Below are 144,179 nucleotides of genomic sequence, written 5' to 3'. Positions count from 1 at the left end.
AAATATGGAATTTGATTCTAATTCCTGACAGATTCTAATTCCTGACAGATTCTAATTCCTTCTTAGATTCCAATTACATCAGAAACATTTTAACGAACCAAACGTCACATTATTACCTTATATCGATATCACGTTACCATATGATAATTATAGTATGTTGGGGTCGTAATTTAATATCGTATTCCCCACTAATTTACCATTAGATTGACCAAGTTCAGCGACAATGGTTAAACAAAATTTCATTATCATTTTTGTAAGAAGCTTTGGGGGGGGGGGGGGGGGATGCAAACTTTTTCTATAATGAGAAGAAAGAAAAGGGAAATATATTCCCAGTAAATTCAGCTTTCAGTCACTGCAGTTATGATTTTTCATCCTACACGTGCTTCTGACAGGCTGGTGTATAGAAAAAAAATCCCATTTTTAATCAGCAAAATACAGCACTTTTTGTGGTGGCAAATTTATTTTAAAAACCTCGAATTAATAATTATTTAAAAAATTAAAATTAAGGTCTTCCAAAAATTATTTAAAAGAACAACGCCTAAATCGTCCACATGGAATTACTTCGTGGTCTGCAAACTACGTGTTAAGTTCTCACACCCTCTAATACGTGAGATACGTCTGACGTGGGTATACTTTATAGGTAAACCTATAAAACAATTAGATGAAATGACCACGCGCATTGTAAAACGCAAGGTACCCTTTATAATCCAAAATATTGCGAGATTTATGGGGGACCTCGTGACTTGCAAAGCGTGAGATTCTTTGCAATTCCCTAACCCATTTTAGTATTCATAGCCTTGTTCGGAAACTATTTCCGGGTGGGAAACTGAATTTTTTATATTTTAATTATAAACGTGTAGTGTTGCAATTTATTTTTAAGGTGACTATAATATCATATATAAGATATTTTAAGCGGGGTAAAAATGACGTTGAAAATTGTTAGAAATCATGGTTTTGCGAATGAAAAAAGAAAAAAAATGGTTTGATAGACATTGGAATGTTATTTATGACTTGTAAATATGAGTGATTTCAGAATTTATATGCTTAGAGGTATAGTATTGTAACTTATATTTATGTTAAGGCTAGTTTGGCCACAAACGAGATATTTTAATTGAAGAAAAAATCGTGTTGGAAAAAGATGGAATGCATGATATAGTGCATGAAGAAATCAAAAGAAATTGAAAACAAAGGAATATGTGTTGTTAATTAAAAAAAGAAATAATGCAAAAATCCCATTTTATTGACGTGAGCCTGAGCGATTGGGACATTTGTTCTTCGTGTTTCCGGGATTCCTACATATAGAGCATAATTTCAGTTGTTTGGTTCTCTCTTGAAGTTCGACCAAATCCTCATCACAAAAAATATGGGTTGGCTGTGAACGATCGATATTTTGTTGTAGTGCATAATTTGGTCGTATTGTAGGTTCATTATCAGTTTCATTCGGATCCCATTCATTTCCAATGAGAGAGAACTCGTATACATATATTTTCAAGTAAGTAAACCCGATCAATGAATCTCATGTAGGGTATTCGAATAGAAAAACAACTGCAATCGCACACAGGTATTTGAAAGTTTGGAAGAGTCCCCATTCGCATATTTTTTTATATAAATTAACCATGTATGTATTGTGTTGTGTGCCTTCTAATGGCCTCGCAAATTATGATACACGAAATAATGACATTTCGTGAGATAAGCATATGGCACCTATCGCGTTGGAATGCTGCTGAAATATTTATAATTTTCTAAAGAGGTCTGGGTGGATTTGGTGGCCACTTCCATCTAGTCAACTGCTTGCCTTCCTGAGGTTGTGAAAAGGGTTGTCAGTCGATAACATGTCACTTTGACAACAAACATGATAAGCAAATGGCGCACATCATTTAGTGATGAATTTATTTCCTCATCCAAGTTCATTATCATGTAACCATACTGTCTACCCCCATCAAATGATCGAATCCATTTCTTATTTGGGATTCTAGCAAGGTAATTGAAGCCATCAAAATTCACGTGTCGAATTTATTGCATTAGGTCCTCAAACTCACGTACGGACTATGTGTAACCTATCAATAAAAAGTGGAACAATTAATTTGAAATAATTTTTGTAAAGATATTGTAAATCGAAAAGGGTGAAAGTCGTACCCATTCGAAGTATCATTAGACGCTCATCTTGACTCTTGAACTTCTGCAAATAGTTTACGGTAATATATCGTAAATAGTACTGGTGATAAATATTGGGGGTTGGCAAGACAGACACATAAGACATAGTGTGTATTTTATACCAGCGACTTTGTCAGAAATAAGACAAATCCCATCATTTCTATCCTGTATCACAAATGATAGAACATATGTTTGTAAGTTCGTAAGAAAAAAGTCTCAATAGTCGATATCTTCATTTTCAACAATTGCGAAAGTGATGGGATAAGTTTTTCTGTTGTCGTCTTGTATAACTAACAATAACATAATTTGAGTGTATAATCCATATAACCAAGTGCCGTCGATTTGAACAACCGGCTTATAGTTTCGAAATACATTAATGCATTGTGGAAAAGTCCAAAATAGTCAGTAAAATTGGCATACACCTTGTACAACATGATCATTTTCGTACGCCGGGACTGTTTCCAATTTCACAACTGTTATCGGAATGTGTTTCTGCATCAGTTTAAGCCATGGTTGCAATTCATTATATGATTCCTCCAATTGGCCGAACAATTTTTGTTAGGCCCTAAACCTTGTATACCATGATTGGTGGTAGTAAATTGTGTACTCGTATAGCGATGTAGCTGAAGCAATACATGTCGCAACAGTAATATGTAGATTTTATTTGAGTAGCGGAATGAAGGCTTAAGAAAGCACATACACATCCAAGTTATGATGATCTTGATTCAAGATGTTGGTGGTGCATGTATATGGTTGGACGTATTTTGTGATTATCCAAAGGTTATTCATCGACTTCAACTGTGATCACGAACCCTCTAATTACATCCCTACTTCTTGTGGAGATATTTAGCGATGTACTTATCCGCATAAGTTTTTTTTACAGTTGATGTAACGGAGCGAATGTATGTTGTAGTTCTTGATTGCATCCACAACTTGTTCTTTTGTCCTAAAAGTCAATCATGAAAAGAGTAAATAAAATTGCCAACTTACCAATAAACAAATCAAAATAAATAATGAAAAATTAAAATATTATATTAACATGAAAACCATTCTAACATAGAGATCACCATCACTATGTTGATTGTATTGCTCAATGTGTAGGAATTGGGAAAATTCTGGAGCTTTGAATGTTTCCGTATCAATTGTTATAAAGTGCAATGGTGGCTGATAATAAGAAAGAGACGTTGCAACATGTGAAATCATTGTAGCCGCGTCGTATTCTTCGTTGTCTTATCTTATAGTGTCATGTCAAGGTCTTCTGGTTCTTCATAGAAGGGGCCTAACTTATCACCATTGGGGCTAGGTTCCCTTAGTCGTTATTCATCATAATGGTCCCCCTCAAAGCAGAGCAGTTCAACCTCGTTTAAATCAAAGTTAGTCACAGCTACAAATGTTCTTCAATCATGAGATGGGTCTCGAACCGGATCTCCAAGACCAACGTCACGCACAATAGTAAAATAATATCCCCCATATGTGTTGAAACGTCATCTGTAGCAGGGATATACATTGAATATTATCCAGATGAGACATCATCGAACGAGTTAAACGTGGATTGTTGCGTTGGTGGCATGTTCAAGTCAAACTCGAATCTAGAAATGCAAGAATGCCTTGGTATCAAAGACGATGATGCACCAAAATCGTTCTGTGTATCGTGTGTGCTTAATAAATTAAAGTTATTTCTCAAATTTACCGTCGAGCTGTCAATAGTTATATCAAATTCGAACTCCGCTCGTCTCCAACTTGGCACACTGGTATCATCATCAGCATTCGAAAACAATGCATACAACTCCATCGGCCCTCCAAATGAATATATTACGAGTGTCGACCATCATTTACACATCACTATTATCCTTAACGGTGTATATCGAGTACCTTAATGGTTTTAACGACGTAGACAATCAATACTTCAAGGGTAACGATTTTGTACTGCGAGCATGTGTGACATTTTTCTTTAATTCCTTCATAAACTTGTTATACGTTAACTTCGTTGATAGCGTTATTGTAACAGTGTGTGCAGACTGAAACACAACACTGGAATATGCATCACCGATCATTTCGCCATCATAATTAGGGATGGTAGAATGACCCGTACCCAACGTGGAAACCCAAAACCCGGCCAAGTTCGAGTCGGGTTGGGTATCATGGATTTTTTCAGGTTCATGGCAAGGTATCCCCGCCCCGCCCCGATTATATATATATATATACAATATTTTATATTTTTTATATTAATTATATATAATATTGTATATTTTTATATTAATTATATAATATAAACCCTAAACATTTAAACCATAAACCCTAGCTTTTTTTAATTATGTATGTGTTTTATTTTGGAGTTTAGGAAATTATTTTTAATTGGGTTTGAATTTGTGACTGTAGTTTGAATTGTAAATAATGTAGGCTAATTTTCCATTTTTTGTGATTGTTTTTTCTTTTCTTTTTTTGATGAAAAATACGGTTTTTCTAGGGATCAGGTACAATATTTCGGGTCAGGTTCGGGGACGGGGCAAAAAAAAATCCCCGACGGGGGACGGGGACGGGGATGAGGGGAGCAAAACCCGCCACGTTGCCATTCCTAATCATAATATACCAAAGCAATAAGGCTTTCTGTCCTCGACATTTTAGTTGAGCATTTTAGTTGAGTTGTTACCCGATAATACTGAATTGTGGTTTTTTATTGTCGAAAAATCTCACAGTTTGCAAGACGTGAATTTTAAATAGTTCATGTGTTGCAGAGTGCGAGATCTTGTTATCTCGCGTTTTGCAAGATGCGCAGTTATGCTAACGTACAATATATATCGCGGGTTGCTGGGTGTGAATTAGGGGTGTATTCAGTTCTGTTCGGTTTTTTAATAAAAGTTGAATTGAACCGCAATAAACAGTTTTTTAAAATTAAAACTGAAACTGAATGGTATAAAAACTGAAATATGTGAAATCGATTTTTTCGGTTCGATTCAGATCGGTAATGCAGTTTTTGATAAACCGGAAATATTATTAAACATACTTTAATTGGGCTAAATATTAGGTCATTAGGAGTAAGTGGGTAACCGGCTAGACATTAGTTTGAAGTGCAAACTTGTTTATTCAGTTCAATATGGAACAAGTGAGTTCCATATGAAAAATCCGAACTAAACCGAATTAAGACACTCGTGTGTCTAACCCGAAACCGAACCGTAAAAGGTAAATTCGAACCGAACCGAACCGTTTTACTCAATTCGTGTCGGTTTTCCAGTTTTCTCAGTTTCGTTGCTCAGCCCTAGTGTGAATTTCACTGAAACATATTTTTATTAATTTATTATAAAAATAATTCCTAAGATGAATCGACTAATGAAAAATAGTTCGCATAATTAAAAATTGTTCGATAAATATCGGTAGTCAATTAACTCAAAATAAAATAGTTTAGTACAAAATAATAAAATAGTTCGCATAATAAAAAATATTTTCATTAACTCAAAATAAAATAGTTTAATACAAATATTTCAATTTTGAAGAACAAAATAAAGAACAACTAATAATGCATATGTCTACCACTTCAACATCGTGTTGGACGACGAGTCCGACGCGGATATAATTGTGGTTCTTCTTCCTCTTCAGTAATATCATCATCATTCGAACCGACATCTATATATGGAATCGATCCATCACTGGCACTAGAACCGAGACCAGTGTAGAATATGCTATGCGACGGCATCTGCTCAACAATATCGGATCCAAAGTTAGCCACAAATTATATCGGTGGTGAATTCAACTGGTCAACAACATCGGAGAGTAAACCTTCTGAGAACTGCCCCATTTGCTAAAATGTTAATTAAGTCGAGCAGGTGAAGACAGGGTTAGGGTGTGTCAGCGGTGTATGAGGAGGTCTCTGTGTTGTTGCTAGTGAGGAGTATACATCTTGTTGTCTTCTTTTTCTCTGCCTTGACTCTCCCCATGTTGTCTTCCTATCCGTGAGTGACTTTGTGAAGGAACATATAATTATCACGCTCGCTCCTCATCAGTCAATATATGTGGCATCCTATATAACTCGTACCACCGCATATAATCGTATGTCATGCTGTGGTCGGAGATGGGTTGAGTCATGGGCGTCCTCTCGAATCATCAAACCCACTAGTTCATATAAATTGCATTATGGTCCGACAATTAATTTTCATCTCCCCTTGTCGCGTCAATCAGTACAAGTCATCCAATCAAGGTGGATGTGACGGAATTGATTGGATACAGTTAAATTGTCGAAGGACGTGCTCGATAGGATGCCACTCGACTATCTCATACAATATTAACGAGACTAACACGATGTACATGGGCGCATTAGTCACCAGAACCTCATGCAGTACAATTGACAATATCAACATTGCAATAACACGTCCACAGGAACTATATAATTAAAATTACATAACTTAGTTAGTTAAAAACCTTAAATAAATTAAATTATTCTAAAATTGTAAGATAAAAGTCAAAGGAAAAATATTTTATTACCTGATGTCCAAACTTATCGATCAATAATTTGAAGTCTTGTTGATGTGTTGGTAAGTGGGTGTGAGAGGTTTCATCAATTCACTTATCATTAATACAATAAAATTGTATTATTTGTTAGTAATATTATAAAAATAGATAAAAATTAAATAATTTTTTACCTCTTAAGTAATAGAAATTCATATAGGACATGTGTTTTAAGTATCGGGTATAAAAAGGCATTCGAATCCAGGCCCACGACTGTATCTACAATAAACACCATCTAATGACATTTTTCGTCGGATCTACGGCTCTACAAAATTGTCGGAACAAAAATGCCAAAAATGTCGACCCCAACTTATATTTCTTGAATCACTCAAATTTTGTAAATGATTCAACCATATTAAATACATCTTATTTTGGGATTTGTCTGGCATTAAAATCCTCAAATAACTCGTAATATATGTGCACGAGCAAATAACTTTAAAAATTAATAAAATAATATAATTACTTAATTTTCAAAAAATTAAATATATAAATTGAATATTAATTAATATTCATAGATAAAAACATTTATATTTATCTCCTTAACTTTATGTTCCATATTATGGGGTAGGTTATTAAAATTTTCATCCAAAAATTTAATTTTTATTTTTCCACAATCGCATGCATCATCAGGTGGATCACTTCCGAGCAATATTTTACATACATTTCTAGGGGCGCCGACGACACCAATAATAGTCACTCCATCAATAGGCAGTCCCAGATGAAATGCTACATCTTGCAAGATAATAGTTGTCTCCCCACACGGTAAATGAAACGTGGTCTCCATCTTTCCACTAACGCATTGATAAGTGGAGGATACAACTTCACACCGTCATCAGTTATACTACTGATATATCTGAAAATCGCTAAATGTAAATACTCAATAATATCCGTATTGGACGGTGTCACACGATTTATACGGCACTCTAATACACGTTCGTATCCCTATGAAATATAAATTTTAAAAAATTATTTAAATACCAAAAAAATTAAATAAATAAATAAATAGTAAAAAATAAAAATAATATTAATTAATTTACCTTATCATTTCGCCTCCAATAATCGAGTATGTGACTTCGATCATGTTTTAATAGACTCGCCGTCATGATATGAAATCTTTGAATGTATGAAAGGAATACCTGGTATGGTGATGAAAAGGAGTGGAGGGCCTAATTTATAGATATTCTCACACTCGGGGAATGACAGCTTTAAATGCAACCCGCGTCCTGCAAGACGTGAGGTACTGAAAACACGAAATTCCTATTACCCCGCGTTATGAAATATGCGAGATTGCTTTAATTCAAATTTCAAAAATTTCAAAATATACTATAATTATTTTTTTTATAAAATATCTATTTTAATTACTATATTTATATATTATTATATTTTAATTATTTATTATATTTAATAATTAATATGATTAATTATTATTATTATTATTATTATATTTATTTATTATAATAAGTTTTCATTATTTCAAATTTTACAAAATATATTATAATTATTTTTATAAAATATATATTTTAATTACTATATTTATATATTATTACATTTTAATTATTTATTATATTTAATATTATTAATTATTATTATTATTTTATTTATTTATTATAATATAATTTTTATTATTTCAAATTTTACAAAATATATTATAATTATTTTTTTATAAATTTTATATTTTAATTATTATATTATTATATTTTAATTATTTATTATATTTAATAATTAATATTATTACTTATTATTATTATTATATTTATTTATTATAATATAATTTTTGGATTATAAAAGGTATTATTAATTAAGTTGTTATATGGAATTTGAAAGAACCTCACGCTTTACAGGCCGTGAAGTCTCTATAAATCTCGTAATATTTTGAATCATAAAGAGTATCTCGCGCTTCGCAATACGCGATGTCATTTTATCTAATTATTTTATTAACTTGTCTGAAAAATACGTCTACATTGAACGTATCTCTCGTATTAAAGGGTGTGATGACTTAATACATGATTTATAAACCGGATCGTTCTATGTGGATGATTTCGGACTATTTTTAAAATAATTTCTAGAAGGTATTATTTTTTTAAATAATTATTTATTTGAGATTTTAAAAATAAATTTCCCTTTGGTGGTGGCCCTAAATATTCTGCAATGAAAACTCAACTACCAATGATGGTCAATCCCCGCTGTCCATTCACAAAACCGTCATCCCCCCATTAATACCCTCTTCTTCTTTCCTTATTTACAAATTTTGCCATCCTTGCCCGCTGCTACCTGCTGGGGCTACACCTCTTTTAACTTGTTGAGGTCATGTAAATTAACAACATAAAGTCATTTACACAGAACCCCAGATTTTCAGACACATATTTTATTTATAGAACTCTTCGCCCCCACTGTCCTTGTCTATCATTTCATCTCTGTCCCCCTTTTTTCCCCTCACTTTCTTTCAGTGTTAAATGGTTGCAGTAATCTCTTTGGAATCTGATTTGGTTTAACACCCAGATTCAGTTTTCAGGTAAATGCTAACTTCAAGCTCTCATTTTTCTCCATTGATCATCATGTCATGTCTTCAGCTGTATTCAGTTCATTTGATCATCTCAAAGAGGGCTTCTTTGTGTTCATAGTGTTCATGGAAACAGTTTTGGAATTGGAATTTTGGTAAAACTTGGATTAAACCATGCGTGAAATGGGGAGTTGCGTTTCTGTCAATTGTATAATAATATAATCTACTTTTTATGGTAAAGTCTGATATTTCTTTTGCAGTTTTTTATCAATCCCCTTTCCTTCTTCATGAAAATGGTGAAGATTTTTACTTTATAGGGAAATATTTGATTGATCCTGCTGTTTTTTTAGGTAAAGTGGAATATTTACCGTCTGCTGTTACTAGTTTTACTGGAATTTTCATGGCATTCTTAGCCTGGAAAGAAGATGTTTGTTAGATTATTACTTGTTCTATCAGTGTACTTTTTAGTTTTTACCATTCTTTTCCATGTAACCATGAGCTTGATTTTTGCTTGGATGAGCTTCAAAATGGCTTCTTTTTAATCAAGTTTTGCAGATATATGTGATTGTGATGTATTCATTTTGTTGCAGAACTGATAACACAATGAGGAAAAGGCATTTATATCACCCGGAGCATTCGTTCCACGAATATCGTAAGCATTACTACCTCCTAACAATCTGCATTTTCGGGTTCGAATCGGAACTCATCAGGTTTCAACAGATTGTGTAGCTTTCGAGTTGTTTATCATGCATGTTAGGTATATATTTGTGACATTTTGCTAGTAATGAAGGGGAATAGCCAAGTTTACCGCTTGCAAGATCGAAAAAGGTCGGTATATGGAAGATCGATCGGTCCCGATCTTTAAAGTAAATAATGATCTTCGAATGGTTGAAATTTTTAGTCTGTATAGAAGATTGATTCATCTCCATCTTGTCTCTAACATGTTACATAATGGTACTGTCATTATTCTTCACTGTTCTGTTTTTGTATTACCCTATTGATTTTCTCCCGTGACAGCATTCGAGGTCTTCATCCGAGACTCGTGGCATGCTGTGGAACTCATACGAATTAAGAAGGGATACATGACTCTACATATTATAGATGATCAATATTTGATCGAGAAGAAACCGTTCGCCGATTTTCGTGTTAGGTCTCGTCAGGCAACTTTGCCAGATTGCACTTGCTTCTTGAGGTCTGGTATTGATATATGCGTCCTTTCGTTCCCAGAGCAGACAGAGACTCAAGATGAAGACACTCCGGAGCCTGTAAGTTATACTTTCGTAAACATAGATGATTCCGGTTTCAATCTAATGACTTTGTTTCTGTTTTAGGTGTTGGTTGATGCTAAAATAAGTTCCATCGAGAGGAAGCCTCACGATTCCGAATGCTCGTGCCAGTTCTACATAAACTTCTATGTTAACCGTGCTCCTCTCGGTTCGGAGAAAGGAACTGTTAACACAGAGACTAAAGTGGTAGGAATTGATCAGATTCGTATCCTACAAAAGCTCGAAAAGCATCCATGTGATGATCAGCACTATAGATGGAATGTCTCAGAGGACTGCTCGACACTGAAGAAAACTAAGCTATTTTTGGGGAAATTCTCATCCGACATGTCGTGGCTGCTCGTTACGTCTGTTTCGAAGCAGATCGCATTCGATGTCAAGTCCGTGCAGAACAAGATTGTGTATCAAATTCTAGCTGAAGATGATGAGAGTCCCTCAAGATATAATAACTATCTCCAGGCGGTAAATATCACATCAGAGAATGGTATTTCCGTTTCCAATGTGATCAGGTTCGATCCCCTCGAAAATAATGAAGTCGATGCAGCTTTTAGAGCCGATGAGACCAAGCAATGGCCGGTTTATGATGCTATGAACTTGCGACGCTCTAAACGCAGGTTCGTGCAACCGGAGCGTTTCATTGGTCATGATGGCCCTCCAGGGACAGAGACTACATTTTATCTAACAGCTGCGCATAGAATAAGCATCCGCAGAGAAGAGCAAGACGAGCAAGAAGCGGATATGGATATGCCGATATCGCACTTGTTATGCATGAATGCGAGTCCTTCGGAGGAACTTACCCTACCTGAAACACGAGATGTCACGTCAAACAATAATAATACACCGAAGGAGGTAAAATCAGATGTGACTACTTCTAAGAAATCGAGTGGCAGAAGTCGGGGGAGACCTCGGGGGACTAATCGGAGTAAACATCAGAATGATCTTGCTATCGTTCCTGTGTCTTCCAAAACCGATGCTCTAGCCTCCGAAAACTTGCATGTCCTGAGAAGTCCGACAAATTTATCGGAAGAGATCGAACAACTCTCTACGTATTATTATAAAATGAAGTGCTGCCGTGCGAACAAGCAGAAGAAGATTTCTGCTTTAGACTATATGGATGGTGGAAATGCTTGGAAGGGAAGACCTCAACCATCGAAAGTACAGAGTAAAAGTTATCGATCTTCTCAAACACGAATGAACGATTTCGATGATCCGAAAACTTACAAAAAGACAACTCTAAGTGCCGGTGCGTACAATAAACTAATAAATTCATATATGAAGAATATTGATTCTACATCAATAAAAGACGAGTCGCACATTATCGACCGGTGGAATCAGTTTAAGGAAGCAAAAACCGCGGAAATGAATAGAAAAACAGAACCAGAACAACCACAGGTTGAGGAGGAGGAAGAAATGTCGGAAAACGAAATGTTGTGGAGAGAAATGGAACTATGTATGGCATCGACTTACTTCGACGATGACGAGGTAGAGTTTTTCGAAACTTCTGATGGATTAAATTCTTGCTTTATGTGATAATCTGTTGATGCATATGTACCTTTATAAATTGAATGATTCTCAGGCAAGAGTATCTGCCGAGTCTCTTCGGAAAGCTAGTGAAAGTTGCCGGCATGAATTCAAGCTGGACGATGAAGTCGGGGTTCTATGTCGTATCTGTGGCTTTGTTAGCACTGAAATAAAGCATGTTTCTGCACCATTTGTAAGTTCGAAACTCGAGACTGCAAGCCGTTCCGGTTACCTCATTTTATTCATCTCCTATTGCTCCATTGCATGTTATTTTTCATTGCTCTACTAGATGTGTGATAAAATGTTCTCCATTTTCTAGCTGGAACGTAAAAGCTGGATAGCAGCAGACGGTAAAACGTGCTACGAAGATGAGCCGGAGCATAAAGCAGATGAAGAAGAGGGCTTGAATCTTTTCTGCAATTACTCTTCTATAGGAACACCATTATCGGACGAAAGCGATAATGTATGGGCGCTGATCCCCGAACTTAGAAAGAAGTTACACTTCCACCAGAAAAGGGCCTTTGAATTCCTATGGCTAAATATAGCAGGTTCTTTGATACCTCAACTTATGGAACAGTCCTCAAAGAAAACCGGCGGTTGTGTAGTTTCTCATACACCGGGATCCGGTAAGACGTTTCTCATTATCGCATTCCTTGCTAGCTACTTGAAGCTATTCCCGGGAAAGAGGCCTTTGGTACTTGCTCCGAAGACAACTCTATACATTTGGTACAAGGAATTCATCAAGTGGGAAATCCCGGTACCGGTTCATTTAATTCACGGCCGTAAAAGTTATCGAGTCTTCAAGAACTCGATGAAGTTTCACGGAGTACCGAGACCTAGTCAAGATGTTATGCATGTTTTGGATTGTCTCGACAAGATACAGAAGTGGCATGCTCAACCGAGTGTTCTTGTGATGGGCTACACTTCGTTCTTGACGTTAATGCGAGAAGATGCAAAGTTCGAGCACCGAAAATTCATGGCTAAGGTGCTGCGTGAAAGTCCGGGGCTCCTGGTATTGGATGAGGGGCACAACCCGAGAAGTACTAAATCGAGGTTGAGAAAGGTTTTGATGAAAGTCGAGACAGATCTGAGGATATTGCTCTCGGGTACATTATTTCAGAACAACTTCTGTGAATATTTCAACACCCTGTGTCTCGCAAGGCCGAAATTCGTGCACGAAGTTTTGAGGCAATTAGATCCGAAATACAAGAAAAAGAAGCGGTTCGACAAAGCTCGCCATTTGTTAGAAAACCGAGCAAGAAAATTCTTCCTAGACAAAATCGCTAGGAAGATTGATGCTGGCGTCGGAGACGAGAGGCTGCAAGGTCTTAACATGTTGAGGAACATCACAAACAGATTCATCGACGTATATGAAGGCGGGAATTTCGACTGCCTCCCAGGTCTACAAATTTACACCCTAATGATGAACTCAACGGACATACAACATGAGATTTTGGTAAAACTCCACAAAATAATGTCTACATATACTGGCTATCCATTGGAATTGGAACTTCTGATAACACTCGCATCGATACATCCTAGTTTGGTCCGGACTTCGAACTGTAGTGCTAAATTTTTCAGTCCAGAAGAGTTGATGCAGCTTGAGATGATGAAGATAGATTTTAGAAAAGGTTCCAAGGTAATGTTTGTTTTGAACCTTGTTTATCGAATCATCAAGAACGAAAAGGTTCTCATCTTCTGCCACAATATCGCCCCCATTAATTTGCTTGCGGATATGTTCGAGAGAATCTTCCGATGGCGGAGGGGTAGAGAAATATTAGTCCTTACAGGGGACTTGGAGCTATTCGAGAGAGGACGAGTAATGGACAAGTTCGAGGAACCAGGTGGTGCTTCGAGGGTACTTATCGCTTCGATTACAGCATGTGCCGAAGGCATTAGTTTGACAGCCGCGTCGCGGGTGATCTTATTGGATTCGGAATGGAACCCTTCCAAGACAAAGCAGGCAATTGCGCGTGCTTTTCGGCCTGGTCAGCAAAAGGTTGTGTATGTGTATCAGCTGTTGGCAACAGGCACACTCGAGGAGGACAAGTACCGTCGGACCACATGGAAAGAATGGGTATCGAGTATGATTTTTAGCGAAGCGTTCGTCGAAGATCCGTCTCAATGGCAAGCAGAAAAGATCGAAGACGACGTATTGAGGGAGATAGTAGCAGAGGACAAAGTGAAATCATTCCATATGATCATGAAAAACGAAAAGGCCTCGACAGGTTGACGATCATAGCCTAGCTTCCCACCACAGTAATAACTGTAAGAAACTGTCACTTTTATTACAGGCTCGTCGTCAAGTCCCGGTTAAGGTCATTAAACTACTTCCGCAGCTTAACATTGTCTTCTGTTTTCGTGTTTTCATATTCGTTGACAGGAACTCCAAGGAGGAGGAACTCGAACCCCGATCGAGCATCGACTCTTCAAGGAGAGATCAACAGGTAGTGCCAAAACTTGGATTGTTCTCTCTTCAGCTTGCTTGTATTATGTTTTCGGCAATGGACCATTATCATTGTTCTTTCTACAGGTAACTTCTAACTTGTAAAATGGCATGATCTTCCTGATTAGTATCAGCTTTTAATTTCTCTTATCGGAACCTAAAATGTTGTGGATCCCATCCTAATCCTCCTGTTTTTAATCTCAATCATTTATTTTTACTCATCCAACGGTTCTAGTTCCGTAAGAAATTAAAAAAAAAAAGTTTTGCCACGGCTCTACATGCGTCAATGAAGGGGCCTTCCCCCAAATTGTTTTGGTCCAATGATAGTTTCAGTCCCTATTGGTTTAAATTTTGTTCAATTTAAATTTTTTCTTAAATTTTAAATATTTAATTTTTCCTTTTTTGAAATTAAGTAACCTAGCCTCTCTCAACATCTCAATATTCGATCTTGATTCGTCTCTATATATGCATGGTGCACTTTGATCAAAGCAAATGACCTAACTATTACTATGAACAAGTCTTAGGGATTGTTTGTTTACTTCAGAATGATTAAACGCTGAATGATTCAAATGCTAAATGATTCAGAGACTCTGTATGAATTAGTTTTGAATGTGACATGTTGTTTGATAATGTCTCTGAAGGATTCATAATGTACTTTGATACTGAATCATTCAGCACTGTTTTGTTGAATCAGTCAGCACTGAATCATTCAGAGGTGAGAAACAAACACGTTAAATGCTGAACGATTCAACATTCAACGCTGAATGATTCTATTCAGAGCCAAACAAACAGTCCCTTAATCTTCTGCAAAGATTAAAAAAATTGTTATTATTATTGTTATAATATTTAAGAGACTATAAATTCGAGTATATTTAACCATATAATAACCTTTAATTTAAAAGAATAATAATAGTTTAAATATTATATAAAAAGTTAAATTTAATTTTAATATATCTTTCGTTATGTCACTCTTAAATCAAATAAATGTCAAACATTTATAGCTATTATTTATAAAATCTCTTACTAAATTCAATAAAAAGTTAATATCATAAGTCAAGTAATACAAATTTAGTTAAAAATTACCCAAAACAAAAGTAATTTTCATATACTTTTTTATTCTATACTATATTTAAATTAAAAATTCAAAAAGAATTACCATTTTTTAGCAATAACACACGCATAAAAAAACATCAAGTTAAGGTGGTGTTTGTTTTTGCAGAGGTAAAAGGTCTGCAGTCTGCGGACCATATCCGTAGGCATCTATAGCAGAAGAGGTGGACCAAAAGTCTGCAGTCTGCAAGAAGAAGACTGTTTGTTTTTTAACGTCTGCAGACTGCTAAAATGAACTGAAATATAAATAAACTGATTTTTTAAACTTAAAAGAGTTTTGCAATACTGAGATTTAAATAATTTTAGTTTTACAATACTGAAATTTAAATAATCTATACAACTACAATAATAAATTATTTAAAATAAATCAATCCATATTTTAAAATAAATCAATCAATACTAATAAATTATTTAAAATAAATCAATCCATACTAATAAATTATTTAAAATAAATCAATTCATATCACTACAATAATAAATCAATCTATATTTTAAAATAAATCAATACATACAAATAAATTATTTAAAATAAATCAATACATGCTAATAAATTATTTAAAATAAATCAATCCATATTTTAAAATAAATCAATCCATACTAATAAATTATTTAAAATAAATCAATCTATACAACTACAATAATAAATCAATCCATACTAATAAATTATTTAAAATAAATCAATCCATATTTTAAAATAAATCAATTCATACTAATAAATTATTTAAAATAAATCAATCCATATTTTAAAATAAATCAATCCATACTAATAAATTATTTAAAATAAATCAATCTATACTAATAAATTATTTAAAATATATCAATCTATATTTTAAAATAAATCAATCTATACTAATAAATTATTTAAAATAAATCAATCCATATTTTAAAATAAATCAATCCATACTAATAAATTATTTAAAATAAATTATTTTAAAATAAATCAATCTATATTTTATAATAATTTATTTTAAAATAAATTATTTTAAAATAAATTATTTTATAATAAATTATTTTAACATAAATTATTTTAAAATAAATAACCTTATTAAATTATTTTAAAATAAATAAACTTATTAAATTATTTAAAATTATTTTAATAAATAACTATATTTTATAATTGTTCTTGAAGAGGTTTGAAGACCTTTGAAGGCATAAAACCAAGTCTGCACTAAGAAGAACTCGCGCAGACGTTTGAAAGGCTTATGTCTTCTAAAAAACAAACAGTCTGTGAATGTCTACGCGTGGTCTGCGCGACGCAGACATAAGTGGTTTGAAGAGCTTGCACAATGAAAACAAACACCACCTAAGTTATTTTCCTTTATCATCTACACTATAATAATTTAGGGTAGAGTACATAAATGATCCCTTGATTATAAGATATTATTTTATTAAGTCCCATGACTATTAAAAATTACAAATTAGTTCTATGATTATAGAGAGTTGCTTTGTTGAGTACCTTGACTGTTAAAAGTTATAAAATGGTCACTCGACTATTCATATGTTTTAAACTTGTCCTTTTTTCCATTAAAAATTTGATGGTAATATGAGTTGTATGATCACATGCTGACCGAGATATGATAAATTTGATCTCATGATCTTAAACAACCATCATATCCCAGTTAATACGTTAACGTCCAATTCAGATAATCATTAATTTTTTAACAGAAAATGATGAGTTTGGAACATAATGGATATTCAAGTGATCATTTTGTAACTTTTAATAGTAGATGGACTCAACAAAACAACTCCTTATAGTCGAGGGACCATTTTATAATTTTTAATAGTAAGGATCCAATGTATAGTTTTTAATAGTTAAGGGACTCAATAAAGCAATATTCTATAATCGAGAAACCATTTTTATTGTCACGGGTAGTGATCTTTGGGTCCGAGACATTGATGCAAGTGTCTGTTAAAGAGATTCTATGCAGAGTATAGGCTTGCCAAGGCCACTAGACTTGGCCCATCACTTGGAGAATAATGTGGAGCCCGTTCACATTGGCCGTGCAAAAAAGGAAAGTGACATTATATCTGAAGATGATCACAGGAGCTCGGTAATTATGGCAAGAGAACAATTCATGAAGATATTGTGGAAGAATCTCACCATATCCAATGTGAACACCTATCCAAAGAAAGAATCATACTAATGGATGTAATTAGATATGATTGGGTTGAGTTTTCTTGATTTAGGGAATTTTGTATTAATTTGGCATATCTTAGCCATTGATGTAAATCGATCTAGGTCATTGATTGAGAGGGTGATCAACTATAAATAGAGAGTATCTCCTTCTCATTTGTATTCATTCATCCATTCCATTCATTCTTTTTGGAGAGTAACAAAGCTCTGAGGCATTTACTACTGTTCTTTTGTTCTTTATTCTTTATTCCCTTGGTGCTTGTTGCCTCTCTTGGTGGCCAGGAGTAGTCACATTTGTGTTTGTACTTCCACACCACAGTCCAATCTTAGTGGCTTAAAGTAGCCACGTTGGTGTTAAAGATTCCAGATCCTAGAAGCCTTGAAGGCTTGGTTCTAACCTTGGTAAGTTTTTATGCTCACTAGGCTTGGGTAAGGCTTACTTAGTCGCAGAGAAGACTCAGAATTGTCAAGAAGCGTCTAAGGTTGCACGTCCAGTTAGACCTTAACTCTAATATTGCGACAGTTTCGGCTTGAATGTTATGAGGACGTGACAAGTTGTAGCAGAGCGATTCGTTATGGGAAAACAACGATTGTTTTGTCCGTGTTTTGTGGAAGTGGTAAACTAGGTAAGTTTGATTTATTTATTGTATTGTCAATTTACTTTGGTAATTGAATTGGCAAGGATTTGTGTTCGAGCTAGTCAAGGGTGATTGAACTCGTTTGTGACAAAGAGTGAGAGATGAGGCATAAGAGATTTAGGATTAAAGATTTAGGATATTTAGAGATTTGGGATTTTTTTTAACTTGAGAGAAGTTAGGTTTTTTTATAAATATAATAATATTTTACCTTTTTTAAAAAATAAATTTCAAAATTATTATAATGTGACACGTGTCACTTAACGGAGAAAATTAATTATTGTTACGATCCGAGCACCTAAAGTGGTAACATTTGTAACGTTAAACACATGGATCATTCAAAAAATAATTTAGGCACCTATTCGTGAAAAATGATATAGTTTAGGTACTTATTTTATAATTAAGCCCTAAAATTTTCAATTAAGAATCTAATTCAATCAATCCAAATACAAACATATTTTCTACATTAGGCTTAGTTGAACCAACCATCAATAACCCATCAATACAAAATAATAAAGAGAGAAGAGCCCAGATCAATGTGGGCCCCGAGTACAGCAGACACGTGGACTAATTGCAGCTTATAGTAGTTACCACAACATCCTAATATTCTTTTTTTATACTTAATTAAAACAGACCCCTTACTTGCAACCCACCACGAAACGACGAGTATTATATTACAAAAACATGATAAAAAATGTGGTAGGTTAAAGGTAAGAATATTCTTAGAAATTCTAAATTTATATATTAATTAGATATTCTTTTATATTTTTCTTATTAATAATTTTAGTTTATATCATTTAAAAATTTATAATTTTACATCCTTAATTTTTTTAATGACAGAATATTACATTGGTCTTTAGTTTATATACATACATCCATGAATCAACTTATCTCAATGGTTAAAGGAATTAGTTTTTAGAGGTCACGAGTTTGACCACCAGTAGGTATAACAGTGTGATTGAACGTTCATTGGTAAATGATTAATTGTATTTAGAATATATATATTAATTTATAACCTTAGCTTTATATATATATATATATATATATATATATATATATATATTATAGTCACGGTGGCATCCGAAATCATCTCAATGGGTTGTTATTTCGCTATTGTTCCTCTATTTTAATTAAAAAAACAGTTTTTTTTTAGAATAAACTCATTTAAAAAAATTCACCTTCGCGATACCCACAATAACTATAATAACATCCGTTATATCCACAACCACGATAGACGTAACGTGACTGAAAATACAATCGTAATCGAAATTTAAATCCTTGCTTAATCCAAAGGATCAATGAGATTTGAAACAAGTTCATCTTGGATTTCGATGGAGAAAACTTAAGATTAGCCAAAGAAACCCTCTTTAGTAATTTGATTGGGGACTTGAACACCAAAAGGGAAGCCGCTTGCAAACATATGTGGGCAACATTCAATTTGATCGCCTCCATTGTTGACAAAATTACAACTAGGGAAGGCAACTCAACCCGAACCCGACCTGACCAGGTTGGATTTTTTTTAAAAAAAATTCGGATTCGGGTCAGGTTTTTTTAATGCACTGTTCAGGTCGGTCGGATTTAGGGTGAAAAAATCCGACCCGACCGACCCGAAATATATATAATTTTACTTATATATTTAGGGATAAATACAATATTACCCCTCTATATATAATTTTTTCAATTAAATCAATGTTTTTATTGAATAAAAATATATATATTTTTAATTATTTCGGGTCGGGTCGGATCGAATTTCTAAGTCATACATTCGGGTCGGGTGAAACCTTACTTTCTTCGGGTCGGGTTGGGTCATGGGTGGAGGACCATTCCTTCTCGGGTCGGGTGACCCAAAAACCCGACCCGACCCGACCTATTACCATCCCTAATTACAACCACGAAAAAGGGAAACTACACATCAATAATAAGTTCTATTCCATGTATTTAGAGACAAATATAATATTTTATATTATAAGTCGAATTTTAAAAAAGAAAAAAATATGAAATCTATAAATATTAAAATAAATTTTTAATAAAAAATACATAAATATAAAAAAACTTAAATGATATACAGACGAGTAGGTTAGGCCTGCGACAATTTAGATTCGGTCCATTAAGCATAACGTCTCTTCCACGTGTATGTTGTCACTTGACTCTATCGTCTTTGGAATATATAATGAAAAGGTCAATCTAAAATCAAGACCGAAGAATGAACAAGCACTATAATAAGGAAATGATGAGTAAAAACGTCATCTAAGGAAGGTACACGCTCAAAGAAGTGTAGAAGAGCACATGCCACTAAATAGGACAATTTAACCCGAATTCGATGGGCTCAGGTCCGATTAAAAAGGATCAGATTTTTTTTAAAAAAATTTAAGGTCTGAATTGGGTCAGGTCGGGTGGAAGGTGAAAAACTCCGATCTGATCCGATCTGACCCGACGTGAGAATAATAATTTAATTTTCTTAAAATTTTTATTATTTTTTAATTAAGATCTTATTTTATATCGGGTCGGGTGAGATTTATATTCTAAAATTTCGGATCGGGTCGGGTTCGGGTGGAGGATGCATATTTTTCAGGTCGGGTCGGGTTGACCAAAAACCCGACCTTAACCCGACACGTTGCCATCTCTACATGCCACACCAATCTGACTCAAAAGAACGTGTGGTGTGTTAGAACCAATTCATAATAAATATCAAATCAAAACTTGAGATATATTATATTAAATCATCAATAATAAAATATTAGATGCAGAAGTTTACTTGAATTAATTGATAGGATGAAACCTTTGAGTATTTTGTTGGTGTGATCTTTCAAGAATATATGTTTGTTTTTATTGTAAAAATTCTCTAACGGGATAAGAGTAATACAAGTTAACATATTTCTTGGGAACCACTATCTTTATATAGAATGATATTAGGTGACAATACATATGTACTGTGATCAAATATTAAAAATCGGAGGCTTAATTGATTGGACAAAATTTTAAAATATGAAAATATTTTATTATTTAATTTAAAATATTGGCTGATATGCATTGATATAAACCGATATTGACAAAAATATACAGATCCATTGCACAGGAACAAAAAGGATTAGCAATGAATGGCAGAGAAAGCAAATGGTGTTTGGAGATAATTTGGAATTATTTTTATTATGAGACCGGCCGAGTAACCATAGGGCACGGCAATTGGCACACCCACAATTCACAATCGAACCAAGCACTATGTTCATATGCAGTTAACCTCTTCTTCAACCAATCGTCAATTTTCTCCCCTGAAATCCGAGATGAACATGCTTCGGATCTCACTAACTCGTTGGATTCAAGCCTGGACCGTGCTAGTGTTTGGAGTAAGTTGCCGAGATTTATAGAAAGAGTTCCTGGACGGGCACAATGCTGCTCGGAAAGACGTCGGTGTTCGCCACATGAACTGGGACAATGTGTTGGCGGACTTGGCATTGAATTACTCTCAAGGACAGATCAACAATTGCATAGAACTAAACCTTGCAGTGGTCCCTTCGGGTCGGAATCTTGCTTGGGGCGACAAAAACGGTCTTTCCGCAACTGAAACTGTCCGGCTTTGGGTGGCTCAGAAGAAGTATTACAGCTTGGAATCCGGTGTTTGTGCTCAAGACCAGATATGAGGACGTTATACTCAAGTAACTTGGATCAATTCGACTCGACTCGGATGTGCTGAAGTTAGATGCAATAACAGTAGTGGAACTTTGATTGCTTGTTATTATTACCCTGCTGGTAATATTCCTGGAAAGCGTCCAACTGATGGAATTCAATCCCTTGTTCAATCACATGATGTTGCTCCCATGAGTCCCACATCCTCATCACCTTTTACTCAGTTAACTTGGGTTCATTCGACTCAATGGAAAAGCAAATCCATTGCATCATTAGTCAATGGAACTCCTACTCGTTTACGAGTTCATGCCGAACGGAAGCTTAGACACACATCTTTTCAGAGGCAAAACCTCATTGACATGGGAAACCAGATACAAAATCGTGCAAGACTTGGCATCAGCATTGCTATACCTGCATAAAGGAGATAATTGTGTACTCCATAGGGATATCAAAACCAACAACATCACGTTGGATTCAAGCTTCAATGCTAAACTCGGAGACTTCGGATTAGCTCGTCTAGTGGATCATTAGGAAGGGCTAAAAAACACTCTTTTAGCCGGCACCATGGGTACATCGCTCCGGAGTGCCTGTCGTCGGGAAAGGCCAGTAAGAAATCCGATGTCTACAGTTTCGGAGTAGTGGCATTAGAGATTACTTGTGGTAGAAGATCAATTGAACCTAAATTTCAAGACTTTGAGGCTGTGTTAGTGCCTTGGGTGTGGGAATCATATGGAAAAGGAAACGTTCTCGATGTGGCTGACCACAAAATGGAAATGGGGTTCGACCCTAAACAGATGGAATGTTCGGTGATAGTTGGGCTGTGGTGTGCCCATCCGAACCAAGATCAAGACCATCGATCAGGCAAGTCATTCAAGCCAAAATTATTTGTGTTTGAATTATTTTAAATGTGAATTAATTTTGAGTTCGAATCAAATCAAATTTAAATTGTATAAGTTAATTTATGACTTTTGTCTCATTAAATTTATATTATTTTTATAATTTCTTAATTGAATTGACATCCGATTGATTCTGAGATCAACTTATAAGGAGCATTAATAAAAATAGTACAATTTTTTCATTGCAGATAGTATATAGTTAAGTGTTCTTTAATATACAACTTATTGCAAGGTTAAAGTTTGAGTATATATTTATTATTGGCATAATATCAAAATTAGCCTCCAAAGTTTATCAAAATGTTCATTTTACCCCCAACATTTCATTTTAGGACAAAAAAACCCAACATTTGATAAAATAACCACTTTGTCCCTTACTTTTTATTCTTGGACGTTTTAGCCCTAAACATTTCACTTTAAGTTAAAAAGGCGTTTATTTTAGAGCGTTAATTGTGTGTTAACTAATGGTTTTCGTCTATAGAGGTAACTTTTTGCACTAAAGTGAAACATTGGGGGCTAAAATGTTCCAAAAAAAAGAATATGGGTCAAAATGACTAGTTTAGTAAATGTTGGGGGCTATTTTTGGCATTAAACCTTTTTATTTCAAAAAAAGTTTGATATAAATAGATAAACTATCTTTCTAGTCATCAAACTTTAGTTTCAATATTAAGTTTGTTATAAAATTTTAAAAAGTTTCAATTTTAAAACTAAACTTTTGATATTGATAATTTTTATCATTGGGCCATCAAATTATTAATAGATGCATGACGAGGTAGTTTAGGGTTAATGTGGAAATTAAAAATAACATTTTATTTAATCTCATCATATTTATTTTGGACGGACACCTAAAATGATCATTCTCAAATATCATTCAGAACCACTTTACATATCGATAAATTTGTACTATTATTATTTCTTACTGATTTGTCGATTTAATTTATTTTTCAAAATCTCTTTAAAATTCACAAAATTAAACAAAAAAATTACCTTTTATAAGAAAAAATAATTCGAGAAAAGAGAGATAAAGTTGAAAATGGGAACCACATTTGCTTGGAAGTATTAACCTCGAGCAGTCCACGCCCACAACAGATAAAAACAAAGTTTATTTCTCTCTTTCCCCACTACTATCTTATCTTTGTCCCCGTAGGCAAAGTAAGTTACCTTTGTCTTCTTATGTCTGTCCAATTTAGGGTTTCTTTTTTAAAATCTAGCCTTTCTTCCTTTACCTATGAATGGAGGGTAGAAGCTTCATGGACATGCATTTAGCCAAATTCAATCCATTTTATACCTAAACCCCACATTTAATATCAATTAGGTTGTCATTTTCAAGTATTGATTTCTTGTTTTTTATGCAACAAATATCTTTTCTAATTGTAATAGAAAAATGATTACATGCATCAAGTTGGTAGATATTATTAAGGATTTGAAATTCTAAATAATCAACAACACGTTGGTTTAGTAGGATAAATATTAGATTTTTTAAGATTAAAAGTTCAAACTTTAGTGTTTACGAATGAAGTTAATTGGATTAATAGAGTTGTCCTCAAAATAGGCCTCTACAAAAGTCGATCGGGTTTAGTTGGTCAATAGCTCATATACTAGTAAATAATTCAAAAAAATAATAAATAAAAATTTTGAATTTTTGGGAAATTCATAAAATCAAATTTGGCAAAGGTTGATTTAATTATGAAGTGAGCAAAGCCGATTCGAATAAACTTTGAGTAAGACTCAAAATAAAATCAAGTTCAAATCGAGTTGTATTTTGCAACTCGAATAACTCAAAATTTTTAGTAATTAGTCGATTGATTTTTAAGTTTGAATCGAGTCTTTCATCTTTGTATGATATATGTATATCACATATGCAAAAATATGAAGAAATGTATTTGTATTGTATATATGGTTATAGAAAGTCATTTAAATTGGAATCAAATAATATTATAAATATTTACAATTAAATTTAAACAGAAGCTTAAAAAATCAACTACAAATTGTAAAGTAGGACTCGTCAACTCAAATAACTCAAAAGTTTTTAACTCGACTCGACTTGATCGAATGCTCATCCCTAAATTTAATTAATTAGAAGAATGCTTTCCACTTTAAGCAAAACAATCTGAGAAATATACGACTAGGGTTTTTGGTTAATTATTTCATATATTTGAGGTGAAAACTAATTCGATTATATCATATTTTAATTTTTTTAAAACATCCATGATAATTTGATTTAGTTTGATTTTCAATTTTTATATTGATTTTTAGACTTGATTTTAATAAATTATATATTTTTATGGTTGTTTACATTATTTGGTATAGTTTTAAAGTTTTTTTTCCATAAATATATTAAAAAAATCTTTCTAGTAAATAAAAATGATTAATAATTTTTATATATTTTTTAAGTTATTTTCACTATTCAAAATATAAAATATTTATTTTATAATTATAAAAAAAAGAAAAAATAAAATTCAATTTGATTCATGTGATCACAATTTTTAAGCTTACTAACTATCATGGGAGAAACAAGGATGTAGGAGGGGCCAAGTTGTTTATTTATTTTTACAACTAACAGGGTTCTAAAAGTTAATTAAATCATAAAATAGGGTTGTATTTTAATTTTACTAATTTTAAAATTAAAATATCATAAAAATAATTAAATTGAAAAAAATTGAAAACCAAAACTTAAATTTATTAAATTTAAAACCGATAGGGATCTTAAAAATAATTAAACCATAAGCTTCTTATAAGAATCACGACTTAATTTCAATTATTACAAATCTTCGTACTATATTCACCGGTGAATATAGGGTTGTGTTTGAGATCTGGCTAGGTTTCTGGGTTTTTAGGGTTTTGTGGGTTCGCTTTTGTGGCTGTGGTTTGCTTCTTTTGTTTCTTTAGCTTTGTTCTTTTCTTAGGGGATGAGTTTCATGAATTGACGCTCTTAATTTAGGGCAAAGGATGATCAGTCGTTGAAGTCCTTCCCTCCGATTCTTGTTGATGGTGCGATGAAGATTAAGCCTCCTTTGGAGGATTTTGATGAGGGGCTTAAGGTGTGGCAGAACTTTTTGGTTGCCCAATTTATCGATGCTCCACCGAATCTCTCTTCTCTGCAGAGTCTGATCAAGCAAATTTGGGGTCGATGTGGAGAGATTGTGGTGAACCCGGCGGGGGATAATATTTTTCTTTTGCAATTTGTGAGTGAGGACTCTTGCAATTAGGTATTGGATAATCGCCCTTGACATATCCTAAATAAACCCCTTATTCTACGAAATGGGCTCCCAATCTCAAGTCGTTAAAGTTCAACTTGGATAGGTTACCTACTTGGGCGCATTTGTACGGAGTGCCTCTGGAGTTGTTCATGAATTTGGGGCTTTGCTACATTTTCAGTGTCTTTAGGACTACTTTGTACATGGACAGTGTCACGGATGGGAGGCGAGAGTGTCCTATGCGATGGTGTGCATGGAGGTTGTTGCGGGGTCTAAATTTCCTAAGTCTATTGATGTTAAGTTGCGAGATGGTTCTTTTGCATCCATCGAAGTGGAGGTACCTTGGTTGCCTTTTAGCTGCTTGCATTGTTGTGTCTTTGGCCATAATGATAGGTATTTCTCTCATAAGAAGCAAGGTTCTCGGGTTTGGGTTTAGAAGAAACAAGAGGCTGCCGCTGTTGAAGTTGATAAGGGGAAACAAGTGGCTGTTGATTTTGTGTCCTGCTCTGGAGTTGGCGAATCGAGTGGACTAGCTGCTTCGGGCTTAATCGAGATGGTGGTTGGTTCGAGTTATATGTTAAATATATATATATATATATATATATATATATATATTATCATGAAATATTTGTTAAATAATAGTTAAAATTAAAAAGGAGAAAGTAAGTGGAGGTTTTATTATTAAGAAACCATGTCACCAAAGTTGGTCTCTCTCTTGAGAGAATATTGATCATGAACTACATTGCTAGAATTGATGAACTGATGGTGGTGGTGATTGCGGAGAAGACACTGTTTATCGTCGTCCTCCTCCGACAATTGACCGACGGTGCCGCCGCCATGGGCAGCAGTTGGAACCGGTAGCTGTTGAACCATCGGGACGTCATCGACCCGTTGCTGCATCTGGATACAAAGTATCTCCGCTTGAGCCACGGCCAGCTGCATTTGGAGCTCCGACACCTGGTTCTGCAAAAACGATATGGCCCCTACACACCCGTAAACCGGATCTCTCACCCTCGCGTTCGCCTCGTACACCAAGCTGCTCACCGCGTCCGCCCTTTGTTGCACCGGCACCTCCTGAAAATATCAACTTATCGTATAATTTAAAATATTTTCTATAGATAATCTAATCACGAAATTTCTAATATAACTTGTTGAGTTCGTACATGAAGCATTTTGCTGACATTGCTGGCACCGAAAACCTTGTGAACGATGGCGAACTTGTGGGGGTCGTCGGAAGGGAAGTAAGGGGCGAAGATGCAGTCCTTGGCACACCGGCGACGAAGCAACTTGCAGGAAGCGCATGGTGAATTTCCCCCCATCCTTGGGAACTCAAAGACTGGAACTTTTTTGATGGTTTTGTGAAGAAAGTACAAGAGAAAAAGAAATTAAGCAACTTAGAGATGATAGCTAACAAAGAGTGTGTGAACAAAGGCACAGACTTGCAGTAATTTAGAGGTTTATGCATATTTATAATAGACAAAGAATATGTGTGCCCCAATTGTTCCATTGATCAATTATGATAAGATTGAAAGTTATCTTTGAATATATACGATATTATAGTTACTCGATATTATAGCAACTGTTGACTCACAATTGCTCAATATTTTGTTGAGTTCATATAGGTCCAAAATAGAATCATCGGGTGAATAAAAACCATGATTTCTTAAGAAGAAAAAAATGAAATAAAGAACTTCCCAATCCACTTCAAGAAAAGGACAAGGAAAGTTTGAGCACTGAGAGGCATACTTAGAACCCCCAAGATAATTAAATATCCTAAACCCTTGATTAAATTTTAATTAATTTATTCAAGAGACGAATTATTAATATAATTCGACTTCTATTAAGTTAGTTTTTAATAAATAGTTTTAAAATTAAATTAATCTTTATTTATTTGAATTTAAATATATTAAAGTATTTTATAAAAAAATATAATTAATATCAATTGGAAATTTAATATAAAAAGCACAACGGTATCGGTTGACCGCCGCCTAAGCGTTCGTGTGTGATAGTTGGCCGCCGATGTATTGCCAACCACGTCCTTGGTCGCGCTATGTGTTGCCAACCACTTCCTTCTTGTTTTTATTTTCTTTTTCCTCCTTTTTTTATTATAATTATTAGTATATTAACATGTATTAATGTTTAATTTCTTTTTAATTTTATACACTCACATAACCGGGCTGAAAGTATAATTATAAAAAATAATTGAAATAAAATTTTAATTAATCTTATATCTGGCCTTCAAACAATTTTTCTCTTTTTTTTAAAAGAAAAAAGCTATACACTGAAAATATATTTTAACACACTTAAATTTCTATCCCATTAAAACATTAAAAAGTAGATAAAATAACCTCAGTGACCGAAAATGCCTTATAATATACGATTTTAACCAACTTTTTTTGAATTTGCGAAAATGACCAACAAATTCGCAACGCGAACTCCTATTTCGCAACTTAGTTTCCAAATTCGCAACGCAAAAGTCAAATTCGCAACACATAAGTCAAATTCGCAACACTGAATTTCAAATTTGCAACTCGATTTTCGAATTCGCAACCACGCATTTAATTTCGCAACAGGATTTAATTTCGCAACACAAATGTTTTGGGTATATAACTACGCAGCAGCAACAACTCATAACCTAAATCCCTAAATCGCAACTCATTCCATCTCCATCTATCACTCTCTCAGGCGACATCCGTTCCTATATCCAACGACATCCTTCCCCATCTCTAATTTTTTTTTTTACATAATTTTATTTCTATACAATTTTTCAATGATTTTTCTCCCAAATTATCAACTATCAACTTAATAAAGGTATGTTTTTCTCTAAGTTAGTGTTGATATCTAGTTTATAGCTAGTTTGTTTAGTAAATTAATTTACAATTTGTAGAATGAAATAATCTAATGTTGATCATGTTTGGATAGATTTGTGTTTTGGAGGGTCATGGGAGAATGTTCATGGTGTTTTACAATATGTGCCTTTACCCATGAATCTTCAACTAAAACTGTCATTAAAAAAGTTAACTTATGAAACTCTAATGTTACATGTTGCAATGAAATTGAATTTAGAGCCTCTAAGTGGATTTAGGCTATCTTATCAGAAAAAGGTAAAGTTTATTTGTTAACCGACAATGAAGATGTTGAACGATTCATTGCTTACATTAGTGTTTCACAAGATGATGTTACATTATATGTTGTTGAACCTAGAAGTAGTGAAGTTGGGTCAGTAGCGGGTAGTAATCAACTCAGTTCTTCAACCCAGTTTATAGTGCTCACAATGTACAACGTTGTTATCAACCTCAAAATTTAATGGTTCCACCACAATTTCATCACCAAGAAAATTTTGTTTCACCACATTTCCAATACCAAACACAATCTCAAAACCCACAACATTTTCCTAATCCAAATCCCAATCAACTTTCAGCACCAAATTCCGGTTTTCGTATTGACCAGTTAGACGATTATGAGCCAACAGAAAAAATTGTGAGTACTAGTCAATATTCGAAATTTGATCTTGGTCAATACCTGGACTTTGATCTTAGTCAATACTCAGATTTTGATGATGTTTCAGAAGAAGAAACAGAATTTTGATAATGATTTTGATATTGGCCAATACCCGAATTTTGATGATGAAACAACCGCTGCCGAGGAAGATGTTGTTGATGATAATGAGGAGGAAGTTACGACTGTGAATGAACATATTGAACATCCATTCTGTAATTCATATAACCCTGAAGAAGAAGTCCCCAAAGAAAAGAAAAAGAAGAAAATGCCACGGGAGTATAACTGGAATATGCCAGAATTACTTCAGATACCGGAAGAAGAGTTGGTAAAGATAGCAGTTGATTGTTACACAAAAGTTATTCGTATCAAGAAAGATGATTGTTTTGATACAAATGAAGACTTGAAGATAGCTTTGTATACGAAATGCGTGGAAGATGGCTATCAACTAAAAGTTAACAAATCAAGCAAAGATCGTTTCGAAACAAGGTGTATGATTGACAAAAATTGTACGTGGCGTATGATTGCAAAGAGGATAAAATATTGTGAAATGTTTTAAGTTAGGACTTTTATTGATAAACATACATGTTCAAGAACCCAAGTTTTTCCTTACCATAGACAAGCAAACAAAAAGGTGTTGGGTGGTTTTCTGGCTGAGTTAATGTTTATGAATGGCAGAGTATATCGGGGACATGAAATTATGACTGACATGAATGCTCGGTTCAAGATTAGTATCTCATATTCTCAAGCTTTGAGAGCCAAATGTTATGCCTTGGAATTATTGAGGGGGTCTCCAGAAGCATCGTTTGCCCAACTGATGGCTTATTGTCACAATTTAAAGTTGAAAAATCCTGGGTCGGTAACTCATATCAAAACAGATAGAGATGGACACTTTGAGTTACTGTTTATCGCCATTGGTGCTGCGGTTAGTAAATCAATATAATTTTGTTGACCCATTTTTGTTAGTTATATGTATTTCACATTTAAATGATTATATTTCTTGTGTATATTATTTTGTAGATTCGTTAGTTTATTACTTGCATACGCCCAGTTATTATAGTTGACGGAGCACATTTGAAAGGTCGATACCTTGGGGTAAACTTATTAGCAGTAGCCATGGATGCTAACAATGGGATACTGCCAATAGCTTACGGGGTTGGCAAATCTGAAACCTCTGATTCATGGACATGGTTTATGGGGCATCTTAGGGATTACATAGGTCCTATTAGCAATCTAACAATCATATCCGATAGGTCAAACTCAATTGAAAACGCTGTTAGAAGGTGTTTCTCAGATGCTTTTCATGGACTTTATGGTGTTCATTTGTACAGAAATCTAAAATCAAGGTTTGCTGGTATAAAAAATCACAAATGGATATACTGGAAGGCTGTAAAAGCTTATCGGGAAGTGGATTTTAATAAGCATATAAATTGTTTAAGACGTGTTTTGCCTCAATGTGCTCAAAAACTATAAGATGTCGGGTTTGAAAGATGGTCAAGAGTATATCAACTTGGAGAAAGATATGGTTTCATGACGTCTAATAGTGCAGAATCAATCAACGCTCTAAGTCGTCATTCTCGAAAATTACTCATTACTATGTTAATAGAGTTTTTCGAGCCTCTATTCAACAGTAGTACTACAAGAAAATAAACCATGCATGTATTATTTCTTTAAATTCGTAACTTATCATATATTTTACTAAGTATTATTTATTTAAATTTACAGGAACATTGGAACGTCGTGTTACACCATGGACTGAAAAAAAGATCACTAAACGTGTTGTGAAGTCAACGCCATGGAGAGTTGAACCATTTTCAAATACTTAGTTTGAATTATTGGATAATAACTTAAATGTGCTTGTCGATCTAAATGCAAAAACGTGTAGTTGTATGAAATGGCAAACATCTGGTTATCCATGTGGCCATGTTATAAAAGTTGCTCTTCATCTAAACCAAGATGATTCAAGTGCATACGCTATGGATTGCTACACTACAGAAGTATATCGACAGACTTATGCCGAGATTGTCTACCCTATTCTACATCCTTCTAAGTGGGACATATCATATGACTTACAAATAATTTTGCCACCAGTCATGGACAGCAGGCTACCTGGCTGACCAAAAAATCATGATCGTAGACCGTCTAAGGGTGAAGAGAAGAGGATATCGACATGTAGTCGATGCAAGGAAAGTGATCATACAAGGTTGACATGTGGATCACCAGTGCCATCACAATCATCTTTTCCTCTACCAAAATATGGATCCCCATCAAAATCCAAAACTCATATAGTGCCAAGAAAAAGGAAATCAAAATCGCAATCAAAATCAAAATCCCAATCACAACCGGCTTCACCTTTTGTGACTTATTAACTTAGGTGATTTTTAAATGCAAACGTTGTATTATGTGTATTTTATGTGTGAATGCATACATTTTCAGTTAGACATTCATTAGTAACTTGAGTTTGAACATTGCTATGATCTGTTCAGTTGTTATCACTTATCATATTGTTGTCTGTTATCTTTTTGAAGGTATTTTAATTGAATTCGCATCGCGAAAGTCAAATTCACGTTGCGATTTTTTATTGCGAAAGTTAAATTCGCAACGCGAAAATCAAAATCGCAACTCGAATTTAACTTTAACGTTGCGAATTTGACTATCGCAACGAAAAAATCGCAACGCGAATTTTACTTTCGTGTTGCGAAAGTGTACCTTCAACAGTCTTTTTTGCCTTCAACATAATGCAGAATGAATTTAAACAAATCAACTTTTACAAATCAATGAAACAAGTAAAAATTAATTCTTATTTACACATCAATTAAACAAATCAACAAGCAAAAAATAATTCTTATTTCCTCAACAAATCAACTTTTACAAAGAGAACAAATCAATGTAAAATTCAATTAAACAAGGAAAAAAAGTGTACCCCAGACAATTGTTTATGCAAAAATACATCAATTTCACGCAGCTCACATCAGGAATAACCCGTAGAAATCAAACATTTGCTCAAACAACACTTTCTACACATATAAAACCAACAAACAGTAAATTATTGAATTCTAGATACTTAACCAAACATTTTCAAAGCAACAAAGAGTATATATGTTAACAACACTTGCTCAAACTTACCAATTGTTTATGCAAACTTTCAGCATGCGGATGCAGGTAGGCAACGTCTCGCATATATCGCTCGAGCCATAAAATACCGAAACCATAAGCCTATTGCACCTCTATCTCTATCTCTGGGAGGTAGAAGGTGTTTACTTCCTGTTGTCAAACGCTCCAAGCACATGCATACAAGAGGACCACAATCCCCTCTGGCTCCCTCCGTTTGTTGTGGCACGGTATCGTCTCTGATCATTGTAACTTTGAACTTTTTTGGCTTCTTGTTTCTAGAATTAGTCCAATAATCAATCGCGTCCAAGTATTTCGCCAAATGAGCGCTCCATCCCTTACAAATAATATATCTCAAATCAGACAATGGTATGTAATTCAACATGTTGTCATATACCATTGTCTTCAGGGATGGGAGCTGAAGCTCGACGAGAAGCCAATGCCGACGTTCCAAAACAGGGATAAACACCTACAATCATAAATAATTGCGCACATCAAATAAAATTTATGAAAACCTTTAAAATATTCAAAAAATAAATACTAACCTTATCGACCTCCCACCACACAGGATAAAGTTTAGCTTTTCCATTACCCAACGTATATGAAGCATCTCTCGGATCCTTCAAGTGAGCTACGTGGAAAGACGTCGGTATAATAGTCCATCGAGTATTTCTTATTTTCCTCAATTTCCTTATTATTAGAAGACGTGACACTCATGCATCAATATGTTGTTTTATAAAAAATACATATATTAGTGAATTTATTAATAATTTAAAAAAATTTAATCAAAATGCAATATAAGAAGAATATAAGACTTACCACCCCTTCGAGATAGCCATTATCTTCAACCCCTAATAAAATACCCCACCAAGACCGATCAAGAAACAAATGCATAACATCGTCGAGTTTTCATAGGTCAGAATAACACCCTTTGCTCCGCTCATGTAGATAAAAATCAACTGCGGTCTTAGCCCAAAGGGTATTATCCGTAATTGTGTCCGGTAGTATTCCCCTCTCCTGCTGAGGAATGGTACTGGTCGGTAACACTTACGAAAGCCAACTCGCATCCATCATATCAAGCACGGGAGGGGGTTTATCAATATGTCGACATATGACGCCATGTGAATCGGGCTCTTGAACGGCTAACGGGACCTCTTGAACGATGACAGGGGCCTCTTAAATGGTGAGAGGGACCTCTTCGATGATGAGAGAGGCCTCTTGAACGATAGGAGGTGCCTCTTGAATGATGATAGGTGAATTGGGCTTCTTCTTACGGAGTCTTGGCACTAGTGGGGTGAACGGAGACGTAATGGCACGTGCACGACGTCTGATGCGTGAACCCCGTCGTACAAGAAAAACCCGACGTAAAGCATCTACCTTATCGGGCCGCTGAAAATAAATTAATACATAAATCAGTAAATAAATAAATAAATAATGCCTAAAAAAGGTTATTTGCATTTTTAGTATAGTATTAAACAAATTTACCTCATTGCGTAGAGTATGAACCTCATTCAGCAACGATGAAACAATCTCGCGTAGAGCGGCAACCTCATCACGTAAAGTAGATACCTCACCACGTAGTGCACTATTGTCATCGCGTAAAAAATCCACCTCACCACGTAAAGACCGAGCCTCATCACGCCATGCACCATTGTCTTCACGTAAAGTACGTACCTCATCACGTAACTCCCCTAACTCATCCCGTGGAGGTAGAGAACAAGGAGATAAATGTCGTGGCTTCTTTGCCAGTCGCCTATCATGAGGTGATGGTGGAGAAGTGGCTTGATCAGGTGATGGCTCCGGGTGTCGAGCTGTAGAATCGGCCCGATCAGGTGATGGCTCTCGAAGTGGGGGGTACTCATCATCCATCCCATCAAAAAACCACTTACTAGCTTGCCACCAATCAGTAGCAAGCTCAGCCTCTGTAATGGATAGTTGGCCTGCTAACTGAAGATACTAATTTTTTTTCATCCATTTATTTTATTTTATTTATATTTTTTGTTTATTATTATTATTATATTATTATTTATTATTATTATTATTATTATTATTACAAATAAATACATTTCAAGCCCAAACCCTAGAGCCCGTTTACATGCTCAAGCCCAACCAGAATTGGCCCAAAAGATGACCCAAACCCTTCTAGGGTTTGTATCATTCCCAGCCGCTGCTCCAAAAATCGCCAGTGAGTTCTACGCAGCGTCGCCTCAAGCTTCCAGAAACCTGTCGCCGTTCATTGTCGACACCTCCATTGCCAGGTGCTTCAACCACGACGCTGCCGCCCTCGTCGAAGATTCCAACGGCTGCCACGACCTCTCCACACATCAATGCCCAAATGGTGAATCACCACAAATTCGGTGACTCACCGAAAATTCACCTTTGGACCGGTCCGAAGAGAATACCAGTAATGGCTATAAAGCCATCGCTGCAAGAAAAAAGGAGAACCACGACAACAAGAGAAGAACCATCAAAAACAGAAAAAGAAAAAAAAAGGGGACAGCCACAACCAAAAACGATAGAGATGTAGTAACGAGGAACATATCAACAGAAACCAAAACAAAAAAAAACCGAGAGAAAAGAAAAGAGAAGAACTTACCGAGGAAGGAGTACGGCCATCGGAACCTACACGAGCCACTAAAGAAGCCGAAATACCGAACGTATTTCCATAGATCTAGGTAATTTTACAGTTTTTTAGAAGAAAAGGAGTTTGGAATCGGTCTTAGGGTGTTCATAGCTTCATTTTGGGGGATTTGGGAGTTCTGGCCACCGCTCACGGTGGCCAGCGATGGTGGTGGTCAACGACCGGCTATCTCTCTGTTGAGAGAAACTGGAGAGAAGGGAGAGAGTTATTTTTGAGAGAGAGAAGAAGAAAAACAGAAATGAGACGTTTGGCCCGTAGGGCCGGCCATTTTGAATATTTAAACCCCTCTCCAAACGACGCCGTTTTGGGGAGGGGTATCTGTGTAATTAACTAAAGGTTAAACCCTTTCCGCAGCCATCCAAACTTGTAACTCTTACATTCTAGTCACTAAATCAAATTTATAATCCTTTCAATTTGGTTCTTTAATTTTAATTTTATTTATTTTAGTCCTTTCTATTAAATAATATATTTAGGATAAATAACAGATTTAATCCCTTAATTTTAATAAATAATATTTTAATCCTTAGTTTATATTTTTAATTTATTTTATTCTAATATCCGAATTTTAGATAATTTTGTTTTAGTCACTAAATAAATAAAAATAAAGAAATAATATATTTAATCCCTATAGTTTTGATTAATTATGAATTAGATTTTTAATTTTATTTTTATTGTAATTTAGTCAGTTATTTTATATGCTTTCATTTATTTTATTGTTTTTAAATATATTGTTTTAGTATTATTTTTATTTTTATTTTATTATATTGTTAAATATTTTTATGTATTCATAAATATATATATAATAAATAATAATTTTTAAATATTTATTTTTAATATCGAAGAAAATGACAGTCTTAATACAACTGGATGTCCTATTCTGATATTTTAAAACTAAAAAGTAAACAATATTATTTAAATTAATATTATTAATATCAAAGAAAAGAGCTGTCTTAAGGCACCTAGAAGTCCTTTTCTGATATTTTAAATAAATTTATATAATTTTGAAATAATAAGATTATAAATTAAATATATTTTTGAATTTTTAAATTTTAATAATAGAGACAATTTATAATTAAAAAGTACCAATTGAGGGCGTTGTAGGGGTGCTAATCATTCCCTAAACGTAACCGACCACAAATCCCTTTTTATTAAAAAGAACGAATTTTTGGTTATAAAACGCAGATCAGTTCATTTTTTTATTGATGTTTTCTTAAAACTCTTTAAAGAAAATAATTTTTAGGTATTCGACCTACCTGATCCAAAAGGCCGATGGCGACTCACAAATTATTTTCAAAATTATTTATTCACATCAATTTCCCTGCCAAGTATCATATTTCGTGCCCGGACGAAAACCGGTTACGACAGCTTGGCGACTCTGCTGGGGATGATCAAACTTTAAAATCAATTATAAATTGTCTCTATTAATTAGAAATTAAAAATTCATTTATTTAATTTTTAATTCTTTTCTTTCAAATTTTTATTATTTATTATTTTTATATTAATATTGTTTTTATTCAGGTATTAATTATTTTATTTATCTGTTAGAGGTTTGAATATTTCTCCTCACACACAACACTTGCATTGCATAACATAAAGCTCTATAATTGAGTTGTCCCTTTTAAGTGGGAGTGAAAGCGACGTCTTCGTGAGAATTTATTCTCCGTGTGAGACCTAGCAAGTAACTTTCGGGGTTCATATGCTCTATGTCTTCGTGAGAATTTATTCTCCGTGTCAGGTATAGAGAAATGTGTCCTCTCGAATTGAACTCGATCCGCTAAAGTCTGTAGTGGACTAGGATTGAGGGTTTGACAGCCCAATGGGGCATCAACAAGAACAATTCGAGTACCTTTATTCCTAGAACTGAAACTCTGCATATAATGAACCCTAGAAATTCTTCTGATCTAAGACAATACTGAACCTCTGTTCATAGGTATACACAAAAGAGAAATAAGCTCTAGCTTTTAATTTATTTCCTTTTCTTTTTCCTGAATAAATGCATATGAACTAGAAATCGTGCGGTTAAGTTAAATTTTCCAAACAAAGCATGGAATTAGAAAGCATGAGGTTAAGATTTATACATTGATATACAATTTTTTTTAGTTGGTATTAACTATTCTATTTTTTTTCATGTATATTACATTGCTCTAATATGTTCATATTGATTTCTTTTGTTTGCATTACATGATCATGGCATAATCAAAAGGTGTTGACTTGATAGATTGTTCATCATATTGGAAAGAAATCGTAAATGGACAAAAAGTTTTATGATCAAACAAAATATGATGAGGCCAAAGAAAGACATCCTGAAGAAACTACGAGGATCGAGGGAAGTTCTGTACATAGAGAACCGGTTATATTAATACCAAAAGTATTAAACAAAGATCCTACCAGATTGATACCAAAAGCAATCTATGGTAAGAGCATCAGTCAGGGCATTCAGAGTAGTGGAGATTTTTATGAAGCTCAAGCATATTATTTGAAGGACTTGAACGACCAAAACAAGAAATTGAGCACAGAAATGAAAACCATGCATGAAGATTTTCATAAGATCAGTCAAGCCTTTCAAAATGCTGGCCTAGGAGGTACCCCAGAAGAATGGATAACGGGGGTCACCAAGCTGAAAAAGAGCTGCAACATATTTGAAGATCTTGTTCAAGAACTTCTTGGACAGAAAAGATCTCTTATAAGGGAAAATGAGCAACTCCGAGAAGTGACACAGAAAATGAAAGAGAATGTCATGGAAGAGGTTACAGTCCAGACAAGCAATATGTCCCTTAAGTTGATAGACTAATTTGGCTTTGGAAAAGTTAGGAGTAAAATATATCCCTATATGTAAAGTTTTGTTTGATGTACCGAAACTTTTACGTTCAATGAAATCTGTTCTAAGATGATCACTCTTGAGTAACACCTTTTCATACATGCATTTGTATTTTGCATTTGTACATTTTACGTTTGTATTTACATTTACATTTTTAAATTTACATCATGCATTAAAACATATTTAATTAAATAATAATGTTTATTTATTTTCAATATCAAAGAAAAGGGCAATCTTAATATAACTGAATGTCCTATTCTGGTATTTTAAATAATTTACATTTACATTTTTACAATTGCATATTTACATTTGGCATCTTTGCATTTGTATTTTTATGTTTGCTTTTGTATTGCACAATTTGTATTCTTATTATTACATTCACATATTTACATTTGCATTTGGCAACTTTGCATTTTTTATGTCATAATATATTAAAACATTCATTCATTAAAATAAGGATTTCAAACGAAGTGATCTTGGTTTTTCCTTGAAGCAAGAACGCTCAGCACGACACAAGAAAAATGTCTAAAGAAAATGAGGATAGGCTAGCCAAATTTGAGATAGAGCAGAAAGAAATACAAGAGGAATTAAGGAGCAAGTTGGCACAAATTGAAGCTAATATCACAAATTCTCATATCGATCTACTGAACAATATGAAAGAAATGATTGAGAAGCATTAGACCGCTGGAAAGAGTCTTGTTGAAAACCCCAGAAATTCTTTGGATGTTACACCTGTTCATATTCCTGAGTTCACCTCTATACCCCAGGAAATTCAATCACCGATTTACTTCGCTGTTAAGAACTCACCATATCAAGCTGGAGCATCGTTCCCCACTGATTGTCCTACTACTTCTGAGTTGAAGCCTGATGAATTTTGTATTAGTAATGAGGTCCTTGACCTAAACAAATCAGTTGAGAAGGAAAAATTCACTCAACTACTGGAAAATATAGAAGAGGTGATAAAATCTATAGAGACAGTTGAGTAATTTTATGGGTTTGATGCCAAAGAACTAAGTTTGGCCCCTGGCCTGGTTATTCCACCAAAGTTCAAGGTTCCAGATTGTGAGAAGTATAATGGGACCACATGCCCTTCATATCATATCACTATGTATTGTCATCATATGACTGGCTATGTAGAGAATGAAAAATTGTTGATCCACTGTTTCCAAGATAGTTTATCTGGGTCTGCATCCAGATGGTATAATCAGCTAAAACGTACTCAAATACGTTCTTGGAGGGATTTAGATCAAGCTTTTTTGGGTCAATACAAGCACATGACTGATAAGGCCCCTGATCGAACAATGTTGCAAAGCATGAATATGAAGTGCAATGAAAGCTTTCGACAATATTCACAACGATGGAAAGACGTTGCTTCTCAAGTACATCCACCATTGACTGAAAAAAAGTTCACTACTTTGTTCATCAGTATATTAAAATTTCCTTATGTTAATCACATGATAGGGGTTGTCCCTAATAATTTATCTAACATCATCATAAGTGGAGAAATCATCGAAATGGCTATCAAGAATGGCAAGATAAGAGGCTCTGACAATACTAAAGTCAAGAAAGAAGCTGGGGTTAATACAGTGAGGTCTTATTCAGTTAAACATGGTGCTAAACCTTATAGAGTGATCAAGAAGAAAAAGAATGTGCAGGGATTTCAATTTCCTCCCTTCCACTGTTCGAGTGAAAAATTGCATCCAAAAATGCTATTAGCCAGATCAATTACTCCACAACTTGATCAATCACAGTGGCCTCCAAATGAGAATTGGACCTATAAGGAAGTTCCTTGGATAAATCAGACTGGAATTCCAAATTATTCAGCTAAGGTTCCTGGTAACCTTAAGGGAAATTTTCAAGACCCTTTAGAGCAAGCAATTCAAAAATGCAAGATAAAAGAAGGGGTTAAGGTTCAATGTTTAGAAACCGTTGTTGCAACAGAAACTAATGTAACCAAATCCTACGAAGAATATTGGGCACAAGAAAATGGGAAAAGAAATCAAAAGGCTCCCATGGATGTAATTCGAGATTGGCCTATAGGTCTAAGAAAGAATGAGGCACATATAACCCAGAAGACACTTCAGATATATGTATCAGATTTTCCAAAAACCAGTAAGGCAAAGGACAACTTAAGAAATCTGGTTAATATTACCCCAATTATAGCTGAAATGAGCATTCAGAACCCCCTCGATAACATGAGAGCATTCAGTCGTTCAGAACGATCAAAGAAGGTGATAGCCTCGCGAGCGAGAAAAACTCTGAAGGTGTTTCAAGAATCTATCTCAGACCTGTACCCTCATTTGGTTAAAGGTCAATACATTACACCAAGATTGGTGAAGGTGTCACCAAAGCCTTATGTCCATTGCTATGATCAAAATAGCTTCTGTAATTTTCACTTGGGAGTATCTGGACATTCAACAGGGAATTGTTGGTCACTGTTAAAGGAAATAGAGACACTCGTTGACAAGGGAGTCTTGACACAAGAAATGATCAAAAAAATGGGGGGCAAATAAGGATAATGACCCTGGTCCAAATATACATCCAACATTAGAAGAGGCATGATGTATAAACAAGTGGAAGTGTTATCTACCACTGTAGTACTTTCTATTTTCAGCATCTTGTTTGAACTTGTTTTTTTTTTTGTTTCTTTCTCTGGCTTTTGTGCAAAAAAATAAATTGTGTTGCTTTTATGGTTATGAGCAAAGAATCAAGTTTTAATCTTGAGATTATTGAGTATCAAGTAGATTAAATATTCTTTTAAATTTGCAAGAGTTATAGATCTATTGGCAAATGATAAAATTATATCTTCCATATCCCATCCAACACCATTACTCGACCTTTACCAAAACCAAATCCTGACACTACATTTATCTGAGACTTTGAAGAAATGTCTCTACCTGTTTTTGAGACACAAACTCTAGATGTTTACCTTCTCGGGTAGAGTCGATTGATTGATGATACTACCTTCCACCATATACATGACTTTATAAGTCACACATTTGTCCTTCCAAATACAAAATCATCATAAACCAAAAGATCTCAAAAGAACCAAACTTTCAACTATTCGTGAATTTTACTGCAAGAAGAGACGAGATGAGGCATCATGGACCAACTCATTGATGATAATTTCGAGTGATTAGGGCATACTCAAAGAAGAAGGGGAAAGTGATTGATTGAAATAAATATATCATGCATTAATTACATTTTTTTCATGTAAATAAAGTTAATCTTGAATATTCATCCCCCTGTGGATACCTCTTTTTACAAAGGTTTCTGTGTATGAGATGATGAACGGCATTGTTTCATTTATCCTTATATATATATATATATATATATATATATATCCTTTATTATCCCCATTTGAGCCTGAATAATGTTTCTTCTAATTCAACCCTAACCAAGGATCACCCTCTACATTGGGGGGCAAGGTAAAAGATATTGGCTCACAAGAATAAAGATTGTCAATACATTTTTTTACGAAGACAAGTTTCCATGAAGTCAAGAAAGTTTTGAACTACAAAGTATGTCAAATACAGAGTGCTTGAAGATCAATCCAATCAAGAATAATGGAAAACCTCCAAAATGCAAAAGGAAAAGGAGGTGCTCAAAGCAATTGAAGTATTATACTCATCCAGCAAAGAAAAAAAAAATAAAAAAAATAAAAAAAAGAAGGAAAATTGAATCAAGATGGGTGATTTATTGAGCCTCAAGTTACAAGGTTGATCAAGTACAAACAAGAAGAGCAAGAAATGCTGGAGATATGAGAAAATGGAAATGAATCCAAAATTTGGCAGTCTAGAGGGATCCAGTTGATGGAAAATTCCCCAGCAAGGCAGATCCAAGTCAAACAAAACAAGATTGATGGCATCAGAATGAATTGATCCTTGGTTTGATGACCCTTAAACACTTATTTGGGCCTTTTTATCCCTTTCTTTTGTAACCATAAGCCATGGCCTACGTTACGTACCTGAAAAGTCCATTCTAATCATACATGGATTTCTAAGTAAAAGATGATATCTTTAGAATTCATTCCGCCTTCCAAGATTGATTTTTATTTACAAAAATTAGTTTTTAAAATCTTTAATGCATGATATGAAAAATGATAAAGGTGGGTTCAAGATATAAATTTTTAAATAACATCTTGAAACCAAAGGAGGATTCGAGTTGAAAACCTGAAAAGGTGGCTCGAATATTGAATGGTGCAACAACGACATAAGAGACGATCTTAAGCTCTTAATGAAGCACCACACATCTCAAAAACGTTCCTGAGATTCTGGAAACGAGAAGCATCTCTACAAGATGAGCATAACAACCATTTCTTCAAGTTAGTGGAAGCCCGAAGCGACATACTGAACCAACTTGAAAGAACCTACTTTACCAAAATCAACCTACACCTCAAATCAGTCAATAATTTTGACACTTGCCATAGGACTATGATTTTTGAATGATTTAAAAGTGTAGTTGATTTATTTGATATTCATTAAACTCATTGTTTATGATTCGATTATATTGTGAACCTGAAAGGGGTAATACTTTGCAAAATTCTTTCATTCTTCAATAAAGAAAGGAGAAAAAACATTTTCAAACAGTACAGTCTCAAATGAGAAAGGTCCTTAAAGCAATTGTTGCTTATTCTACCTCTGTTGTAGAAAAAGAATGAACGAAGCCAAAAGAATGAAGCGCTTCACATTTTTGAAGGCAAGTGGTCCAAGAAGCCAGAAAGTCTGGAGAATTGAACTTGTGACACTCTCCTATGACATTAGCAATTCATCAAGAAACATTATCGTTTATCTCATGCTGAGGGCGATAAGTATCACCAGAAAGATTATTTTCCCCAACCATCAATTCATGTTCTCTAGAAGATTACATCATAAAGCCATGAACAAGTCACTACCTGCACTCTGGTTATACCGTGATGCTGGCTCAAGTCTTGATACATTATTGCTACTTCTTCTATGCTGATCATTTTCTTTGTCAAGATGATATTCATTATGTCCTTCAGAAGATTGCTGAATTTGAGGACTTATGGCACAGAATAAGACATTGGAACAGAATCTACCCTTATAGGCCTTTTATATAGGGTAACATTGGTTACAGGATTCCAAAAGTTGAAGATGATAAATTTTACTGTCAACTAAACCGTTCCATAATTCGAAAAGAGTGGGACATATTGAAGCAGCAGAAGAGACAGTTTGTTGTAGCAATCATTGCAAGTAAATGCACCAACAAAAATCTTCAAGCCCATCACAATGATGTTTATTTCTTCCAGTAAGGTTGTTACGCTGGATGCCACTTACAACAAGGTCGAATTCGACAAAACTACTCATCAATTGCTCCAACCGATCATCATTCAGTTCTTGCACATCTATTTTCAAAAGTATGCCAAGACAGTAAAAGGCAACTTCTGCATCATTGATCCCAGAGAAAAGTGACAGGACATTGATACCACCATGGAACATGTCTCTATACAGATCCTTGTGTATGGTTTTTAGGGAAACCTAGAAGCATTTCCACCTCATCAGATTCAAGTGGAACAATTTTATTCTTTTCAACCCATACCAGATTCCATTTTCAGCACTCATCAAGAACATACTTCTGGACACTCGAAGGTGGCTCATTGTCATAAGCTTCAAGAGCCTTACAGATCCTTTCTGTCAATTTGGCACTTCCTGTACATGTTTATAAACAGTTCAACTTTGTTCTTGGATCCCAGGAAGGCCATCATTTCTTTGTCAATGGAAAAGCATCAGCACATGGAGGAAGCAGAATAAGAGAAAATCTGTTCTCAATTGGCAGAATTATGAATATAGCCCTTTTCAGTGTAACAGCATGAAAATGCTTCGAATCTACAAATTCTGGCTATACATCGAATAAGTACTGTGATATTCCAGTCCAAACATTAACTGGAGCAAGTGCCACGTGCTCATAGTAGAAATAAGAAGACTCAATAGCATTTTCTGGAAGTGTTCTTTGAGTTATCTGATCTGGTTTGGTATGAACCCCAAAAACCAATCATTGGATTTTAAAGATGAATTTGCTCATAGTAGAAATAAGAAGACTCAATAGCATCTTCTGGAAGTGTTCTTTGAGTTATCTGATCTGGTTTGGTATGAACCCCAAAACCAATCATTGGATTTAAAAAATGAATTTGCTCATAGTAGAAATAAGGAGACCCAATAGCATCTTCTGGAAGTGTTCTTTGAGTTATCTGATCTGATTTGGTAGGAACCCCAGAACCGATCATTGGAATTGAAAGATGAACTGCATGATCATCTTCATTAAGAAGCTTCTTTTCAAACTTCCTCTGCTTCTTCCTTTTCCACAAATCATAGCCCAAGTTCCGCCTTTGCTTGTAATTGGGATCATTGCATAATGGCTTCCTATCTTCTACCATAAGAAGTGCATCAGTAACCTTAGCCATTTGATCAGCACATATAAAATCTGTCAATTCTGCAATTGATGAATCTGAACCACATCTCTCCATGGTTATTGAAGCCTCAACCTCTGAGAATCCCATTTTTGTCAAGTATAACAGTTTACTCTCCTCATCAGAATCAGAATTCATGATTTCCTAGATATCAGAAGAACTATCAATATCTGTGAAATCATCCTGAAAGATCGCTTCATAATCAGATCAGTTGTTATCAGGATCAACATGTTGCATGGGTGCGGATTTTTGATGAGCTTGTACCATTGTATATGTAGTCTTGCCATTGCATCAGATTACTGTTTGCATAAATTGGTTTCTCTCCCACAGAAAAGTATATTTCAGAGATGGCCTTCACTGAAAGATGATAAGCCACTGTGTCAGCCTGGAACGGATTACCAAGCTATTTTTACTACTCTGTCCGACTAAATCCCTCCAGATACAGAAAATGGTCACCTCATTCAGAAGACACATATCTCAGACGTTTCTGTCAGAATGATTGAGTACTTCTTAAGTTTGTGACAATATCAAGAGAATTTCTCCAGTCACTTGACAATATTATTGTTTAGTGACACCAGAATGAGAGTATTCAGGATAAACATATTTGGAGCACGAATAAAGCCACAAGTATCCACCACAGTGTATTGTCAAAATTGAACCTTGTAGGGATCATGATATTCAAGTCAAACAGACGTCGAGAGTAAACCAGAAATTGAAAATATAGGCATCTAGAAAGCCCAATTTAGACAGATCTAGAGGGACATATTGAAGGCCAATTTCTACCAGAAATAGAATATTGGGGCATTTTGAAGGCTCACAGCAATATGAATATTTGGGCATTTTTGGAGGCTCATCTCAACAAGAAGTAATGTTGAGCACACTTTTAACATCTGTATCAGCAAATGTTAGGGCATTTTAAAGGTTCCTTCAGACAGATCCATGTGGGCATTTTGAAGGCTCAGATTAACAAGAAGCAAATATCGGGGCATGTTGAAAGCCCATTTCAATCAGAATTAGGACTGTTGATGCATTTTTGAACGATCGTATCAGCAATTGTTGGGGCATGCTGAAGGCCCACATCATCATCTGTCAAGATCATTGACTTAAACAGATATTTCCAATGAGACAGAAAGGTATGCAGAATGAAAATGGTGAAACAATGACAATGAAGCTGACTATAAATAATTGCTTCGTTCATCAGGCAGTTACATTATGATCATGTTGTTGAAAAAATATCTACTCAGCAAATATGTTTTCAAATACCCAATCTTCTTAACCATGTGTCACATGATAGCGTGTTCCTTATTAAGCTACATCACAATCGCATGAATAAAGATGGTCCCTTTGTAGACCATTCGATCCAAGGATCAGTTCCTCGAGGCCTCGAAATCTGAATTTGGCCTTTTGTGTGTCGGTGATTGGAAATATTTCTTTGAGATTCCTAGTAGTTAGTTTCAACCATAATGTTGAGATTATGAAGCTGTTTTTCACATCAGTTTTTTGCTTACTTGATGACATTGAAAAGGGAGACTCGACTCTCCCTTATATTACTGTTATTCCCGTTGTTATTGGGATCATCATTGCTAGCCAGGATGAACTGAGTTTTCATCTATTTTGGTTTTATCATGGGTGTTTCATCCCCAGCGGCAAGAATTCCATGAACATCTTCTTGTACATGGCCCCTATAGCTGATATGTTTCTAATTCTTACAACGCTCATTACAGAAGAAAACGTGATCAGTATTATATTTGCCTTTGCCCGATATGAAAACGTGATAGTTGATATCTCCTATTCAATTCGACACTAGTACATTTTGTGAATTTGACCAACTTTTTGGTCATACTAATATCACACTTGAATCTCCACTGAGTTTTGCTCTCAAATGGTCTTATGACATCATTCAAAAGCTTTGAACACTAGGCAAAGAGCTTCAATGATTAAGAAATCTTGGCAGAAGCCACAGAAAATGATGAATGTGTTGTCAAACGCTTTATGAACGTCTGAGCAAAAACCACAAGAAAGGATGAATGTGTTGTCAAATGTTTTACAAACATCTGAGCAGAAGCCACAGAAAAGGATGAATGTGTTGTCAAGTGTTTTACATCTCGACAGAAACCACAGGAAAAGATGAATGTATTGTCAAATGTTTTATGAACCAGTGATTATGATGTTGAACCAATGTTGTGATCATATGGTTTCCATTTTTGATCCAAGATGAAGTTTGTCTTTTTCAACTTCAAGATTATAAGATGAGATATGATGAAGATTTCTTTCCGTAGATGGAGAGCTGAAATTTTAACCACAAGAAACTAGTTAAATATGGAGACATATTATATGGTCCAAGTTGCTTTGTTCGAGATCCAATTAGATGTGGAGACATGAAAGGAATTGGAATAAATCTTCCTTGTGATATGTTTCAAGAGTTAAGTTAGAACAGACTCTACTCTCTTAATTAATCCCTGCTAAGTCAGGCATATCTACATCTACACTCTTCAAAGATGATGGATTCTCTTTTTAAAGATGACAGATTCTCTTTTCAAAGATGAAAACTTTATGGGATTTCTACACAAGTCCAAACAAATAAAGTTGGTTTTATCCAAGACAAAATGGGGCATTAAGGTCATAATTCTGACTACGACAAGAGTTCCACAAATAAAACAATTCTTCTGAGACTTTCATGAAGCAAAGAATACATAAAGATACAAGTTGATCAGATAGTTCTTCAGAAATGCAAGCTTGATAGCATAAGTTGCTACACTGATATCCAGAGGTGACCCTGGCAATAAATGATGAAGTGGAGGAAAACCGAGTTCACCATTTTGAAGTTAAACGAAGATTGCATCAACATTCATGCATCATATTTAGACATTTGCAAAATAGGAGCATTTTCATTCATTTTACCCATGTTGAATATTTGACAGGAATTTCAAAGATTTTAGCAAAGTTTAAATCCATCATTCAATGGATCAACATTCCAGGTCGAGTTCATAATGAGAAGAACTCATCTGAAGAAGGAAGAAGAAATTCATAATGAGAAGAATTTGTTCAACCTTTTGCTCAAATCCATCATTCGATGGATCAGCATTTCTAGAGAAAGTTCATAATGAGAAGAACTCATCTGAAGAAGGAAGAAGAAGTTCATAATGAGAAGAACTTGTTCAACTTTTTGCTTAAATTCATCATTTGATGGATCATCATTACCAGTTAGAGTTCATAATGAGAAGAACTCATTTGAAGAAGAAGAGAAAGTTCATAATGAGAAGAACTTGTTCAACTTTTTGTCTGAATTCATCACTTGATGGATTATTTTTGCCAGAGAAGTTCATAATGAGAAGAACTCATCTGAAGAAGGAAGAAGAAGTTCATAATGAGAAGAATTTGATCAACCTTTTGTCTCAAATCCATCACTTGATGGATTATCTTTTCCAGAAAAGTTCATAATGAGAAGAACTCATCTGAAGAAGGAAGAAGAAGTTCATAATGAGAAGAATTTGTTCAACCTTTTGTCTGAATTCATCACTTGATGGATTATTTTTGCCAGAGAAGTTCATAATGAGAAGAACTCATCTGAAGAAGGAAGAAGAAGTTCATAATGAGAAGAATTTGATCAACCTTTTGTCTCAAATCCATCACTTGATGGATTATCTTTTCCAGAAAGTTCATAATGAGAAGAACTTATCTGAAGAAGGAAGAAGAAGTTCATAATGAGAAGAACTTGTTCAACCTTTTACCTGAATTCATCAATTGATGGATTGACATTTCCAGAGAAAGTTCATAATGAGAAGAATTCATCTGAAGAAGAATAAGTTCATAATGAGAAGAACTCGTCATCTGAAGAAGAAGAGTTCATAATGAGAAGAATTCATCATCTGAAGAAGAAGAGTTTATAATGAGAAGAATTCGTCATCTTAAGAAGAAAGAATTTGTTCAACCTTTTGTTTAAATTCATCATTTGATGGATTAACATTGCCAGGTAGAGTTCATAATAAGAATAATTCATATGAAGAAGAAGAAGTTCATAGTGAGAAGAACTCATCTGAAAAAGAAAAAAAAAGTTCATAATGAGAAGAGCTTATTTAATATTTAGAATGACTCTATCACACAGAAGGAAATTGGTCAACATCATCCCCAGCGGAAAGTTCATAATGAGAAAAACTCTTCCGAAGAAAGAGAAGAATTTATTCAACATCTCCATATTAATCAAGTGAATTCAAATGGATAAAAAAATATTATTATCTTTTCATCTTTGCTTTATTCTTGTTAACACAAGAATGAGCAAAGAGGGGCAGCTGAAGATACTAATTTTTTTTCATCCATTTATTTTATTTTATTTATATTTTTTGTTTATTATTATTATTATATTATTATTTATTATTATTATTATTATTATTATTATTATTACAAATAAATACATTTCAAGCCCAAACCCTAGAGCCCGTTTACATGCTCAAGCCCAACCAGAATTGGCCCAAAAGATGACCCAAACCCTTCTAGGGTTTGTATCATTCCCAGCCGCTGCTCCAAAAATCGCCAGTGAGTTCTACGCAGCGTCGCCTCAAGCTTCCAGAAACCTGTCGCCGTTCATTGTCGACACCTCCATTGCCAGGTGCTTCAACCACGACGCTGCCACCATCGTCGAAGATTCCAACGGCTGCCACGACCTCTCCACACATCAATGCCCAAAGGGTGAATCACCACAAATTCGGTGACTCACCGAAAATTCACCTTTGGACCGGTCCGAAGAGAATACCAGTAATGGCTATAAAGCCATCGCTGCAAGAAAAAAGGAGAACCACGACAACAAGAGGAGAACCAACAAAAACAGAAAAAGAAAAAAAAAGGGGACAGCCACAACCAAAAACGATAGAGATGTAGTAACGAGGAACATATCAACAGAAACCAAAACAAAAAAAAACCGAGAGAAAAGAAAAGAGAAGCACTTACCGAGGAAGGAGTACGGCCATCGGAACCTACACGAGCCACTAAAGAAGCCGAAATACCGAACATATTTCCATAGATCTAGGTAATTTTACAGTTTTTTAGAAGAAAAGGAGTTTGGAATCGGTCTTAGGGTGTTCATAGCTTCATTTTGGGGGATTTGGGAGTTCTGGCCACCGCTCACGGTGGCCAGCGATGGTGGTGGTCAACGACCGGCTATCTCTCTGTTGAGAGAAACTGGAGAGAAGGGAGAGAGTTATTTTTGAGAGAGAGAAGAAGAAAAACAGAAATGAGACGTTTGGCCCGTAGGGCCGGCCATTTTGAATATTTAAACCCCTCTCCAAACGACGCCGTTTTGGGGAGGGGTATCTGTGTAATTAACTAAAGGTTAAACCCTTTCCGCAGCCATCCAAACTTGTAACTCTTACATTCTAGTCACTAAATCAAATTTATAATCCTTTCAATTTGGTTCTTTAATTTTAATTTTATTTATTTTAGTCCTTTCTATTAAATAATATATTTAGGATAAATAACAGATTTAATCCCTTAATTTTAATAAATAATATTTTAATCCTTAGTTTATATTTTTAATTTATTTTATTCTAATATCCGAATTTTAGATAATTTTGTTTTAGTCACTAAATAAATAAAAATAAAGAAATAATATATTTAATCCCTATAGTTTTGATTAATTATGAATTAGATTTTTAATTTTATTTTTATTGTAATTTAGTCAGTTATTTTATATGCTTTCATTTATTTTATTGTTTTTAAATATATTGTTTTAGTATTATTTTTATTTTTATTTTATTATATTGTTAAATATTTTTATGTATTCATAAATATATCTATAATAAATAATAATTTTTAAATATTTATTTTTAATATCGAAGAAAAGGACAGTCTTAATACAACTGGATGTCCTATTCTGATATTTTAAAAATAAAAAGTAAACAATATTATTTAAATTAATATTATTAATATCAAAGAAAAGAGCTGTCTTAAGGCACCTAGAAGTCCTTTTCTGATATTTTAAATAAATTTATATAATTTTGAAATAATAAGATTATAAATTAAATATATTTTTGAATTTTTAAATTTTAATAATAGAGACAATTTATAATTAAAAAGTACCAATTGAGGGCGTTGTAGGGGTGCTAATCCTTCCCTAAACGTAACCGACCACGAATCCCTTTTTATTAAAAAGAACGAATTTTTGGTTATAAAACGCAGATCAGTTCATTTTTTTATTGATGTTTTCTTAAAACTCTTTAAAGAAAATAATTTTTAGGTATTCGACCTACCTGATCCAAAAGGTCGATGGCGACTCACAAATTATTTTCAAAATTATTTATTCACATCAATTTCCCTGCCAAGTATCATATTTCGTGCCCGGACGAAAACCGGTTACGACACTAACAATATAAAAGCTCAAACAAAGTTAAACGTGTACTAGTAATAACTTGTTTATATATGGTATTATTTGTGTGTTAACTTACATAATTCATCGTCGTATATGGGACTAACTCTTCCCAACCCAACATGCGGATCCTCTTCCAGGTAATAACCCTAGAAATATCATTTGATTTTTTTATCGCATATGTCTGAATGCTGGGGAAAGCCTCAAATATCCAAATCTACAAACAATATAATACACAAACATTAGTAATTATTAAATAATTAATTATAATTTTGGAAACATTATATATAAATTCTTACCTTAAAGGCCTAAGTAAAGCATGTTAAAGTGTATTTAGAACCATCGCCCCGCAAACTTTTTTGGTCCTAAAAGACAGACGACAACTTCTTCCAGGTAGCTTTCCATAGATATGAACCCCACAGAAACAGGTTTCATGCATTTAGGTCCTCTACCAATAATATTAGGTCCTCAGAGATAGGTTGTCTGCCCTCTTTGCCTAAAAAACCGGCATGTAAAAGTAATAAATGGCATACTCGGACAACATCAAGGTCATCCATCCGAGTAAAACCATCTTTAAAAAATAATCTCTTCAAGTCATCGACGTGTAAACTCGGCTTCGACTTTGCCAGCTCAGGAAAAACCTGAGATAACCATGATAGGCGGGAGATATGACTAGTGTACGGGTTACATCATCGTGTCCGAAGCGTAGACCAGTGATTAAGCAAAACTCCTCCCGCCCAAAACAAGTATACGCCGGAGGAAAATGAAACCATATCTCTTCATCACCACGTTGAATCCTCTCGGGTAGATCGTCAGTCATGGTCTGAAGCAAGTATACAACGTTAGATATACCAAAAACTACAAATTTCTTTGTAGAGGTGTAAGCGTCGACGCAATTTTAGTGGCTCTGCTTAATTTATTCCTTAAGGTCAATGCAGTCGAAAAAAATTTCTACAAAAATAATAAACATACAAAGTTAGATATACCAAAAACTACAAATTATACACTATAAACAGACATGATATTAAACAGCGAAAACAAAGCCAAATATGTTTCAAACTAGCACAGTATTCACCCAAGTCATTATTCCATCATAGTTCACAAAACATCAGATAACATTCCAAAAGTAAGCACTTATATAAACATTTAAAAGGACAACATATAGGTTTAGTGCAGGTTCAAGGACAACATAAAGAGTAGTAGTTTATTCTTGAAACTTAAATTCACAACACTGTGAAGTTAGTATTTGTCTTTGTTTTTTGGTTGAAGTAATGCATTTCATTCAAGTTTCAATTTGCAGAATAAGAGTAGTTTTTGAAACTTAAATTCGCAATGCGAAAATGAAAATCACAACGCGAACATGAAAATCGCAACGCGAAAATTAAAATCGCAACGCGAAACTAGAAAATCGCAACGCAAATATCGCAATGCGAACATGAAAATCGCAACACGAAAATAAAAATCGCAACGCGAAACTAAAATCGCGTTGCGATTTTCATTTTCGTGTTGCGAATTTAAGTTTCAAAAACTATTCTTCTACAAATTAAAACTTGAATGAATTGTATTTCTTCAACAAAAAGACAAAACAAAGACAAATACTAACTTCACAAGGCAGTATTGGCAGCAACCGAATGAATTTACTAAGCAATCTAAGTGAAATGATTATAGATTATATATTGAAATTACCAGTAAATTTATCATCAATATCAGAAAAATCTAATAATAATAATACAATAATTTCAAAATAAAAATAAGAGATTAAACTAACCCTCGGTGGTTAATTTTCCATTTATGGCCGTGAATGGTTGTGAGGGTTGCTTTGAGAGATGGAGATAGACGGATTTCGCCGGAGATGGGAAAGGATTTCGTCGGAGATGGGGACGGATGTCGCCGTAGAGAGTGAGAGATGGAGATGTGATTGAGTTGTGATTTAGGGTTTTAGGTTATGATTTGCGATAATACTGTTTACATTTGTGTTTTTCAATTAATATTGTGTTTTGAATTCGAAAATAAAATTCGCGTTGCGAAAATAAACGCGCTTTGCGAATTTGACTTCTGTGTTGCGAATTTGACTTTTGTATTGCGAATTTGACTTCTGTGTTGCGAATTTAACTTGTGTTGTGAATTTGACTTTTGTGTTGCGAATTTGACTTCTGTGTTGCGATTTATAAATTCGCGTTGCGAATTTGGAAACTAGGTTACGAAATAGGAGTTCGCGTTGCGAATTTGTTGGTCATTTTTGCAAATCCAAAAAAAGTTGGTTAAAATCGTATATTATAAGGCATTTTCGGTCACTGAGGTTATTTTCTCTAAAAAGTATATATAAAAAATTTGTATTCTTTAGCAGAATATTTATTTATCATAATTTTTTTATTAAGCTAAAGTGATTATAAAGTAGTATGATATGTTCTAAATACTCTTAATTATTTAATAATGAACATTAAATCACCCTGCTGCAATCGTTGGTATTCGAATCTATGACCTATAGGAATAATAACGATCCCTTTAACCATGAGGTAAGATGGTTTGTGCATTTATCATAAATTTATTAAATAGATATGTTTGACGTAAAGATGATGTATCATTTTCGTATACTATCAATAAATCATATCATATGATAATATTTCATAAAAATAAATTTAAATATATTTTTTATGATCTATTACAGTCTAATTCAACAACAACAATATGAAATTATATATGCCACAACAACAACAATATGAAATTATATATGCCAATGGATGAAATGAAAATCTTTATCACAAACCAAGAAACCTCGGTGATAAAAGAATTGTTGTTATTCTTTGAGGTTATAGGTTCGAGCACCAGGAATGTCAGTTATACGAACGTTCAAAGTCAAATGATGGAGAGTTATCTATAAACAGATATTACCCTGTATTTATCCTATATTGTTAAAAAAAGTCTTTACTAAATATAGATAATTAATGCATATATTGGACGAAGTAATGCCTCAACGTGCGTGCATGGCAACTAGGGCTAATTAGGGGGTCTAGGGCAAACTAATATAGAGAAAAATCTTAGAGAATCAAGTCGAGGCCACCATCGTCATCACCATGCAAGTTGCACAAAAAAATAGAAAAAATAGAAACCCTAAAAGCGCCATGGCTGACCTTTGAGAGTGGTGAGGCGAGTTTCTACGTGAATGTCTGTTAGTCACACAAATATTCACGTGAACACAGGCCCCAACAACAAGGCTCCCCTCTATACCTCCATGTATAAATACTTTATGTTATACATAGTTTTGACCCAAATCTTTATCAACCAACAGTCAATAACAAAACAAGTGTGTGTATAATATATTTGGATATAAGAAAATTAGGATTCTAATAGAGACTTCTTCTACTCCTTCATACAAGTAAGACATATGCATACTTTTTTCCATTAAAAAGTTCATAACTTTTGTATATATATGACTAAACACTTTCCTTCAATCAGTTTTTATATTAAAACCTCAAGTAGGGTTTAGAACAAATATATATATATATATATATATATATATCATTTATATAATGTAATTTTTTTAAAATTTGTATATTTTTAGATTGTTGTATTAATTGAATTAAATAATTAAGATTAATGTTTTTAAATTTGAGGTTAATATTTTTTTATAAATATCTATTTATTTTTTACTATCAATCTAAATTATTCATTTTCACTCATCCAACTATTCAAAAAAACAAATGAAAATTAAAAGTTTTCATCGTGTCAACGAATCATACCTCTCGATTCTATGTATATATGTTGTACATCCTCATTGTTGGTCCTCCACCTTTTGAGATCTTTAAAGTCAAATATCTTCTAGACGACTACAATCCCTTGATGTAGTTACTGGACAACCCACGTGATATATCGTGGTCAAATCTGATATCTGACAGTCATATTCTTTAGTTATATTAACTTACGAATAATCACCATCCACCTAAATTTAACATCAACGCTAAAAATCAGTGTATACATCAATATATATAATTGGAGAAAGAATTTTTTTTTATTAATAATTTGAGTTTACAAAATTTTCAGCAGCGCAACATTGATATCGATATATATATATATATATATTAACAATGATTTTCTTTTAACATTTTTATTCATAGTTATTTATCCAATTTATTTATTTTAATATTATTTAAGGATATATATTAGGGGATTGAGGTGACTTGAAGAGTTAAAAAATCCAATATTAATGTATTAAATAATAATATTTAACATCAAAAAAGATTTTGGCCAATTGGTCTCTGGTTGATAGTAGGTGGATTTGGGATCGTATTAGAGAAAGGAAATCTGAGGTGAGTTGATATAAAATTGTTTGGTTTCGAGGTTACATTCCTAAGTATGTGATCATCGCTTGGATGGTGATTTTGGAAACGCGACCGATACTGCGATTTGAAACCCTGAAATGCATTAAGGATACGATAACAGTCAAATTGTATAGTTTAAATATAGATAGGGGTGATAATATTAACAGAAGGTTGTGCATGAACTGGGGATTTTCTAGTTCCCTGGTTGTGGTTTCATTGGTGTGGGTTGATTTGTAGTCGCAGTTGTCACACTCTTTTCCTGTGATAAATGAAGCAATTGATTTATCCAAAAAATAATATTTAACAATTAAATATAAAGTTAAATTGTGGATTGAGTCCTAATTCAATTGGTACTTTACAACCATAAATAGTTATATTTTTTTGACACTGGAATTTTTAAAATTAATTTTTATATTTTTATTTAAATATTTAAAAAATCAAAGCGTTGAAGATATCTTATTTAATTTGGATCACGATTTTATTTTTCAATAAATGATCTCTAAAATCTCGTGAGCTTAGTCATACCTCAATCGTTATCAATGAATCGGCCACTTGATTTTTGTTGCTAAACGCATTGATCCCAATAGGTCATTGGACTGGTGGGGGTGGGGTGACCAAGTCATTGAGCCTGTGACACTTAAATTTACCATTCTTACAAATCATTAATCAATCATTATAAGGTCATTATCCCCTAAAAATACCACAAAATGATGATTACCGCCCATTGTTTTCTCTATTTGAAAAAGAAAAGAAGAAAGAAAACCATGGGAGACAGTGAACACTATAGGGTCTGATTGTTTCCCGTAATTGGAATTACGGAATTGGTTTTCCCTGAATTTTCGTGTTTGTTTCACGTAATTTGTTATCCGGAAAATATTTTCTCGTATTTGTTTCACGTAATTCATTTTCCGGAAAATGTTTTCCTGTGTTGTTTCACGTAATTCTTTTTCCGGAACGTAATTCATTTTCCTAGTAACAGAATTTCCTTTGTGTTTTCTGAAAAATGACTTACGTATTCATTTTCCGTAAGTTATTTTCTAAAATTTTCACTTCAAAGAATAAATACTCAAAATAATTTTATTTTATGAATTTAATATTAAATAAAATATTTTAATATCATTTTCATCAAAACATTATTTATTAATTTATTAATATTTATAATAATATAATATTATATTTTTAATATTATATAAAATAATAAATTATATTATAATAATATAAGATATGATATTTTTATTTTAATAATATATAATAAAAAAATTATATATTTAATAATGAATAATATTATTTATATATTTAAATAATATTTTAATAAAGATATTTAAAATATACTAATTAATATTTTTAAAATATAATATAACACTATTACTTTAATAAATAATTTATAATATTTTTATTTCACTAAAATATACAAAAATTAATATTTTTGTTAATAAAATTATAAAAATACTATTTAATAATAAATAAATTATTTTTAATAATAAAAAAGTTTTATGATAAATAATATTATTTATTGTATTTAATATTTGCAATAAATAATTTTTAAAAAACTCTTCAACTAGTGGAAAAAAAGGTTTAAATAACATCTTTCAAACATCATAAAATGTTTTCCAGATGTTTTTCAGAAAAATGTAATTCATTTTACGGAAAACATTTTCCGGAAAACGTTTTCCAGAAATGTAATTCATTTTCCAGAATTCAAATTCCAGCAATTCAAATTCCAGTAATTTATTTTCCGGAAAACCAATTACAGCCAAACAAACAGACCCTAAGTTGTATCCACTCCCAGTAAGCTAATTTAGCAAGTATAAATAGGGATGGGCATTGGTCGGGTTGGGTCGGGTTTTTGGTCCACCCGACCCTACCCGAGAACAAGAGAGCCTCCACCCGACCTGAATATATGACATAGAAACCCGACCCGACCCGACCCAAATATATGACATAGAAACCCGATCCGAAATAATAAAAAATTATTTTTATTCAATAAAAATAGTGACTTAATTGAAAAAAATTATATATAGATGGGTATTATTGTAATTATCCTTAAATATATAGGGTAAAATTATATTTTTTTTGGGGTTGGGTCGGGTTGGATTTTTTTTACCCTAAACCCGACCCGATATAATCATCCCTAAGTATTCAAATTTAATATCAAATTTAATTGCCCATCCCTAAGTATAAATTTAATTCAAACTATCATATTCAAAACTTTAGTTTAATTAAAAATTAATATCAAATTTCTTCGAAAAAGCTCAATAGTGATCCCATATAATCATAGTTTCTTTTATTGAAATCGGGACGATGATCGTTGGTCTTTAAAATTTTTAAATTGTACATCTTTTAATTTTTTAATAATACAAGTTTAATGATCGTTTCACCGAAAATATCTCGAATTTTACAAATCTAACGTAGAACTCTTTGATTCCCTCGTTCTAACTTCCCCTAAATGTTCATCGAATCATGTTGGCTTCAAACTAAATAACTTCAAATGTTGAATGAAGTGGAAATAATTATTACAGCAATATGAAGGAGATAGATGAAAAGTAACAGCAGTTAATGACTAAATAACTAAATTATAATAAATTGATGATATGAGTGAGTGAAATATAAAATTTAAAATGTTAATAGTAAAAACTGAATAACATCCAAATCAAAGTGACCAATATGTCAATTTACCATAAAAAATATAAAGTTTCAGAAGGTGCACTTGAATCACTAGGTTCCTCACTAGTCCCGTATCAATGAACAGAACAGAGAATAATAAGAAACTGACACTATTTTACGGTCTTAATATACAGTTAAAAAATTATTATCGATTTTATTATTATTTAAATAATAAAATTGGTAAAAATTACTGGAAATATTATTATTTCTATCGGTTTTGTTATTTTTTTCTATCGGTTTTATTATTATTGGATACTTTACCAGAAATATTAAAAAACATTGATATTTTAGGTAGAAATAATAATGTTTTAGCTAATTTTTTACTGATTTTGTTATTTAAATAATAACAAAACCAGTAACGATTTTTTAATTATATATTAAGGGTATCGCACTGTAAAACTTCTCTGATTTTTCTAATAAAACAATAATATAATCAGATTGAAAATTAGAAAATTTTAATTAACTACAAATAACGAAGATGCTCGAACACAACTTCCCACAAGGAAATTAATGAGACCCTGACATTAAAATTTTAGGATATTTTTTAAACCTAATGTGAGAGATTAATAGATATGGTATGAATCGAACAACTTCAATGGTAAAAGAATTATTGTTATTTTTTGAGATATCGATATCAACATCAGAAATATCAAGAGTGTAAATATTTAATATCAAGAGTGTAAATATTTAAAATCAAATGATTCAGAGTTATCTTTAAATAAATATTATTTTATATTTACTTCAAATTAATAAAAATAATAATATTGAAATATGTAGCTTCGAAGAAACCCGAAACCTTATCAGTATTCTAAAATATTCGTCACTCTTGCATTAAATGACCCATCACATGATTCCAAACTTCTTTTCACGTCTTTGAGAATAAAATAAATTAATTCAAATTCTTGTTTTTGTTTTTGTTTAAATAATTATTTAAAAGAATAAACTTTATCTTATAGCATGTAATAGAAGAGATAATGAAATTTAAGGAAGAATTTGAATTAGAATATTATTATTCGTAAAAAAATATATTACTTTTGTTTTGCTTAAAAACATTATAAATATTACCATAAGATTGCATTAAAATGCTTAAATATATTTTTGAACTTCCCCACTTTTATCCGATCTTACCATGCAAAATGATAAACGTTTATTCATTTATACCAAAAACCCTAGAGCTCTAGAGTCTAGAGAAGAGAGGCAGAGAAAAAGAAGCCCTTATTGCTGTTTGGATACTGTGAAAAATATTTAAAAACATGAGAAGATTTAAAGAGAAAATTAAGTTACTCAGGGAAGCAAAAAGAAACAGACATCTTCGGCATCTAAGATAGAGTAATTACCGATGCATGTGTGAATTAAATGAGCTTCGTAAACAATGAATTTTGGTTCATTTTTCCAGAATCTGTGATGATTCGGTCGTAATTAAAGTTTATTGTCTTTTATCATCGGTAATCTCACTGTTGGGGTTGGTGTTTTGTGCATTGTTCATCTCTGCGCACCCCCACTCATTTTAAATTAGTATTTGAACTTTTGAGGTCCTGTGAATACACATGAATACTAAAAGCTACAATATAATACTTTGGAATGGATCATGGAAGTCCTGGTATAATAGTGCTCCTAGAACGGCTCAAGCTACTAACCTACGAACGAAAATATTCGAATATTGAGCTTACAAAGTTCAATAGTATAATCATTAATTTAAAGTAACATTATGAGTTTCATAAATATAAGCATGTTAGCATATATGGTAACAAGCAATAGGTGTATGCACGATCATAATCAAGTGCTACCTACTTAAGGTTCAACTGTTTTATCACTATAGTAAGAGTCTCGTGCTTTCCTTAGTCCTCTGCTAAGGGTCTCGCCATGAGTATACTTATATTTGGGTCTCTAACAATAATATTATACAACTATACACTCTCGAATGCAACACACAACATAACATTAGTACCCGGTCTTACACAACCATCAAATACTAATCTTAAACGAGGGAACTCAATATCATATAAGCCTCGGTAAAATTCCTACTAAACTACTAAATGATCTCCTGATCCTCATAAAGTCCTTAAGCATTAAGGATATCCACAATACAATACTAATGAAATCGTACATGCATATCTGGGTGCCTGAAGGCCACACACAACAATCAATGTCACACCAGGGCAACTAAGGTAGCTTAATTACTCACTAGCATAGGTCAATCACACTCAAGTGAAGTCATCCCCTCACTTAATACTATCTCACTCGTTCTCTCACCTAAAACGTCCCACAAGAGTTTATTGATCTTTTACATCTATTAGCTCATTAAAACACTATATTATAGTCATTTAACACTTAAGGGTGTTTTAGTCATTTTGTCTCTAAGGAGCTCTCTCAGTGATATATGATTTTAAGAAAATTAATGTTTCCGCTACTTAGTTGGTGTATTATTTGCTAGCCTAACATTCAACTTAAGTTCATTACTTGGTAGTAACACTCTAGTCGTTCTCACCACACTTCCTCTTAATTTATCCTTTAATTGGAAGAATGATTTGCACGTACTCAGTTTATCGGCGTTCACGTAGTACACGATTTCTCTATTACGCTATTCACATGGTTCTTCATCCCTCTCAGCACATCCTTCATAATGATTAATCGTCCGCGATTACTTGATACATTTTCAATCTAGGGGTACATAGGAGTATTCTACTCACTAAGATTATTTTAGTCATTATTCACTTCTAAGAGTGCTTTTAAGCCACTTTTAACCCTTTAAGCCTCTCTCAGATTAAATTCCCCCATTACGTGCCATCTCTCGTTCTTACGGGCCTTAACGAAATCGAATTTAACCATCCAAAATATATAGTATCAATACCCTATATATAGTATCGATACTCCATGGTCAAGTATTGATACTCCCTTGAGTATCAATACCAAAAATAACTTCGAAGCACCACAAATTACCCTAGTATCGATACTGGCACCCTCAGTATAGATACCAGAAGAGTAATATCAATACTCCCCTTTTAAAATGTCTATAAATCATCTTAATTCATTTAGTATCGATATTTTTCATCCAATATCGATGCTTAAACCAAAAATGTCTTATTTAAGCTCGAGAAACACTCAAGAATCCTCTCAAACACTCTAGTTTGGTCCCAAATAAACTTTTAAAGCTTAAGGAAGTTATTTAGAGTTAGTTAGCACCATAAAAACACTAGATATTTAAAATTAGATTTATAGACTATAAATGAAATTAAATATTAAAAAAATTAAGAATTAATTTGCAATTAACTCTAAAGAAGGTTGACAATCTTTGTGCTAAACATATGGTATGTAGTTTTTTCTATAACATTTTTTTAACAATCTTTATACTCTGATCCTATCCCACTTCCTACAAACATCGATGCTCAAATTCGAGACGTAAAAAAAAGGATTATCCTAAATTAATGAGAATATTCAATAAATTATTCTTATAGCATTCTCAAAGGTAGTGGTAATGTAGTATGTTTTTTTTCGGTTTCAAACCCATTTTCCCACCCTAAAAATAGCCTAATCCTATGCAAAACTTGGACTTCTCAAAACTTTAATATCAATCTAATGGGCCAAAATGAATCATTCTTCTAAAGGACCAAATCTAACAAACCCACATTCTCATTCATCATAGATTTAATTTTAAAATATTTTTTTTGATAGAAAGCAATTTTAAAATATTTTTAATAAATAAATGAGATATATGATATTTTATTATATCTCAGTTATGAAATTTTAAAAATATAATGTTAATAGTTAATCCATCAAAAGAAAAGAAAAATATTATTTTTGAGAAATACAATAAAAAAAAGATAGAAATAGTGCTTTTGAAAAAGTTTGATTTGATATTTAACAGTTTAATATTTCTATTAAAATATAATTTTGAGAAGACAAATGATCATTTAAACACATTATTATAGATTAAATAATATAAATTCAAATGATAGAATAGTATTTTAATATTGTAATATATATATACTAAAAATAAATTTATAATGATGATATGTGTTCCATAAATATATATAAAATTAAAACATTTATCCAATTAAAAAATTAATTCAATGAGATATAAAATTTTTAAATCTACAAATAATTTATTAATTGTATAATTGCTCTAATTATAATATTAAATTTTAATTTTAACTTCAATCATGACGAGGATAAATAATTTTTTCATTGTGATGATTGGGCAAAAAAAATCATTTTGAATGAGTTTCGTGAAAAATCAATTATAAGAGAAGAACAAGGAATAATATGTGAACATTTTGATATTAATCTTATTACAAAATAATTATCGGCGATTGATGGAATTTCATTGCCTACGACTATAAAAAATACAATGCTTAAAATAAAATTGTTTAAAAATTAAGTGACAAAATTAATAGACCGTTGGAATTCAATGTCTAAAATGATGTTGTTTTAAGTATAAAAAATCACAAAAAAAATAATAATATTTTGTCCATGTTATCACGTCATTTGGATTTTAATGATGTAATGATATGATTGAAGCTAAAATTACAATTTAGTGTTATTATTGGAACAATTAAAAGTTTAATGATATAAATAATACATCTACTAAAATTCAGTGATCTATTGTGTAACTTACCTTATAAAAACATATAAAATTTTAGGATAAATTACACACTTACTCATTGAACTTTACTCTTTCTCCTATTTTACTTACCATATTTTATTTTTTTCAATTTACTCATTAAATTTTAGACGAATTTTTTTTGTAACTCCAACTTTACTCAAATAACAGCTGGATGAAGTGAAATTATTTAATATTAAAAAGGTCATATCATATATGCCACATCAGATTCTTAATAAATAATAAAGTTAGCCTCCATTTTTTTCACTCCTCTCTACAAGAATTCAACCTTTCTTTTCCTCTAACAATGCTCTCTTCAACCTCATTCAAATCTATCGTCAATGCCAAAACTTTCTTCTTCTTCTTTCATTTTAATCTAAACTCCATCTGTTTTATCCTCTCATCTCCCTTTCTCATCTTCAAAAAACCTCTCCTAAAACCCATCTCAACCGCACTTATCCCTCACTTTCCAACCTCAACAAATCAATCGGCGTAAATTAAAGATGGGATTAAAGTTGTGGTTAGATTCATTAATAAGGTAAAATTAGTGTTTTATTAGATGTTGATAGAACGATGGGAGTAAAATTGGGGTGAAGAGGTATAACGACGATAGTCGAAGGGTAACCGGAAAGGAAATGATGTGTTAGAAAGATTGATGGAATCGGTCCGAGTTACCCACGACGGCTGTAATAGTATTCACGACGGCCGTAATAGTACCTTCGATGACCGCAATCATGGTAAAATCAAAATAACCGAAAATACGACCGCGATTTGAAACTTTAATCCATAATAAACCAAAAATTTAGATAATTGATAACAAATTCACAGAATCTCTAGCAAACAAAATGAAAGTCCAAAAATCAAAAAAATAGGCACCACAAAATCAATATCAAAAGAAAACAAAAACTTAAATTTCATTGAAGCTTCTTGCCTTCTTCATCTACAGATCCGTGAACCTTACCCATGGTGAATAATTGCCAAAATACTTCTCTTTGGTTGCTTGTAAATAAGGACACAAGTACCTAAGGCGTGAACCACCTCGGCAACAACAAAAAGGTTGTTGTGATCTTCTTCAACCATTCTCAAGAACAAGATAGTCACCATGCCTGACAGAAGGGCCAAAAATACCTTCATCTTCGATGACTGTCATCGGACCCAGAAAGTGGCCAAGAAGATCGAACTCTTGGTCTTCATTTTTGAGGTAGGAAGAGAGTAGATCACAGGAATAGAAAAGTGACTAAGAGAAGAAATGAGTTTAGAGGAAGAAAGAAAAGGGGAATGAAAAAAAACTTAAAAAATAATTTAATTTAATTGCTTTTTTGATATGAAATTTAATGGTTAAAATAATTTAATTTATCCACGTTATACTATTACACTTTTAATGGCTGTCTGATAAAAAAAAGTTTAATGTCTAAAATTTAGTGAGTAAATTAAAAAAATTAAAAATATATCGAATAAAATAAGAGATAAAGTAAAATTTAGTAAGTAAACGTATAATTTACTCAAAATTTTAAAACACGTGGCGCCTTAAAGCTTTATACAGAAAAAGGTAAGTTTTCCACGTGTAAACTGTAAAATTTGCTGTAAAATGACAAGTAAAGGAACGCATATGTGCCAGTTTAGATAGAGATCTTAATCAACACCGTCGAAAATATGGAACTAATTTTTAATCCAAATGTACTCTAGATCAACGTGTAGAAACAACTCATACCACGTAACTACAGTACACGATCCGCATGGAATTATAAGTGTCGGTTCGAAGTTCGAACCCATAGCTTTCCTTTTCAGTTAAGTTTAAACCCCTCTAGTTCTCTCCAGATAATTTTTCAAACAAAGGTCGCTGAATAAAATTAGCCATGGCAGACTTGGCAGTTGTTTTGTTGCTGTTTTTAAGGTTATTTTCAAATTCAAAAGCTGATGGAGATTTCGATGTTCGTCGACATCTCTCTACTGTAACCAGGTCTCTCTCCTTGAGTCGTAATTTCATGATCTTTATTATTATTTTGAGTATTTCTTTTGTAATTGTTTTTTTTGGGAGCAGATATGGTGCCGTGAAAGATATTGTTGACGATTTGTTTATACCGTCTGACATCCCTAATGGATGTACTCCTATACACTTAAATCTCGTGGTAATTTTTTCTGTTTTCTTGAAATTTGAATTTCTAATTCTTCGTGATAGCTAGAATTGATGTTGATATGGAGTTCTTATAAAGTAGATGTAGATTCGGTATTTGGATTTTATAGTTGGATAAAGTTTGTCAAGATTGCGACTGTCTTTTTATAAAATTTAGAATAATTATTCTTTAATAATATGCCCTCATTGAACCGATACGCGAAATTTTGGATAAGTGTTGTGCAATGTTGAGAATTCTAGCTTTATTGGCCATCTTTAAGCTTTTCTGTTGAATTGACTGATGTTATATTGTGCAAAACATAGTAGCAACTGTTTGAGATTGCTTGTTATTCATTGGACTGCCTTTTGAGACTCACCGTTTTCTTGAGATTTCTAACATGGTTGTTTGTTACTTGTCGAATGCTTAAACTCTGCTATCATGGGATTAGGAGCAAAAAGTAAAATTAATCGAGATTTAAATTTTTTTAGGCAAGGCATGGAACACGTTCTCCTACTAAGAAGCGGATGAGAGAGTTGGAAAATTTGGCTTCTCATATAAAGGAAATTATAAAAAATGCCAAAGAGAGGAATTTGTCCTTACAAAAGGTCCCTGCATGGTTTCATAAATGGGAGTCTCCTTGGAAAGGAAAACTGAAAGGTGGAGAGTTGGATATCAAAGGAGAAGAGGAAATGTATCAGCTTGGCATCAGTGTTAGGGAAAGATTTCCTGATTTATTTAATGAGGAGTACCAACCTGATGTGTATCCCATTAAGACTACTCAAGTGAGTTCTTTGTTTGAAATTTTATGTACCTTTATACAAATGCTTTTTTAATAATTTTTTCATCTTGATTCCATCCAATTTTTTTTTCTGATTTGGAATTCTGGTGTAACATTTGGATGTTACTCCACGCCTACTTTTTTCCCCATCTCTGAAGATGGCCTTAATCTTTATTTTTTTTATTCTTTATTTTTTTTGTTTATATATTTAATTAGAATTTCCTTCTTAATTTGTGGGAAAGGTTCCTCGGGCTTCTGCAAGTGCAGTCGCATTTGGCATGGGGTTATTTAGTGGCAAAGGAAGTCTAGGTCCAGGTCGTCAACGAGCTTTTGCTGTTACAAGTGAAAGTCGAGCAAGTGACACAGTCCTAAGGTTTTTTGATTGTTGTCAAACCTACAAGGTATGGAGGATGTCTCACCCTTATTATTTAAGCACCGAGACAATCATAGTTTCTACATTTATGTATTTCTATTTTTTTTTTCCATATTGCTATAATGTAAGAAAATTATCTGAGACTTTAAGTTGGTTAAGCAGTCATTTTGTTGTTCCTAATCGTTTTTTACATTTTACACATAATCAACTGCTCTATCTTTCAGTCTTATATAACCATCAACTTTTGAATGATGATTCATTTTTTTTTCTGTAATTTAATTGATTTCCATTTTTATTTGCTTATTTAAACTGAATATACGGGTGCAGAATGTTAGGAAAAAACAAGAGCCTGCTTTTGATAAGCTGAAAGAACCTATCCTTACTGAGATTACCTCTTCACTACTCAAGCGGTATGAGTTCAATTTTACAAGACAAGATATATCCTCTCTCTGGTTTCTGTGTAAACAGGTACTCATTTTCTTTTCATTTAAATTTGTAGTTCATGCCCTGTTAGACATCAGGAAGCTCGAATATTTGATCATTTCAATTTTTTGGTCTTTGATTTTCAATGTGGTAGGAAGCATCCTTGTTGGATATGACCGATCAAGCTTGCAGTCTTTTCAGTCCCGCTGAGGTATTTCATTCTCCATTATGCTTTTTGAAAATAAACAGCTTTGTTGGAGTAGGATCTGTTCATTTAAAAGGTTGGGGATAGTTTGTTTGCATACCTCTTCACTTTTCAGATTCAAAATACCCTTATATGAAGGGCCATAACCATTTCTCCAGAATATAGGCATTCTGTCAAAAATAATGATGCTGTTATTGTATGCTAGACGCATACACCATCTCTAAATGTAGTCAATATAAGTTGCAGCCTAAACTTAAATATCCATTTGCTGATCTCCACATCCATGAATACATTGAGATTATGACTTCATTAAGATAGGCATCATGTTTGTTTAGATAACTGTATTTGTTGCCTAAGTAAATATTCAGGAAAGCTGAAACAAGATCCTTAGTCTGATGGAAGTCTATCATTTATCCTTATATTTGTCATGCTAATTCAGAAATACGTTTGGTTAATCTTGTTCTCTCCCATGTGGGGATTTTACCTTCAAAAGCTGTCTAAATGTTTAGGTTGCTTTGCTGGAGTGGATGGATGATTTACAAATGTTCATAGTTAAGGGTTACGGTAAATCATTAAATTATAGAATGGGAGTGCCCTTGCTTAAGGATGTTGTGCAATCCATGGACGAAGCTATCAACGCTAAAGAAGGTAATTTTGGTATTAACTTGTGATTGTACAGTCTTTATATGTCAAGAAGTAAGCAATGTATGACCATTCTTTAATTGGCTATGAATTTCTCTCACTTTGTCTTACTGTGATGCTGTTCTCTCTTGTTATTGCAAAGGCTGAAAATTCACATTTTCAACTATTATGTTATACCATGTGAGCATATGTATTGCATAATTAATTGACCTCTTCTATCTCTAACTTTTCCTTTCTAATTTTTATTCTATAATCTAGAAAATAAAATAGGGGGAAATCACGAGCATTAGGATCGTTCCTTGAGAAATTGCTGAACTAAAGTAGATTAGACATTTTCTCGTGATTATTTCTTACTAATATACAAGACAAAAGGCTGCTTTATTGGCTCGTTTTCAATCTCGACTTCCAATATTTTCCTCATGTGCAGGTAACCAAGTACCTGGCAGTTATGAGAAGGCAAGACTTCGTTTTGCACACGCAGAAACTGTGGTTCCTTTTACATGCTTGCTCGGGCTTTTCCTCGAAGGATCTGGTCTGTGTTCTCATCCTTACATTGTTGCATCAAGCGAGAGTATGTGCATCTGTGTAAAGGTTTTTACTATATTCTGATAGTTTGGCCTTATCTGGAAATTGCAGATTTCGAAAGGATACAAAAGGAGGAACCTTTGGATTTCCCTCTTAAGCCTCCCCAAAAGAGAAAGTGGAGAGGCAGCACTGTGGCACCTTTCGCTGGGAACAATATGCTGGTCTTATATAACTGTCCGGCTAATTCTTCAAGCAAATACTTTGTGCATGTTCTACACAACGAGCATCCCATCCCGATGCCCGTAAGCAAAAGGCGATTTTATTTCCGTCTCTTACCTACTTTCGCATTTCTTGTCACTGATTCTTCTTTATCTCATCAATAGGGTTGTGGCGGCACCGACTTCTGTCCATTTCAAGTTTTCAAGGTACCATAACCATACATCCATCTTCTACAATTATAAACAAAACTACTTTCTCCTAACAGGTGTGAGTTTCGTTTCCAGGATAAAATTGTCCAACCCCATTTAAAGCACGACTACGATACCCTTTGCAATGCCAATCTCGACCAGCCTCAGCCAAAGCCTGAAACCGGTAAGTTATCGCAACTGTTCCGTTGGCTATTCGGGTGGGGAAACGATGATACATCGTGCCACAGAGTCGAACTGTAGACTTGCTTCTCATGAATAAATATATTTGATAGTATATAAATATGTTAAGATTTATATTAATTCACTTTATTTATGGAGTTTCAATAATAATATTTTAGTTCATTAAATTCGAGTTTTTATTTATACTTTTGTATTATAAATATTAAAATTTCAATAAATGATTATAAGATTAATATTTATTAACTCAAGTGTAACTAAGGGGCTGTTTGTTTACTGCTAAATGGAATCGTTCAGCGTTAAATGTTGAACTGTTTAGCATTCAGCGTGTTTGATTCTCATCTCTGAATGAAGATTATGCTGAATGGAATAGCAAAACACTGCTGAATGATTCAGCATTAAAGTACATTCTGAATCATTAAGCATCCAGTATTTTACCATAATACATATTTTTCACATGTTGTCTTATTAACAATCATATCTTATAATATAATAAATCATTATAAAGGTAAAAATGAAAATATTCATAATTTAGATTGTATATTCAGAATCATGATTAAACAATATGTCATTTTCAGAGTCAATTTACACAGAGCCTTTGAATCATTCAGGTTATTGAATCATTCAGCGGTTAATCATTTTATTTTATCAAACAGTCCCTAAATGTCACATAAATGATAAATGGTTTGTTCATTGAGAGATAAAAATGCATGTACACTCGCACGAATTGACTTACTTTAGTAGAATCGTTGTTTTTAAATGTTACGGGTTCGAGCACTAACGATTGCAGTAGGGTGATTGAACGTTTATTGTTAAATGATTAGAGTATTTAGAATATATATTACTTTGTAATTACCTTAACTTAATTAAAAGAAATTGTACATATACCGAAATAAATGTGAGTTGATAGGCTTGGTCGAACTAAAATAATTTGAAAATTTTGATCATAATAATATGTAATTATCAAATGTTATTTTAATATTCTTCAGTAGAACTTTTTAAAAGTAGGTTTGCTTGGATCCGATCAAGCTTAGAGCGACTGTCTCACACTTAACAGTTTTGGCCAAATTATGTTTTTAATCATTGTATCATGTTTATATTGAGGATCTAGTCCCTTTATCCCATTTTGGCCTTTATATTTTTCAAATCATTAAATTTTAAATTTTATTCTGAATGCATAAAAAATAGTGCAATTGAATTATAAAGATTAAAATATTAGGTTAGATAATGATTTTATAACTAATTTATCTTAAAAAGTTTTTTAATTTACATTTTTTTCCAAACACCTTATTGCCTTCACTATATTTGAATCACGCTCCTCACACAACGAAAAACACACTTAAACAATTAGGAACACTTCTCTTACTATTTGTTACAACCATACTTAAAAAAAATCTAAAAGTCTAAAACTATCTTTAGCTGTAATACCAATCTTCGGAACTCAGTGTTTTTGTTCCTATCTTGCAGTGTTGCATTGGAATAGAGTGCTTATTGGTGTACTCTATTCTCTCTTTAGCATTTGATTTTTGGTTCATGAATTACTAGTTATCTAAAATATATAATAAAATAAAAAAAATAACGGAATGATTCACTCTTTTTTTGCAACAAAAAAGAAGGCAATTTATTGTCTAAATATAGATGTTTTGTTTAAGTTTGGTCGAAAAAAATACCAAGGAAACTACTCTTAATTGTTTAAGTGTGTTTTTCATTTCGTAAGGAATGTGGTTCAAATATAATGGAGGTGGTGGGATGTTTGAAAAAAAATGAAAATTAGAAAGCTTTTAGGGTAAATTAGATATAAAGTCACTTTTCAAGAACCTATTTGATGTTTTAGCAGTAGTTTAGGGGTAAAATGAAATTGTTGAACCATGCTTTGTATTTTGATATACCAAAAATGTATATTTTTAAAGAAATTTTAAGATTATTTTTGAATTGATTTTCAAGCTTATATTCGATTAAATCGTTCTAATATTGAAATTCTTTTCAAGGTCAAAAACTCAATTTTTACTCCTTACTCTTTTGAAAAATTAAAGTCATATACTGTAAATAATTTTCAAACACAATTTTACAAAGAGTTTCGAACTTTAATCGAGTCAAAATTTGATTTTAAACCCTACAGTACTGATATTGCAAGAACAGTATCGATACTGCTCATTTAGTACCGATACTCTGGATGAAAGTACTGATACTCCCTTTGTGGTTTTGAAAAAAAATAGGTTTTTTTGCTAGAATTGAATGAGATGATATAAAAACAAGATTTCAAGTCATATGTGAAGAGAAGAAATAAAAAAAGAAAGCCAAAGCAATCACATTGAGCCAAAATCAAGTCAACATTTTTCAATATTCTTTTCGCTTTCAAAGAATACCACCGTACTCATTTGTTCTGAAATTGTGCAAAAAATTTTCTTGTGAGGTTTTTCAAAGTTTGAAAATTTGTAGTTTTCTCTTTGAGAGAGTGTTCTCAAGAATTTGGGGTATAATTCTTGAGAGAGTTGTAAGGTTACACCTTGTCCTCAAAGGTTAATACAAATTAGTGAATTTTTGAAAACCCTTAGTGTGGATAGATAAGGTAGTGGATGTATACTTTGATTTAGAAAGTCGAATCACTTTGAAATTTTTGTGTTCAATTTCCTATTTTTCTTTCAAGCTTCCACCAAAAATTTTAATTATCAATTCAACCCCTCTTGGTTATTTCATCCTCTTGATTGACTCAATAGAAATATTAACATTTTTTTTTAACATTATCACGTTATCAATTTAATGGATACGACGGTAGAGTGATCATTTTGTTACAAATCGATAACGTTAGTGATCATTCTGTTACAAATAGATAAAATTAACGATCGATTTGTTACTTTTAAAATTTATTGGAAAAAAACGAAAACTTACTCAAGTGTTAGTGACCAATTTGTAGTTTACCCTAAAAATCTTAGCTAAAAGTTTTCACGTTTTCTTTTCCATTCATTCCGATGATAACGTTTCTAATTCCTTGATGAACTTCAACTCCCGCAGCTGATTTTACTCTTTTTTAACTCTCTGCTGTTGCCCTCCGATCCAAGAAGAGAACGCTAACATGGCGATCTCCGTTCAAAACATCGTCAAAGAACGAAAATTTCCTTTCATTTTCGCTTTTACCTTTCTCCTCATTTCCTTCGCAGTCCTCCTCTTATCCAACTCCTCCTCTTTCTCTTCCCCTCTCACTTCACTCCTCGTCTCCACCGACTTCCACGTCACCACTTCTCAACCTCCGCCGCCGCGATCCCCCAACGTCGCAGCCTCGGTCTCATCGCAGACGGACGATGCCGCTTTTTCGAAAACGACTGCCATGGCAGCTGGCGACGTGGACTTGAATGTGAGTTTGGATATAAAATGGGAGAACTGTAAATTAGGTGCGCTGGCGGTGGATTATATACCGTGTTTGGATAATTGGCAAGCGATCAAGGAATTGCGATCGAGGCGGAGGATGGAGCATAGGGAGAGGCATTGTCCGGATCCGAGTCCGAGATGCTTGGTGCCTTTGCCGATTGGTTATAAGGTCCCGGTTCATTGGCCCAAAAGTAGGGAAATGGTGAGCTTCAGCTTTTATATTTTTTGGTAAGATATTTGTTTTTTTTGTTCGTGTTGTTATTTAGATTGTAGTCCCGTAATTTTAGTGCCAAAAGTGATCTATAAAACTGAAAATTTTAATGATACAATTCTTAAACTTTAGTGAACTTCTTTCTAGAAAATATTATTATAGTTTTTGGTGATGGTGATTTTGAACATTTTGTTTCTTTAATATTAAGTATGCCGAATTTCTACTATTTCTATATTATTCCCAAGTTCAATTTTTTCTTGAAGTATCAATGTCCGACACACACACACACACACACACATATATATATACTTGGAAGAAAATGAACCTTTTCATTTAGGGCGCATACACATATTCAACAGTCACAATCAAGTTCGACTAACATAGCCTATTATGTGTGTGGAGTCAAATACAAAGAATTGAAGTCCGATATTCATCTGGGATGGGAGAAGCTAGGTGCTAAAAGTTGTTGTACGAAAGAAGTTCCTCATGCCTAAACATTTCTAATGCTGTTTTACTTGCTGAATATGTGGCTTATATAACATATTCGTGCTCTTTGTAGATTTGGTATAGTAATGTTCCTCATCCTAAGCTTGTAGAATACAAGAAGGAACAGAACTGGGTGCGTAAATCTGGTCATTATTTTGTTTTCCCTGGCGGTGGTACTCAATTTAAGAATGGTGTTCATAGCTATATCGATTTCATACATAAGGTATGTACTGGATTTTTCCAATCCTTTTACAAGTTAACATTTGATTGCTGATTTGTTCTCTGCTCTTGGCTGAACAGTATACCCGAACACTTTTATTCAGTTCCTTTTGAGCCTTCTTCTCTCTCTCTCTCTCTCTCTCTCTCTCTCTCTCTCTCTTCTCTCTCTAATGGTTTGTTTTTCCTTCCAGACTTTCCCAGCTATTAAATGGGGGAAGAATATTAGGGTTATTTTAGATGTTGGCTGTGGTGTTGCTAGCTTTGGTGGTTATTTGCTCGACAAAGATGTAATCACCATGTCATTTGCCCCTAAGGATGAACACGAAGCTCAGATACAGTTTGCTCTAGAGAGGGGAATTCCTGCTATACTCTCTGTCATCGGTACACAAAAGCTGACATTCCCGGACAATACATATGATTTAATACATTGTGCCCGCTGCAGAGTTCACTGGGATGGGGATGGTATGATCTCTTTTATCAATTCCTATCAGCATATGTTTGACCATATTGTTATATTTATTTTCCTTGTTCCAGCTTTCCTTTCTTCGCATGTCATAGAATTATTGACACTTTTCCTGTTTTGGAATGCAAAATTCAGGTGGGAAACCATTATTGGAGCTGAACAGGATTCTCAAGCCAGGAGGATATTTTATATGGTCTGCCACACCAGTATATCGAGATGATGAGAGAGATCGTAAAGTTTGGAACTGTGAGATTACCACTCTTACTTTCATGGGGAGATACAAAATTGTTCTCCCTTCAGATTTTCCTTGTTCGTCATTTATTTTTGTTTGCCCATTTTTAGAATCTACATGTGCTAAGCTGTTCAATATTCTGTATTTATTTCAGCAATGGTGGCTTTGACAACAGCCATATGCTGGAAGATTGTGGCTAAAACTGTTGATTCAACTGGAGTTGGGCTCGTAATATATCAAAAGCCTTCCTCGTATTCTTGTTACAAACAGCGCAAAGAAAAACTTCCAACCTTGTGTGAACAGAAAACCAAACATAATGTGTCCTGGTAAGCTTTCGATAGTATTATCCATATATGCACAGGTTTAATATTTTATCTTCCACTTCCTATGTTTAGACTGAAGCAATTTATACTGGAGAGTTGTCTTAAAATAATATCCACATATATTGTTTTAGCTTCTTTCCGTTGAAATTAATTCTAATTTTGTCTATTGATTGTGACAGGTATGAGCCTCTCAGTCATTGTATTTCGCATCTTCCAGTCAACAGCGTGGGTAATTTGCTCAGATGGTCCACACCATGGCCCCAGAGGCTTAGCAGTAAGCCTCCAAGCCTTCCATCTGAACCTGATGCTGAAGATATATTCAACGAGGACACCAAACATTGGGCGGCACTTGTATCGGATGTGTATCTTGATGGACTGGCTATAAACCTGGCACGGATAAGAAATGTGATGGATATGAATGCTGGTTATGGAGGGTAACAAATTTAACAACTTTTTAATTCTTTTTTATGTGAAAGGAAAACATTGAACAGATGTATCAAGTTGAATTTACTCTTGTAAGAGTTCTCACAACACTCATGTTGAAATTCTTGTTTGCAGATTTGCAGCGGCGCTTAATGAGCAACCTCTCTGGGTGATGAATGTTGTACCAATTCATGCACAAGATACCTTGTCCATTATTTTCGAAAGGGGGTTGATCGGAGTCTATCACGACTGGTGTGAGTCTTTCAATACTTACCCTCGAACATACGATCTACTGCATTCAAGCTTTCTCTTCAAAAACCTAAAAGATAGGTACGCTGTTGAAATAAACACTTGAGCACAACTGATCTAAATTTTACATATAATTTTGAAGTTATTCGATTTATGGCTGAATGGTTGTTGGACATTTTGCCTCAGATGTGACATAATCGATGTAGCTGTGGAAATTGATCGTATAGTGAGACCCGGTGGATATCTTTTGGTCCAAGACACCATGGAAACGATTAAGCAGCTCAATCCGATACTCCGATCACTTCACTGGTCGACAACTCTTTACCAAGGCCAATTTCTTGTGTGCAAGAAGGGCTTTTGGCGTCCAAGTGAATGATGACATTCTTCTTCCACTCCCGATTTGTTGTCGATCGTGATTTGCCTTTTAAACCATCGATTATATAGCTTCTGCATCGAAATCCGAAGTTGCAACATTCAAATTTACCTTAAATTCAAGTATCTGAGTATGCTTGGCCATCCAAAAACAACAGGTTCAGGAGATGTTTCGGACAACTACGATACACGGATGCGAAGTGAGCGTTTTATTCGAAACGGGTATAAATTTCTATATATTCAGAGGATTATAATCCTGTATTTATGTCCAAATATGTATCGGATATTTTTTTTTTCTTAACAAAATGAGAAGCGAAAATAATGTAAGATGAATAGGCTGTTGAGCTTGAAAAGAGAAAATTATGGCAAATGGTTAAGTATGTATTCTTCAGGTTTTAGTTAAAAAATTGATAAAGGTTCACTTTAGAAGCTTCAAAAGCTTGTAGTCGTGGGATCGAGTCTCACGGTGGACAATTCATAATTCTGACTGTCGGAGGTCTTTTACGGAAGCTGCTCGCAACCTGACGTTGGGGCAGCCTATTACCCTACCTTCCTCTTATCCCATTACATATGAGAATAGGATCAGCTAATTTTAGAAGCTTCAAAGTAGTAAAGTAATTTAGAAGCTCAAATGGTAGACTACATATCATGAATGATAATATTTTCTTATTTTTTTTCAATTGGATTTTTATTTTATCTAATAAAAATAAATTATATATATAATGTAAATTTTGACTTTTAAAATCAAATTAAATTTCAAGTCAGATGAGATTTTTTTTTTAAATCAAAACTAAATTGAATACGGGTGTAATAATCTAATTATTGAATCGGATTTGAATGACTCATAATTCAACCTAACCCATATCCAATTATCCATCCTTTTCTTTGTCCTAGGCTCAGCTCAACCGAATATGTAATTCTTGACTTGGTAGCACCAAACTCTAAAATTATCTCGGGTAAACAGTGTATTTAGTATCTAAATTATCAGTTTTAGTCTATTTTAATATCTAAATTTTCATTTTTTTAAATTATACTTAATGTTTAATTTTTATTTATTTTAGTATCCACCGTTAGAAAATTAACTCCTTTAATATCTAAACTATCAATTTTGGTTCATTTTAGTATCTAAACTTAAAAAAAAAATCAAAATTTAACGTTAAATTTTGAACAAGTAATAAACTGAGACAAAAACTAAAATTTTTAATAACTATATACTAAAATTAAATAAAAACTAAACTTTAGGTATAATTTTAAAAAGATTTAAAAGTTTAAATCCTAAAACATATTAAAATTAATAATTTAGATACTAAACATATAATTTATCCAACTAATTTATACTCATTCTGTTATCATTTTCTATCTTAATCCCTCCCAAGCCTCTAGTCACTATGTTATCATTTTTTCCCCATTTTCAATGCTAAAAACCCTAAAAACAATCACTGGCCTTAGTCCTTATCCCGTCTCAATCCACTTCAAGCCATTGTCGAATCACACTTTGACAGATTCCCACCTCAAATCCTTAGTTCTCAGTCAATACTCCCATGGAACTTTCTCCAATCTCCTCCGAAACGTCGTCGCTTCACCCTCTGTTCTTCTCACCGCATGCCAAATCTCCCATTCATCACCATCATCATCCACGACGCTTCCTACCCATGTTTCCAACTACTTCTCGATCGATGAAATGGGTCATGAGATTTCCCATAACAAGTTCTATATTCCCTCTTGCTGTGTCTGAATGGACCCGCCAAGTCCTTCAGGTGAGCCTTTGATTTTACCGAACCTCAAACTGAAAGTTCTGATCGAAGCTATTAGGATGGTGTTAGAAATCGTTTATGATGAAAAGTTTGTGACTTTTTCTTATGGGGGTCGTGTTGGAATGGGCAGACATACTGCCATTAGGTACTTAAAGAACAATGTAACAAACCCTAGCTGGTGGTTTAATGTTTCCTTTTTTCCTAACAAGTTTTATGAGTTTAATGTCGATAAGTTGTGCAGTTTATTGGAGAGAAAATTAGAGATGATTTGTTGATTGATGTGATAAAGAAGTTTCAATGTCGAGTGGTTAGAGTTGAATTTGGTGGGTGTTATTTAGGGAGAGGGCTTCCTCAAGAAAGCGGCTTGAGTTCGATTTTGATTAATGTTTATTTTCATGGGTTTGATCGAGGAATTCAAGAAATGAGGCTTCGAGTGAATTGGAGGGCCTCAAAATTTGACTTAACTGAGCATGATTTCAGTAACTCGAATGTTTTCTATAAGCCAGTGAAAGTTTATGCGGTTAGGTACTTGGATGAGATATTGGTAATTACGTCCGGGTCGAAGGTGTTAGCGAGGGAATTGAAGGACCGTGTTTTGGATGGTTTGGAACTGGATTTGGGGTTGAAGGTTGATAGAGTTAAAACAGCCGTCCACAGTGAGGTATAGGAGAAGATTATGTTTTTGGGGATGGAGCTGCAGGCTGTTCCTCCTTCTGTCTTGCATCCCCCTATGTCGGAAAAGGCAATAAGAGCGAAGAAGAAGTATCTTAGACAGAAGGAAGTTAAAACTTTAGAATTGAGGAATGCTCGGGAGAGGAATAGGAAAAAGTTGGGTTTGAAAATATTGAGTCATGTTTTTAAGAATTTGAAGCAGAGTAAAGATGGGTTTAAATCTGACTATCAAATCGACACCGAGGTTAGGGAAATCTTTAGGACTTGAGCAGATGAAGTTGTCCGAGAGTTCTTGGGGTCCTTGGAAGAAAGATGGAACTGGTATCGGCTGCTCTCTAGAGGTGATTTTTTATCTTTAAGACATATTAGAGATCAGTTGCCACAAGATCTTGTTGATGCTTATGACAAGTTCCAAGAACAAGTTGACAAGCATTTGGCCCCTACCAAAGCAAGAATGGTACTGGAGGAAGAAGAAAAGAGGGTAAGAGAAGAAGAGGAACAGAATTATTCTGAGCGCACGGTAGATGATCTGACCAAGTTATGAATGAAGGTTTCTGCTCCTATAGAACTTGTTAGGAAGGCTGTTAGAATGGCGGGTTTTACGAATAATATGGGTCGTCCCAGGCCAATCAACTTACTATTCGCATTGGAAGATGCTGACATCGTTAAGTGGTATGTGTTGGAAGTAGGGCTGTAAATGAGACGAGACAGATCGCGAGTTACTCGAGATTGACTCGATAAATACTCGAATCGAATGGACTCGACTCGAGCTCGAGTTTTTAACGAGTCTAAACGAGCTATTCGATATTCGACTCGAAAAGCTCGTGAGCAGTTCGAAAAATGTTATATTATAATTTTAGATTTTTTAAAATTACATTATTAAAAATATATTAAAAATACACTATTGATAATTATAAAATTTTAAAAATATAATAAAAATTCTATAATACAACTACCTCAAATTTTAATTAATGTTCTTGTAACGAACCCTATATCTTAAACCTTAAATCATAAATCCTAAACCATAAATTGTACTTATCTCATAAATCGATACCAATTCAATTAATTAACGTTTTTGTAATAAATCTTAAACTCTAAATTTTAAATTATAAATTTTAAACCCTAAACCTAAATTTGATTATGTGATAGGGGTTAAGTTATGCACATGAAGTTAATATACAAATTATGCAAAATGATGTTATGTGACTCTTAAATAAATCAATTGCATACTTATACATAAACATATCAACATGCAAAATAAATATACACAACTAATTAAAGAAAGCTATCCTAAATAGGGACTAAATTAAGATAAATCTAAATGTGAGGACTAATTTAAGCTAAATAATGATGATTAAATTCACGTAAATGTAAAATTAAATTTACAAAATTGGAATTAAACCAATGATTTAAATACAAAATATGCATAAATTATAGGGTCTTATATGCAATTGATCATATTCGGTTTAAGCTAAAATAATATGGAAAGTAACATAAATGACACCTGAACATTTAAAACAAATAAGAAAATTTAAACAAATGTGATTGAAATACAAAAATTAAAATATAACATACCAAACTATAAATTTATTAAACATGCATATACATATTAAACTAATGAAATGGCGACAACGACGAGTGATGGCTCTCATTAGCAAAGGTTGATTTTTGAAATGCTTTAACTACGCAAAATGCAAAGCTGTAACTCCAGAGAGAAGTTTGGGCCTATAAAAATAAATATATAAAAAGGAACTCTTATTCCTCATACGGGGAGAAAAAGAATAGACATATTAGTTAACGTTTAAGTCTGTAAGTTTACATGAAATTAACCATATGAACAGTTAATGACAATCAAGTTATATAGCTACTTCACAAACAATCAGAGTCTGATTAAGATTAAACCATTCTGGTTAAATTATATGGCAGCAAGCAACTTCCTTTTGAGGAGCTCGGGCTCGGCATCATTCGCCTTATTATGTTGGCTGCTGGCGGGAAACCATAATTCTTATTACATGTCATCTTGGAACAAAGCCTTTGAGACAGGACTAGGAGGGTGAGTCTTCATCATCAATGGTGCTTCCGTAGGGGCTTGACCGCTTCTTTTCTGTCATTGGAGTCTAACATACTGTGTCACAGCTTGCCTTGCTATGGTTTTTCTTTTTTGATAGTTTTTGAAGATGATCGGACTTGCGTTTCATTGCATTCGGCTGCTTTGGAGACCAAACTCTCTGCAAATCTGGCATCCAACTTGTAAAAGATGAAAAACGCCGAGCCCTCTCCCTCCTCTTATGAGCCTGAATCAGTTTCAATTCATGCTCCTCGGTCCTCATTACTAGGGGACTTGTTTTGTTATCATATTTTTGTAGTTGGGGGCATTCCTCTTCCATTGAATCTGATTCAGGATTTCTGATGTGTGCGTCTTCCTCTGGTTTCCCTCTCCAGGATCGGTTATTGTCCTCACTGTTCAGTACTTGGAGGCTTCAATGAAGCTTGTTTAGCAGTCTCCGATGAACAGGGTGTTGAAGAGGGTGAAGTTCTGGCCGTATATCCCACACACATCATGTGGTATTATATCTCACATCTTTAAGATAGAAGCAAGTGCTCCACAAAAGATCTTATAAATTAAATCTCAAACTCAATGGTTTAATTTACGGAGCCACGTGGTGAGCACTTGAGCTTGAATCGAGCTTGAATTGAGCTCTTGATTTTTTTTCGAGTTCGAGTCGAGTTTCAATATTATCTTTCGAGTTCGAGTCGAGCTTGAAAATTTTAGGCTCGCGAGTTTTCGAGTCGAGTCGAGATTACATTTAAAGTTTTCGAGTTCGAGTCGAGCTTGGCAATACTCAAGCTCTGCTCGACTCGTTTACACCCCTAGTTGAAAGGAGATGGCTGAATTTCTTCTGTTGTTGTCACAACTTCAGAATGGTGAAAACAGTTGTTTCTTATCACCTGAGGTTCTCCTGTATTTTAACATTGGCACACAAGCATGAATCCACCAAACTTGAAGCAATTAAGCATTACAGTAAAGATTTGAAAGTCTCGAATATAAATGGATACGAAGAAGTTTACTTCCCAACTGAGAGGGATATTAAGATGATGGGTGATAAAAATCTTTCAGACCCGAAACCAGTGGATGGGGCTATATCTTTGGCTTTGATCAGATTGGCGTTTGATGAGCTATCACATTCTTGTGTTGCTCATTTCTGTGGTAGGACTGATACAGTCATGTACAGAGTTAGGTTACTGCAAAATTATCTGAATTTGAATCCCCTCAATGAAGCACAGTGGGTTAAGGGTATGTGCGTTATTCATGAAACTTTGAATCGAATATGCTTGCCGCTCTGTCCCAATCACATAAACGATTTATACATGGGTAAAATCACTCTTCAGAATATCGACTGCACTTCATTCATGGAATTGGACTGAGTTGGCTTTGAATGGGTTGAAATGTATCCGAAAATGTGCTAATGATATTATGCAGAAGAGCTGAAATTGATTTGAAAAAACCAAAATGACCATATTGGAGTAATCTTCTGAAATCTCTCATAATCTTCCAATATATTTCATAACCTTCTATTATATTTGGGGAGCCTAAAGACATTTTTGACTCGAATGCACCATATAAAAGATTCATGTTTCAAAATTGTGTACGACACATTTTCATGCGCAAGTATGCTGCACAAATACATGGAAAAAAATTTGAATAAACTGAACTTTACCCAAGAACATATTTGTATCCAACAATACCCGAATTCGAATAACATAGTTGTTGCGTTTCAGGAGTATCGACGCCGAAGAGATCAGAACTGGAAGCAGCCTGTGAAAATTTCATCAATGTGATTAGTTCTTCAACTGTTTCCATTCTGTACAAAGGCATATTGTCTGGTGGGATTGAAATTTATGTGGCCTGTGTCCTGGTGAAATCTACTGAAGATTGGCCACAAAATTTAGGAACATAATTCAGAAAGAAGGTATTGTACTGAAAACATCCATCTCTATCACCCGAACTCGATCGTAAGTGTTGGTTGTTGTTGGTTTGTCTAATTATTTGTAGTTTTATAGAAAATCAACCATAGAAAAATTGCCAACCTTGTCCGGTATTGCGAGGAAGACGATCCATTTGGTGCAGATCAAGTGGAGAAAATCAGAGAGGTGATTAAATCTATAAAAATATGATTAATTCTTTGTATTCTTATTAATTCAATAAGACATATTCCATATTTACATATACAAATTATATCTCTAAATTAGGAAACTCTAAGTTAGCAAAGATACTAATCCTAGGAGATATGATCACTTAAAATAAAGTATTATAGAAAAAAGAATATTTACATAATCTCTTAACTGAAGGGATAATAACAACTTATATATTTCTATAATTCCTATACTCCCCCTCAAGCTGGAGAATATACATTGTATAATCCCATCTTGAACATAAATTTATTGAAAACATGCTTTGGCAAAGCCTTAGTAAGAATGTTTGCAATCTATCATTCTGAATGAATATATGAATGAATGTATGAAAGGGTGGTTGTCTTTTTGTTGACTTGATCAGCAATAAAATGCTTATCAATTTCAACATGCTTTGTTCGATCATGTTGAATTGGGTTCTTGGCAATCTAAATGGCATATTGATTATCACACAAAACTTCAAAGTGATTATCCTGATTAGTGCCAAGTTCTTTTAGTAGTTTAAGTAGTCAAATTCCTTCGTATATTCTCAATTCTAGTGCTCTAAATTCAGTTTCAGCACTACTTCTTGAAACGACATATTGATTCTTACTTCTCCACGTTGTAAGGTTACCCTAAACAAAAGTGCAATAGCCACTAGTGGATCTTCTTTCAGTGAGATCTCCGGCCTAGCTAGAGTCTATAAAAATCTTAACAGTTCTGTTTTGTGTATTCTTAAACATTAAATCATGTCCTGGAGTTTTCTTTAAGTACTTGAGAATTATATTTGCTGCTGCCATATGCTCTTTAGTAGGATTAGTCATGTGTTGACTTGTCACATTTACGGGAAAAGTTATATCTGGCCTTGTCAAGGATAAGTAAATTAGTTTCCCAACTAATCTTTTGAAATTTTTCTCTGTCTACTAAGGACACATCTTCTTTGTTTAATCTTAAGTTTGCCTCTATTGGTGTATCAATCGGTTTACAACCAAGAAAACCAGTTTCTTTGAGTAAATCATGTACACACTTTCTTTGGTTGATCATAAGTCATTCTTTTGATATTGCCACCTTCATTCCTAGGAAATACATTATCTTTCCCAAGTCCTTGGTTTTGAATTCCCTATTTAACAACTTCTTCAAATTGTTAATCTCTTCCTCATCATCTCTAGTAAGAATTATGTCATCCACGTACACAATTAGGATAACTTTCTTATTTGTAGAAATTACCTTGATGAAAAGAGTATGATTGAAGAGGGGCTGCTTGTAGTCGTTTTTAAGAATGACTTTAGTGAACCTCTTGAACCAAGCTCTGGGTGATTGTTTTAACTTGTATAGAGACTTGTTGAGCTTGCAAACCTTGTTGCTACCTTCAACATACTTTAATCCTAGTGGCAATTTCATAAAGACTTATTCTTCTAGCTTGTCATTAAGGAATGCGGTTTTTACATCAAGTTGGTGTAATTGCCAATCACAATTTACAACCAAACTTAGGAGTACTCAAACAGTGTTAAAACTTTGCCATAGGTGCAAAAATTTCTGTAAAATATATCCCATATGTTTGCGTAAAGCCTCTGGCCACTAGTCTAGCTTTGTATCATTGGATATTACCATTGGAGTTATACTTTACAGCAAAGATCCATTTATAGCCAACAACCTTTTTTCCTTGAGGAATGTCTGTAACGGTCCAAGTAACATTTTTCTCTAGTGCACAAATTTCCTCTTCAACAACCCTTCTCCATTTTGGATCCTTTAAAGCTTTAACTATGCTTGTGGGAACCTGTTATTTATCCAAGGTTGTTTTAAATGCTTGAAAAGAAGGCATCAATGAATTATAACCAATAAATTTTCTAATAGGATGTTTGGTTCAATGTCTAACCGCTTTTCTAATAGCAATAGGGAAGTCATCTAGATTATGAGAAGTGAATTTACTGATTTCTTCTTCCATTTCAGCAGCTGGACCCAAATCCAATTCTCGACAAGAATCAGATTAAAAAATAGCCTTAGGGATATATTTTATTTTCCTTGTGTATACACGAGGTTGTTTGGGTGGTGTTGTTTTTGGAAGACTTTCAATGGGAGTAGGTGTATTTTCAAGAAGGGTGTTTAAGGTAGGTGTGGGTGAATTAGTGATAGGTATTACATGAGAATCAATGGGATTAGTCACGGGTGACTAATCTGCAGGTAAAGGAAAAAATGGTGGCAATTATGAAGGTTGAGAATGAAGATTAAGATGAGATACCTGATGTGGCTGAAATTCCCTCCATGCCCCCCCTGAATTTTAGCCTGAATGAAATAGGGATCTTGCTCATAAAATGTTATATCTATAGTGATAAAAAATCGTTTAGAAGGAGGATGATAGCATTTATAACAATTCTTAAGTGAATAATACCCAACCAGTACACATTTTAAAGACTTAGGATCTAACCTAAACTTATTAGGAGCAATGTTTTGGATAAAAACAGTACAACCAAATATTTTAAGTGGCAGAATGGAGGAGACAAGTTTAAAATAGGGAAAGTGTTGTAAAAATAGTGGTAAATAGAAGAGAATAAATAACTTCAATGAGGTGCCTATTTTTTGTTTTGACAATGTCATTTTGTTGTGGGGTTCCAACACAAGAATTAAGCTGAACTATGCCATTTTCCCTGAAAAAATACCCAAAGACCTAGCAAAAAATTCACTGCAATTATTAGATTTAAAGAGCTGGATTTTAGACCCAAATTGAGTGAGAATCATGTTATAAAATTGGGCAAAAACACCAGCAGTTTCAAATTTATCTTTAAGCAAATAAGTCCATGTTATCTTACTTTGAACATCAATGAAAGTGATAAACAACTTAGAATTATCAACATTCTTCACCCGATAAGGGCCCCAAATATCACTGTAGATCAAAACAAAACGGTGAGAAGACTTGTATGTAGAAGGAAAATAAGATGATTTAGTATGTTTGGCAATAGAGCAAACTTTGCAAAAAAAAAAAAATTGGCCTTTTATTAATGAATAGAGCAAGAAACAATTTTGCAAGGTATTGGAAAGTAGGATGGCCTAAACGAAAGTGCCATAACATAACAATATCAATTTTTCCTAAAGCGATAAAGATTTGGTGATCTCCGTTTTAGCAGAGGTAGGGAGGATGTAGAGACCATTCTACAAGTTGGCCTTACGAATCATCTTCTTTCGAGTTTAATGTCTGCAAAGTACAATCAATATCATTAAAAATTGCAGAAAAAAAATTGGCCTTTATTAAATGAATAGAGCAAGAAACAATTTTGCAAGTATTAAAGTAGGATGGCCTAAACGAAGTGCCATAACATAACAATATCATTTTTCCTAAAGCAAGCGATAAAGTTTGGTGAGTTTTAGCAGAGGTGGGAGGGAGGATGTAGACCATTCTACAAGTTGGCCTTACGAATCATTTCTTTCGAGTTTAATGTCTGCAAAGTACAATCAATATCATTAAAATTTGCAGAGCGGTGCAAGTCTGTGGAAAGTTTACTAATTGCAAGCCAGATTTGGTACAAATAGGACATTTTTAAGTGAATATGTTCATTGAGAACAACAATTCCATGTCCTTCTATTTTGCACAAAGAACCATCAATTGCTTTGATAGCTTAACCAAAGATTGGGAAAAATTGCAAAACAAAGCCTTATTACAAATCATATGATCCGTAGCACCAGAATCGAGGTTCCAATTAAGAGTCACCTGGGAGGAGAAAAAAGTTGTAGCATAAGGGTTACCTTCTAGTTCTTTCATAACCAGATTACCCTCGCAAGGCCCCTGAAACTTTCCAAACAGTTTTTGAAGGTTAGCAATATGTTCTTTGGTGAAGCTAGTGACAGATGTGGCAGCGACTAGGCTTGATTTATTATCGTGAGAGTTCTTGGACTTCCAGTCCTAAGGCTTACCATGAAGCTTCCAACACTTCTCCTTGGAGTGGTCGAGTTTTTTGCAATGATCACACCAAGGTCTCCCCCGTTTGGAAGTGGGAGATGATTGATAGGTGAGTAAGGTAAATCCTTCAGGGGGAATATGGTTGATCAGACAGCATCACACAACTTCAGATTTCTTCCTTCTTGACAATAGAGAAAGCCTCTCGAAATGAGGGAAGAGGAGAAATAGCCAGGATCCTACCACGAACCTCGTCTAGGTCCTTGTTTAAGCCTTGGAGAAATTGAAAAAGCCTTCGCTGAGTGACAATTTGCTGGTAAAGGGTAGCATCTCTTGGATCTGCCCAATCATGTTGTGCATACAAATCTAATTGTTGTCAAAGGGCGGTAAGAGTATTGTAGTAAAGAGTGACAGGCATGATTCCCTGCTTAAGAGTGGCTGCCTGATCTTCAATATGATATAATTCGACAATGTTGGCAGTGCTAGACTAGGTTTTGCAAACTGCACTCCATATTTCAGTGGCTATGTTGTACAGAAGAAAGTTTCTGCTTATACTCGAGGTCATGGAATTAAGGGGCTAAGTCACAACCTGACCATTGTCATTCATCCACTTAGCAAAAACAGTATTAGTTGCAATAGGCTTCTTGATTTCACCAGTAACGTAGCCTAATCTTTCTCTGCCCAAGAGAAAAATCTTAACCGATTGGGACCATTCAAGAAAGTTGTTGTCATTCAATCGATGGCAGGTGATGGTCAGACTAGATGAATCTGATTGAGCATCAGAACCAGAAAGTTTTTCTGGATTTGAAGTGATCTTCGGAGTAGGAGAAGGAGATGTAGGAGAAGAAGTCGCGGGCATGGTCTAGGTTGGAAAGAAACCATAACTTAATCTGATACCATGTAGAAATCAGAGTAATTCTCTATATTTTCTTATTAATTCAATAGGACATATTGCGTCTTTATATATACAAATTATATCTCTAAATTAGGAAACTCTAAGTTAAGAAAGATACTAATCCTTGGAGATATGATCCCTTAAAATAAGGGATTGTAAAAAAAAAAGAATATTTACAAAATCCCTTAACTGAAGGGATGGTAACAACTCATATATTTCTATAATTCCTACAAAATCTTGTGTCCGCTCAGTGCTAGACTCGGAGGGATCGATGCAATTACGCCCGAAGGTACGATCCCCAAACGTTGTTCTTTTCTCTCTTGTGTTGGTGGAAAGGCAAAATGAAGCTTGCCTGCAGATCAGCACTGGTTGTATTTAACTTAGATAAATGACAAATTTGTTGTATACATATACATATAGACTCAAGATGGAGTGAAAAACCAGGGAAATCTTCATTGTTTTGGATTACAGTGTGAATACATAAACGAAAAAGGCATAATTACAAGCCTATTGGTTTCTATATGTTCTGATTGGTTTCCTGGAAAATTTTGGGCACTAATAAGAAATAGAGAACAGGGCCGAAAAGAATAAGAACATTATTTTGGGCACTACTTCTGATCGATAATAAATACTTTTTTAAATGAATAGAAACCAAGGCATGAATCATAAATAATTTTATATTTCTCTTAGCTCAAACAAATATGTAATTGGGATAATCATAGGTGGAGTCGGGTTTTTGATCCATTTGAATTTAATCCTGAAAATTAAATTATTATGTCCGTATTTGATCAAATTTGAATTTAGGAGTATCTCAACTAATTCAAAATTTGACTTGATTTTTTAAGTTAAAATTCGTACCATACTCACATATATAATTCATTTTTACAAGTTAAAATAAAGATTCAATTAAAAAATAAAATAAAAATATTGTTACAATTATGCTTAAATAATTAAATGTCATATTAATCTTTAAAGTCAAACTCGTACACCAAAATGTATATTTATCCAAATTTTATTTATAAATGAATTAGATAATCCCAGGAAATGCTAAATCAACCAATATAAAAAATATCAGTGACAAAGAATTAAATAAGAAAAAGTAAAGGGGCCTCTTAGCAAAATTAAAATCTTCCCTAATAAACCTTTAGCATAAAAAAAAACCTGGGCACCGCCGCCCGCCTCCTCACTACTGACTACACTGTCTTTGCTTTGCAAACTTGAAGGTTTCCCTTGTTATCCGTTCACAAATGTCAAACCCCGATTCGGTACCCGAATTGACTCCGCCTAATTCGAAATCCGACCCGGAACACCAAAAACACTTCAACACCAACGAAATCGACGAAGAAGAAGATGACGGCGGTGACGAAAACGACATCGAAGATGATAACGAGGACAAGGAAGAAAACGAAGGCGTATTCGGAGGACCGAACCGGCCTAAACCTCGATCACGAGAGGCTCGGTTCCGTTCGGAGAAACGCAAAATGGACTCGCTGATGCAGCGAATGAAAACCGGTCCGGTTTCGGTCCGCGTCCACGACGTCATCATCAAAGGGAACACGAAAACCAAGGACCATATAATTGAAGCCGAGACAGAGGTGTTGAACAACGTCGGCTCGATGCAAGAGCTGTTAAAAGCGTCGCAGATTGTGAATTTGCGGCTACAATCACTTGAAATTTTTGATTCCGTAAAAATCACACTCGATTCCGGTCCTCCCGAACTGCCCGGAACTGCTAATGTGATTATCGAGGTTGTTGAGACTGCCAGCCCGCTTTCGGGAGAGATTGGAGCTTATACGAAAGCGGAGGTGAATTTCTTTTAATCTGATTTTTTGAAGGTTTATTTTGCCCTCTAATTTGCTTGTTTTGAATTATATATGTTTGGTTACTGAGAAATTGGAGGAAAATCAATTGCAATGCGGTTTTGTACAGACATGAGTAAAATGGATTATATGAATAGTTGGAATGGAATTTAGTTTTGAGTTTAATATGCTGAAATGAAAATGTGGTAAATTCTGGTTATTGAATTAATATAATGTGCTAAATTGCTATGTTCTATTGAATTTGTTTCTATTGAATGTCTTTGGTGAGTCGAATCCCATACTCGTGTCCAGATGTTTGTTCGATTCTTGAAGGAAAATGAAGAGCCTGAGCAACATGGTTTATTAGATTTTGTGGAGAGGAACACATTCGTTTAAGCTGACCTAGTATATGGAATAACGATGATGCTAATGAATGAAAATATCGTGAATTAGAGGATTTACATGGCTGCATTATTGATCTTTATTGAAGGTTTAGATGGATGAAAGAGTAGAAAAGATACACAGCGGATAAGTTTGCATATATGTTGCTGTCAAGAAGTTATTTTCAATGTGATAATGAAGATGCATTTTGTTCCATATGTCTGATATTTATACCATGTGTGATATGTAATTATCTATATAGTTATGCATTTATTCTACATGCGACCAATCAAATGTGGTGTTGCAAATAAACTATAGACATCCATGGTCATAATATTCATGCTAGCTTTGATATGGAAAATTATGTTCCTTCTGCCTTTTGATCACCCATTTTCTGTGAATTTACAAGTAGGCAGTCTTGAATTTGAGCTTCTAAATTTGTAAATTGCCATCGTAGGCTAGATCTTCCACAGTGGAAGGATCTGTCAAGTACAAGAATTTGTTTGGTTATGGAGATCTTTGGGATGGTTCATTGGCATATGGCATCGGTCACTCAGCTGAGTTAAGTGCTGGCGTGTATTTGCCATGCTTTAAAGGACTGGTAACTCCTGTCACAGCACGAGCATACTTACTATCCCAAGATTGGCTAAAGTTTTCTTCGTACAAAGAGCGATCAATGGGCCTTTCTCTTGGGTTATTTTCAAGTCAACATCATGATGTGGCATATAATCTTGCATGGCGTACATTAACTGATCCATCACAAATGTCATCAAGGTCCGTAAGGAAGCAGCTTGGCCATAATTTACTTTCTTCTTTGAAGTATACCTTCAAATTTGACAGGAGAAATTCGTCAATGCGGCCAACTCGGGGTTATGCTTTTGTTTCTACTACTCAACTTGGTGGGCTTGTACCTGATAGTCGGAGCTTACAATTTCTTCGGCAGGTATGAACTATGCATACTTCTCTTTTACCCCACCAAGCATTCTTTGTTTTGTCTCACAATCATGTGTTTGTACATGTTGTCAGAATTGCTGTTTGTCATTCTTTTCCATTGATGTTTTGTGACAGGAATTTGATCTTCATTACATTGTTCCTATCGGATTTTATCATGCTGCTTTTAATTTTGTGGTTTCTGGTGGTGTTGTCTTTCCATGGGGGGATGGGTTCTTGAGTAAACCGTCGTCTCTGCCAGAAAGATTCTTCTTAGGTGGCAACATATCTCCAGTTTGTGCTTTAGGAGGGCCAACAGCATTATGGGGATTTAAGACAAGGGGATTGGGCCCAACAGAGTGTAAAAGGCAGGTTAACGATGGAAATGCCGGTCCTTCTGGCGTGGATTTTCTTGGAGGAGACCTTGCTGTCACTGCTTTGGCAGACCTTTCTTTTGATCTCCCATTTAGGTGGTTTAGAGAAAAGGGAATCCATGCTCATGTGTTCGCATGTGCTGGTAATGTTGCCAAGTTAACAGAGAACGAGTATCGCAATTTCTCTGTTCAGAAGTTTGTAGGTTCACTTCGAAGTTCAGTAGGAGTTGGACTTGTTGTCCCTACGAGTTTATTCCGAATGGAGGTTTGTGTTTTCTCTCATTCTCTTATCGTCAATCAAAGCAATTAATATTTCTTTAGATGTCGGTTTTCTATTTTATATGTTTCTACTTTATATTCCCTGAATATGTTATATCATCGATAATTTCTGATGGATAAGCCGGGGTGGGGAATTTGAACTTGGGACAGGATCTCCTTTCGGCTGTAGAATATGACTGATCACATAGGTCCGTTTTGCCATTCATTTCAATCGATTCTACTATCGAGAAAGAAATGTATACTGAAAGTATTCGAGATAGGTTGTTAGGATCCGTTTCTCGTAGAACTTCCAGCATATAGGTACAGAAAGACGTTGTATAATTGGTTGATTTTATCTCATTTTCCCGAGTTCAGCATATCGCCGATGATGGTCAACTTTTTTCACAGTGCTTTTCATTATGTTTGTTTCATGTTTTTCCTCCTTTCTGGTCCAGCTTAACTACTGCTATATACTGAAGAAGTTCGATCACGATCATGCAAAAACCGGTGCCTGGCTTACCTTTTCTCCTCGGTCATAGATTTTTGGACTTTATATCGGTGTCCGGCATGAACGAAAACCGGCGTTTGGCTTGCTTCCTCTTGCACAAGACAGAGTTCAGACTTCACACCGGTGTCCGGCAGAATTTTGGAATCAATTCGATGCTGGATTGAGATTTTTCTTTGTTGTTACTTGCTTTTCACCTGGAAAAATAGGTCAACATTCATCACAAATTGTACTATTTCATATTCCAGTTGCAACAATCTTGGCTGAAGCAACTTTTAAAGCCACATTTGTTTGTAACCTTTGCAGATACATTTAGGGATGATTATTCGATCGGATCGAGTAAATTCGAGTTAGTCAGGTTTACAATTATTATTTTACCATTCAAACTTTATTTGAATTTTTTTAGAGCCGAGTTTATAAAATCAAGTTAAGTTGAATATATGGTTTGAGTTTTTGTTCAAATCTAAATATAATTATTTATAATATTATATTACTCATTAGTTTTAATTTAAATCCCTCTTTCAAGCCATATACTATATATATTCATTTTTCTAAAATAGGTGAGTAAAATTAAATATCTTTTAAAGATGGGAGGAAATAATTTGTTCTTTTCCAAAGATGGCTTCACGGTTCACTCCTAGGAAATTTTATCCAAAAATCACTCTAACAATTAAATATTATTTGTCAGACACTTTCTTCAAATATTATCAATCTAGCACCCTTTCTAACAAAGTGTGGATCGTGAGGCGCGCCTCGCAAGGTTTTGTCCGATGTTGGCGCCACGGTGGAAAAGCACGAATCGTAATCTGCGCCTTCTCGGGGCTCTATCCGAGCTGACACCACGGTAGTAAAGTGTGAATCATAAAGAGCGCCTTTGCTGGGAATCTGACACATGACAGAAGGTTATTTAAATCTCAATTGTCCTGCCTTAAATATCGCCCAACCCCCCGTCCTCTCCCCCTATAAATACACCCTCATCCAACACTCAAACCACACAAAAAACACTATATTTCTTCCTTCTATATATCGTTCTATCAAGTTTTAATTAAGTATAATTATCATTTTTAGAAGCTAATTTTTTTATTATATTATAATCATTTAATAGTTTATTATTTTATTGTACTAATTTTTATTACTTTTTTGCAGTTATAAAATGGCAGGTGGGTTGCTGCATTTAGATGAGAATCATATATCGAGATATTTTGTCGATATGGTAATAATTTTAAATTATGTTATTTTATTTATAGTGAAAATTTTATTCATTTATTTTTTTAGTATTAGTTTATATTTTAATTTGTATACTATTTATTTAATTAGGTGAATGGTTGTATATTAAATCCATTTATTCGTAACGCTAAATTAGAGATACTGAGATGTTATTTTCAGAGTGGCGGATGGTGATTGACATTCCTTGTGCAAGGAGTATCTTAGAGGTATCCCGCCTAATTTCAACAGTGGTCGAATATCGCTATCATGGTTTACTAGAAATTTTCGACGGTTGAGCGACAACTATTCCGAGGAACATGCTCAAATATTTGTCCGGACTTGTATATTGCAACTCATAGGAGGGATTTTGATGACCGATAAATCTTGCAACCAAGTTCATTGTATGTGATTGTGTCATCTCGTAGATTTTTGAGTTACCGACTCATTCAGTTGGGGCTCCGCAGTTTTGGCATCTTTATATAGAGAAATGTGTCGAGCAACTAACTATCAAAAAAATGTTGTTGGTGGATGTCTTTTTCTTCTGCAATCATGGACGTGGTATCGCATGCCTTTTTTATGTCCGGTCGTGAAAAACACGTTAGTCTTCACGTTATTGTTGAGGTCATTTCAATAATGAGTTTGTATTTAAATAATTTTTTTGAGTATATAATGAATTTTTTTACACTGAATAAATGGCCATCTATAAGAAAAAATCACTGTGATATACCAGACGAATTGGAAGAAATTCGACTGCTCATTGATCAAAAAGACTATTACAGAGGTATGTATTTAAATTTTATTATTCACCTTTAATTATCGTTATATAATTAGAATATTATTTTGATAAGAATTATATATGTTTGTTTTAGTTTCAATGGGCTCCTTATTCTACTGAAGAAATGAGGAGTTGTGTCTCATTTCACTTGAGTGACCCATTAGATGTATGCATAGCGGTGGTCCCTCTGATATGTTATGCTATTGTCGAGTGGCATCCTATTAATCGTGTGCTCTGCCAATTTGGTTTTGTACAATCTATTCCTGAAGCACCTAGGAATCTCGACAGTATGCATAACATCAATAGAAGAGCAAAAAAGAAGTCAACTAGTTGATGAAGCACAACGAGTGGGTAATGATCTGGGAAGATCGACGTGGAAGCATTCCCCGTAGGGAGCCGATTTATGTGGATCATTATTTGGTTGTATATGACTATTATCAGTGGTTCAATACGAACGAGAAATCGTTCCTACTTTTCGATGAAGCACGAGGCAGGAGCATTCGTCAACGTCAAGAAAAACTTCCACCGTCACAGCATCATCGTCCCCTGACTCATGGATAAAGAATAGGTGCTTTCGGCTCGTCCTCCACTGCAACACCAGAACAATCACAGTAGCCACATGTTTATATTTCGCAGTCGTTTCAGATGCCACTACAACCATTTCAGATGCCACCATTGCAGGGTTTTATAACACCTCATGGCGGATATACTCACATGCTTATAGATCCAGCATGGTCTTCATATGTTGCTTATTTGGCGGGTGATGCTTCAACAGAGACACAGACACCTCCGACTCATTTTTTGTATTTATCGATATCTATGTTTTCGCAATTTTCATAATTTTCTATGAGCGGTGAGATGATTAATCATACACCTCCAGGGTCCTTATTCTATGAAAGTGCTACATCGTCATCCGTCCCTCATAAACAAAATGTAGCTGCTGCTGCTGATGATGATGATGAGAGTGAGGAGGAAGAGCAATTTATACGAAGAAATCATCATCGAAATAGACAACCACTATCATGTGGAACACATTCAAGACACAGACATCAATACACTTATTTTTATTTTTATTATTAATTTTTTATTTAATTATGGACTTTTTATTTATTTTGTTTCTTAATGTTTTTATTTAATTATAGATTTTTTATTTATTTTGTTTCTTAATGTTTTTATTTAATTGAACTTTTTATTTATTTTGTTTCTTGATGTTTTTATTATTTAATTATGGACTTTTTATTTATTTTGTTTCTTAATGTTTTTATTATTTAATTTTTTGAATTGTAATGTTTGTATTTAATTGTTTTTATTGTTTTTATTATTTAGTTTATAATGTTTTTATTTAATTTTCACTTAAGTAGCCCATCACTTGAGTACCACATTAATTAAAAGTAAACAAAAATGAAATAATACAAACTGAGGCTTCATAAACAACAATTACATCACAACATCAACGGTTACGTGATGATAAAAGAGATGGGCATTTTTCTATTATGGACTAGGTTTCTACAATGCCCACATCTTTTGTTTTCTTTGGACATCTCTCGAATATTCATATCACAATGAATTCGAGTGGATTTTGGATGACCTATCTCCCTTAATAAGGATGGATATGGTACAATCGGAAGTCAATTATGAACTTCGTCTGGGTCTTTCTCATTACTTATGGGAGAACTCAAATTCATATATCTTAAATACTTCTGAAAGTCGGTATACGGGATCCACAAAACGGTTATAATCTTGACGGGTATAAGAGCAAGCTGCTATGACATGAGATCATGGATACTTCAGAGCTTGAAAAACCCCACAGTCACATCACTTGTCTTGTAGATTAACTCTGAATGAGTTAGCTTCAATCCCTTGAAGAGGTCGTGGCATTTCTGTGACATGGAATAATTCATGGGTTTGAGAGAAGCTTGTTACAGATATTTCATTTGATGCAACAATTCTTTTTTTAGATATGCAACTAATCTTGGGTGATAAGTATGGGCGTTTTGCATCCAAGTTAGAGCTTGTACCCTAAACTTAGCAAAAAGAACTCCCAAACGAAAATAAGTCGTTTTAACCTAAGTTGTTACTGGTAAATGGCGTGTCCCTTTTAAGGTTGAATTGATAGTCTCATCCAAGTTGGTCATCATGTGCCCATATTGATATTCACCATCATATGCATTTGTCCACATTTCTTTGTTGATGAGGTTGTTGTAATTGTACCATTGCTCATTTTTTCCTTGCAAATCTTGAAGCATGGACTCAAATGTTTGATGTAATAGTTCGTAACCTGAGTGTCAAATGTAGTATTTATTGTTAAGTTCCCATAAAAAATTAAAATGATTGAGAAATGAGATTAGAAATTGTGACATATCCATGTGCATAAGTAATTGGCGCTTATCATTCTTCTTGAACTTTCCATGATAATTTGTAGCAATACGTCGGATACAGTACTGATGTTGAACATAAGGTGGTTGCCACATTAGACCCAAAAACTCCATTGTTGCTTTGATCCAGCTCCGCGATATGAAATGACACAAATTTGTTTCCCTCATGACAACATGTAAGCGTAAGTTTTTGAGGAAAAAAGCCCAATAATATGTATTTTCTCCTTCAACGAGGGCAAAAACAACTGGAAGAATGTTGAGATTACCATCTTGGACAACTGTCAATAACAAAACTTGTTTGTATTTTCCATAAAAAGAATGATCTATCAATTTGAACCACGGGCTTGCAGTATTTCACAGCATTAATACACTGTGGGTAAGTCCAAAAAAGATGATAGAATTGCATCGATTGCGAAGCACTCAATCATTGTGGTATGCATGGCAATTTTTGAAGTCTACTATTATCCCAGGATTCAGTCTGCACATTACCCTAAACCAACTTGGTAGTTAGTTGTAAGATGAATCTCACTCGCCGTGAAGTTCTTAAATGGCATTATGCTTTGCTTTTCATGCTTTCCTGTAGGAAATGTTGTACCCATATTGAGATTGTATAGCTGAAAACAATACCGCAATAGCTATATGGGAGCTTGCTTTGACCATGGGTATGATGGCTTGGGAGATAATGTCGGAGTCTAAGTTGGAATGGTCCTGGTTGATCCCTCTAACACAATATGTATGAGGACCTTTGTATATTGTTATTTGTCATATGTTTTTCTTCTTCTTCCTCTTTGATACACGAACCATCCAATTACATCTGTTTTCACGTTGGACATAGTAGCAGTCATACTTTTTGGTGGTGGATCGGTCGACTCTGGAGTGAACAGAATTACGAATGTTGTAATTCTTAATTGCAATCTTCGCTTATTCTTTAGATGGAAAATCCATTCCGATATATAACTCACCATCATTGATTGATGAGTTAAATCCGTAGTCACTAACATTAGGCATATACGTAAATTTTGGCTCGTACATTGCGACATAGTCAGTTTTATGCATATGTGTTGGAGGTTTTGTGTGTATTGTATTTGTGAGAACTTCATCTACATTATTATCATCAGAGTCCATGTTGAATTGTAGTGATTCTGAATCAATGAATAATCCAGTCTCAGCATCATCCGCACCTGGCTCACGAAGAGGTTCTTCTGGTGGAGATAAGGGTTCCTCTGTGATGTCGATATTTAGGTCGAACAAGCTAGTAGTTGAATGTTTTCCCCTTGAACTTGAAGGCATCGTGTTGTACGGGTTTTGAATTGAGTGTTATTTCGTAGACATCTCTATATTGAGGTCGAAGAAGCTCGCAGTTGAATGTCTATCCCTGGAACTTGTAGGCATTGTGTCAAATGGGTACTAAATAAATTGTTGTGTCGAGGGAATCTTCATATTCAAGTCAAAAAAATTGGCAGATGAATTCCTTCCCCTTGAACTGTAAGCGATATTTCCATACGGATTTTTCGTGGAGCCATCTCGGTGGAGATCATAACAAGTTGTTGATAAATGTCTCCCCATTGAACTTGATGGGATGGTACTAGGATGTGGATTTCACATTAACAAGTTAAAATCATTACACATTACTTGAGTTTGGCTGTCAACTTGATCGACTTATTGAGTCAACCCATAGTGGGAGCATAATGACATACCACAAACCGCAGACACTTCAACAAATATGGCATACATTTGTATATCAGTGTCTGAATTTTGATTATGAGCATAAAAAATCATAGCAACATCGTCATCGTTGGAGACTTCGAACGTTGTATAAGTTAACAAAAATAATGCAGTTGGAAATCTGTACTGAAGTGAAGATAGTCTTATAGTAATTCCAATATGAACATTCCTTAAATTTTTAGTAATCAACTCCTCAAGAGTGATGTTTCTCTTGAAGGATATTCTAACTGGATGATTTGATGTGAAGACAATGTCGATTTCATCTTCCCGAATTTCTATATCATAATAAATAATAGTTGAAATACACTTTATTTTGAGAGTTTGAAAGATTGAGAGTCATATATCTGTAAAAATAATAGTTGAAATACACCAAATTAAATAAATAATATACAAATTAAAATAGAAATTAATGCTAAAAAATACAAAAAAATAACAATAATTTAAATAACATAATTTAATATTGTTAACTGTATCTGCAAAATGTCTTTAGATATGATCCCGCCTTCCACTTTACAACTGTAAAAATAATTCAAAATAATTAGTACTATAAAATTTGGTTAAATAATTAAATATAAAATAAATATAATATAATAAAAAAATAATTTTATCTTCTAAAAACTATAACAAAATCTACTTATCTTGATAGAAGGAAGAATGTGAAAGTAATTTTGGTGTGGTTTTATGTTTATATTCAAGTGTATTTATAGGGGAGTGGATGTGTACCGAGAGAGTTAAGGCTCAAGTAATAATAGAGTGAATAATGAAAGGCGTGCCTCATAATCAATGCCTTTCCTGTATGTGTCAGATTTCCAGCGAAGACGCGCTTCATGATTCATGCCTTTGCTACGTGGCTCCAGCTCATACAAAACTCTGTGAATGCGCGCCTTATGATCTGTGCTTTGTCAGAAAAGGTGCATGACAAGTAATATTTCTTTGTTATGGTGTTATTTGGGTAAAATTGCCCCACTCTTATCCCCGGCAGAAGTGTCTGCAATACTTGGAATGAATTGGCTGTTCTCCATGATGTTTAAGCTGTAGACTTTATATCTTTCACTCAAAAAATTAAATAAAATATAAAATTAAGAGTAAATTGAGAAAAGAAAAAAATGTTGTTAGAAGGAGAAATTAAAGTTATACGATTAATTTATATTTAATTTAAAATAAATTTAAAGGTTAAATTTAATTAAAACAGAATTAAAAAATAGAAAAGATAAAGAAATTATAAAATGATTATTTAAATTTTATAAATCAAATTCGAATCAGATTTAAAATTAAAATTAATTTAATTAACTTAATATTTAATTCAATTATTGTAAGTGTAGTTTGCCTAAGTTTCAACACTTCAGTAAGTTGGTATAGTAATACAGATGTGAAGGCATGGTTTTCAGAACCGGATCGGTTAACGAATCGGTCATGTTATTGGTTCACTGGTTCAATCGGTTGAACCGGTCCGACCGGTCGGAAGAACCGGACGATATCATAATTATTTAAAAAATTAAATAAAAATACCCAAAATATTTAATAAAAAATAATTTTTTATATCACAAGTCATATTCAAAGCAAGTCATAATATATATAAATTAAAAACCATAAAATCAAGTGAAACAAAATGATTTAAATTAACTACAACATAATATTTAAGGTAAAACATATTAAATAATAAATATAATTATATAACTATAATTAAAAAATAAATTTGGGGCTAAAAAAATCATAACAAAATAATATTGTTTGGTTTAATTTTTTTTTAAAAACAATCACATATGGCTAAGAAACATAGAAGAGCATCCCAAAAGTCTAAAGAGTAAAAATATGAGAACAAAACAATCCCACATTGCTAAGAAACATAGAAGAGCATCACAACTAACTTCTATAAATAATAAAGGTAATTTGACATTCAAAATCATGGAGCCTTTTGGTGAGCATTGAGTGAACTATTCTTTCACTTCAATCAAGCTCGAATTTTAGGCTTCAATTGAGCTTCTAAATTTTTTTTAGTTCAAGCCTTTTTGAGTTCAAGTTTCAATATTATATTTCGAGTTCGAGTTGAACTTGATAATTTTTAACTTGTGAGTTTGAGTGGAGTTTAGCTTACTTTTAAAGTTTTCAAGTTCGAGTCGAGCTCAGCAATACTCAAGTTCGACTTGGCTCGTTTAACAAACGACGTTTGGTTTAATTTTTTTTTAAAAAAATTAAAAAAAAAAAACAAAATTTCCCGTTTTTTTCGGTTTTCAGTCGATCCAGTTTGAACGGTTCAGTGGTTCTGGCCGGTTCACTAGTAATAGTTCAACCGGTTTAGATTGAATCAGACTAGACAACAGTTCCCGATTGAACCGACCGGTCCGGTCTGGTTTTCAAAACAATGTGTGAAGGAAAAGGGCTTATATTCACTTCCCAGCTGACAATCCACTTCCACTGTCATAGAAACTTTGATACATTCACTTACCCAAAAATGGCGTCAGCTCAGCCTTTCCACTGGCACTACGCCGACCTCGACGACCGCGAATTCCAAATCCACGGCCGTACCGTCTTCTTCGCCATCGTCTTTATCTTCGGTCACATCTTCATCTACGCTCGGTGGCTATGCAGCTTTCTTCATCCACACGAACCATCACTGATAGGGAAGCGGTGGCGGATTGATGAACGTTGCTCTTGTTGAAGAATCAAACCTAGAAAAGATCTAGACTCGATGAAGAACAATAAGGGATGAATGGGGAAGGTGGCGGTAATAGATAGGGTTCTTTAGGATTTCTTTTTGGTGCTGGAAACAAGATTAAAAATAAGATTAAAAAAAGATAAAGAAAAGATAAAGGAATTGCAAATAAAATAAGATAACCAAGAAATCAAAAGATCTCCCTTATGAAGGTGAAAGGTAAAGATGATTGATGACGTGGATGGATATGTGGAAAATCGATGGATAATGTCCTATCGAACCCTCATAGTCGCAATGAAAATGCAAACACGATAATATGGCTCTAACCAACCCTCCTAGTCGCGATGAAAAGGCAAATTGGAGTGTGAAGATTAATCTCCCCTCACAAGAACTTTAAAGAACTCAAGGAGAAGAAGCTTCGAAGGCACAAGACAATCAGCACTTGCAAAAACGAACTCTTGTTGTATTATTAATCAAAGAAATCTTCCATTACAAAGTTTAATGAAGCCTCCTTTATATATGGGTTGAGTTCTAAAGGTCCTAAATAACTAATGAATAAAATAATAATAAACTAAAAATATCTTAACTCTAATTCCTAATAAAATAATAATAACTAAAGATAATATTTTTAACCCAACCTTAATTCTTAATAAAATAATAAATCTAATCATAAAATATAATGCATCATCCTATATTAAGTTATATTACAAATAATCAATAAAAATATTAAAAATTCGTAATATTTTACAATATCCCGTATTAATCCCATATAGGATTTTCTGCATGCACCGTCTTCAGAAAAATAGCTATATCTTGAGTTCCCAATATTGGATTGATGCGATTCAAGAACCGTTGGAAAGATAAGAGACAGACGGTCGTATCTCCAGAAGACATCTTGACTAAATAAGATCAGGATCCCATTCAAAAAGTCGTCATAAGTATGCTTCTATTCTGATATTCTTTTCCAATGCTTGGATGAGTGGATCATTTGGAAGAGTTATTACTTCTTCCTTTGATGTGAGCCTTGTGATGCATGTATCATCCTCCCTTTCTTCAAAAAGATTCGACCCCGAATCTAAAACATTAAAGGGAGCAACATTAGAATCGTTTAATGATTCATTCACATTATACTTACCGAATAGATATGCTTTGAATATTCGAGACTTTGTTCTTCTAATAGGTTCGAGTAGAAACATTAGTCCAAAGAAGCATGTATTATGGACTCTGGTGCATTTATCATTCCCCCACTCCTCAAAAGGATTCATCATCGAATCTGAAAATCCAAAAGAAAGAGATTTAGATGTGTTGAAATAAAAACTTGTGAAACATTTACCAGGATCAATGTGATGTGTCTTTATGCATTTTAGTCGAGGTTTCTTCTTTGTAGGAACTGATTTCTTGAAGTCTTGAAATCCTCTTTTACATACAAGTCTTGTAATCTGATGTTTTGGTTGAAATTCAACATGGCGCCGGCCACTGTTGGCTTTATGTATGATTATTTCGGATAATTTCTCCATGGTTTTATTGTGTGTGGCGAGAATGAGTGTTTAAAAACCATGTCAACTGGTTTGTTAAAGTAATCCCTTAAGTCTCCTAAGTGGGGTTCATGAATTAATGATTCCCGGGAGGAGCTTTGTGGACTGTAGAACCTGTTTAGTTGGCAAGGAAACTCATATACAAGATAAAGCTCATTAAAAGCACTTTTAAAAGTATGGGTAGAAATATCAAAAATATCCGAGTTATCGTGATATACATATTTTATATGTTCAATTCTTGGAATAGTAACATGCTTAAGAGTATACCTTCGTGGTAGTGCATCGTCTAATGTGTTTTGCTTACCTCGGTTTGTTACGCACTTAAAGGAGTTGTGTTTAGTATGGATGACAACTTCACGAGCCTTTCCTTGTAAGAGGGAGAAGAAGTATGTTACAATGTCATTAAAATGAGTAATAAAATACTTACATTTGGACTCCCGTAAATCGTGACTCTTCATTGATATGGCATAGTGATTAGGGCTTTCAGGTGGTAACCCGTCAGGAGGGTCACCTAATATTATTCGACAACTATTGGCTATGGAAGATGGTGTGGGCCAGTCTCGTGTTTCTTTTACTATTTCATCATTTACATGGATTTCCTGTGCACGAACTATAAAGCCTGTAGAGTTGTTCAAATCATGTTTCTTCATTAATACGGCTTCACGACTAAGGCTTTCCTGGATGTAGCCTTTTTGTAACAAATCCAACTCTTTGGTTTCTTCGAGATTGTATGTTTGATGAGGTATGATAGAACCTTGAATTAGATTGGTTTGGCATTATTTTCCTCTTTTCAGTGGTAGTTCGTTAGGTAGACCACCTAACACTTCTCGAAAATACTGTAAAAGAGATGAAAACACACTAGGCAAATCCTTGTTAATGTTAGAAATCGAAACAATTGATTCCCTAAAGCGAACAAGGATGCAAGGTTGTTTGTAAAGAAGGTTATCTCTCAATTCTTTTGTGCTCACACATAGATTTTGAGTCACTCTTTTCTTCTCACATTTAGGTTCACTCGCCTCCCATGGGTCATTATTCTTTTGGCTTTTATAACTAGTGACCTCTTTTGCTTTTGCCTCTTTCTCAACTTTTTCTTTTTTTTTTGCTTTCCCTACCTCCTCACAAATTATTATTTGATCTTTAGGGACTGGAAGTGTGTCATTATTTGCTGGTCGTTCTTTCTCCTTGTCAGGTTTGTCATCTCTTGGCTTTTTCAGAGAAGATGGAGTAGAAGATGAGGAAGGATTTGAAGGATTACCTTGGTAAGAGGATGAAATACCTTGGTAATTTTCTCTGAATCGGAATCTCCTTTGGATTTGTGCTTCGATTTTCATTGCTTTCTTTAGTGTATCTTCAAGGTTTTCGTACCCATGTAGATCAAGAAGATCAGTGATGTTTGAGTTTAAGCTGACGACGAATCTTGACATGGTGACCGCTTCTTTTTCGGTTATATTAGCCCTATTGAGTAAGGACTGCATCTCCTTATAGTAGTCTTCAACTGAACTTCTACCTTGTCGAAGTCGGTGTAGTCGTAGTTTAACTTCTAGTGTATAATGTGTCGATATGAATCGCTTACTCATGGTTTGTTTGAGGTCGGTCCAAGAAGTGATTGTTGGAATTTGGAAGTTCTGGATCTTTTTCCTTGTTTGCATCCACCAAGTTCGAGCATATCCTTCGAATTGCATGGTGATGAGGGGAACTTGTTTAGCTTGGGGGCAGTCATGGTATGCGAACATGAGATCAACTTTTCCTTCACAATCGATGTACCTGTCCGAATCATTGTCTCCTTTGAAAGACGGGATCGTGAACTTTGGTTTTGCAAAGAGTTCGGGTGCTTGAAAATGTGGTTGTTCTCGCCCGGGTACCAAAAGTTCAGCATTGTTTGGTCTTGGATTCTGGTTTGGTAGATCCAGTTGTGGTTTTTTTCGTTCTCTCACGATTTCATCAAATCTTTCAACTTGAGTCATGAGTCGGGTAAGTGTGGCTAAGATAGTCGTAAGTATCTTGTTGTTATTGTCGCCCATCTTGAAATCATAACACTAAAAAGAAAATTTTAAAGTAAAATAAAAATAAAATGAAGAAAATTCAACAAAGCAAGAAACCTCACAAGTCACTCCAAGAAAGTAACACAACGAGAGGCAAGTAAGCCGATCTTGTACTCTTTAAAACTCACTTTACCAAGTAGTCTTCCACAGTTCGTATCGGAGTTTGATTACTAGCAAAGGCGATAAGAAAAAAACTTAAAAGTTCTAAGAGGCCAAACAAAGGTTAGACTCCAAGAGAACGAGAATGCAAAGAAGGAAGAAGTATGCAAACTCTTTAGTCCTACTAAAACAAGGAAGATAATGTGTTAGATAATGCAAAAGAACAATAACACGGAAAAACAAAAGAACCTAAAGCACTAAGAGTCAAAGAAAAAAAGGATCAAACCAGAAAACCTAGAAAACGCTGGATCAACTTGAGCAACGTTTTTGAGGGGGTTACCGATATCCAAAAATTATGGAAAACTTCTTGAATGTCTTTCGATGCGTCAAAAAACCACCTGTAAAATTTCAGAACCAAATACCTTCAGTAGTATCTAGTAGACTCTGTTGAACGGTGAGTCCTCAAACAATCTGTTTTTCTTGATCGCTTTGTTCGAAGTTGTTCTTGATCTCCAAAAAATCTGATTTTTTGTGAGAATTATCTCCAATATATGGAGTTTCAATCTGGAAATTTTCACCACAAAATTCCTCCTGTAAAATTTTAAAGAAATTCGACAATATTCTATACTGAATCTGCCGATAAAACTTAAATGTTGTATTTGAAGGATCTAATGAACTCTGATCGAAGTGAATTTTGTACTGGAGATTAAACTTAAGGCGAATATGATATCTGGAGAAAATCAAGCCTAAATATCTTCGTTTTCAATTTTTTTGAATTTTTGGCATTTTTGTTTTTTTTTTGTTTTTTTTGTTTTTTTTTTTGAAAAAAAAAGTAACAAACTAACAAGAAGGATTTGAATCTAAATTAAAATTAAATAAAAATAACCTGAAACGATGAATCTTCTCTGAACTAGCTCCGTTGAGGTACCTTGACGGTGTTGTGTGCAAGAACAAACAAGATTGCTTGTTTCTTTCCAAGAATCGGCCCAAATCTGATACCAATTGATAGGGAAGCGGTGGCGGATTGATGAACGTTGCTCTTGTTGAAGAATCAAACCTAGAAAAGATCTAGACTCGATGAAGAACAATAAGGGATGAATGGGGAAAGTGGCGGTAATAGATAGGGTTCTTTAGGGTTTCTTTTTGGTGATGGAAACAAGATTAAAAATAAGATTAAAAAAAAGATAAAGAAAAGATAAAAGAATTGTAAATAAAATAAAATAACCAAGAAATCAAAAGATCCCCCTTATGAAGGTGAAAGGTAAAGATGATTGATGACGTGGATGGATATGTGGAAAATCGATGGATAATGTCCTATCGAGCCCTCCTAGTCGCAATGAAAAGGCAAACACGATAATATGGCTCCAACCAACCCTCATAGTCGCGATGAAAAGGTAAATTGGAGTGTGAAGATTAATCTCCCTCACAAGAACTTGAAAGAACTCAAGGAGAAGAAGCTTCGAAGGCACAAGACAGTCAACACTTACAAAAATGAACTCTCGTTGTATTATTAATCAAAGAAATCTTCCATTACAAAGTTTAATGAAGCCTACTTTATATAGGGGCTGAGTTTTAAAGGTCCTAAATAACTAATGAATAAAATAATAATAAACTAAAAATATCTTAACTCTAATTCCTAATAAAATAATAATAACTAAAGATAATATTTTTAACCAAACTTTAATTCCTAATAAAATAATAAATCTAATCCTTAAAGATAATGCATCATTCTATATTAAGTTATATTATAAATAATCAATAAAAATATTGAAAATTCGTAATATTTACAATATCCCGTATTAATCTCGTATAGGATTTTCTGCATGCACCGTCTTCAGTAAAATAGCCATACCTTGAGTTCCCGATATCGGATTGATGCGATTGAAGAACCGTTAGAAAGATAAGAGACAGACGGTCGTATCTCCAGAAGACATCTTGACTAAATAAGATCAGGATCCCATTCAAAAAGTCGTCGTAAGTCTGTTTCTGTTCTGATCTTCTTTTCCAATGCTTGGACGAGTAAATCATTTGGAAGAGTTATTACTTCTTCCTTTGATGTGAGCCTTGTGATGCATGTATCAATCATCGACCTACCACGCGCCTCCTTTGCGGAAGCCTCGATGTCTGGACCCCGAAACAATCAATGCGTTGCGGATAACCGTGGCGACTCGCGGGAGCGAGTGTTGTATTTTGTATATGCCTTGGAGTGTTTGCTGATGGCGAGAAAGTTAAGGTCTTGCCTTGTTGTCGCCATCGCTATCACCCCGAGTGTGTTGATAGGTGGCTCAGGGCTGAGTCGAGTTGCCCGCTCTGTAGAACTTCTCTCCGAGTTGAATCAGATGCGTTTGTTCATCAGAACATTCCTGTCATTGTAACTCAATAACCACAAACAAAAAAGTTTTTTTTCCTTGTAAATTATATTTGTGGAAAAGCTTTTGCTTACACTGATTTGTTCGAGTAGTGATTTTGTTTTTGGACCGTCTGGATTTGCCATTATTGTGAAATGCCACCATGTGCTCGATGAATTTGCTCAACGAACAATTCGTCTTCCCTATTGCCTTTTCGCGTTTTGAACGAAAACGGTAACGTTGCCAAGTTAACAGAGAACGAGAAGTCTTCTTGGGTAAACTACGCATTTAGTACCTATATTATTATTTTATTGAAGAATATGCATCGCTGTTAATGCTGACTCAGCTGTCAATCAAGTATCCATTTAGCGTGAAAACCGCTATGAAAGTTAAAATTTATTAAGCTGCTCGACATCCAACTGGAGTTGTATTCACTATATAAGCATTACAAAAGTAATCATTCTTGAGGTATTCAAAATACTTTTCTATTAGTTTAGTTCGTTTTAGTACTTAAATTTTTAATTTTTTTAAATTTATATCTAACGTTTAATTTTTATTTAATTTTAGTATCTGTCGTTAAAAATTTAACACGTTTAATAGTTAAATTATTAGTTTTGGTTCATTTTAGTACCTAGACTTTCAGTTTTTTAACAAAAAATTAATGTTAAATTTTAAACTGGATAATAAAATAAAATAAAATAAAAACTAAAATTTATGTATAATTTTAAAGAAATTAAAAGTTTAAACACTAAAATAAACCAAAACAAATAGTCTAACCATTAAACGAGTAATTTCCTCTAGCTCTTTTTTTAATAATTTGAGATATATAGTTACTTAAATTTAAGAACATCCTCTTTACCCATTCAATATATATATTTTATTAATATAAAATAATTATAAAATAATTCATGTTTAAACGACTTTCAATCATTTGATAATTGACATTAGAATATTTTCGTAAACGTCGTAAACATTTAAAGATAACGATAATACATTTAACTATTGAAGCGATTTGTATTGTAATTTATATTTTAATGTTATAAATTGATCCTTCAATAAAATAATGTTATAAATTGAGTGAATTAGATTACATTATAATATTTATTTAATGTATTTAATCAGTAAAAAATTGTGTTCTTTAGTTTTAATTTTTTTATATTTATGTATTTAAATATATAAAAATTTTGTATTTAGAATAGATAATAAATGGAATAAATTAAATTATTTGAAGAAAATTTGATTTTGGGCTAAGAAGGTCAGCATAACCCAATAAAGACTAAAAGTCCAATTACCCTAGCCTTATCAAACAACGACGGCCTTTAGGCGGTTTAGGGTTTCAAGCTTCTCTCTATATAATCTCAAAGCCCCGGCTTTCATTTCCTCACTTTCGTCGCAGGCTTTGAAGAAGGAAGCAAAACCAGTGATTCGGAGCTGCGAAAAGAGATCGATTTCGAAGTCTTTTCGTCATGAGAGCTAAGGTGCAAACCTAATTTCCTATCACGATTTTCATTTTTGATTTTTTTTTTCTCAATTGTTCTTTGATCGAAATATTGAAATGGGTTTGCTTTTTTTTTTGGGGGTAATTTTCAGTGGAAGAAGAAGCGTATGAGGAGGTTGAAGAGGAAGAGAAGAAAGATGAGGCAAAGATCTAAGTAATCTAATTTCTTTGGAAGCCAGTAATTCCGATCTCTTGTTCTTTAGATTTCGCGTTGCTTCATGGATACTTTACTTTTAAGAAGGATTTTCGTTGTTGCCTTTGATGAACCATTTTGATCTTATTGGGAGCATGTTGATTTTTTTTTACTGTTTTTGTTTGCATAAAGTTGCGAATGCTTTGGTAATACGTAATTACGGAAGATTGTGGCTTAGATTGAATTTAGGGAAGCATATAGTTAGTGACTAGGCTGATCAGATTGCTTATTTCTGTCCTTTTGCCATTATTATGCAAGTTTTCTTCAGCTGTGAAAACTGGGAATTAGCTTTAGTTTACTCGATTATTAGTCCATGCGGCACTTGAAAAGTTGAAAGGGATGTTTCCCTGCCGAGCCAGCTCTAGTCACCATTGTCTATTCAGAAAATAAGCAAACACAAATCAATTCTCAGCCACAACCTGGTCCTTCAGGTAAACAAGTCGAGACCATAACGGTTGACCCCGAAGAGATAGCATCTTCACCCACACTGTAGATTGGGGTTGTGGGGTAGCCTTTTGATGGTGTTTCTAAAACATATTTCTATCTGCAAGCCACAAATTAATTCTTATCCACAGCCTGATCCTCCAGGTAACTAGTCAAGACCATAACGGTCAACCCCGAAGAGATAGCATCTTCACCCACACTATAGATTGGGGTTTTGGGGTAGCCTTTGACGGTGTTCCTAAAGCAAATCTCTATCTGCCAGTTAACCCAATAACATGTCGACCGATTACCTTATATATATGCGAAAACAACATAACCAAAATGCTAGGTTTGGACATCAAAATGCTTGAAATGAGGATAATTTATTTTAACCATGTTTCCTCTTCCCTGCCATGAGACCTTGTATAAAGGTTGGCCTCGGTGTATGATTACCGGATGTGTATATTTTCGGCATTGCAAAGCTGAGTATAGTTGTTGGATACATGTATTTTCCTGGTACTGCAATGCTCGAGTATAGGTTTTTTTTGGTATTGGTTTGTTAGTGTTTCTGATATTGATGGCGATGATGAACTAATTAAGGCTTCATATATTGTCGAGGAAGTCAACTATAACACTAATTGTTAAAAAAAATCATTTCAGCGGAACATGTTTTTACTATAAATCCAATTATTTTTCATTTTGAATAATATAATTGAGAATGAATTCCAATACCACACAAAATGATTCAACATTGATAATTTGTTAAATTTAAACCGAAATATATAATCACAGGGCATTAAAATCAAAATTTATGTATACAAGAATCAAATTAGGAAAGAATACATGTTCCAAAATGTACAAAATCTGCACTGTTCTATTAAAGCCAACAAAATATATCAATGAAAAGTAACCCTAAAAAATTATCATAAACAAAATTCTGTTTCAAATTAGGGGGAAAGATGAATGAAGCAAAAGAAGGAACAATGAAAGTGTTTTCGTATATACTGCTGCTGGGTGAATTCCAAGGACCTCATCAAACGAAAATACCACAAATTACAAATATGCATTATGATAAAAATCCTCGGCTTACCTTCTTGCCAGCAGCCAAAATAATGCTTCTTTCTACAAAAAAAATTATTCAAAAGCCTGATGGAAGTTGCCATAATTGGAACTAAGAAATTGAAGTCCTTTCCGGGTTCGACTCGGCTAAAAACCTTTCAATCAAACCTGTGGCGGGTTAATAACTGGTGCCAATTGGTGGCATGCCGTAAGGTGGCATTGGAGGCATTCCCATTCCCATCCTCCCATGGGTGGTGGTGGAGGCGCAAATCCACCGCCCATACCCGGCATTGGCGGTGCAGGCAATGCAAGAGGTAGCAACTGAGCATACATGTTCTGCAGCATTAGGCATGTACTCTCATCAGTCAGGAAAAAACTTCGAGAAAATGTAAAATCAAAGACAATTGAAAAAGGTTCAAACAAAATAATCTCGATATAAGAACCTCTCCAAACTAAAAAAAGGGTAAAACAAGAAGTCGCACTTAGACAATCGAAGCCTTCCAGCTAATAAAACCGCAACTAAATGATAATACTGAAGACAGTGGAGAACAGAAATCACCTGCAGCAGATACGGGAATGCAAAGTCGATCATATTGTTAATCCAGGCAAGCTCAAGAGCAACATCTGGTCGAAACAAGTCGTAACAGACAAAGAGGCACGATGTGAAGCATTCCTTCTTTCCCTGTACAAAGAGAATGTCAACACCGAAATCAAGTCCGGTTCACAACAATAACCAACATTATATCGAAAATACCAGACATAAGACCATCACACTGCAAAACAAGTGCTATGCTAACCACTGGTTATCAAGTACAATGGCTTTGTACTTATAGTCAATACTACTCAGACTCGAATGTGAGTGTGGGATACAAATGTGTGCCTGACTAAGGTATATTTACGTTTCTCTAAGTTTTTCCATTTATTTGAAAGGTCCCTAAAGGGTAATAGCCCCATAACCATGTCCATAAATACGTTCTCAGATACTTCAAGAAATATTGTGTTGAAAAACATTACTTTGTTTGCACCCTAAAGGAACAAGTGGAAGGAAGCAAATTAACATGATTGGAGTAGCAGTTGGCCAATAAGGAATAATGCTTTATACCATCTATCAGTAAGCAAATACTATTTTACATATTTACAAACGAGTCGAGTACCTGTTCAATGAAGTAAACAAGCAACTCCTCGGCAAGTTCACGTTCACCAGACTGTGAAGCTGTTTTCATTGCATCTCTGTAATGTTTGTCCTTCTTCGACAAGGCAATGGACTGCTTCCATCTGCCTGCCTTTTTGTAAATATATGCAGCAACACGCCTCATTTCAAGCAGCTCGTGTTTCTCAAGCTACACAAGCAAATCGGAAATGATATCAGAAACAAACCCAACAGTGAAACAATATATAAGAAAAACAGTATTCCACCTTTTGTGCAAGTCCAATTTGATCAAAATTATCATGCAAATAAATTGATTCTCTCAATCTATCATAATCTTCTTCCTCTACATAAATCTCATCCAATGCCTCGTTCACTGCCGACACATTGTTGCTCTGAACAGCAACCATGTACGGCTTCACAAGCCACAGATGACCAGCCTGAAATTCCAGAAGAAAATAGTTGTGGACCCAAAATGTATTAATGTAATAATAGAGGAAGTCTGTTTTTTTCAATATTAGACTTTCTGCCAGAGTGGAACCTTACAACACGAGTGTGATCCACACGAAGCGCAAGCACATTCAGCATATCATTGATGAGATCAGGATGTTCTTGCAAGTAGAAGTGGACGGCCTTGTAATATAGCTCGACACTAGCAACTTTGACAATAATATCTTTGAACTGCATATGATCCCATGCATCAGGAGAGTGGTTCATCACAGTAGATGCACCATTATCAAACTCGTCATATTGGATATACAAATAGGTAAGTTCCTTCCGACATATCAAAGAAATAACCTGTCTGTAGAAAAGCATGCTCTGGCAGATTTGGCTTCAAAACATCTAAAAGAAATGACGTAGCCTCCCGTATCAAGTTCCTCTGAGGAAAAGCAGATACCCAAAGAAAACAATATCATGTGATTTGTATAGAAACGTAAGGTTATTTTCACAACCAAATCAATAAGCATCAGACCTGAAGAAAAAGGTCTGTAATAGTGTTGTAATCAACTGGACAACCTCCCTCCATTTGAGACATCATCAGTGCAAAATTAACAGCACCCTGCATGTAAAGCAAGAGATATCCCATTTGTCCATGAAAATTAAAAAGATAAATCCCATCGAAAATTTCATAAAATTAGCTATTGGTTGGCAAACAATAAAAGGGGGCTTTAGTGAAAAGATTTAATATAACTGAGCATATTTATCAATCATTCACATAAGCCTTTTTCAACACCTCAAAAACTAAGGACTACAGAAAAGAGAAACAAACCTGTGGATCTGTACGAAGAATTGTTTGCAGAAGGAACAAATAGTCAGGAGAGTATCCAACCTGAGGAAACAATTTATTCATGAATATTTATGCAAACATTTATAGGAATGTAAAAACACATGGGAGAAATGTTCCCATCTTGGTATGCTGTAAAAAGATAAATCACACAACAATCACACCAGAAAATGCCAACAAAAAGGAAAACGTGGCAACCACCTGCTTTGAGTAGATCAAGATTTTGTCGAACTCCCTCCGTTCTGCAAAAGCTGCAACAACTTTAGGAGTTGCCCTAGCTTTAATATATATGTTAAGTGCAAGATCATTATCCACAGTCTACAAAAAAAGCAAAATGAAATTCGAACAAAAAAATAATACACTTTTTTAAAAAATTTAGACACAATTGAATAAGATACAAATACAATTATATTCTAGTGAGTATAAATAAAACCTTCACAAGATCTCCAAGTTCCTCACTACATTCCAATTTATCTTCAGCTAGCCAGTTCTCTAGAAGATTCTTCTTGTTTTGGTTTACCACAAGTCGAGATAATTCCAATGACTCAAATGCATTAAGCTTCCCTTTAGTTAAAAGTGTGCCAAAGTACTGCAACAGAGGTGGAGTCTGCCCAGCTTGCACAGGTACACTCTGCAGCATTAAAATAAACATTTCTGCCTCAGATAAAATCAACAGAAACATAGAAACCAGAACTCGCATGATAAAAAAAGGAAAAGCAAATACGACCTGAAACTTGGCAACAGTATCAGGTGTGCGAAGGATCCCCTGTGGAGACTCCGCTGCAAGATCAGCAGCTTCTTTATACTTTGTCTGAGCAAACAACTCTTGAAAACGTTGGACAACCTGAGATCTCCAAAACCACAAATCAGGACCCTATTTATACTGAAATAACAAAGTTAAGGATCTAAATAAAATAAAAGATAAAACTGAATAATTGAGGATATGTATTATTGCTAACAACATGCAGCAAAATATGTCAAAAATAAGATTATGCAGTTCAAATGCAAAAACACAACCAATAATTGGCATTAAAGGAAATCAATAAACAAGAGAAAAACATATCTTCAATCTCAGCATTGTAGCAGGACTGAAGAAATCCCAAAATCCATGAAGAAAGCAAACACAAAAGGTATAGCTCTTAGTTGATATATCAGGCTCTTTCTTCAAAGTCGACATCCCATGCAAAGATCCACAAACCATAGACCAAACTATACACAAATAAATCCACTTACCAGGTTCTCTGCACCAGGAAGGTTTCCTCTTTTAGCCAGATTGACAGCAAGCTCCAAATTGTTCAACTGAAGCAGAAAACAAACACAAAAAGTTGTAAGCCTGCTTGTCTCACCTTAGTGATACCAGAAAACAAAACAGAAAAGGCACAAAAACATACTTGGCCGCTATCAAATGGCACTATTGTTGCCTCATTTACAGTAGCCAGCAACACCTGACCCCGCCTGTTGATGGCATAAAAGCCTCCTGCCGCTGAAGCTTCAGAGGTTAAAAATATAGGGTCTGGGCTGATTCTATTTCTGTATACAGCGGTTGCTGTCTCTAGATCATAAACAATCAACAGCCCATGCTTGGTGATAATATAGATCAAACTGTATTTGTGTGATATCTGCCAATTAAAAGAAACTTGTCTTAGTATATGCACTAAAACAAATTTTTGAAAGAGTTACAGACTACATTACCTGGACTCAGGACACGGTGTCAGACACGGGCAAGGATCCAGGTGTCAGACACGGGCAAGGATCCAAGTGCCAGACACATCAAGTTTCAAAATTACGGAGTAAGGACACGGGAACACTGTCAAAATTTTGAACACAAGCAAGTACTTTGAACACCCATTTTAACCATTATCAATTTTATTCTGATGCTTTTCTTTAACCTTCATTTTTACTTTACTCATCTTAGAGATTTTTCTGGCTTATTTAAGTAAATATTGTAAAAAAACCAAAAAAATATAGGAAATTAGGAATCACGAAAATTGTTTAGGGAAATAGACTAAAATCTATAGTGTTTGACAAAGTCATCCCCAAATAACTACTTGTTAGCCAAAGTCATCCCCAAATAACTACTTGTTAGCCAAAGTCATCCTTTGAGTTTGCTGGGGATAAAGAAAATTCTACCATGAAAGTCGTCAGCAGCTTCGTAAGAGTCATGCGCAATTGCCGACGACTTTGGGATAAATCAAGCAGGGACTAAATTGGAAGAACAAAAAAACCAGACAGGGACTAAAATATATGAAGAAAATGAATTGAGAATAAATGAACAAAATTGAATTGGATTAAAATAAGTTTATCGTTCCAAAAAGAAAGACATGCACTGGGCCGGGCTGTGACTCGCTGAGGACTTTGACTCTAATCACTCAGCGAGAGTTAAATATATATATATATATATATATATATATATATATATATATATTTAATTTAGGATTGTAAATAAGCAATATCTCACATCAGCCGGATAGTTGACTCTTTCAAGTGTTCAAATATAACCTTTTTACCTTAATGTCAACGAGTGATTAGAGTCAAGGCACTCATGAGCCACCGCCATCCGACACTATTTGTGCTAACAACATGCCTCTCACACATAAGCGCACGTATTTATTTTTGGGCAAAGTAACTTATTATGTTCCAATCTATATTTTCATTCAATTTAGTCACTGTCTGATTTTTTGGTTTATACAATTTAGTCACTGTCAGATTTTTTATGTTTATTAAATTTAGTTACTGTCTGGTTTGCCCCAAAGTTATCGGCAGCTTCCCATTACTTCGACAAAATCACTGGCAGCCATGTTAAAAAATTATCTAAATAGATGGCGACTTTGGAAAAGTCATATTCATCTGAGAACGAATTTGCCAAACACAATAGATTCCATCTTATTTCTCTAAATAATTTTCGTGTATTCTTATTTTTCCCCAAAAAAATTCACAATATTTCCCTAAATTAGCCAATTTTACTTCTTAATTTTTTTATTTTCATAAATATTTTCTCCCCCTTGATTTACGAGAGTTTAATCTAACTATTTTCTCTCTCCTCCCCTTGTCTTTCTTTCTTTTTCCTTCTGGTTTTTCTCTTCTTTTTCTTTCCTCCCCTTTTTCACCCATGTCCGCCAGTTTTTAAAGGGTCTGATCCGTATCTCGTATTGGAATCCGTGTCAGACCGTTCCAACAATGGTAAGGCACCCTAAAGTGCCAAGTCTGGGTAACATAGGTTGCCAAGAAAAATGTTCAAAATCAAGGAAATTATGCTACCTGCATTGCGACTGGAAAATCATCTTGAAAATCTGGTGGGAAGAATAGATCTGCCTGTTTCTTTGAAAATTATGGCCTACCTGCCATATTAGATGTTCTGTTAAAAGATTTCGAATGGAATAGAACTATAGGACATAAAACACAATCTCGTAAGTCCTATGTTTGAAGAAGAATAGTTAATTCACAGCCAAATGACCCCATCAGAATTTTAACTAGTCTTGATCATGATTTAGAATGCTACAGATAAATTTCTACTAGTACTGAATTAAACCCCACAAATTTATAAAGTAATGTCCCAAACATCTGATCTAGACAAAGCTAAAAGTACTTTCAGATTGTACTCTTGATTATTCAGCTACTTGAAGAGGCAATGGAAAATTCTTTTACTTTCTAATTTTATTTTTCATTTTTTGTATTTGTGCAGAAAGACCTTCAGTATCCCTTCGTACATAACAATGAGATAACAAAAGTATTACAGACATCATAGCAACCTGACCTGGCTGAGAACCAAGGTCAATGACATGCAACTTTGACAGAACCTGACCAGCATTAAAACTCTTGGTAGCAAAAGAAATAAGAATGGAAGGATTCTCATTTCCTGGAACCTGCTCAACACAAACATGCATATACAATATGTAGCTAGTTTGATCAAGGTATAATAATAATACTTAGGGAAGGAAGTTCAAGAAATCCCATTGCCTTCAACTGTGCAAATGAAGCAGCATGTGCTTCAAGGGCTTGACTACGCTGTTGATCAACAGAGAAAAGTTGCAAGTTCCCCTTCACCAATTGTGGCCTCTGAAGGAGACAAGACAGGGATCAAAATCAGAACTATATAGTACAGCAAAATAATTTCCTAAAGAGAGAATTTTATAACTAATAGTGATTATGCAAGGAATTTTATAACTAATAGTGATTATGCAAGGAACTATTCTGACAGTATAGAGATAATGGAGCAAAGACAGGGGCAAAGAAAAAAGGGGAGAGTGGGTTAAAGGGATGCAAATCTTAGAGGACATCGTAAGAAACAAAATAATTCACTTATATGGTTATAAATTAATTCACAGTGTTCACTTTTGTAGTTTGAATTATGGACAACGAAACAGCTAGAATATATTATTTCAAAAGTTCTGTTATTGGCATAAAAAAATTACTTGCATGTTGCAATATTCAAGCAACAATCATCAAAAAGAAAAAGAAAAATAATCACATACCTCAGGCGCACCGAGGGCAATTCCAATCAAAACCAACCACTTCTCCGACGGGTCGCATTTACAGTTTATTATCTGATTGTTGACTAAATTAGCGGTTCTCTCAAACATCTTAATTGGTTCAGAATAACCTGCAAGGAATAAGATGCAATGAGACACATAACATAAAAAGTATTATATAATAGATAAAAGTATATTCAAAATAGATCAACCTTTTAGAACTGAACAAGACACGGCTGCATGTGATACTATATAAGTTAACGGAATAATTTCTTACCTTCAATTGACCAATGATACACAGAGGTTTGTGTGATCAGAGCAAGCATTTTTACACTGATCCATTTCCAAAATACAACCTGAACATGAACCAAGGACATTTTTCTAAGCTCATGCAATCAAGTTCACTATTACAGAAAAATAAAGAATGTGGAGGCAGAGAGCTAATGACATAACCTAATGGAACCATTACAAAAAATTAGAAAATAAAAATAAAAGAGACAATAAATGAATTTACTGGTTCAGGCATCTGATGTGATTTAATTTTCGCTTTCATCTCTATGTTAAATATTTGCAAGTAATCTTGAGTTGTTCCCGGTAGTTGAGCTACAAAAGCAATGTCATTTCAGTGAGCATAAAAGAACAGATAAATAATAAAAACTAAAGAAGGCATTAAATTAATGTAGAGATATTTAATCTACTTCTCCCGTTAATTACTTTCATTAAAGGAATATAAGTACTTCTTGACTTGCATTTCAAATCAAAGTAAATTCCACTATAAGTGGATGCTTGCACTCGTCAGCGCAGGGCTACTGTTCCGGAAACTAAAAAAATTGATGCAAAAATACATCCAAACAGTATTCGATAGAAAACAGGTTGGCTACTACACATATCATTGTTCACACAGCCATAAGCAGAGGGACCTAGTCACCTACCAGTTAATGGATACAGTATAACATTCATTGTTCATATTAGAAAGCAAAGAGCAAGTAGCAAACATTAAACGAAAGAAGCTTCAGTGGCATTTAGAACAATTTTTTGGGCAAAAAGTATTAGATAAAGAAAAATCTCATACAGAACTTGGTTGTTTGATTCACCATAGAATAAGAAAAACAAATTAATATACAGCCCTCTAATCAATACCAAAAATGTTATATAATCAGGATCAATTTGCGACATAGCATGTGCTCCAATATAAGTAACTAGTAATCGCTGGTAGTTAAGGAAACTGACCTTTCAAAGAAAGGATTCTTGAACTCGGATTCATAAGAGAAGAATCCGCTGTAATAGGCCTTCTCAAGGGTTGCATCGACATGCTCATGTCGATGATCACAACACTATTTTGCTGAGCGGTTTCTCTCACACAAATGTACTTATCAGATTCCATAGTTACATTCGTGAATGTGATAAATTGAGGATTAATACCAACGCTCGGCAACTGCAAACAGATATCATCATTCGGATCACTAAACATTCTCGCTATTACAAACAGATCTAAGCAATTTTTACAGATATCAAATCTGAAAAGTTTATGAAGTATTCGATTAAGCTTGCAAACCGATCATTAAGTATAATCCAGCTGAATTTTCTATAAAAAACCCGATTGAACCGAATACGAAGAGCGAGGGAAATGAGACTGAAACAACAATACTTACAGTTAAGACCTCCTTCATGGCGATGGGAGCGTTCGCGGCCGCCATGGTGGCTCAGATCGAACGATGCAAGATTAACGAATCGAGAGTGGGTCAAACGGTGGAGATTATATCTTTCAATCGCGAGTCAAAACTGAATGCTGAGAAAGAGACGATAGAATAAAAAAGGGGAAAAAACAGTTCGATGAGATCTGAAGCAGAGAATTTAAAACATTTGAAAAGAGGAAGATAAAGAACAGAGAGAAACAGAGGATCAGATCCAAATTGCTCTAAATAAATAATGGAAAAATAAAGTTGAATTTAGTTATAAATAATCAATGAAATAATTGAAAGTTCAAATTAAATTTAAATTCTCGTATTTGACGCCTATATAATATTCTGCACATGTTGTCTTCGTTAAAATAAGTATAATCTGAATTCTCGATATCTCTGATAGAGACGTTTTGAAATGTCTTGAAAAACTAATCGAAATCCGATTTTATCTCAAGAAGATACCGTATCCTGCAAATATTTGGATCTTGCTTAAAAATTTGTTCCAATTCACTAATATCTCATAATTCAAAATCAACTTCAATAAAAAGTTTAGGCCTTAAAAAAAATTAGACCGAACGAAAATCGAATATTACAACCACAATCAGCATTTTTTGTCATTGTTTACTCTGCTACGTTTGTCGTCATCGTTTTATCAGCTGCATTTGTCGTTGATATGATTGCTATTTCTCAATCTATTCTAACATCAATTGTTGCCATTGTTAGGGCAATAAGAGAGAACCGATTTAACTAATGGTGTTGATTAAAGAGATAATCAGTTTGATATAGTTTAAGTAGTTCTCAAATTCGAGATTTTGTGTATGTGAAAATTTCTCATTGAAAGATTCACTCATTAAAATCAAGTGTGGGACGCGAATTAGTCTGATTAATTAGGATAAAACTCTCGAAATCGGGAGAGCAACAAAAAAAACCCGAAATGGAGGTTATTTTTTAGGACTTGGTCGACCGTTGTACATATTCCTATAACCATGATTTTAAATCACGGTCTGAAAACGTGATTTTGTCCGCGAAATAGCAGTTTAGCCGCCATCCGAGTTACCCGCTACACCCGCAATAGCGCCCAATAACACCGTAACGGCCGCAATCACGATAAATTCAAAATGATCGAAAATGGGACCGCGATTTGAAACCCTGCCCATAACCTACTTAATATACTAGTTTAAACCATGCACGGTTCATAACATGCCAAGTGAATTGATCAAGTGAGTGCTTTTCACTAAATTTAGTCAACCCAGAGAAGCAGTTAAACTACCCATCTCAAGGCTCCTGATCTTCTTCTTTGAATCCTGATATTTTCTATACACAAACCAACACCGATTAAAACACTCAAAATCACACCACTTTTTCTGCTCCTACCTTCAATGCTAGCCACCATATCTGAATTGAAAATATACAAGAAACCGTGCCTTCATCAGCTGGTCCCAAGTAGTTATCAACAGCAAACATGTTGGTGGTCGAATTATCAGGCGTCAAGTAAAACGTTTGCAAATTGGTCAAGCTTGCAAGTACAAGAAGCACAACCGGAACCGGAACCCTGGCTGCAACGACTGGTAACACTCGGAAACGATGTCGTTTAAGGCAGTGTTCGGATGAAAAGCTTCAAAAAGGTCAGCCCTTGTGGTCAAGTTCATGCAACCTTGGGAAATCCAAGCGGTTTGGAACCCACACGAGGAACGGATGTTGAAATCTAGGACCGGAGATCGATAAGACTGACAACACCACTCGGAGGAGGTCAAGGTTGGAAAGAAGTATTTGATTCGTCTAAGGTACCCGGAGGAGTTTGAGACCGCCAACACCGCCGTTGATAAATCCAATCCTCTTTTTAGTGGAGTTGCTGCTCTTTAGGTCTAAGCTTGAACTAATACCAACAAGTTTACCATATGGAGGATGTTTGTCATCGTAAAATATTGAAAATGGAGATGCAAGCGTCGATCTCCGTACCTCTCACATGTTAAGCGAGCGCTCTATCATCCGAGCTACATCCCCTACTTGTTTATAATTATCAAGAACATTTTCTAAAATATTACAAGATGGATGATAAGTAGAAAACATAATCATCTGTGCTATCTGTGATTGAGTAGAAACTTTAGTGCTTTGTATTAGTTTCATCTTTATAAAAAAAACAGTTTTATATTTTGTTCATTTAATTCCCTAAAAACATTAACATTAATATTACAGTATATATTATTTTATTCATATATTTTTATATATAATGGTAATAAAATAGTCGAAAAACATTCATATAAAATGACAGATTAAGAAATCATTCAAAATCTTCAAGAAAAATTAAAAAAAATATTAAATCGCTGATAAATTGAAATTAAAAAAGCAAAAACACAAAACATACAAACTTCAATCAGAAATTTATAAATACAGTGTAAATTAACGTGCATATGAAGGGAAAATGAGACAGGAAGCCTACTCGGTCAGGGTATCGGTATCGGATCAGCCATTCCGAAACATGAAAACCGAACATGATTATAAATCCTAAGCATCATCCATATGTATGAAACTACATACTATTAACGTACCTAAAGAACCGAAGTGATCGACTTGTGATGGAAGGATAAACTCGTACCAACAGAATTACGCATTCATTCGACATAGCTGCTTTACAACATCATCGGTGAATAAAACCAATCAGGGTTAACCCCTCCATTGACGGCTATTGCCTTACCTTCTTTTGACAGGAAGGACAGTTGTAAAACTTAATTGTTTCCGCCTTTGCCGGTGTTATCTTCACACATTTTCCATGGTACCACCGTTCACAGTTGTCACAACCGATCCAAAACTCATCGGAATTGTATCCTCCTCCACAGTTCCCACAAAAGGTATCGCCCTGCTCTTCTTCATCCTCCTCATAACTATTATCAGCCAACCTAGGGTTGCTTCTTGGCTGTCCATCAATTGACCTCTGTAGGGCGAAAGGCAAAAGGTTAACAAACAAAAACCAAGCATGCAAAAAGAACAACGATGACACAGAGTACAAATTGAATAGGTCGAATTGCTTTCATTGTTCACCTTAGTGCTGTTCCGGGATTTGCTTCCGCTTTCAACCGTGGGTTTCTCTTTCACTGCCTTCCTTCCAGTTACCACTTCAAAAACAGTGGGAAGGTCGTTTATCATGCTAAATAAGCGCTTCCTGTGAAGTACAAATGCTCGAACACATTCGTGTCAGATGCGTACTTATATCCAACATTCACACTTAAGTGAGTAAAGCATTCCAACAACAACATCAGTATTTTGATAGTTTATCAAATTTCAGACTCAGACACCCTTTTCTCATTTTATGCCTTCTTTTTCATTTTATAGCAAATCATAGACATTTGTATAACACAACGAATAAGACATATAACCATTTAGGGCAGAGACGGATCATAAAGACAATATCGATGCAGTTGCAGGATATGATGAAATCCACAATACAAGAGAAGAAAAGATCGATGTCGGATTGGAATAGAGTACCTCTCATTACGATTAAGTCGAGCTCCAAAGTAGAAAGCCACAGAGACCAACCAACAATCACTATGCACAGCAACCAGTGAAAGCCAGTCTTTACGGTTCATCCCATCTCTAGCAAAATTAACGCCCAAGGCCGGCTCAGGGAGCTCGGGTGGAACTTCCTCAGCTGGTAAAGCTACCTCCCATGCCTCATTCGGGTGTCCATAAAGACACAAGTTCTCCTTATCTGAGCAACAACAAATTAAATTACTAAAAAGAGTTTCTAAAAGCTGCATTCAAATATCACAAATTTTAGAGCCTATGGAAAGCAAAACTCTGACTTGAAGCTTAATTCAAGTATCTAAAAGGAAACACAGGAATCGAATAAATTCCAATCTTTCCTCAGTACCCAAACAAAAGTTCTAGCAATTTCAAAGACATAAAACTTCAGTGAAAAAGTTCAAAAGTAGCACTTTTGAGAGCCTAGAGAAAGCAGAACTTGTACCTAACGATCAATTTCGTATCTAAAAGAAAATGCAGAAAAACTGTATTTGTATACGGATAAATTCCTATCTTTTCTCAGTGCCCAAACAGAAATTCAAACAGTCTAAAATACAAAAAGAAAACAAACCCACATCTAAATCGAATAGCAGATATAAAAATGATAATCCGAAGGCATAAATATAATGTTCGAACTGAATTTTCTTCTGATTACCATTAACTTCCAATAGAAAAAAGCAACTTGTTTGCAATTTGCTTAAGAAGATGATCGAGATAAAGATTGCAAATCTAATGACCTAAAAACCATATTGACACAATTAAGGGAAATTCAGCTTCAAAATCGAAGCGTATACAAATCCCATAACATAAAGACTTACTCAGTAACTCCAAAAATTAAATGCCTCGGAAGCAAAAAAAAAAAAAGAAGAAGAATCGCCATCTCAATTTTCTAGTCAACTTTCTCGGCAACCAAATAAAATTAAAAAAATCTGGCAAAAAGTTAAAGTACCCAAAACTAACCTGGATCGCATTGCGAGTAGAAATCATCAACATCTGATCCGCACCAGATGGAAACATAAACATATTAATAAATCCCAAGAAAAAGAAACCAATGAAAGAAAATCTAGGGTTTACACAGAAAGAAGAAAATTACCGTAAGTGAGAGCACGAACAAGAGCAGAGCGTCGAGCGTTATAGTCTTTGAAGATCTCTTCGACAGTGCGAGGGGAGGAAGCCATTTTCCCCGAAATTACAATGAATAATAATTGTAAATGTATTCACCCCTCAAATCTGTTCGTGTTAAAAATAATCGATTCTTTTGTCAGTTGAAAAAGAAATCGAAGGTTGGGTTTTAGCAGATTTTCATGGAACTTGAACAATGCCTTGTTTAGGCTTGGCCCAAACGAAAATTATAAGATTAAACGAATAATTGGGCCTTGTTTGGTCATTTTTGGCTATTAAAGCAAACAGAAATAGAGCCTACTTTAAAGATCATGTTCAGAGGGATGAGTATGGAATTTGAATCTGATGAGTTTCGATCTAATCTGAATTGATTGGGTTAAATTTAAAAAAAAAAATAGGTTTAAATCGGACTTGGTTTAAAGATGAAAATTATCCGACCCGACTTTATCCGAAAAATAATATAATTATATCTTCTATATTAAGGGAATATTATAATAATACCCCTCTTTATATTACTTTTTTCAATTAGATCTTTATTTTCATGAATAAAATTAATTATTTTTCATAAATATATTTACTTCAAGTTGGATCGGGTCATGTTAGGATTTATCTCAATAACTCGAGTCGAGTTTCGAATCAGGTCGAATTCGAGTAGAGGATGTCCACTTTTCGAATCGAATCAAATTGACCGAAAACTTAACCTATCCGGTCTCATGCCCTCAGCCCTATGTGTTGATGCACCCACGTTTAGGTTTCAATAAGGATGACAGTCTAAGCAAGGGATGTAAATGAATTAAGGTTAAATATTTAATCATCTTTTTATTAATATAAACAAGTTAAATATTTAATTTTCTTCTAATTCTTTTTAAAAGTAACTTAAATTAAAATAAAGCAATTCTGATTTTTGTACAAGGTAAATTATATTATTAGTTATAAATTTTGATTGTAATTTTGTTTTGACCATTACATTGTAACAAATTAGTTATAGCGCACGAACTAACATATCCCAGTGAATCAATGTTGTTCTTAGAGGTCACAGGTTCGAGCATCAGCGGCTGCAGCAGGGTGATTGAACGTTTATTATCAAATGATTAAAAATATTTAGAACATATATTACTTTATAATCACATTAACTTAATAAAAAATTTACAGTTATAGCAATAACATTAATGAATTTGTATTTTTAATCTCTGGATTGCTAACTGTTTAATCCGTTTTTGACGCGGCATTATATCTCTCTTTGCATAAATTTTAAAATGCTCTAACATTCGATACAATGATATGATAAAAAATTTAACTGATATTTTATATGAAAATACCGACCATTTTAAAAAATATATATAAAATAAATACACGAACTAATTTACCTCAGTGATTAAAGGAATTGTTGTTTTTCTTAGAGATTATAGTTCGAGCATAATTGACTAAAGATGGGCATGGGACCCTGAACCGACCCGATCAGATCGATTTCTTTTATAAAAAAAATCGGGTTCGGTCGGGTCGGGTCGGGTCGGATTTTTTTAAGTGTGAAGTTCGGGTTCGGGTTTAGGGTGAAAAATACCCGACCCGACTCGAAAAAATATATAATTTTATCTTATATATTTAGGAATAATTACAATAATACCCCTCTATATATAAAATTTTCAATTAAGTAATTGTTTTTTATTGAATAAAAATAATATTTTTTTATTATTTCGAGTCGGGTTTCTAAGTTATATGTCGGGTGAAATTTTGTTTTGGTTGGGTCGGGTCTCGGGTGGAGGATCCTTTGTTCTCGGGTCGGGTGGACCAAAAACCCGACCCGACCCCACACGACCCATGCCCATCCCTAAAATTGACTGTAGCAGGGTGATTGAGCGTTCATTGTCAAATGATTGAGAGTATTTAAAACATATACTACCTTATAATCACCTTAGCTTAATAAAAAATATATATATAAAAAAGAGAAATTATTTATGAGATTAATAATATACATTAATTTTATATTGAAAAAAAATGGATGATCTTGAAATTTAAAAAAAAATGATGTACATTTTAGAGGGAAAAGATGGTTTGGATTAAAGCATTAATCAATTTACCTCAGTGATTAAAAGAATTATTATTATTTTTAAAAGTTACGAGTTCAAACATCAACGATTTTAACAGGATAATTCAACGTTTATTATCAAATGGTTGAGAGTACTTAAAACATATTACATTGTAATCATATTAGCTTAATAAAAAATGATTTGGATTAAACTTTTAGGGTTTTTAGTCAATATAATTAGGCATGGTTGCTATCTTCATCCCGACACGTGTACGGCCGAGATTCATAGTTTTTCTTTTTCATGTCATTTGGTGGTATGATTCTTCGATCATTGAATGGTTGTTGCATTAGACACCAAATTAATATAAACTATGATGTAATAAAATATTGGTTTAATTGTGAATTGTATCCTTGTACTTTACAAAAAATTGAAACATTATCTTTTTACTTTAATTTATCAAAATCCAATTCACATATTTTCTAAAAAAACCTAGATAATACTCCGATTGGACAACACTCTTAAACATTGTCATTAAAGCATAGACCTATAAGTTAATCGTTTAACAATTTATATACAAGAAAATAATAAAAATTAACAAATTAATGGTTTAAATGAAACAAATTAACAAAAGTCAACAGTTCAAGTTATGTGTTTTCCAATAATTTGACAAACCTTTTAGTTTTCATAAAGTGCAAGGACTAAATTATGAGAAATTAAAGTGGATGGACTAACTTCTCAAATTTTTTAAAATAAGAGGATGAAATTCAGAATTTCACCAAGAAGTGTATAATAATGCAAATTTATGAGCCATTAATTTCATAGACCCAATGAATCGAACGGTGCCCCACTATTAATTTTTTTTTAGTTGCCTCTTGGTTCTTTGCCCTAACTAATTTAGACCGACTTACGTCGCACATCTGATTTTGGTAGGTGAGCCTTTCAGCAGGAATTTTTTACATACACAATTACTCAAATTTGAAACATTATTTTAACGGAATCAAACTACTTACCACTTGAATTAACTCATGATTCTTAAGCCAAGAATTAAAAGAACAAAATGTTGTGGCGCATGTCGGTGAGATAAAGGTGGTGGGCCGTTGGCCGGTGGTTGAAACCACCTCTTTCCTTTGGCTAAATTTGGAAGCACGCCTAAGTTGAAACAAGAAAATCCAGAAAACTCTCACACCCTTCAAGTTCATAGATGGATATGGCGAGCGACCATTCTCTTAACCTATTAGGAAGAAAGAATGTGTTAGCAAGATACCTAAATTTGATTACCTCTTCAGTTTATGTAACAAAAATTCGATCGAGAACAAGTCCGGAAGCATCGATGTCTTCTTTCGGTTCGTTCGAGGGTCTCGAGAAACCATCGTAGCTAGATATGTTGTTACCCTAATGAGAGCCGGTAAAGCCGAGAGAGATGAGATTCGTGAACGTCTTTGTTTTGCTCGTTGCAGTTCGGCTTCATTCATCCAATCCGAGAGCCTCAACGGACCTTTGTAACCGTAATATATATGTTATGGCTATCAGAGCCACTATGATGACGATAAACAAAAGCACACGCTTGATGGTGGCAACAAATTTCTGTCGGAAATAGTAAACAAGAATTGAAGTTTTTAAGCAAAGAACAGTGACTAGGAACTGCCTCCGCCATGGCAATTATCTCAGCAACATATTACTCGATAAAAGGAACGGGGAAATGTGGGTTTCACACATGCAAATGCAGAATTCCTTGTTGCACTTATCGGGCATTTATCAACATGGCATATTTCAGCGTACAGTTGGGAAGCTTTCTGCATCACAAGTTTCCAAAGTTTTAGTATGTATCTCAATTATAACAAGACAACGGAAAACAATCCAAGAATTGAAAAGGCAATCGCAACAGAGAGAGCAAGAGTATATCAATAAACTACCTATGGCAAGGGCCTCCACATGAGCGAGCAGCCACTTGGTCCTTCTCAGATAAATTGTTATAATAGATGCACTCAAATGCATGGACCATTGCACCACATGAGCGAGCAGCCATTTTATATAGGTTCTGCTGAGTCAGATGTCACGCTGGTATTTATTTTAATAATAAAGATTTTATTTTTATTATTATTATAAATAATTAATATATTATGTAAAGTGTTTCGATTATAATTTAAGGATTATCGAATATATTTTTTATATGTGTGTTCAAGGTGGAGCGAAATTAGGTTTTAGTATTATATGTTTCAAGGATTTTGACATTCACCCATTCCACGCGACATTAATCGGATGAAATAATAGATGAAAACTAGGTTTGATCTTATTGTAGTTATAGAAAAAATGTATGAAATTATAATATTACACGTATTGTTATATATTATTATTATTTTTTATTATCGATCTATTAATTTTATCAATTAATTATTTAAATGTTATCAATCTAGTCATTTGTTATCAATATTTAAAGAAAATATTGATGCATAAGTTAATTAAATTAGAATAATTACACATTTAATCTTCAATAGTTACATATTTTATCAATTTAGTCTTACTTTTAATTTGTTTAATTTAACATTTTTTCTCTGCTTAGAAGGTGAAATTATTATAATATTTTAAAATTAATAATTAATTTTTTATAATAAATAATATTAATTATTTTTTTAAATAAATATCATAAAATAGTTTTTAAATAAAAATTAAAAAAATTATTTAGGTGTACATACATTGAGAAATTATAGAAAATGCAATTACATTTAAATATTAGAAACAAAAACATTCATTTAAATAGAATATTAATTACATAAGGGTTAACGGTTATGTGATGATAACAGAGCTAGACATTTTTTTCTATTGTGTCTGATGTTTCTACAATGTCCACATCGTTTTTGTTCTGTTGACTTCTCACGAATATCCATATCACAATGTATTCTAGTAGATTTTGGACGACATGAGTCCCTCAAAAGCAATGAATTTGGTACAATTGTAAGTCAAGTTTGAATCTCATCAGGGTCTATTTCGTTTCTAATTGGCGGAAACTCAAATTCATATACCTTGAATACTTGTGAAAGTTGGTATACGGGATCAACATAATTTTTGTAGTCCAAATGCGAATGTGAGCAAGCTGCAATAACATGAGAACATGGATATTTGAGTGCTTGAAAGAAATCACAATCACACCACTTCTCTTGCAGATTAACTCTGAAAGGGTTAGTTTCAATCCCTTACAGCGGACGATTAATAGAGGGCATTTATGACATTTAATGGAAGACACGTCACCGGGAATACGCCTTCCACACGTAGCAGCTGAGTCATCAGAATCTCGTGAAAGCGTGTCCCCGAGAACGCGCCTTTATGCCACCTCAACCAATGAGTGCTATTTCGGGAAATAATGATCAACGTGTGTTAAATTGGGAATGTTAGGGACAAAATGTGTATGTTAAGTAAATGCGCCGTCGTTATCCCTCTGCATTTCTATTCTAGTGGGGTCCGTACTACTAAGGAAAATACTATATAAAAAAATTACGTGGGTATCTAAACAATCAATCAAAACAACGGATCTCAAACTGGGTAATAATCTGTATTGCATAAATCATCTTCACGTCCGCTCGTATTTTCTTCCTTCGTATATAAAGACCATTCTATTTCTATCTCTCTAATAATTTCCTCTCTCAGTCTCTCTATCTCTAAAAAACCAACGCTTTTAATTCTAATAATTTGGATAAGAGAATTAACGAATTAAAAACGTTAGATTCCTTCGTAAATTGAAGAAATTTCGAAAGAAATTGATTTTAAGAGGTTTTTTTTGGGGGGAAATCCGTGGTTTAAAAATATCAACAATGGCCGATTCGGGAAACAGAGAATTTGTTGATGACAATCGTGCGGATCAAAATGGTGACGAATTGTTCGATTCATCGCGTGAGGGAGTTGGATCTGGAACAGGCACGAGGCAAAACGATGAGATAAGTAACGGAATCGGACTCGCGGAACGATTGACTGACATATTCGTTGATGAAAACGACGGGGATTTGTTGCTTCAACAGAGCGATAGAGAGGATAGGGTTCTTCAATGGTTACAAGCTTTAGATATGCAATTAATCGGCGCCTGTCGAACCGATGAGAGGCTAAAGCCTTTGTTGAAAGTCAACGTTTCAAACGGCATCGCTGAGGATCGATTGTTAGCTCATTTGAGTCAGGTGCTTTTTGATAAGTTGGAATTTCAATTGACATATATTTATTTATTTATTTATACATATATTATATTTTATTTTTATTTTTAATTTTTTAATTGTCGGAGATATTCGATGAAAGCTGCTTTCAACATGAATTTGTGTACTACCCTACCTCCCTTACCCCCGTTATATATTATATACATGAATTTGTGTACTACCCTACCTCCCTTACCCCCGTTATATATTATATATGAGAATATGATTTTGTTGTTGTTGTTGTTGTTGTTGTTTTTAGTTTTTGTGTGTGTATAACTTCATTTGTTTCCATGAAATTTGCAGCACTTTGAGCCATCGGAAGTTGGTATGCTGGCGAGGTGTTTCTGCATACCTTTGGTTTCAGTTCGAGTAGGGAAGATAAACAAACAAGGAACTCGTTTTCACCCTTGTGCTGTAAGGTAATTCAATTTTTATTGATTTGTGGTCTCTAATTTATCATAGATTCGTATTCCCTGGATCTATCATTCGTATTCATTTGCAATGGTAATTAATCTCTGGAAACTTGCCAGTTTTGGTTGATTTTCTTTCTTTCTTTCTTTTGTTAAATTTGGAATTATCAAATTAGGTAAAAGTGATGAATGGTTTTCAATGTTATAGTTATAATTGAGATCAGAAGTGAACATTTATTCTGTTAGATCCATTAATTCATCCATACTCATTAGCGTGTCATTAATGGCTTTCCTATTTATTTGGTCTTTCTTACGCTTGGTTGCGTATAGTATTCTTGCCAAATTTTCTAGTACAATTCTTAATTTTACTACCTGTAAGTTTGTATGCCATGTATTTTTGTATGATTATATGTGCTAGAATTTCCAAGTGACTTGTTTCAAATACAAATCTCTTGATCTTTGGACTTGGTCATTGATATGTTATTGTACTCTATATATCTTAGTTGTATTGCATGCTTTTCATTTATTTACTTTTCGACTGATAATTCTAGGTAGCATTTATTGTTTTAACATTGAAAGACATTCTTGTTTATTTTGGCATTATGTTTAGTCTATAGTGGATTGGTTTTCACGATTTTCTAGATTGCTGCATCACTTCCAGTGATTTCGGCATAGTTTTGCTTGCATGACTGATTGACTGTTTCTGTAAAATATCCTATATCTAGATCCCTAGTCCTATATTACAAGTTGTCTCAATAGTGCTTTGATTTAGCAACTACTTTAATTGATTTCCTCGATTGGAATCTTTCCTTTGGTAGCAGGATTACCCTAGAATATAATTTGAATGGAAGCTTTTTAAATTAGTTGTTAATAGTTAATAAAAGTTTCAGGGTTCTATTTTAGTTTGTTATTGGCCATCATGTTCATGCTTCCAAATAAATATACCTTTTGACTTGTAGGTAAAGTGGGTGTATTCTGTAATGATCTCTGAATTATGAGGAAGTAAAGGTAGTTTCATCTTGAGAATATATAGGGTTGAATTTAGTAAAATCAATTTTAAGTAGGATCGAGTGCTAGTTACATTTTGTGTGAATTATAGTTATGATGTTTTCTCAGTGTCAGTCGTCTTCGCTTTTGATGTGATTTGTTGAAATTTGAACTGTTTACTTTCCTTGATACATTCTATCATATTGTGTTTGGTCTTTTGCTGTATGATACCTTATCATTGTGTTTGGTATTTTATTTTGGTCGTTAAGGACCGATTTCTGGAAGGTTATTTATGATAATATCTTGTTGCTGTTCAGTTTGTCTATGTTTATGTAAAAATAGTTGTGTAAGGCATGTCACAGGATTTGTTTGTTTTAGAATCAGGAAGACTATTATGGGAAAGTATATAAAATGTAATGACTGGCCTTCAGAATCAGAAAGGCTTGTCACAGCTTGCTACGTGTAAGGTGTTAGGTAATAGACTTGATATTTATGCTTAAACTGGATTTTTTTTGGATGGACTACTTATTTATTTATAAGAAATAAGCAAAAGTTTGCTATATATGAAAGAAGACAATGGTCCCACCTGTTAATTGCAAAACCATACAGGTTCCAATCTCCCGGTTAACAGTCATTAAGGTATTTAATTGGTCTGAAACTTTCTAAAAGAAGGCGGTATAAATCTATTTGTATTGGTAATCAATCTGTAACTTGATTTTTCTCTTGGTGTTTATGATTATAACTGTTGATTTTTTTACCTTGTCTAAAATATTTCCTGAAACCTCTTGAATTTATGCAGGGGAAATTTGATTCTTACACTCTTGCCTACATCGGACTTGCGCCTTTCATTTGTTGGGGATGACGGTCAAACTGAGAGACTGTTCATCGTAAGTGATGAATATCAGTGTGCTGCTGTTTCCATCGATGAGATCCCAGCAGACCATTCTGGACGATCTTTCCTTGTGAAGATCCCAGATGGCAAAACTTTTTACTATTGGTGCTCAGAGAAATCAAATCTCCTGGGGACTGAATTGCTCTCAAAGGTGGTTTTCTCGTTAGTAGCTTCCCTATGCATATTGACTATGTTTCTCATACTCATCATTTTTCTGAAATACCTATTTCAAATATCCAGACATGAGCATGAAGATACGGCTCTCCAAGGGGCCTTCTAAAAGCATGAAATTTAATATGCTCGTGTCGGATATATACTCATTCAATAATATCAATCAAATCCAAGTAACATTGTGCAAAGAATTGCGGTACCTACAAAGAAGTTTAGAATTCTCTTTAATTCTACTTATTATTCACATCAGTTTAGCATCTCCCAAGTTATTTTTGTAACTCTCTGATACTCACAGTAATGGATTTTGTTTTTGAAATGATTGCCAAATAATATTTATGTTCTTTTCATGATAGATGAAGGATTTGATAAAAAGAAAACCATCAATTGCTGAATTGACTGGAATCAGCGAGTCACGACTTGGCTGCTTTGTAACTCAGCTTAGAGCCTATCTTGTTGGATCAACAATGAGTAGTACACAAGCAAGTTATTCAGGTCAACCTTCACCTGATTCCGTGCTCAACCCCATCGATGTGCACAGTGGACAATCTTCATCAACAACATCAAAATCTTTGCGATCACGGAACACTAGCAGTCAAGTACTCAAGGTGAATGCACTTTATCAAGGTAGTTTAAGTCCAAGATCAAGTTCTTTCAAAGAGGGTTTGACCCGAAACTTTTCTTCCTTGAGGAGCAATGCCAGGGAGAAATTACGACGGCGAGGAGAAAATCATCTTTCAGTAAGTGAGAGCCTTGCAATTACTTCACCTATTACTAATGGTCCCTCTGATGGTGGCAACCAATGTCAAAATGATAAGCTTCCGAATGTCAAGAGTTGTCCGTTCCTTCCGAACTTCCTTGAATCCCTAGGAAAATTTTCCGTACCACCAGCTTTGACCTCTGTATCTGAAGTTTCTTCTTTAGGATCTCCTGTCTTTTCACCTTATTATTGTTGGTGCCCCTCAGGATCATCGACTCTGCAACACTCGGCTGTTTCTGAATTCCCAACCTCATCAATCGAGTCTATGAAGCTTCCACCACTTTCTTCAATATTGCCAATGAATAGTTCTTCCAGCTTGTTGAACCCAGCATCGCTTCTCGATCTGGCCGATATCCCTTCATTGGATTTTCCAGCTTTCCTCCCTGAGCCTTTGGTCCGACTGCCAATGGCAAGTTCACAACAAATTCCAACCTTCACACCTTTGATCTGTGATCCCATTGTTCATATTCCGGTCATTGGCGTTTGCTCTTCAGGAGGACAAGGTTACTTGGTTAGCGCCGGCTCCTCCCTTTCAACAACAATCCCACAGTTACATCCACAACTCGTGAACACTGAATCCGTGGTCGAGAAGGGTGCCAGAGAAACTCTTCGGCTGCTTATCAGTGGTTCAACACAGAGTAACCCTCCATTGATCGATGTATTTCCAGCAGTTCTAACTAGTGCCGACGAGAAAAAAGGTATCTTTGTTGCCGGAAGCCGTAGTCTGTACAGTGGAACTAGAGACGTTAACGCCATTGCCGAAGGCATTGCGGCCGTGAGTTTGATTACACTTTCTTCCAGCTCCATGGTAGATAGTATTATAAAACGATGTAGCAGCAGCAATATCTGTGACGATCCTGATGCAAATAAGCTGATGGAATCTAGCGGCTCGGATGAATCGTGTTCGAATAGTGATGGTGCTAAACTTTCAGGCTTAAGACAAGAAGGTATTGATTAAATAATGAATGTTCTGTTTCTTTTGTTCTTTGAAAATGAATAATTGTAGATAAATGTATCTGCAGTTTTGTCATAATTTAATTGTAATTAAATCCCAATCATTTACCATTTATATTTTGATCATTGCAGTTTTTAGGATTTATAACACGGTCATTAAATTTTTAATTTGTTTTCATTAAGATCATTATCGTCTGTCGTCGTTAAGAAATATTAACATAGGACGTTAGAGTCGTATTCTTCAAAAGAAAATATTTTTTCTTTAAATTTACTGTCGTCTTTTTTCACTTATTTAGAGGTTTTTCTGATCGAAAAGATCATCGACCAGTTCTCTTTTTAATTTAATTTCGTCAAGAAAGGCCATTGCAATTATATCATGAAGCATGAAATAAACAACATTAATAGATAAACCTGCAAACCATCAATAGTGAAGATTAGATGAAAATTAAGGCCTGTAACCAATTGCAGCTATCCATGTTGAACCAGGTGCCACTGCTCGTATTTCATGTACCAACGTGAACATTTACAAGGATCAAAATGTGTCCAAACTGAAGCATAAAAGTAAAGCATAATTTTTTTTTCAAGGAAACTACTCTAGCATCACTGTCATTAGCCCAACTACTAAAAGGTTGGTACATGAGTGTATTCATGTTCTCTGGTTCTTCCATGAATTTGCAAAAGCACTTTTACTTTCATTTAGTGAAGTCATTCTAAAACTATAACAGTATAAATATTTATAACTAAATTTAAACAAAAAATTGAACAATTCAATTTAAAAATTAGAGTTATAAAATAAAACTCTTCAACTCGACTAAATGGAATACTAACCTCTCGACTTAGGAAGAAGATAATATATTTATATACTATTTACCAAGGTGTGAGAACAAAGTTGCGCTTGTAGCCCAGTGGATAGAGCGTCTGTTTCCTAAGCAGAAGGTCGTAGGTTCGACCCCTATCTGGCGCGGAATCCTTAATAAATTAGAAGGATATAAAGTCTGCTTTTTTTTTTTTCAGTTTTAAACCGTTACAGATTTAAAATACTATTAATCCAAAAACTTTAAAAGGATAAACTTATATATATTATTATCTAAACTCATAAATATATCTTAACATATAATATATAATTACATTTATCAACTTTTAAACTTATTTTTAAATGTTTCAATGGATATTGCTCTTTAAGATAAAATTGAAATTTATAAATCAATCATACATAAATGGTTTTAATAATATTTTCTTGAAAAATATATATATATTCTCTCTCAATTATTTATTTTCATAATATTTTATCTTGAGATATTGTTTATCTATAAGTTTCAAAAATTCAAATTAAAATAAAAGTGTAATCCAAGATTAATATAAAATATAATTCAATATTTATTAGATTTTATCTATTCATTTTTTTCGTTTTATTATAATGATAAAAATAATTTCATATATTTAAACAAAAAATAATTTTAAGAATAAGATGTTTCATCTTCATAAAATAATTGTTTAAATTGCAATTAAAGATGAGCATAAGTTGTACATATTTTTATTGAACTTTATTCTTTAAATTAATAATTAATGGAAATGACGAAAATGGATTAGAAAAGAAATTAAACTTAAAATAAATAAAAATATTATATTGAACTAAAGTTGAGGGGTTAAATTCTAAATTGCCGCATAGTAAATGGACTAGAAAAATAATTAGACCTTGAATAAGTATCGAGGAAAACTATAAAAGGAACTTCTAACCCAACATTTTCACGTATTTCCTAGTGTAACAAACTCGCGCTGATCTAAAAACGAACCCAAGTTTCAACTCAGTCGGAAATGACGAACTCACTCCCCAATGTCCCAGGTCGACTCACCGAGTAAGCTCTTTTCTTTCTTCTTTCTTTCTTTCTCTCTATTTGCTCTCTTTTTTTTTCATTTAATCTAAATATTTTCATTACTTTCCGTTTTCAGATTAAAGAAGCAACTCCTCGACTCGGTCTTGAAAACACCATATTCTACTCAAGAAACGTCAAGAGTCTCAACAAGATCAGCGCTCGAATCTCTTCTTTCACCAGATTCATATATGGATAGATTCGTCTTAGCTTGCGCATTGCTATCATCTTCTCGCTCCTCCACTCACGAGCTTCTCACATGGATACCGGACCACCTTTCGACCGCCGCAGAAACTGCCTTTTCCGACCTCACGAAAGCTTGCGACGCCGTCGCTTGGTTTGGCGAGAAGCAAAAATTGGTAGTCCAATTATTTCCAGTAATCGTTCCGGTTTTGAATGACACTATTAAAAAGAGCTCGATTGACAAGAGTGATGAAACTGATGAATTTTCCGCCGCTTCGACTAGGGCCATTTTGGCTGCTAATCAATTTAGATGGTTTGTTTGTCAGGTATCTCATATTTTTCTCAGAAGTAGATTTTTCATTTTTCTTCTTCTTTTATTTAAAAAGAAAATTAATATTTATAATCTTTCTCTGTTTGTAGATTGAGTATCCGGATTTGGATAAAATGATGAATTTTGTTATTCATTGTGCTTTAACATGTCTTGATCACTGGTCTCCGGAGGTGAAAGTAAGCACTTTGTAATTTTAATATTTTTATTATAAATTCTTGAGATTAAGAATTATATTCCTTCTTTTTGTTGTCATTGATTATGTTTAGGGGCAGGGGATGATTAGCTTCATACATGCAGCGAAAAATGTGAATGCAGGGGCGTTTGATTTGTATGGAGACATGATTCTTGGTGCCTGCTGCCAAAACATTGCTTCGACTGATGCTATATGGCAGTACGTCGTAGAGATGTCGGTGTTACTTGTTACTTGCATTCACAGAGATAATCCCCGTAGTCTGTGGTATACATCTTTTCTTCATTTCTTTAGCATTTTGATAATTTGATTGTGCTTATTAACTAAGTTTAGTATGCTCTTGTGGTACAAGATAAACCCTTTAGCTCTTGTGTTTGTTAACCAAGTTTAGTTTGCTGTAGAATTGTTTTCTTTGTCTCTTTAATATCTTGGTTGTGTTTGTTAACTAAGTATGTTTTTACCACTTGTCTTCTTACCTCTTAAGCATCTGGATTGTGTTTTTTGATTAGATTTTGTATGTTCTTATGATGCAAGATAATCCCTGTATCTAGTGGTATTCCTGTTTCCTTTGTCTCCTCAGCTTCTTTATTGTTTTTGTTAAATAAGTTCCGCAAGCTCTTATTATGTTACATTTCATGTTTACATAATTTTAAGGTAAAAGAAATTTGTCCGTAATTATGTTGTAACTAATAATGTGGACTCAAACTTCTTAGTCAGCAAATTAGGGATAATTTTATGATTATCAATGGACCAACGGATTGCAAGAAGCCATATGCTTGGTCCTTGGCATAAAGTTCATTTAGCATGTTGCCTCTCTGCCCTTTGTTAGTAATGATGATTTTGAATCATTTTATAGTTGTTTCTTGACATTTTATCTGGTTTTACTTTGTTCATTTCATAGACATGTACTTGATAGTTTTGTTCATTTAGCATGTTCTTTCATTTGCTTTTTACATAGGTTTCAGAAGATCCTGACCGAGATGCTGATCCATTTGGAGCGACAACCCTGGAATAGAGAGCGACGAATTGTGTGGCTTACGTTGATTGATCCAATCTTTAATTCTATGCGCCTTTTGTTAGTAGCCTATAGTGAGCTTATTTTCCCACTACTCTTCCAGTGGTTGCATGTTGATGATGATGAAACAGTTCTACTGGTAAGATTATTGCGTCAAATTTCAGAAACCTGGGTAACATAAATGAATCAATCTATTAAAATCTCATTGTTCTGCAGGCTCTCAAACGACTTCATACGATTGTCCGGCTAACATGGCTAGTGAAGTCACCATACCTTGAAAAGTAAACTAAGTACATATACCTTGGGGTTTGCATTTGATTTATAGTTAGGTGGTTGTATTGTTCAATGGAACAGAACATTGTTTTGTTTCATAATGATTGAAGTCTTTATGTGAATGTTAATAAGTCCTATAAGCTTGCTCTGATTCTTCGTCTGTGGTTGTTTCTATTGAAACCTGTTATTGTCATCTTCCTTCGACTTGCTGTTCATACTAAAATCTAGTAAAAGGATTCTATAAATTAACCAATCTCTGTGAATTGTTCAGTAGACTTTACTTCCTTATTTCTTTCTCCGTGGTTTTCTATCTTGAAAATATTATTCAGATTGGTAAAGGAACTTGCTGTATCATACAAAAAAACAACACTGAGAAAGGCACGTGAAGAAATCCGAACCAGTATTCTTAATCTACTGATCATGCTTCAGCAGTAAGTCACAGTCGAAATCCGTTAGGCATTTTCTAAAAATCCTCTTTTTTCTTTGGCCCTAATCCTTTTTTTTTAATATCTATCTGCTCGCAGATACAAAGGTATACAGTTTGATAGAGCCTGGATCAAGCACAGGGATGATCCTTACTTGACCACCCTTGATCATAATCTATCGGTGAGCAGAGATTATTACCTCATGAGCAACCGTCCAGAGTTTTTTCAGCCGTTGAGAATTGACGGTATCAAGACTAAAGAGGGAAGTAAACTAAAGGCAGAGGAGACAGAATCGAAGCCGGGGAAAATGAAAATAGATGATTAAGCTCGAGCCGATGTCGGAAATGATGCCGGAGCCTAGAATATCAAAATGAAAACGGAAATGTTCAGAATATCAAAATGAAAACGGAAATGCTCATGAGGTAGTAATCTCTGCTCACGGATAGATATCAAAATAGAAATTGCTGAAACTAGACTCAATAGAATCAAAGAAAGAGGCTTGTACATTCCATTTTTATGTAGATCTCTAGTCAGTGATTAAGATTTAGGATGTGAAGATTATAGAGAATGGTAGGTTTAATGATGACATGCTTAATGATAACATGTCATGCATGGAAACTCTGAGATGAGGAGATACAAACAATAGTTTTTCGATAGTCTGTGAATGGAAATTATGGATTCTGTCACTCTCACATTGCATGATCGTCATGATGACATGGTCATCATACTTCTTATACGAATCGGTAGCCTTAATGATATCATGCTTAGTAATAACATGCATACGTGAGATCTTTGAGATAAGCAAAACAATTATTGATTCTTATCATCCTCACATTGCATGACCATCATGATTGATCATGATCTTCATACATGCATGATTCCATGCATAAAAAGGCTTAATTAACACATTAAACAATACAATTGTATCTTCATGAAAGAATTGTATAAAGACCAATTCTACAACCTGTTTTCTTGAAAGAATGAACATAAAGTGGTATTTCCTCTAATTTTCTTTCACTAAAATCCCAAAGCTATTGCTGATACAAAAGAAAAACCAGTTTCCCATACTTCTAGGGGTAAATGAATATCTATGGCGCAAAATCGCAGCATCATATGCCTACCATATGACTGAAACTTTGCCTCTAAACATTGTCGACGTCATTGCACTAAAGGAACCAACATATATGACTATCATGCACGTAAACGGTGTCTCATTTGCTTCGTTTCTTGGCTTCACTATAGAGTATAACCCCGAAAACTGTGAGTGTATATCCGAGCATTCCGGTAACAGAGACTGGATTTCTAAAAATTAGAATTGAAACCACCACAGCTACAGCTCCTTTTGCATTTCCTAGAACCTGCAGGACCAAACATCTTAGTACCCATACTGTGCATCGGTTATTCCTATGAAAACTTGATAAAGAAGCAACACTCATAGGAACTAATTCGGTTACATAAACAGCTAAAAGATGGGTTATTCATAATTTTACGAGTACAAAGAAATCAAAACCTTCACAATTACTTTCTTGATCGATAAGTAACCCTTGTAATAACCGTGCTGGTAATAAGCAACTAAAAGATGGATGCTATCATATGATCATCAAAGTTAGATTATTGTTCGAATGATCGAAAAAGGTGTACTTGTGTTAATGTAATTCCGTATAAAAGATCTAAAGAATCCATCTTCATTTCCGGAAGACAAGATGCAAACTAAACGTACTAAACTCATAAAATGCCGATGCGTAGCGTACCTGCAAAGTTAGGGCGCTGGTGTGTTTTGTGACCAGAAAGTTGGTCAAATTCACAAAATACGCTAGCGCTGAATTGAATAGTAGATACCAAATGATCTTGACATCGTCACGGGCAAGAGCAAGGGTGATACCAACCACATTCTCCTCCATAATGAGTGTTGCCGGAAGTAGAAATACAACAGCTATCGGAGCCATGTAGAGGAGGAGGTTCATGGAATTCAGCTTCTCTCTAAAATAAAATTACAACAAATTTTCAGCGCCAGTTTCTAGTCTCTGAATTAAAGCGAAAATATTGAAAATTATGCCATCAACCATAGAAGCAGAAGCAGAAGCAAAGCAAAAATCTCCTCACCCTTCGGACGAAAGCAAAATTCCTTGTAAAACTGACTTGAGAGCTCGTGCAGCTGTAGCCGAAATGCACATGATAAACCCGAACAGATGGAAACTTGGTTCACCCTTTGGCCGTTGAACAAATGATGCAAAACAAAAATAAGAACCAGAAAGCAAATTAAGTGAAACAAAACAATGTGAATAGTGCAGAACATGATTAAAATTGACAAAATTTAAACAAAATTGAAGGTTTTCAAATCAATAAAAGGGGCATATTCCAGCTATATTTCTCCGATTCTTCATTTTAGAAGCATCAATGTCCACCATCCTCTACCGACCTTCACGAAAACTTTATAAAAAAACGAGCGTCACTTGTCGTACATATACCCATGCCCAACACTTAGACTATGCACTTCTTATTTCTTAATGCTACAATCAAAACATATCCAAAATGTGAAATGCATGAGCAAATGAGGAAATAGCATATACAAAGAATCATTGATGAACCATTCGAAACCAAGAGAACAGAAAAGCTAATCCACAAATCATGGTCATTACCATTGAAAAACATCCAAATTGAGCTAAAACAATTAGTTATTTTCACACTAAATTACTCGGACTCCGGTGTGAGTCGGATATAAGAATGTATTCGAATACCGGTATGGTTAGATTTAAAAACAAACAAACAAAAATGAAGCAAAACCAAATGCCAAATTCCAATCAAATCTTCACGAAATCCCTCAAAAATCTATCGTTCAGACAAAAGCATAAGCAACATATATTTAAACAAAATGAAGCAAGACCAAGTCCGAAACTTTACACTAAAAGATTGATTAAAAATAGGAACAAAATGCATACCCCACTGGCAAAGATCACCCCAGTAACAACAGGAACAAGAGTAATATAAGTAAGCCAAGCTTCCCTCTTCAATGTCACCAAGTAAGCGAAGACGGCAGTGAAGAACGGCGTCGTAGCACCGACAGCCTGATTAAAACTAACCGGCAAATACCTCAAAGAGATGTTCCCAAACACCACCGACACACAAAACACTAAACTCAAAGCCGAGATCTTGAAGAACTGAACCCTGGATCGAATCGTTTGCATTGGGACCATCTTCATCCATGCAATCCCTATGTAGCTTAACAAAGAACAAGCCGTCATGTGACACATGGTTAAGAAGATTGGGTATTTGAAGCCGTAATTGCTTAGCAAATACTTGTTTAACAACAATACACCTATGTTAGACGAGTACCAGGCTGATACTAGCCCGATCGTGAATAATTTCGATTGGTTTTTCATTGAGTTTTCTTTTTTTGGAGGGGTTTTGAAGATTTGGGTATCTTAATTTGGGCGATAGAAAAACTGGGTGTTGAGTGGAAATGGAATTTGGGGGCTATAAGAAGGTGGATCTGAGTGGAGTTTGGGGAATTATGGGTGTCTTAGATGTGGAAAATGGGGTTTCTAAATATGATTTGATGAAATTATCTTTCATGGATCTGATTAAAGTTTCTCATTACTAGCAATGAATCCCAAAGAGAAGAAAAAATTAAAAAAATAAATTAAGAAAATGAAAAGGAAGAAGTAAAGCTTTAACGTTATGATAATATCTATGGCTGCCTCTCTGCAAATTTCTCTGAGAAAACGAGAGAAGCTAAATTTTAAAATAGATGAAGTAAACGCGTTTTTGTTATTTATTTATGGGTAAAGTACATAAATGGTCCCTAATTATAAGGTGATATTTTATTGAGTCATTTGATTAATAGAAGAATTTAACATATATTTAATTTCTATTATTCAGTGCCATCGTCTTAAGTCACTATAAATAACTCATATTGTCTTTGTGTGTAGGGGTGTAAACGAGCCGAGCCGAGTCGAGTTTGAGTATTGCTGAGCTCAATTCAAAAACTCTGAAACGAGTCGACTCGACTTGAAAACTCGCGAGCTTAAAATTTTTAAGGTCGACTCGAAATCCTGAACTAAAGCTCGTGAGCAGCTCAAAATGAAAAAAAATCTTAAACTTAACTAGATTGAAGCCTCAAACTCGAACCTGAATCTTAAATATATATAAGTCTTACTGTATTTTTTAAAAAACAATCAACAGATAAATGTTAATATTATTAATAATTTATTTTTTAAAAAATAAAATCTTAATATATTATATTTTCGAGCTGCTCACGAGCTTTTCGAGTTGAGTATCAAGCAGCTCGTTTTGGCTCGTTAAGAATTCGAGTCGAGTTCATTCGATCCGAGTATTTATCAAGCCTTGACCGAGTCGATCGTCGATCTCGAGTAGCTTGCGATCTGTCTCGTCTTATTTACAACCTTATTTTTGTGACATGATTTAAGGTTGCAATTATAATATTTAAAAGAATATAGGGACTGAAACAATTGAAACTAAAATATAGGAACTAAATCTATAATTTATATATGGTATAAGGACTAACGAAAATTTTTGACATATTATTTATTTGGGTTTTATTCTAGCGTCCTTAATTTAATTTAATTTTTGTTTGTGTTCAATTGAAAAGTCAATGCTATTAGTGGGAAATGCATGGTATAAGGAAATGGACTTTGAACAAGTTTGAGAAATTTCTTAGAAAGACATTTCCTTTTTAATATTATTTTAATTATCGATTATAAGATAATATTTATCTATAATTTTATTTAATCATTAATAATATATTTGACAGACATAATTATTTAAATTCAGAATATAAAAGTCTTTTTAATTATTGATATCATTTAATTGATTTTTTTTAAATATTGTTTATTAATTTTTTTAAGCGTTAGGAATCACTTATTATTTAATCCAATTACACCACGTAAATAAAAAGTAATATTTTTTTAAATACAATCATTATAAATTGATTTATTATTTAATTAGTTTAAGATATTACAATGTTACAGATCTCAGAAGTATTTATGATAATACTTTGATATTTATATATTAATTTTATATGTCATCTGATGAATTTATTGTCTCTATATATATATTTAATTACACTTGATAAAACTTAATATTTTATAAACATTTTTATATTATTGAATGAGTGAGAATATACGATTGAGATTAATTATTTTTATATTAAATATAAATTATTTTTTATTTATATATTTTTTAATTTTTATTGTTAATCTTATTATTCAAAAAATAAATAAAACTTTCAAAATTTTATATATATATATATATATATATATATATATATATATATATATATATATATATACGTGGATGGTAGTTGTAAAGCCTGCTTAATGAGACCAAGTCAGATATTTATTTAGACTGCCCACGTGCATGCATGTCATTTACTTGAAAGTCAAACTTTTGAGAAAACAATTAAACCATTTCATACATGACATGAGGTGCACCTTTACTTAACTATGTAAGATTAATAGTGAGAATAAAAAATTATAAGAGAATAAGATTACTGAAAATGTTATATTTTGTGTTTAGTTGGTTTAGCAAGAATGTAAGATTACCGTGTTTGATTAAAGAAATAAAATATTATTAGAATGTATATTTGATCAAATTGTCCTTATTATATATTTGTATAATATTACAAGTTGAAAAATATTTATATATTTTTTTAAAAAAAAATTAAATTCATAAAATTTATATAAATTTTTTACAAAATTAAAAATATAAAAAAGGTTTAACGAAATGGTAAAATTTTATTTTAACCCTTGAACTTCATATAAAATTTTAATTATAGACTTTTTTTGCAAATTTAAAATAGTTTAAGGTTAAATTTATAATTTAACATTCGTAGAATTTTTATTATTCAATTACAGAAAAATGATATTTTTGAAGAAAAAAAATAAGGACATTTTAGTCCAAAACGTTGGTAATGTTACAATACATAAGGGAATGAAGCTAATGACATTTCCGATAATATATCCCAATAAATCCACTATTGGTAATAAAACTTTACCGAGAATGACATTCCCGGCCAAACCAAACGAGGGAATCCCACGTTCCCCCATCCAATCGACCTCTAAGAGTTGAGTCTCTCGTCAATAATTTGATTTGGTTTAATATAAAATAAGTATTAAAATTATACTTAAAATTAATTTTTGATGTCTAAAGATTTTTTCGTTAAAAATAGATGTCTAAAATTTTCTCCGTTACACTTTATGGTGCCTACCGTTAAAAAAATCATTAAGTGACATGTGTCACGTTCAAATTTATTTAAAAAAAATTAAATGATATTTTATTTTTTAAATATGGACTTGACACGTGTCACTTAACGTTTTTTAGCGGTAGACACCTAAAAATATAACGTAGAAAACTTTAAACACTTATTTTTATCGGAAAAAATTTTAGGCAGTAAAACGTTTTCAATGCATTCTTTAGACACTTATTTTTGTATTAAGCCATTTGAATTCGATAATAATATGTTAATATTTATATAATTCCATTCAGATCGAGATCTTAATGAGTTAAGTCGAATAAAATCTAAATTGACTTGATAAGTTCGCGAACAACTTATTAGTTTTTATATAATTTCTAGTAATTATTTTAAAAAATTATTTCATTATTAAAAAATATTACTTTACTAGTAGATAATAAAAATGATAAATTGATAATCTATTAATTTTTTGATAAACAACAAAAAAAATACTAAATTATTAATTAATATTTTACAACACCAAAAAATAAACTTATTTAGACTTTGAAATTTATTGAATTTTTTCCTTAAAATTATTAATTTATGTTTATATTAAGTTCTATATAGTATTAATATATTTTAACTATAGTTAAGAAAATAAATTACAAATTATGGTGAGCTTAACGAGCAATAAGTCGAGAAACGAGTTTTTTTTAACGAGCACGGTTGAATAAAATTTCAATATGCTTAACGAGCAATGAATCGAGTTGAGTAACAATTTTTTTTAACTAGCATGAATCAAACACTGTCTGGATCGCCTCACTTAATAAAAACCTCTAGCTGCACCACGAGATTTATGCATTTTTATAGGATAAATTATTAAAATAGTCATTTTAATTTTAATTATTAATTTAAAAAATATTTTTTATCACAAATGTTATGAGTTTATAATGTTTTAATCATTAAAATGTTAATTGTCTTATTTCATGATATGATACATTAATAAAAAAGAATTATTTTTGATCAAGCCTCTAAATTTTGAATAAAATTTTAATTTAACTTTTAAATTTTGGATAAAATATTAACTAGACCTTAAAATTTTTAGGTGAAATATCTATTTAATTAATTTATAATTACAATATTTGAACTCGAGATTTTAAGAAATAATAATAATTTTTTACCTCACAGATCGCTTGATTTATGCTAAAATTCAACCGATTTAGATTTCATACATCAACTTACATATATTTATTTATGTACTACAATTTTTTCAGATTATTTTCCAACAAACCAAACATTAGTTCAAGAGAATTCCCAAGCAAATTTGGACTAAATTTTCCACTTCCAGTTGATTAATAAGTCCATTCCCGATTAGGGTCGTAAATGAGATAAGACAAATCACGAGCTATTAGAGATCGACTCGGTCAAGGCTCAATAAATACTCGGATTGAATGGACTCGACTCTTAACGAGCCGAAACGAGCTACTTGATACTCGACTTAAAAAACTCGTGAACAGCTCGAAAATATAATATATCAATATATTATTTTTTAAAATAATAAATTATTAATAATATTAACATTTATGTATTGATTTTTTTTAAAACACAGTAAGACTTTCATATATTTAAAGTTCATGTTAGAGTTTGAGGCTTTAATCTAGTTAAGTTTAAGATTTTTTTTTTCATTTTGAGCATTTTCGAGCTGCTCACGAGCTTCAGTTCAGGATTTTGAATTCAAGTTGAGCTTAAAAATTTTAAGCTCGCGAGTTTTCGAGTCGAGTTCAACAATACTCGAACTCAACTCGGCTCGTTTACACCCCTATTCCCTATACATATTTCACCCTCCCACTTCTCTACACTTTCTATTTTCTTGACTCGAGTTTGATTTTCTTCTAGGTATTAAAGTAACTAGAAAATTGAAACAAACAAAATTTAGGATTTGAACCTTTAAATTTTTGGTTAAATTACACAAATGATCCCCAATTAGAGGGTACTCTTTTATTAAGTCCCTCGATAATTGAAAGTTACAAAATGATCATTTGACTATAGAATGTTGCTTTATTAAGTCCCTCAACTATTAAAAGTTACAAAATAATCACTCGAC

General features: G+C 33.8%; 9 protein-coding genes, 1 long non-coding RNA gene, 1 other non-coding gene and 3 pseudogenes across 12 annotated transcripts; 10 read left to right on the top strand and 4 right to left on the bottom strand.

The window, feature by feature from the left end:
- The first annotated feature begins 8,930 nt into the window (after window positions 1–8,930).
- Window positions 8,931–14,511, top strand: LOC120151773 (SNF2 domain-containing protein CLASSY 1-like). The gene is made up of 7 exons (XM_039164133.1): window positions 8,931–9,166; window positions 9,745–9,806; window positions 10,172–10,419; window positions 10,486–11,919; window positions 12,014–12,151; window positions 12,278–14,226; window positions 14,342–14,511. Exons 2-6 carry the CDS (start codon window positions 9,758–9,760, stop codon window positions 14,189–14,191), a joined length of 3,783 nt encoding a protein of 1,260 aa, XP_039020064.1. The 5' UTR covers window positions 8,931–9,166; window positions 9,745–9,757; the 3' UTR covers window positions 14,192–14,226; window positions 14,342–14,511.
- A 12,136-nt stretch (window positions 14,512–26,647) lies between these two features.
- LOC120151723 (LOB domain-containing protein 12-like) lies at window positions 26,648–27,424 on the bottom strand. The gene is made up of 2 exons (XM_039164098.1): window positions 27,161–27,424; window positions 26,648–27,071 (listed from the first exon to the last, which is right to left on the bottom strand). Exons 1-2 carry the CDS (start codon window positions 27,314–27,316, stop codon window positions 26,679–26,681), a joined length of 549 nt encoding a protein of 182 aa, XP_039020029.1. The 5' UTR covers window positions 27,317–27,424; the 3' UTR covers window positions 26,648–26,678.
- A 28,001-nt stretch (window positions 27,425–55,425) lies between these two features.
- LOC120151793 (probable methyltransferase PMT23) lies at window positions 55,426–74,796 on the top strand. Its single transcript, XM_039164148.1, has 10 exons — window positions 55,426–55,430; window positions 62,686–62,695; window positions 71,145–71,666; window positions 72,235–72,384; window positions 72,572–72,842; window positions 72,979–73,089; window positions 73,230–73,401; window positions 73,578–73,832; window positions 73,957–74,151; window positions 74,257–74,796. Exons 3-10 carry the CDS (start codon window positions 71,172–71,174, stop codon window positions 74,444–74,446), a joined length of 1,839 nt encoding a protein of 612 aa, XP_039020079.1. The 5' UTR covers window positions 55,426–55,430; window positions 62,686–62,695; window positions 71,145–71,171; the 3' UTR covers window positions 74,447–74,796.
- Window positions 64,233–68,177, top strand: LOC120151795 (multiple inositol polyphosphate phosphatase 1-like). 2 transcript variants are annotated; one of them, XM_039164149.1, is made up of 11 exons: window positions 64,233–64,393; window positions 64,475–64,562; window positions 65,036–65,329; window positions 65,568–65,726; window positions 66,026–66,166; window positions 66,276–66,332; window positions 66,836–66,974; window positions 67,396–67,500; window positions 67,605–67,795; window positions 67,877–67,918; window positions 67,997–68,177. In XM_039164149.1, exons 1-11 carry the CDS (start codon window positions 64,290–64,292, stop codon window positions 68,159–68,161), a joined length of 1,485 nt encoding a protein of 494 aa, XP_039020080.1. In that variant the 5' UTR covers window positions 64,233–64,289; the 3' UTR covers window positions 68,162–68,177. The 2 variants fall into 2 exon arrangements, with proteins under 2 accessions (XP_039020080.1, XP_039020081.1); XM_039164150.1 differs by lacking the exon at window positions 66,276–66,332.
- A 1,057-nt stretch (window positions 74,797–75,853) lies between the features above and the next one.
- On the top strand, window positions 75,854–80,294 carry LOC120151750 (annotated as a pseudogene).
- A 6,711-nt stretch (window positions 80,295–87,005) lies between these two features.
- Window positions 87,006–90,137, top strand: LOC120151705 (sorting and assembly machinery component 50 homolog). The gene is made up of 4 exons (XM_039164085.1): window positions 87,006–87,627; window positions 88,460–88,945; window positions 89,071–89,571; window positions 90,020–90,137. Exons 1-4 carry the CDS (start codon window positions 87,070–87,072, stop codon window positions 90,101–90,103), a joined length of 1,629 nt encoding a protein of 542 aa, XP_039020016.1. The 5' UTR covers window positions 87,006–87,069; the 3' UTR covers window positions 90,104–90,137.
- An 8,450-nt stretch (window positions 90,138–98,587) lies between these two features.
- LOC120151820 lies at window positions 98,588–104,862 on the top strand (annotated as a pseudogene).
- Window positions 104,863–106,197: 1,335 nt separating this feature from the next.
- Window positions 106,198–106,630, top strand: LOC120151717. Its single transcript, XR_005518640.1, has 2 exons — window positions 106,198–106,305; window positions 106,418–106,630. It is a non-coding gene; the product is annotated as an uncharacterized LOC120151717 (long non-coding RNA).
- Window positions 106,631–107,896: 1,266 nt separating this feature from the next.
- Window positions 107,897–116,797, bottom strand: LOC120151819 (annotated as a pseudogene).
- Window positions 116,798–119,138: 2,341 nt separating this feature from the next.
- Window positions 119,139–121,361, bottom strand: LOC120151713 (PHD finger protein ALFIN-LIKE 2-like). Its single transcript, XM_039164092.1, has 5 exons — window positions 121,196–121,361; window positions 121,063–121,095; window positions 120,067–120,289; window positions 119,623–119,743; window positions 119,139–119,515 (listed from the first exon to the last, which is right to left on the bottom strand). The coding sequence occupies exons 1-5, from the start codon at window positions 121,278–121,280 to the stop codon at window positions 119,267–119,269; spliced, it is 711 nt and encodes a 236-aa protein (XP_039020023.1). The 5' UTR covers window positions 121,281–121,361; the 3' UTR covers window positions 119,139–119,266.
- Window positions 121,362–126,874: 5,513 nt separating this feature from the next.
- Window positions 126,875–131,709, top strand: LOC120151792. Its single transcript, XM_039164147.1, has 5 exons — window positions 126,875–127,414; window positions 127,730–127,845; window positions 129,623–129,866; window positions 130,240–130,696; window positions 130,850–131,709. The coding sequence occupies exons 1-5, from the start codon at window positions 127,058–127,060 to the stop codon at window positions 131,599–131,601; spliced, it is 1,926 nt and encodes a 641-aa protein (XP_039020078.1). The 5' UTR covers window positions 126,875–127,057; the 3' UTR covers window positions 131,602–131,709.
- A 779-nt stretch (window positions 131,710–132,488) lies between these two features.
- On the top strand, window positions 132,489–132,561 carry TRNAR-CCU. The gene has a single exon. It is a non-coding gene; the product is annotated as a tRNA-Arg (tRNA).
- Window positions 132,562–133,412: 851 nt separating this feature from the next.
- LOC120151818 (uncharacterized protein At2g39910-like) lies at window positions 133,413–136,210 on the top strand. Its single transcript, XM_039164163.1, has 8 exons — window positions 133,413–133,453; window positions 133,548–133,977; window positions 134,072–134,158; window positions 134,249–134,439; window positions 135,131–135,326; window positions 135,404–135,468; window positions 135,790–135,891; window positions 135,985–136,210. Exons 1-8 carry the CDS (start codon window positions 133,413–133,415, stop codon window positions 136,208–136,210), a joined length of 1,338 nt encoding a protein of 445 aa, XP_039020094.1.
- Window positions 136,211–136,857: 647 nt separating this feature from the next.
- Window positions 136,858–139,587, bottom strand: LOC120151719 (probable sugar phosphate/phosphate translocator At3g11320). The gene is made up of 4 exons (XM_039164096.1): window positions 138,825–139,587; window positions 137,989–138,092; window positions 137,637–137,865; window positions 136,858–137,243 (listed from the first exon to the last, which is right to left on the bottom strand). Exons 1-4 carry the CDS (start codon window positions 139,263–139,265, stop codon window positions 137,097–137,099), a joined length of 921 nt encoding a protein of 306 aa, XP_039020027.1. The 5' UTR covers window positions 139,266–139,587; the 3' UTR covers window positions 136,858–137,096.
- Window positions 139,588–144,179: the final 4,592 nt, after the last annotated feature.

Source organism: Hibiscus syriacus, unplaced genomic scaffold (assembly GCF_006381635.1).
Source record: "Hibiscus syriacus cultivar Baekdansim isolate YM2019G1 unplaced genomic scaffold, ASM638163v2 tig00111069_pilon, whole genome shotgun sequence".
NCBI lineage: Eukaryota > Viridiplantae > Streptophyta > Magnoliopsida > Malvales > Malvaceae > Hibiscus > Hibiscus syriacus.
Note: the sequence above shows the minus strand (reverse complement) of the source record. Positions and strands in the feature narration are given on the sequence as shown.

Excerpts from the sequence above, each read along its gene's own strand:
- LOC120151773 (XM_039164133.1), top strand. The coding sequence starts at position 9,758 with ATGAGGAAAAGGCATTTATATCACCCGGAGCATTCGTTCCACGAATAT. Across the intron at positions 11,920-12,013 it reads CTTACTTCGACGATGACGAG|GCAAGAGTATCTGCCGAGTC; the intron begins GTAGAGTTTTTC and ends AATGATTCTCAG. Across the intron at positions 12,152-12,277 it reads AGCATGTTTCTGCACCATTT|CTGGAACGTAAAAGCTGGAT; the intron begins GTAAGTTCGAAA and ends TCCATTTTCTAG.
- LOC120151723 (XM_039164098.1), bottom strand. The coding sequence starts at position 27,316 with ATGGGGGGAAATTCACCATGCGCTTCCTGCAAGTTGCTTCGTCGCCGG. Across the intron at positions 27,072-27,160 it reads ATGTCAGCAAAATGCTTCAT|GAGGTGCCGGTGCAACAAAG; the intron begins GTACGAACTCAA and ends TGATATTTTCAG.
- LOC120151795 (XM_039164149.1), top strand. The coding sequence starts at position 64,290 with ATGGCAGACTTGGCAGTTGTTTTGTTGCTGTTTTTAAGGTTATTTTCA. Across the intron at positions 64,394-64,474 it reads CATCTCTCTACTGTAACCAG|ATATGGTGCCGTGAAAGATA; the intron begins GTCTCTCTCCTT and ends TTTTGGGAGCAG. Across the intron at positions 66,167-66,275 it reads TCTGGTTTCTGTGTAAACAG|GAAGCATCCTTGTTGGATAT; the intron begins GTACTCATTTTC and ends TCAATGTGGTAG.
- LOC120151793 (XM_039164148.1), top strand. The coding sequence starts at position 71,172 with ATGGCGATCTCCGTTCAAAACATCGTCAAAGAACGAAAATTTCCTTTC. Across the intron at positions 72,385-72,571 it reads ATATCGATTTCATACATAAG|ACTTTCCCAGCTATTAAATG; the intron begins GTATGTACTGGA and ends TTTTCCTTCCAG. Across the intron at positions 74,152-74,256 it reads TTCAAAAACCTAAAAGATAG|ATGTGACATAATCGATGTAG; the intron begins GTACGCTGTTGA and ends ATTTTGCCTCAG.
- LOC120151705 (XM_039164085.1), top strand. The coding sequence starts at position 87,070 with ATGTCAAACCCCGATTCGGTACCCGAATTGACTCCGCCTAATTCGAAA. Across the intron at positions 88,946-89,070 it reads GCTTACAATTTCTTCGGCAG|GAATTTGATCTTCATTACAT; the intron begins GTATGAACTATG and ends GTTTTGTGACAG. Across the intron at positions 89,572-90,019 it reads CGAGTTTATTCCGAATGGAG|CTTAACTACTGCTATATACT; the intron begins GTTTGTGTTTTC and ends TTTCTGGTCCAG.
- LOC120151713 (XM_039164092.1), bottom strand. The coding sequence starts at position 121,280 with ATGGCTTCCTCCCCTCGCACTGTCGAAGAGATCTTCAAAGACTATAAC. Across the intron at positions 121,096-121,195 it reads TGTTCGTGCTCTCACTTACG|ATGTTGATGATTTCTACTCG; the intron begins GTAATTTTCTTC and ends GGTGCGGATCAG. Across the intron at positions 119,516-119,622 it reads AATCCCGGAACAGCACTAAG|AGGTCAATTGATGGACAGCC; the intron begins GTGAACAATGAA and ends TTCGCCCTACAG.
- LOC120151792 (XM_039164147.1), top strand. The coding sequence starts at position 127,058 with ATGGCCGATTCGGGAAACAGAGAATTTGTTGATGACAATCGTGCGGAT. Across the intron at positions 127,415-127,729 it reads TGTTAGCTCATTTGAGTCAG|CACTTTGAGCCATCGGAAGT; the intron begins GTGCTTTTTGAT and ends TGAAATTTGCAG. Across the intron at positions 129,867-130,239 it reads GGACTGAATTGCTCTCAAAG|ATGAAGGATTTGATAAAAAG; the intron begins GTGGTTTTCTCG and ends TTTTCATGATAG.
- LOC120151818 (XM_039164163.1), top strand. The coding sequence starts at position 133,413 with ATGACGAACTCACTCCCCAATGTCCCAGGTCGACTCACCGA. Across the intron at positions 133,978-134,071 it reads TTAGATGGTTTGTTTGTCAG|ATTGAGTATCCGGATTTGGA; the intron begins GTATCTCATATT and ends CTCTGTTTGTAG. Across the intron at positions 135,327-135,403 it reads ATGATGAAACAGTTCTACTG|GCTCTCAAACGACTTCATAC; the intron begins GTAAGATTATTG and ends ATTGTTCTGCAG.
- LOC120151719 (XM_039164096.1), bottom strand. The coding sequence starts at position 139,265 with ATGAAAAACCAATCGAAATTATTCACGATCGGGCTAGTATCAGCCTGG. Across the intron at positions 138,093-138,824 it reads GGGTGATCTTTGCCAGTGGG|GGTGAACCAAGTTTCCATCT; the intron begins GTATGCATTTTG and ends CAACGGCCAAAG. Across the intron at positions 137,866-137,988 it reads ATTTTGCTTTCGTCCGAAGG|AGAGAAGCTGAATTCCATGA; the intron begins GTGAGGAGATTT and ends ATTTTATTTTAG.